Raw genomic sequence first — 144179 nt, 5'->3', positions numbered from 1 at the left:
GAGTATTACCATTACGTTGTTTCGTAATATTGATATCCATTGTATTGGACATTGGAAGTGGCACTGAACCGACAAGTACAGACTTGTACTCCGGTTATCATAGACACTCAAACAAATAGTGGCAATTGTTAATTCATTTGGCACAGCTTCATTTTAGGGCCTCATCCATCGACGATTAACTATAGCCTTTTATTGTCCCAAGCAAAGCCTGCACGAATCCCATTCTTTTCTCTTTGAACTGGTTCTCTTTCGTGCAAATGAGGAAGGTCAACACTTGACCAAGTTAAGCTGCATCACCTTTCGACCAATTATCTATTCACCTTTACTTATGCTCACATTCAATACGTTGTAGCGCTCCACAATTCCATCAAACATATATGCCTGGTTAAGGAAATCAACCGTTCACAAATTAAATTTCCCAAATTGTGTTGCGGTCAATTTCATAGGAAATAACCATCCCAGAAATTGGTTGTGAAATACCTCTGACTTTCTCAGTGGTACTGAAATTGAAATTAAAAATGAAAATGAAATTCGGTAGCAAACTTTACATTCAGAGCTAATCAGATCAGAAGCGAGGCTGGCTGCAGTTTATTGCGCAATAGTGAAGCGGAAATCTCAAAAATCTCCAAAAAGCCATTCGAACTGTGGTTGGACAAATATTGTAATATTCATTGACTTATCATTTCCGCAGGATTGTGAGACACATTGACATAAAGCGAATATTGGAAGCTGAACTTCAAATTTTCAATGTGTTATTTTTACTGCATACAATGGAAGGAGTGCTGGTCATTGTTACACTGTTTTTCATCAATCATCAATTGTTTGCCAGAAGATCCATTCATGACTAGAATTCATGAATAATTATGCCCTACTTTTAACCTGTCATTTCACTCTTTCCATGTGCTGGCAACATGCTCTCAGAGGGTGGTATTTTCTTCACTCTGCAAACTTATTCCAAAAGACATTTTTATTCCTGCTAGGATATGTGCTTCGGTGTCTTGGCATTAATTACATATCTATCGCTAATTTCCATTGTGAATGTGGTGATGAGCTTGCGTCTTCATTTGTGTCATGTAGTTATGCCCACAGAAGTGTAAGGCAACGAGTTCGCGTATTTGACCCTTCAACAGTGAATAGCCGTTGCTATATTTCCAAGTAAGCACATTTTTTGCCTTGGAGGACAGATTCTCACTGCTAGAGTCCCATCAATTTTCCTCCCTTGACGTTATTGATTGCTGTGACCAGTGACTTGTTCTCGATCTGCATGTCGGCCAGTCAAGGGAGGGACAGCGGTTTTCCCTTGCTGAATGACATTTCCGAACCAGATGGGGATTCACTACAATCAACAGTTGTTCTATGAACAACAGCATGCCCGATTGCGGTGAGTTTCATTGCTGTAAAGTGATACCTTTTCAGTTTTCAAATGAACCTAGCATGGAATTGCGCACCATGCCTCAATATCTGCGATTTATCTTTTCAGACCTGGAAGCAAAGGAAAAGATTGACGGTGAGAAAACAGAATGTCAACCACAATGCTTCCGTGAGAGAACAGAAATACATGGGCATAAAAGTGGTTTATCGTCCTCGGTCCTCTATATATCGAGGACGATAAACCACTTTTAGGCCCATGTATTTCTGTTCTCGCACGGAAGCATTGTGGTTGACATTCTATTCCACTCCCCGCCCTAATGGACGTCGTACCGTCGTACATTTGTGGTGCTTCGTATTGGGCATATGCATATAAAAGTAGAAAACAAGAGCAATATGCCTTGGTAATATGATTACACGTGTTCTGTCATAACTGCCGTCATTAATACCGTCGCATTTGTTGAGAGAAATCACCTGTATCGGAACTAAATATCGAGAATACGCTAAGGTTCAGAGCATCGTCTCTTATTGACCAATCCAACTACCATACCTGTCTGCGTATTCTTAAAACTTCCTTCAGCTCCTTCATGGAATTACCTTGATTTTTGAATTTGAAAATATTGCTGTGATTTTCCTGCCCAGTTCTGTCTCCGCCTAACCTGCGTTGAAGACTTGTCTTTCAGAATGGCTACGATCCTAGAAATATGGCTTATTGTCAGTCCACTATTCTGCTACTCCCACTATTTCCTTCATATCTTGAATGGATTTGACTCGGAAAGGTTTGCACGAATTGTGAAGTCCTACACAAAGTTAAGGGACTTCTAAAATCCAACAGTCAAGATTAATCTTAGAATCAAAAATCACTACAGTGCAGAAGGGGGGCATTAGGCCGATCAAATCTGCGCAGACCCGCTGAAAGTGCATGCTCCCTATCCCTGCAAACAAGGAGCCTAATCTAACCGTTTTGATAATAAGGGGCAATTTAGCATGGCCAATAAACCATTCTGCACATATATGGATTCTGGGAGGAAATTGGAGGACCGAGTAGAAACCCATACAGACGCTTGGTGAATGTGGAAACTCCACAGTCAACCAATGCCAAAATTGACCTAGGTCTTGGCGTTGTGAGGCAGTAGTGCTAACCACTGTTCCACCGCGCTACCCTCATCTTCTGAAGTACTGTCCTGCGAGATGCCTGTAACTCTGTGTCATGGTTTCCCAGACAACTTAGGGAAACACATTAATTGATCTCTGCGCTCTTTCTTTGTTTTTGAAATTGATTACAGATGAGGACACACGGGAAAAGAACTCAGGTATGCTGATATGATGAAGGCAAATGACATTGGAAATGTGAATGCAGTCTCCTTTTGTGCATGCGTCACCTGCCACACAGGTGGCTTTTCCATTTGTGTATTTTTAGATAGACCTGAAATATCCAGGGTAGCAAAGCGGAAACCGGGATTATGTCGTTTATTTCCCTGGTATAAAAAAATATAACTGTTATTAATAGGCTTCCAAGAGATCAAGGTGTGAGATACGGCTTGGAAGCCAATACAACACGTCGACGTGGTTCAAGAAAGTGATGTAGGAAACGTTTTGGGCAATGTCTGCACAATAAGATCTGAAAACGCATTATAGAGTGCACAGTATTCTATAATGATTCTGTTTAATGGATAAATGTTGCTTCCAACATGTTCCATGCCGACACTTTCGGGCAGATGGGTCCTCTGCTTATCATCCAATGAGACAGATGAGACGTGCGGTAATGCTGCACTGTATATGCAAGTGACTATTCGTGCCATCCTTGATTTCCATCCCTTCTCTTCGAAGTGGGAGTTGAAACACCAGTCTTAAGGCTTAGGGAATCATCTGGAATCTGATGTTGAAGTCTGTCTTCGAGTTATTCCTCCTCACATCTTCACCCTTGTATTCGAAGGGAATTCATGCAGCAAGAAGAAAATTATTGTGAAATATTTGTTGTAGTGCAAACAGTTGCCGTTTCTGCTTCATTCATCACAGAAATTGCGGCTTTGAAGAAAGATCTGAAAGATGCAGGTACGCGCACAAATTAAATAGAAACGCAAGAGGGCAGTTGAATATTGAGATCTCAACATCCAGTTGCATTAAGTGTGAGCATAGTTTAGGCGTGGTATAACTCCATTTGCATAATTTCTGCCTCTGTCTAATGGTGTTGCTTAAAGAAAAAGCTATCACTGTTCTTGCAAAACGGCAGTTCATCAAAGATCAACTGGCAAGTGCCGAATATATCCTTACGTCCCGGTGCATATGGAGTCCGCACGATTCGATAGGTTCTGAAATATTTTTGAACCATACCCACTTAACCTAAAATCAAAAAAAGGGAAATATCCCCTCCCTATTAAACAGTTTAATCATGAACCCGGTGCTTTGGTGATTTAAGCGTTTTCATGTCACTTTACCTGTTCAACGTATTGTTACCGATAGAACTGCGTTTCTGCTTAGATTGATGCAGTTCATTGCGTGTCTCAATAATGTGTAAAGGGCTCCTTGACGTGGAAGCCTCACTTTTAAAGCCTGCCTTCAGTGATATTTTCGCCTCAGTAATTACGGTGCTTTTTCATTGAAAGGATTTGTTCTAGGCAATCATCGCGACAAATCTTAGCGATCTTTTTTCTGCTCTTGTTGTGGAATTGTTTCTCGAAACGCTATTCGTCATCTGCCCATTGAGCTGGTAGGAACAGTATTCCAGTTTTTTCGCACAGCAGCATTGTGGGAAGACCATATACTTCCAGGTCTAGAAAGATATTGCTTACTCTACTCGTTTTATCAAAGAGCCAGGATTGATTTTCCTTCTGACTGACTGGCACTGTCCGATTTCAAACTCTGCTAGACTTACATATTATCTACCGCGGGTGAATACAAATGCGTTTGATTGGCTGGTCCACAATCTCTTACAGATGCCCAGTGTGAAGTGTTCCCTCTGGATAAAACGTATCTATGCATGATCCTGCGGGAAAGCAGCGAGATGTTCTCAATGATGTTCGACCTGATTCTTTTCACCTCAGTATTTGAAATTTATTTCTTCAAATTAAGGGGAATTTTAGAGTGGCCATTTCATCTACCCTGGACACGATTAGAATTATGGGCATGAGACTCACGGCGGAACGGGGCATCTGCAAACTCCAAAACCTCAGAAAAAAAATAGATGGTGGTTGTTCACCTGCGATTTTTGGATTTTGAAAGATAAGTAGTTTTGTTTCAATCTTGTTGACACTTTGTCACTCACTGCAGGCTCTTTCCCACAGATAAATCCACAGTCGACTTCGGCTTTCTGTTTGCTAATGGTCACTGTTGACAAACTAAACGTAACTTTCTTTTTACTTCTATGCCGTCCGGACTTCTCCCGAGTGTAGAACTGAGTGATCACATGAGCAAGAAAGGAACATTAATTTCTCATCCTGAGATGATGCCATGGCAATGTGTTGTTCACTGAGTCTGAATTGGACATGAGTGACTCCCCCCCCCCCCCCCGCCCCCAAGCTGTGACACCACTCTCTCACTGCTGGCATATCCGTTTTACCGACAGTCTGGAAAATGCTGGACCGAATGCAATGGCGAGACCAGACTTGGACAGATATCCATTTCGGGCAGAATAAACGAGTTGTTGTTACACAGGATATTTCAGGATTGGCTTGTTCTGTTTAGTGTCCAGGTCGATGTAAGATTGTGCTGGTAGTTTATGTTTCCACGATGAGACGTCCATGCAGCCATTTCACTTAACTAAGCGGATTTCTGTGTGTTTTCGGAGGACAGCGGACAATCATGGGATTGGACGTCATTTGTGTTGTTCATTCGGTAAGGATGGCGGAAACTTCTTCAGTTGTTCAGCGGTAGCAACGAGAGCAGTAAACAGGGACCAGTCGTGAAGGTAAGTTTCCCGTTGTAAAAACGTACCTTACAGGAGAAGCGGTCTTCAGTTTTTCCGATGTAGCAGCGGGAGCAGTAACCAGGAGGCTGTCGGGAATGTAAGTTTCCCTTTTTAAAAACTTACCTCACAGGAGCGGAGAGAGAGAGGAGCTGAATGGGAGCGGTCTAATTGTGCTCTGTGAAGGTGAGTGAACTGATATATTTGGGCAGCGGCTGATCCCGAGACACTACACCTGTCCTGTCTCCGACCCGCCCTCCTCCTCTAACCCCTCCCCCCCCCCCAAAAAAAAAGACTGGTGTATTGATAATGTCAGGCTTTTCTATTTCCATTTCTTTTTACCGTGTGATTGGTAATCATTTTTCTTTTTTTTTCCTTTTTCATTTATCTATTATTTTATAATATAGTTGGACTAAGTTATGTTTAAGATTAAAAATGGCAAGGGACCTCAGACCCGTGTTATGTTCCTCTTGCTCAATATGGGAGCTCAGGGACGTGGCCCATGTCCCTGACTCCTTCACGTACGGGAAGTGTGTCCAGCTGCAGCTCTTGTTAGACCGCATTACGGCTCTGGAGCTGCGGATGGACTCACTTTGGAGCATCTGCGTTGTTGAGGAGGTCGTGGATAGCACGTTTAGCGAATTGGTCACACAGCAGATTAGGATTGCTGAGGGAGAAAGGGAATGGGCGACCAAAATGCAGACAAAACGCTGGTAGACAGTGCAGGTGTCCCTTGCGGCCATCTCCCTCCAAAACAGGTATACCGTTTTGCATACTGTTGGGGTAGATGGCTCATCAGGGGAAGGCAGCAGTAGCAGGTCCATGGCACCGTGGCTAGCTCTGCTGTACAGATGAGCTCTTCTGCACTTCTGCACTGTAAATTCTATAATAAGAGCAGAAACAAGAGTGGAAGGGCTATTTTCAGAGGGGAGTCAATTGTCAGGGGAGTAGATAGGCGGTTCTGTGGTCGAAAACGAGACCCCCGAATGGTATGTTGCCGCCCAGGTGCACGGGTCAGCGATGTCTCAGATAGGATGCAGAACATTCTGAAGGGGGAGGGTGAACAGCCAGTTGTCGTGGTGCATATCCGCACCAATGGTATAGGTAAAAAAAACAAGCAGAATTTAGGGTGTTAGACGCCAAGTTAAAAAGTCGGATCTCAGACGTAGTAATCTCAGGATTGCTACAAGTGCCACGCGGTAGTCAGAGTAGAAATGAAAGAATAGGCAGGATGAACGCGTGGCTTGAGAGATGGTGCAGGAGGGAAGGGTTTACATTTTTGGGACATTAGAACCGGTTCTGGGGAGGTGGGACCTGTACTAATTGGACGGTCTACGCCCGGGCCGGACCGGAACCAATGTCCGTGGGGGTGCTTCTCCTTCTCCTAAAGCTGTTGTGGACGGTTTAAACTAATGTGGCAGGGAGATGGGAACCAAATGAGGAGATCAGTGGACAGTAAGGAGGTAGTAACTATTGCCTGTAAGGAGCTAAATCATGGCGTCAGCGTGACTAAGGGGAAGAGTAGGCAGGGAGCAAATGATGAAAGCAAAGGGACTGGTGATCTGAGGTGCATTTGCTTTCATGCAAGATGTGCAGTAGGTAAGGCAGATGAACTTAGGGCTTGGATTAGTACCTGGTGTTATTGCTATTACTGAGACTTGGTTGCGAGAAGGGCATGATTGGCAACTAAATATCCCAGGATATCGATGCTCCAGGCGGGATACAGAGGGTGGTAAAAGGGGTGCAGGAGTTGCATTACGAGTCAGAGAGGATATCACAGCTGTGCTGAAGGAGGGCAATATGGAGGACTCGAGCAGTGAGGCAATATGAGCAGAGCTCAGGAATAGGAATGGTGCGGCAACAATGTTGGGGCTGTATTACAGGTGTCACAACAGTGAGCGTTAGATAGAGATGCAAATATGTAAACAGATTATGGAAAGATGTAGGAGCAGCAGGGTGGTGGTGATGGGAGATTTTAAGTTTCCCAACATTGTCTGGGATGCACTTAGTGTTAGAGGTCTAGATGGAGCAGAATTTGAAAGGAGCATCCAGAGGGGTTTCTCGAGCAGTATGCAAATCGTCCAACTCGGGAAGGTGCCATACTTGACCTGGTGTTGCGGAATGAGCTCAGCCAGGAGGTTTAAGTTTCAGTCGGGGTTTACTTTGGGAATAGTGATCACAATTCCGTAAGTTTTAGAACACTGATGGACAAAAACGAGAGTGTTCCTAAAGGAAGAGTGCTAAATTGGGGGAAGGCCAACAATACCAACTTTCGGAGGGTGCTGGGGAATGTGGACTGGGAGCAGCTGTTTGAAGGTACAACCACATTTGATATGTGGGAGGCTAAAAATAGAGGTTGCTTAGAGTGCAACGACAGCCATATTCCTGTGAAAATGAGGGATAGAAATGGCAAAATTAGCGAACCATGGATGACAGGTAAAGTTGTGAGACTAGCTAAGAGGAAAAATGAAGCATACATTAGGTCTAGGTGACTGAAGACAGACGAAGCTTTGGAAGAATATCGGGAATGTAGGACCAATCTGAAGCGAGGAATCAAGAGGGCATCGTGAAGGGGGAGGGCAAACAGGCAGAGGTCGTTGTACATATTGGTACTAACGACATACCCAGGAAGGGGCATGAGGTCCTGCAGCAGGAGTTCAGGGAGCTAGGCAGAAAGTTAAAAGACAGGAACTCGAGGGTTGTAATCTCGGGATTACTCCCTGTGCCACGTGCCAGTGAGACGAGAAATAGGAAGATAGAGCAGCTAAACACGTGGTAAACAGCTGGTGTAGGAGGGAGGGTTTCCATTATCTGGACCACTGGGAGCTCTTCCGGGGCAGGTGTGACCTGTATAAGAAGGACGGGTTGCATCTAAACCGGAGAGGCATAAATATCCTGGCCGCGAGGTTTGCTAGTGTCACACGGGAGGGTTTAAACTAGTATGGCAGGGTGGTGGGCAGGGGAGCAATAGGTCAGAAGGTGAGAGCATTGAGGGAGAACTAGGGAATAAGGACAGTGCGGCTCTGAGGCAGAGCAGACAGGGAGAAGTTGCTGAACACAGCGGGTCTGGTGGCCTGAAGTGCATATGTTTTAATGCAAGAAGTATTACGGGTAAGGCAGATGAACTTGGAGCTTGGATTAGTACTTGGAACTATGATGTTGTTGCCATTACAGAGACCTGGTTGAGGGAAGGGCAGGATTGGCAGCTGAATGTTCCAGGATTTAGATGTTTCAGGCGGGATAGAGGGGGATGTAAAAGGGGAGGCGGAGTTGCGCTACTGGTTCGGGAGAACATCACAGCTGTACTGCGAGAGGACACCTCAGAGTGCAGTGAGGCTATATGGGTAGAGATCAGGAATAAGAAGGGTGCAGTCACAATGTTGGGGGTTTACTACAGGCCTCCCAACAGCCAGCGGAAGATAGAGGAGCAGATAGGTAGACAGATTTTGGAAAAGAGTAAAAACAACAGGGTTGTGGTGATGGGAGACTTCAACTTCCCCAATATTGACTGTGACTCACTTAGTGCCAGGGGCTTAGACGGGGCGGAGTTTGTAAGGAGCATCCAGGAGGGCTTCTTAAAACAATATGTAGACAGTCCAACTAGGGAAGGGGCGGTACTGGACCTGGTATTGGGGAATGAGCCCGGCCACGTGGTAGATGTTTCAGTAGGGGTGCATTTCGGTAACAGTGACCACAATTTAGTAAGTTTTAAAGTACTGGTGGACAAGGATAAGAGTGGTCCTAGGATGAATGCGCTAAATTGGGGGAAGGCAAATTATAACAATATTAGGCGGGAACTGAAGAACATAGATTGGGGGCGGATGTTTGAGGGCAAATCAACATCTGACATGTGGGAGGCTTTCAAGTGGCAGTTGAAAGGAATTCAGGACCGGCATGTTCCTGTGAGGAAGAAGGATAAATACGGCAATTTTCGGGAACCATGGATGACGAGAGATATTGTAGGCCTCGACAAAAAGAAAAAGGAGGCACTTATCAGGGCTTAAAGGCAGGGAACAGACGAAGCCCGCGTGGAATATAAGGAAAGTAGGAAGGAACTTAAGCAAGGAGTCAGGAGGGCTCGAATTGGTCACGAAAAGTCATTGGCAAATAGTGTTAAGGAAAATCGCAAGGCTTTTTACACGTACATAAAAAGCAAGAGGGTAGCCAGGGAAACGGTTGGCCCACTGAAGGATAGGCAAGTGAATCTATGTGTGGAGCCAGTGGAAATGGGCGAGGTACTAAATGAACACTTTGCATCAGTATTCACCAAAGAGAAGAAATTGATAGATGTTGAGTCTGGAGAAGGGTGTGTAGATAGCCTGGGTCACAGTGAGATCCAAAAAGACGAGGTGTTGGGTGTCTTAAAAAATATTAAGGTAGATAAGTCCCCAGGGCCTGATGGAATCTACCCCAGAATACTGAAGGAGGCTGGAGAGGAAATTGCTGAGGCCTTGACAGAAATCTTTGGATCCTCGCTGTCTTCAGGGGATGTCCCGGCGGACTGGAGAATAGCCAATGTTGTTCCTCTGTTTAAGAAGGGTAGCAAGGATAATCCCGGTAATAACAGGCCGGTGAGCCTTACTCCAGTGGTAGGGAACCTACTGGAGAGAATTCTTCGAAACAGGATCTACTCCCATTTGGAAGCAAATGGACGTATTAGTGAGAGGCAGCACGGTTTTGTGAAGGGGAGGTCGTGTCTCACTAACTTGATCGAGTTTTTCGAGGAGGTCACTAAGATGATTGATGCAGGTAGGGCAGTGGATGTTGTCTATATGGACTTCAGTAAGGACTTTGACAAGGTCCCTCATGGTAGACTAGTGCAAAAGGTGAAGTCACACGGGATCACGGGTGAGCTGGCAAGGTCGATACAGAACTGGCTAGGCCATAGAAGGCAGAGAGTAGCAATGGAAGAATGCTTTTCTCATTGGAGGGCTGTGACCAGTGGTGTTCCACAGGGATCAGTTTTGGGACCTTTGGTCTTTGTAGTATATATAAATGATTTGGAGGAAAATGTAACTGGTCTGATTAGTAAGTTTGCAGACGACACAAAGGTTGGTGGAATTGCGGAGAGCGATGAGGACTGTCGGAGGATACAGCAGGATTTAGATTGTTTGGAGACTCGGGCAGAGAGATAGCAGATGGAGTTTAATCCGGACAAATGTGAGGTAATGCATTTTGGAAGGTCTAATGCAGGCAGGGAATATACAGTGAATGGTAGAACCCTCAAGAGTATTGAAAGTCAAAGAGATCTAGGAGTACAGGTACACGGGTCATTGAAAGGGGCAACACAGGTGGAGAAGGTAGTCAAGAAGGCATACGGCATGCTTGCCTTCATTGGCCGGGGCATTGAGTATCAGAATTGGCAAGTCATGTTGCAGCTGTATAGAACCTTACTTAGGCCACACTTGGAGTATAGTGTTCAATTCTGGTCGGCACACTACCAGAAGGATGTGGAGGCTTTAGAGAGGGTGCAGAAGAGATTTACCAGAATGTTGCCTTGTATGGAGGGCATTAGCTATGAGGAGCGGTTGATTAAACTCGGTTTGTTCTCACTGCAACGAAGGAGGTTGAGGGGAGACCTGATAGAGGTATACAAAATTATGAGGGGCATAGACAGAGTGGATAGTCAGAGGCTTTTCCCCAGGGTAGAGGGGTCAATTACTAGGGGGCATAGGTTTAAGGTGAGAGGGGCAAGGTTTAGAGTAGATGTACGAGGCAAGTTTTTTACGCAGAGGGTAGTGGCTGCTTGGAACTCGCTACCGGAGGAGGTGGTGGAAGCAGGGATGATAGTGACATTTAAGGGGCATCTTGACAAATACATGAATAGGATGGGAATAGAGGGATACGGACCCAGGAAGTGTAGAAGATTGTAGTTTAGTCGGGCAGCATGGTCGGCACGGGCTTGGAGGGCCGAAGGGCCTGTTCCTGTGCTGTACATTTCTTTGTTCTTTGTTCTAAGAGGGCTAAACGTGGTCATCAAATATAGTTAGCAAACCGTGTTAAAGAAAATCCCAAAGCATTTCATCATATATAAGGAGCAAGAGGGTAACTAGAGAAAGGGTTGGCCCATTGAAGGACAAAGGAGGAAAGTTATTCGTAGAGTCAGAGAAAATGGGTGAGATTCTTAACGAGTAACTTGCATCGGTATTCACCGAGGAGAGTGACATGACGGATGTTGAGGTTAGGGATTGACGTTTGATTACTCTAGGTCAATTCGGCATAAGGAGGGAGGATGTGTTGGGTATTCTAAAAGACATTAATGTGGATAAGTCCCCAGGTCCGGATGGGATCTATCCCAGGTTATTGAGGGATGTGAGAGAAAAAATAGCTGGGGCCTTAACATATATCTTTGCAGCATCCTTGAACACCGATAAGGTACCGGAGGATGGAGAATTTCTAATGTTGTCCCCTTGTTTCAGAAGGGTAGCAGGGATAATCCAGGTAATTATTGACCGGTGAGCCTGACGGCAGTGGTAGGGAAGCTGCTGGAGAAGATACTGAGGGATAGGATCTATTCCCATTTGGAAAACTAATAGCTTATCAGTGAGAGGGTACATGGTTTTGTGCAGGGAAGGTCATGTATTACCAACTTAATGCAATTCTTTGAGGAAGTGACAAAGTTGATTGATGAGGCAAGGGCTGTAGATGCCATATACATGGACTTCAGTAATGCGTTTGATAAGGATCCCGATGGTAGGCTGATGGAGAAAGTGAAGTCTCATGGGGTCCAAGGTATACTAGCCAAATGGATAACGAACTGGCTGGGCAACAGGAGACAGAGAGTAGCAGTGGAAAGGAGTTTCTTAAAATGGAGAACAGTGACCAGTGGTGTTCCACAGGGCTCCGTGCTGGAACCACTGTTGTTTGCGATATACATAAATGATCTGGAAGAAGGTATAAGTGGTCTGATTAGCAAGTTTGCAGCTGACACTAAGATGAGTGGAGTAGCAGAGAGTGAAGGGGACTGTCAGAGAATACAGCAGAATGTAGATAAATTGGGAAGATGGCGGAGAACTGGCAGATGGAGTTCAATCCGGGCAAATGTGAGGTGATGAATTTTGGAATATCCAATTCAAGAGCGAACTATAGGGTAAATGAAAAAGCCCTGGGGAAAATTGATGTACAGAGAGATCTGGGTGTTCAGTTCCATTGTCCCCTAAAGGTGGCTGGGCCGATCGATAGAGTGGTCAAGAAGGCATATGAAATGCTTTCCTTCATCGGAAGGGGCATTGGTTACAAGAGTTGGCAGGTCATGTTACAGTTGTATAAGAATTTGGTTCGGCCACATTTGGAATACTGCATAGAGTTCTGGTCGCCACATTACCAAAAGGATGTGGATGATTTGGAGAAGATGCAGAGCAGGTTCACCTGCTGGTATGGTTGCCTGGTATGAAGGGCGTTAGCTATGAAGAGAGGTTGAGTAGATTAGGATTATTTTCATTAGAAAGACGGAGGTTGAGGGAGGGCCTCATTGAGGTCTACAAAATCATGTGAGGTATAGACAGGGTGAATAGCAAGAAGCTTTTTTCCCAGAGTGGGGGACTCAATTACTAGGGGTCACGAGTTCAAGTTGAGAGGGCAAAAGTTTCAGAGATATATGTGTGGAAAGTTCTTTACGCGTAGGGTGGTGGGTGATTGGAACGCATTGCTGGCGAAGGTGGTAGAGGCGGGCACGATATCGTCATTTAAGATGTATCTAGACAGGTCCATTAATGGGCAGGGAGCAGAGGATACAGATCCTTAGAAAATAGGCGACAGTTTTAGATATAGGATCTGGATCGGCGCAGGCTTGGAGGTTCGAAGGGCGTGTTCCTGTGCTGTAATTTTTCTTTCTTCTTGTTCTTTCTTTGTTTCCTAAATAACTTTATTAATCTGAATGGTGCTCGCGACAATCTGCAATTTTTCCTTTGGCAACTAGATTCAATAAATACGTTAAATTCCAATAGCTCAGCTGGTATCCTGCTGGACCTCGGCATTAATATTTAGGTTACAGACTTCAGGTCTACTGCTGATCAGATAACAAAGCGCTGAATGTCCGACCGGAACTCGTACCAACCTGTCCAGGCATTACAACTCTACCTTAGGTGATCAAAGAAGATCTTTAAACATGGTCTATTGTTATGAAAGCTAGAACATGAATCCAATAATTCACAATCCGGCTGCCTAACACTTCCTGGAACCACAACTGAGCAACGTTTCATTGCCGTGTGGCGCTTGAAGAGAATATTTGGGTGTCTACCTGAGGAAACAAGTGGCATAGATAGACAAACGATGAGAGAGGATTCAGTTGAACAGCAGTTTTGCACGGATACGAATAAACAGATTATATGTGAATGATGGTTTACCGGAAAAAGTGTCAAATTTAAAGAGCGTCCCCATAATTTATTATAGTTACCGACACAAGACTCCTTCCAATTTAACTTAAACCCTCCGCAAGTGCAAGAGTGAATGTTCACAAGTGTTTGTTTGTCTGACATTTAAACTGGTACATGCTGTCCCATTTGACCTTGTGAGACATTCCCTTGAATTGATCCCAAACCGGAGGATTCTAAAGTTCTGCTGCCTGCAAAATGTCTTAAACCATAATTTTATTTTTCATTGTCTGCTATTGTTACTGAATGCAACTTGCAGGAATCTGCAAATGACAGTTTCTTCATCTTTTTTCTCACTCCTGAAATTCTGACTGTACGATCTCACATCCTACACTTTGTGAGTTTTCCACAGGGACCTGTCCCTCAATCTCGGGCACTGTCCACCTGGATAATATTCAGCTTCTTCCCACTGGTGCACATCCCCCTTGCGAACAACTGCATTACGCAGAACCCTTCATGCATTATGAAGTCGCTGAAGCCGCGTTTTTGTGCTTCCCAACACCCACACTCTCCCTCCAAACTTATGACCTCCTAGAATTACCTTTTCCACTTAACGTTCTCGTTTACTCTACTTGCTTTTGCGCCTAATACAGTGCAAGATGATGTTAAATTCCCACGTACTTTAAACAAAGGGCAACACTGTTGTTGAATTCGAAAACATAATTTTTTATGGGGATAATGTTGACATTTTCTGCTGATTAAACTGTTGGTCGTGTGAAAGATGTAATTCAAAAACTTTGCTGGGAAATCTTAAATATATATTGTCGATCAGGTGATTGTATGAATTACGTCAAATAAAAATAGCCTAACATGGACGTTTGAAAAAAGCAGTTCAAAATTTTATATCAAGAAACAGGCACTAAGTTATTGCATCACGCCGTTTGTCATTCATCTGCAAGATTTGTCCTCGTTCGTTAAAATTAATCCCATATATTATTTAACATAGAGGAAAAACTGCGAAACAAAAACGAAGGTAAAAAGTCAAGCTTTAAATAAAATAGTACCCAATTGTTTTGTCCCTATTTAGGGAATTTTAGCGTGGTCAATCTAACTATCCTGCACATTTTTGAGGTTGTAGGGGTTAGACCCACGAAAACACAGGGAGAATTACAATATCCATACAGACAGAGGCGGGTTCGAATCGTGGTTCTTGGCGCTAACCACTGCGCCACCGTTGCGGCCGTAAACATGCTGTCTCTGACGATTTGCCATCATTCACTTACAGACATTCAAATCCATTTTCTTCCACATTGATTTTAGAAATGTAAGGGAAAGCTATTATGGGAATGCTGGGTATAGAGGGTTATGGGCAATTGGGACTGGCTTAGTGGTAAAAACTGGGGTGGCATGAACAGATTGGTCCGAAGGGCCTGTTTTATGCTGTAAACCTCGATGACTCTATGACTCTAATTTTGTTAACGTATTCGTAGCCGATTTCAATATATCAACAAATATGTTCTGTCCCCAAATACCAGCGAAATTTGAATCTCTCGGCGCTATTCGACGGATGACCTATTGTGGAACGTCTGGGCACCTGGATTAAAGCAATTGGAATCCTTGTTGATTTTCACGCTGAAAAATGCGATGTGGAGACCAGAATGTGCATGATTTTAAATACAGTTAGCTCTATTCTTGTTTGATCTAGCAGTAGAGCTATTCAAACAGACGCAATGAAATCTCACCCCTTCACACCACGTGCACCAGAACTACTACCTCTACCCCACAAGCCTAAATTTTCTGCATTACAACAGCAGAAATTAGGGTTCTCTTTCTGCGACCCAAAATATCGACTGCAAACACATTCCAAGAAGAACCTGCTCATCCCATAGTGGTGCAAATAGCTCCTTCGTTGATCCACAATTGGAGGAGAGCGGGTGGTCACATTTGTGGGCTTCCATGCGCAAGGTGATGCGGACAGGGAGGTGTGTGTGATCGGAAGCAGCTGAGTAAATCAAACAATTCAGTGGCAGTTAAGCGGCAAAGGGAAAACCACAATTTTGACTGCGTTGGTATGTGAAGCGTGGAAGATGTAAGATGCATCCTGGATTTCGGAGAGTTGGTGGTGCGCAGAACCAAGCGCATATGTTTCGACAAGAGTGAATTATTGGATATAAATTGATTTAAAATTGAGTAATTGAACGAAGAACTCAACGATAAAACTCTACAGCAGGTATTTTTAACGGTGTTAAAGTTAAGAGAAATCTGTTGGAAATGTTGAGTGAACCTCAATTTGAGTACTACTTCCCGGTACAGTGCAGCATATTTAGGAAGTGTTTCACAGTAACTGAAAAGGTGAAAAATAGTGCTGCAACCATTGTGTCCGAATTTTTTTTATGTGGCTGAATTATCAACTTTGGGGAATTGGAGATAAGGACTTCAATTCATAATGATAATAATCGCTTATTGTCACAAGTCGGATTCAATGACATTCCTGTGAGAAGCCCCTAGTCGCCACATTCCGGCGCCTGTTCGGGGTGGCCGGAACGAGAATTGAACCCGCTCTGCTGCCTTGTTCGGCATTACAAGCCAGCTGTTTAGCCCACTGTGCTATTTAAAATCCTGAAGCTCAAGATTATAGACCAAGTAAATAAGAAGAACCTGTTTGCAACGTTGGAAACAATACTAATTAGGATATGGCTGCGAGTAGAATTACAAACTGCGCAAAGACACCAAAACAAGGACCCTTTACCAGTTGCAAACAGCCAGCCATGGCACGACTCTGCAATCTTAAGTGGACCTACGATCGTTTCTGAAGGTTGCTGAACAGAGGTAGTACAAAGTACGCAAGTTTTGTCTGAAGCATGGTTTTATTTTGCTTCACGACGTGTATGATTTCGCACTAATATTCTGAGAGGGGAGGGAAAAACGGGTCGGGCAAGGAAGGGAAGTCGTTTGGGACTTGGGAGTTGGTGCAGTCTCTGGTGCAACTTGGGAGTTGGCGACACAAGTTCTCGCTCGAGAATAAGGGTGCACTGGGGTTGGTCGAGGGGTGCGAATTAATCGGAGCTCTGGCCGGGAACATTTCTTGAGTGCGGGCGAAGCCACCTAGGCCTTGGGAATGCAGCGATCGGCAGTCTCGTTGATCTGAGTTGGTGCAGTCGAGTACTGGGGGCGGAGCTGGCGGAATGGGATTTCAATGCGGATGAAGAGCTGGGAAAATGCTTGTCTGTTGAATAGGGCACGGTCGAAGTAGTTCCGTGGCAAGTTTGGGAAACAGGCCACAGACGTGGTTTAGCGTGAATGCTAAATATTATTGGTGAGTTATAGGTGCAGGATGAGATTTGAAAAAAAAAATGTTTTGGCAGGGATACTCAAGGAAACTTGGCTCAAGGAAAGGTGTTTCCAAATTAATATGTGCCAGGTGTTAAGAAACTAAAAACAATAAGAAAACGATGGTGGTTGGTAATGATTGTTCAGGGGTACATTGCAGAGCTGGAGATTAAGCATGCCTCGCAGGTTCGGGGCAGAATCAGTTTGTTGACATTGCTTAAGATTACGTGTGCAGTTGCATCAAATGGTTTAGTATATATAGCACCATCCAAAGCTCGACATCATCCAGGACAAAGGAGCCGCTTGATTGATCCCCTTCATGAAATATTCAAACCCTCCAGCACCGACGAACGGTGGCAGCCGTGTCTTCCATCTGCAAACAACACAGTAACACACCAAAGTTGCTTCGGCAACACCTTCCAAACTGACAACAACTACCATCTAAAAGGAAACGAGCAGCAGAAACTACCTGGAGTTAACGCTCCAAATCACTCACCACCCTGCTTTGTAACCACATGTCCGTCACTTACCTGTCGCTGGAGCAAAATGATGGAACTCCCTCCCTGACAGCGAAGTGGGTACACTAATAGCTGAAGGACGGTAGCAGTTAAATAAGGCAACACACCACGACCGTCTGAGGGCGGTGGAGGGATGGGCAAGGAAAGCTGGCCTAACCAGCGACGCCCAAGTCCTGTGAATTAATTTTAAAAATCCATAGTTCCTTGCATCATAAAAGAATATTACGATATGGAAGAAAAATGTAAGCTTATGCTAGATGTCAGCATTATATATATTTGAAAACCAAAAGCTTCAGAATGAAGAGTCCACAAGACACTTTAAAGGCGAAGAGAAAATCTCATCATGGAATCATAACATTTCCAGTGCAGTAGAAGTCCATTCGACCCATCTAGTATGCACCGGCACTTGGAAAAAGCACTTTACTTAAGCCCTAGATTCCCACACTATCGCCATAACCCAACCTAACCTATTGGAAACTAAGTAGCAAATCAGCATCACCAGCGCAGCTAACCTTTGGCGAGAAAGTGAAAACTACAAAGTTGGTCTCTGAGGCCGTGGATCCGGGGACCCTGGAGCTGTGAGGATACAGTGTTAACCACTGTGCGACCATGCCGCCCGGCATCACAATTCTTCGATAGTCAACGAACAGCGGAATTTAAAAGTCTTCTGTTGATACCTAATTAGTAAGAACATTGGAAAAGTAGGAGCATAAATTATTATGGCCTGAATACTAAACTGAGACACGGAGACAGGGAGAAAAACCGTGGACCTAAAATTATACTTTTCACCCCTCTTTAACAAGGACCTATGTGCTACAAGGTCTATGATAACAGATGAGGAAACGCAATGTGCAGAAGCATGCAAATTAGATAATGAAGGCATGTTGAATTAAGCGTGTGGATTTAAAGTTGATAATGACCCCCGGGTTACAAGGATATTCAAGCAAGTGAGAGTGGAAATTGAGAGGTCAGTCACAATATTGTAAACCTCTTCTATAGGCAGATAGGTCGTGCTAGAGCACTAGAAAGTTGGGAATATTTGGCCTTTGTTTAAAACGCGTAGTCAACATCGCCTCAGAAATGTTAGGCCAGTTAGTTTAAATTCCATGATGGGCAAGCGTCTTCAAGCAAGTTATTATGTAAATTAAAATAAACATTAATCTACAGTAACGGGTTAGAGAGTGGTGCTCAATGCTTCATTTGGCAGACTGAAGGAGATAACGTGGATGTATTTTGGGAGAAGACTCAGCAAGTTCCTGACAACGAAATGACTGAAGGTGACGCTGAGCAGATGAGTTTTGGAGGCGGAAAGTCAGTCTCCGGTGCAGCATTCTGTTAGAACACAGCAGCGGGACTAGATTCTCGCATTCTGCGGTGCAAAGTAAATGCCTTTGTAGATTCATTATTCATCATTTTGAAACTAATTATTGTAAGATTAATGGATGGAGCAGTTAAATACTTACTGTTACATAATCCATTATTGAATCAAAAATGTGTATTCATTACAATCTACGGTGAAAGGAAGTACATTCGGTTGCCTGACAGAACTCGAGATGCAGCTGATATTACCTCAAATTCTGATGATAATACTGTGCACACAGTTGGAAAGTGTTGAGAAACGTGGTCAAAGCTGTCGCCATGTCAAATCAAATTTCACGACCTGAAGCTAAGCTATGAAAGATAACTGATTTAGGTGTTGAACATAAGATTGTAATGCCAAGAACATCTTTACAAACTTGCACCAAACATTAGTTCGGTTACGGCTGGCACATTACTTGACAGTATTAATGTAATCTAATTAGATTTGGTACAAATAAGATTCACGTGATTGATTTTAGTAGAGAGTATTTTATCTAGGAGGGCTGATAGGATGCTCTAGCTTGTTTTCTCTACAGAATAAGAGAATGGAAAACAGCGATGTATATGAATTAATAATGGTCCTACTGGGATTTGATTCGTTGGGCGGAATTATTTTCGTAAAATATTTAAAAATACGAAACAGATACTTTATTAACTTGGTAAGCGACAAATACTTAAATGTTTTCTTTTAATCCACGGGCTTGCTGTGGTGATCTGCAATTCAACGGAGTTTAGAATAATATGTATAGGCACGATCACTCCTTTCGTTTATTTATTTTTAATTTCTGTTTTAACAGCTTCTGTCATTGATTGGCGGATTTTTTTTAACACGACAATTGAAGGTTGCATATTGCTATTTTTTTTCAGAAATGGAAAACGTGAAAACTCTTCTTGCTGAATGCAGTAAGCAGATAATAGGAGATTCACATGACCAAGGGTGGTATCATGGCCGTACAGGCTAGGAGGGCCAAATCGCCTGTTCCTATGCTGCATTGTTCATTGCTTTTATTTTTTATATGAATGTATTTGAAAGGTTATGTAGTGTGGTATATAATCCCATGTGTAATTGCAATCAAGCGACTGGTGAGTGTTTGTTTTAGCCCTTTCTTTAGCGGGCTGGGTAGAATATATGATGCAAAGAAAACACATTATCACACAATTCACTTTGACAGGGAGTTTTCCCTCGTGATCAAAATGGATGTCATTATATAGAATCTGGTAATGAACATGGGGGCAAGATTGCAGAAAAGTAATACAAAGCTGAGGGGCTGACCTAAATACGGTATGATGGAAACGAGTGTTTCGTACAGATAGAGAGTACTTGAAACTGAATCTTTATGTTTACAATTGTAAAGTATCTGTCGTTGCACTGACCATTTTTTGTAACATTTCAAAATGCCAATATAGACAGCCAACTTGAGATTGTTCTTGGAGATTTAGCGTCTAAGAGCACATGTTATGGATCTGGAAAGCGGTCGATGTTGGAATTGGCCAATCAAGCGGATATTTTTAGGCGTCCATCTAACTGCATTAACCCAGCCACGTGTAACGAAGTGACACGTTTCCTTCTCACACTTAGGAATGATTGCCTACAATGCATGCTCACAATATACGCTGGACAGATGGTCTATCGCACTGTCCTTTAAAATGGAAGTCATAAATTCACCATAGTGGTGACAGATGGACGGGACCACCATTTGGTATGACTGTGAACTAAAGCGACGAACAATGGGACTTCACAAATTGCCCGCCACATTTCCTGCTTTGCAAAAGCGAGTACATCGCAAAAACGTTCAGGGGCTGTAAAACGCTCTTGTGACCTGTGCCAGCGGAGAACATGAAACAAACGCTTCAGCTGTGTCGCCTTATATATCCTTTGTTTCCCACGTTCCTACTTTACTTCACACATTTTGGCAACAGGATTTGACAGTCACTTAGTTCTCCATGCCACACCATCTAACTCTTTACATACAATCCCGACTGGATATCAAGACTCTTTGAACACAGCTAACGTGCACGTTTGTGAAACAATTTTCGTTAATAGGGAACAGGCGCTTCCAACTTCCTGCATCGGTTCCTATCGCCCTGCCACATTGGGTTAAACACTCCCCAACAGCTCTAGCAAACATAAACTCCCCATAAAATCTCACATCTAACTGCAATTACTATGCATACCTGTGGCAAATGCACGGTATGACAGATGCTCACGGAACTTTCAAGCTTGAAGACTTAATTCGATGAACTGTGATTTGAATTTCAGCACATCACGTTCATTCCCACAATTTCCACTTCTTGTCGATTAGCTATATTGTTTCGCTGTGCGTATTTTAATCATTATCTTCAAAAGCATCCATCTCCTCTCTCCATCCACCGCCCACACCCCCATTCACACTCGATTTACTCCTATACAGAACGCTCCGAAATATGTTTGCTGCACGAGTGCTGTCCCTTCAGGCAGCCATATGTTCACTGCAGACTTTGGTTGCAGTGCTTTTAGCGCTCTGGGCCCAAGAAATGTTATCCTCTTCTGAGAATATCAAATTCTCTCTCTACCTTGTTTAGCACAAGCTGGGTTTTTTTCAACGAGCTGCCACACATCTATCCTTCCTTTAGAACATTGAGTTGCTCTCATGTTTTTCTTTATGTCGCAGGTGATCAGCACTTGCAGACATTTCATTACCGTACATTTGCCAGAGTAATGGAAGTTGCAGTCCATGGTGCGGTGTGCGATTTTATGGGGATTTTATGTTTGCCAGAGCTGTTGGGAAGGGTTTAAACTAATGCGGCAGGGCGATGAGAACCGATGCAGGAAGTTGGAAGGTAGTAAAACAGGGACAGAAACAAAAAACAGTACGGGGGGAAGTGTAAGACAGAGACGCCACAGTCAAAAATCAAAAAAAGCGACAGCACAAGGTACTGAGGGGAGCTCAGTGATTCGGACCAGTAATACTAAAAGGAATAAAACGGGAACAAAAAACATTAATGGTAAGCGACGTGGCAGGTTGTTACATGAAGATATGGGATCAACGACAAGGAAATGTAGGAGAACAGTTAAGAGGAAATATAACTTAGGAGTGGATACTGATCGAGGTGTTAAGATTCAAAACATATGTAAAAAAGCCAACATCAGTGTACTTTACCTGAATGCTCGTAGTATTCGGGATAAGGTAAATGAGTTGATGGAGCAAATCATCATGAATGACTATGATTTAGTGGCCATTACTGAAACATGGTTAAAGGATGGTCACGACGAAGAGTTAAATGTCCAAGGGTGTCAAACTATAAGGAAGGACAGAGTGGATGGTAAAGGAGGTCGTGTAGCTCTGTCATTTTTTGGATGGCAACCAAGCAATAGTAAGGCATGACATCGGTGCTATGGGGTATAAGGGTGAATCCATTTGGGTGGAAATCAGGAATAGTAAGGCGAAAAAGTCACTGATACGAGTAGGCTGTAGGCTATTAAATAGAAACATTGTGGCGGGGCAGGCAATAAACAAAGAAATAACGGATGCATGTAGAAACTGGACAGCAGTTATCATGGGGGATATTAATCTACATATCGATTGGTTTAACCAGGTCTGTCAAGGCAGCCTCGAGGCAGACGCAGCATGGGTTCATAAAAGGCAGGTCGTGCCTAAATAATTTAGTCGAATTATTTGAGGACAATTCCAGTTCGGTAGATAACGGGGAGCCAATGGGTGTGGTGTATCTGGATATCCAGAAATCCTTTGACAATGTGCACACAATAGGTTGCTGCATAACATAAAGATGCATGGCATTAAGGGGAAAGTAGTAACATGGATAGAGGATTGGTTAATTAATAGAATGCAAAGATGGGCGATAAATGGGTGTTTCTCTGGTTGGCAATCAGTAGCTAGTGGTGTCCCTCAGGGATCAGTGTCGGGCCCACAATTGTTCACAATTTATATAGATGACTTAGAGTTGGGGATCAAGGGCAATGTGTCCAAGTTTGCAGACGGCACTAAGATGAGTGCTGAAGCAAAAAGTGCAGAGAATACTGGAAGTCTGCAGAGGGATTTGGGTCGACTAAGTGAATGGGTTAGGGTCTGACAGATGGAATACAATGTTGTCAAAGTGAGGTTATCCATTTTGGTAGGAATAACAGCAATAGGGATTGTTACTTAAATTATAAAATATTAAACATGCTGCTGTGCAGAGAGACCAGGGTGTGCTAGTGCATGAGTCGCAAACAGTTGGTTTACAGGTGCAACAGGTCATGAAGAAGGCGAATAAAATGTTGTCCTTCATTGCTAGAGGGATGGAATTTAAGAATAGGGAGGTTATGCTGCAATTGTGTACGGTATTAGTGAGACCACACCTAGAGTATTGTGTTCCGTTTTGGTCTCCTTATTTAAGAAAGGACGTACTGGCACTGGCGGGTGTGCAGAGTAGATTCCCTAAGTTAATCCCAGAGCTGAAGGGGTTGGGTTACGAGGAGATGTTGAGTAGACTGGGACTGTACCCGTTGGAATTCATAAGGATGAGGGGGATCTTATGGAAACATATAACGTTATATGAAGGGAATAGATAGGATAGATGCGGGCAGGTTGTTCCCCCTGGCGGGTGAAAGCAGAACTGGGGGGGGGGGGGCATAGCCTCAAAATAAGAGAAAGTAGATTTAGGACTGTGTTTAGGAGGAACGTCTTCACCCAAATTGTTTTGAATCTCTGGAATTCCTTGCCCAGTGAAGCAGTAGGGGCTCCTTCATTAAATGTTTTAAAGATAACGATAGATAGTTTGTTGAAGAATAAAGGGAATTAAGGGTTATGGTGTCCGGGTCCGGAATGTGGTACTGAGTCCACAAATGATCAGCCATGATCTCATTGAAAGGCGGAGCAGGCTCGAGGCGCCAGATAGCCTACTCCTGCTCCTAGTTCTTACGTTCTTATGTTCTCAGAACTGTGATCTGGCTGCATAAAATGTGACTAATCTGGCTCGCTTTCAGGGCTTATCATGCAAGGCTTTGTAACGCTTATTGTCACAAACTGCGCTCTCTTCCATTGGCAAAGCAGGTTGCCAATGACACACGACTCACTCCCGTAAAATTAATTAACTAGTTAAGGGAATTTGGTGCTCACCTTAAGGAGGTGCAGAGAAGCAGAGCTGTGAGGGAGTCTCTGGAGCAATTACATCACAGCCAGCAGGTAAGTGATTGGCTTGTAACTGGTAAGTGATTTCTCTCTCTTTGACTTTCTCTTAGCTGTATAGTGTAGTTCAAATTTAACTTCAGGTTTAAGTCATGGCAGGAGAGCTCAGACCCGTGTCATGCTCCTCTTGTGAGATGTGGCAAGACAGGGACCCTTCTGGTGTCCCTGACTCCTTCATCTGCAAGAAGTGTGTCCAACTGCAGCTCCTGTTAGACCGCTTGACGGCTCTGGAGCTGCGGATGGACTCACTTTGGAGCATCCGCGATGCTGAGGAAGTTGTGGATAGCACATTCAGTGAGTTGGTCACACCGCAGATTAAAATTACTGAGGCAGATAGGGAAAGGGTGACCAACAGACAGAGGAAGAGTAGGAAGGCAGTGCAGGGATCCCCTGCGGTCATCTCCCTCCAAAACAGATTTACCGTTTTGGAAACTGTTGGGGGAGATGGCTCACCAGGGGAAGGTGGCAGCAGCCAGGTTCATGGCACCGTGGCTGGTTCTGCTGCACAGAAGGGCGGGAAAAAGAGTGGCAGAGCTATAGTGATAGGGGATTCAATTGTAAGGGGAATAGATAGGCGTTTCTGCGGACGCAAACGAGAATCCAGGTTGGTATGTTGCCTCCCTGGTGCAAGGGTCAAGGATGTCTCGGAGCGGCTGCAGGGCATTCTGGAGGGGGAGGGTGAACAGCCAGCTGTCGTGGTGCATATAGGCACCAACGATATAGGTAAAAAACGGGATGATGTCCTACAAGCTGAATTCAGGGAGTTAGGAGTTAAACTAAAAAGTAGGACCTCAAAGGTAGTAATCTCAGGATTGCTACCAGTGCCACGTGATAGTCAGAGTAGGAATGACAGGATAGCTAGGATGAATACGTGGCTTGAGAGATGGTGCAAGAGGGAGGGTTTCAAATTCCTAGGACATTGGGACCGGTTCTGGGGGAGGTGGAACCTGTACAAATCGGACGGTCTGCATCTGGGTGGGACCGGAACCAATGTTCTCGGGGGGGTGTTTGCTAGTGCAGTTGGGGAGGGCTTAAACTAATGTGCCAGGGGGATGGGAACCGATGTAGGAAGTCAGTGGGGACAGAAACAAAAGGCAGGAAGGGAGAGTGTGTAAAGCATGACCAGAAAAAGCAGGGCAGAGAGCAAGGAAGGTCTACATTAAACTGCATTTATTTCAATGCAAGGGGCCTGACGGGCAAAGCGGATGAACTCAGGGCATGGACGGGCACATGGGACTGGGATATTATAGCTATGACTGAAACATGGCTAAGGGAGGGGCAGGACTGACAGCTCAATGTTCCGGGGTACAGATGCTATAGAAAGGGTAGAACAGGAGGTAAGAGAGGAGGGGGAGTGGCGTTTTTGATTAGGGAGAGCATCACGGCAGTACTTAGAGGGGATATATCCGAGGGTTCGCCCACTGAGTCTATATGGGTGGAACTGAAAAATAAGAAGGGAGAGATCACCTTGGTAGGACTGTACTACAGGCCCCCAAATAGTCAGCGGGAAATTGAGGAGCAAATATTTAAGGAGATTACAGATAGCTGCAAGAATAATAGGGTGGTAGTAGTAGGGGACTTTAACTTTCCCAATATTGACTGGGACAGCCATAGCATTAGGGGCTTGGATGGAGGGAAATTTGTTGAGTGTATTCAGGAGGAATTTCTCATTCAGTATGTGGATGGACCGACTAGAGAGGGGGCAAAACGTGACCTCGTCTTGGGAAATAAGGAAGGGCAAGTGACAGAAGTGCTAGTGAGGGATCACTTTGGGACAAGTGACCATCATTCCATTAGTTTTAAGATAGCTATGGAGAATGATAGGTCTGGCCCAAGAGTTAAAATAATTAATTGGGGCAAGGCCAATTTTGATGGTATCAGACAGGAACTTGCAGAGGTAGATTGGGGGAGACTATTGGCAGGCAAAGGGACGGCTGGTAAATGGGAGGCTTTTAAAAATGTGTTAACCAGGGTGCAGGGTAAGCACATTCCCTTTAGAGTGAAGGGCAAGGCTGGTAGAAGTAGGGAACCCTGGATGACTCGAGATATTGAGACTCTGGTCAAAAAGAAGAAGGAGGCATATGACGTACATAAGCAACTGGGAGCAAGTGGATCCCTTGAAGAGTATAGAGATTGTCGAAACAGAGTTAAGAGGGAAATCAGGAGGGCAAAAAGGGGACATGAAATTGCTTTGGCAAATAATGCAAGGGAGAATCCAAAGAGATTCTACAGATACATAAAGGGGAAAAGAGTAACTAGGGACAGAGTAGGGCCTCTTAAGGATCAACAAGGACATCTATGTGCAGAGCCAGAAGAGTTGGGTGAGATCCTGAATGAATATTTCTCATCGGTATTCACGGTGGAGAAAGGCATGGATGTTAGGAAACTAAGGGAAATAAATAGTGATGTCTTGAGAAGTGTGCATATTACAGAGGAGGAGGTGCTGGAAGTCTTAAAGCGCATCAAGGTAGATAAATCCCCGGGACCTGATGAAATGTATCCCAGGATGTTGTGGGAGGCTAGGGAGGAAATTGCGGGTCCCCTAACAGAGATATTTGAATCATCGGCAGCCACAGGTGAGGTGCCTGAAGATTGGAGAGTGGCGAATGTTGTGCCCTTGTTTAAGAAGGGCAGCAGGGAAAAGCCTGGGAACTACAGACCGGTGAGCCTAACGTCTGTAGTAGGTAAGTTGCTAGAAGGTATTCTGAGAGACAGGATCTACAACCATTTAGAGAGGCAAGGACTGATTCGGGGCAGTCAGCATGGCGTTGTGCGTGGAAAATCATGTCTCACAAATTTGATTGAGTTTTTTGAGGGGGTGACCAAGAAGGTAGATGAGGGCAGTGCAGTAGACGTTGTCTACATGGACTTTAGCAAAGCCTTTGACAAGGTACCGCATGGTAGGTTGTTGCAGAAGGTTAAAGCTCACGGGATCCAGGGTGAGGTTGCCAATTGGATTCAAAATTGGCTGGACGACAGAAGGCAGAGGGTGGTTGTCGAGGGTTGTTTTTCAAACTGGAGGCCTGTGACCAGTGGTGTGCCTCAGGGATCGGTGCTGGGTCCACTGTTATTTGTGATTTATATTAATGATTTGGATGAGAAGTTAGGAGGCATGGTTAGTAAGTTTGCAGATGACACCAAGATTGGTGGCACAGTGGATAGTGAAGAAGGTTATCTAGGATTGCAACGGGATCTTGATCAATTAGGCCAGTGGGCCGACGAATGGCAGATGGAGTTTAATTTAGATAAATGTGAGCTGATACATTCTGGCAGATCGAATCAGGCCAGGACCTACTCAGTTAATGGTATGGCGTTGAGGAGAGTTATAGAACAAAGAGATCTCGGAGTACAGGTTCATAGCTCCTTGAAGGCGGAGTCGCAGGTGGACAGGGTGGTGAAGAAGGCATTCGGCATGCTTGGTTTCATTGGTCAGAACATTGAATACAGGAGTTGGGACGTCTTGTTGAAGTTGTACAAGACATTGGTACGGCCACACTTGGAATACTGTGTGCAGTTCTGGTCACCCTATTATAGAAAGGATATTATTAAACTAGAAAGAGTGCAGAAAAGATTTACTAGGATGTTGCCGGGACTTGATGGTTTGAGTTATACGGAGAGGCTGGATAGACTGCGACTTTTTTCCCTGGAGCGTAGGAGGCTTAGGGGTGATCTTATAGAGGTCTATAAAATAATGAGGGGCATAGATAAGGCAGATAGTCAACATCTTTTCCCAAAGGTAGGGGAGTCTAAAACTAGAGGGCATAGGTTTAAGGTGAGAGGGGAGAGATTCAGAAGGGCCCAGAGGGGCAATTTCTTCACTCAGTGCGTAGTGAGTGCCTGGAATGGGCTGCCAGAGGTAGTAGTAGAGGCGGGTACAATTGTGTCTTTTAAAAAGCATTTAGATAGTTACATGGGTAAGATGGGTATAGAGGGTTATGGGCCAAGTGCGGGCAACTGGGACTAGCTTAATGGTAAAAACTGGGCGGCATGGACTGGTTGGGCCGAAGGGCCTGTTTCCATGCTGTAAACTTCTATAATTCTATGATTCTATGTAACATCGATTTGACATGCAACTGGAATTGAAATGCGACTCGCCCCTCCAAAGGAAATAAAACAGTTTAGCACTTGCTCTCGTTATTAAATGTCTGGATGGTGCAATCAACTGACACATTTTCTCCAGCATCAATTAGATCACAGATAGCGTCGCACTGCACATTACATTTGCAGCACTGGAACTATACTCATAAACACTGAAACATTTTCTTATTCTACCCATCGCTACCATGAATTTGCAACGGTCTAAACATCAATTCCATTCTGCTTTAGAGAATTACAAACACCCTTAATTATACAAATGAAGACTGTCATGTGACTTTACCTTGAAGAAATGGGTGCTAATAAATGGATGTGTATATACATTTCCGTAGTGAGATTACGTTTAAGAAATGGGTGTTTATTACTGCAGTGATGTCAGAGAGGGGGTGGGGCTGGGTTGTCTGTCAGATTTTTACTTTCGTTTTAGGCTGTTTGCTGCAGGGTGTGTTTTAGTTTCGTTGTTAGTGCTGGATAGCTGCAGTGATAGCCAGGAGGTGTATTAGCGTCTCTCTCTGTACCCGAAAGAATGTAAATTGATCCTCTGTTAATTTCAAACTAATAATTGCTCTTAGTAGTGACTTTAACCTGATGTGCGTCTGCTGAAAGTTTCTAAAAAGTCTTCTGGATGTTAAAAGGACAGCTTAAGTATTACTTAGTGTTGTATTCTTCGGGGGTTGTATTTGAATTAATGTTTGCTAAGATGTTCACTGTATATTTTAAAAGGGTTGACTTGAGTTCATTGAATAAACATTGTTTTGCTTTAAAAAACACTTTTCCATTTCTGCTGTACCGCGACTGTAGAGTGGGCCTTGTGCTCCTCATACCACAATCGATTAAAAGTTGTGGATCAGGTGAACTCCATGTTACCCTTTGGGGTTCTCTAAACCCTGGCCCGTAATAAATTCGGGGTTCGAGGGGGACATAAGTCTATCTATTGGATTGGCTTGGTGAACTTAAAGACAGCGAGGGGTGAGCATATTGTGGGTGCTTTTCCGGCGTGGTATTTTGGTTTAAGTATGGAGTGTGTTAAGACCATAAGACATCGGAGCGGAAGTAAGGTCATTCGGCCCATCGAGTCCACTCCACCATTCAATCATGGCTGATTTCAACTCCATTTAACCGCTCTCTCTCCATAGCCCTTAATTCCTCGAGAAATCAAGAATTTATCAACTTCTGTCTTAAAGACACTCAACGTTCCGGCCTCCAGCGCCCTCTGGGGCAATGAATTCCGCAGACCCACCACTCTCTGGCTGAAGAAATTTCTCCTCATCTCTGTTCTAAAGTGACTCCCTTTTATTCTAATGCTGTGCCCCCGGGTTCCAGTCTCCCCTGCTAATGGAAGTAACTTCCCTACGTCCACCCTATCTAAGCCATTCATTATCTTGTAAGTTTCTATTAGATCTCCCCTCAACCTCCTAAACTCCAATTAATATAATCCCAGGATCCTCAGACGTTCATCGTATGTTTGGCCTACCATTCCTGGGATCATCCGTGCGAATCTCCGCTGGACCCGCTCCAGTGCCAGTATATCCTTCCTGAGGTGTGGGGCCCAAAATTGCTCACAGTATTCGAAATGGGGCCTAACTAATGCTTTATAAAGCTTGAGAAGTACATCCCTGCTTTTATATTCAAAGCCTCTTGAGATGAATGACAACATTGCATTTGCTTTCTTAATTACGGACTCAACCTGCAAGTTTACCTTTAGAGAATCCTGGACTAGGACTCCCAAGTCCCTTTGTTGTGAGCACTGGCTCTTTCAGAGGCTCTGGAATTTTTGGGGGTGCAGACGGTCGCACTCAGTACCGTACGGACAGAGGCTAAAAGCAGACTGTTAGGTTTGGCAAAAAATTGCAGTTAACATTACCTGACAAAATGCGAAAAGATGAGGTCTTTATGGCGGGTACTAAGCATTTAAAGTTGCCTGAGATTCAATTTGATTCATTGGAAATGGCAAAAATTTAGTTACAAATTAAACAAATGGAACATGAGAAAGAATTAAAGCGGCTTGACTAGGGAAGAGAGATAGAGGGAAAAGAAAGAGAAAGAGAGAGGGAGGAAAAAGAGACAGAAGAAAGGAAAACAGAAAGAATAGTCCAAGCAGAACAAAAATAAATTCAAGGGAGATACAGATCAGCGAAAAAGATAAAGAGAGAGAGTTTGATCTTCAGAAAATGGCCATGAAATATGACAGTCAGTTAAAATTGTCAGATGTAAAGCGAAACGTACAGTTGGATGATGGCGATGAGGATAGTGAGAACGAGCGTCAAAGTCGAAGCTAGGTGGGGATCTATTTAAATATGTCCAAGGTTTGACGAGAAGGAGGTAGAAGACTTTTTCATTTCATTTGAGAAGGCGGCTAAATAAATGAAATGGCCACAGGAAATGTGGGTATTACTGATTCAAACAAAGCTGGTAGGTAGGGCTAGTGAAGTGTTTGCATCACTACCGGAGGAGGTATCTGGGACGGAAGAGACGGTGACAAAATCCATCTTCGATGCAGAGGAACTAGTGCCTGAGCCTACAGACAGAGGTTTTGAAATTTAGGGAACGAATTTGGTAAAACATACATGGAGTTTGAAAGGATGGAACAGAGTAATTTTGATAAGTGGACAAGGGCTTTGAAAATTGAGCAAACTTATGAAACTCTCAGAGAAATCATTACTTTTGGAGGAATTTAAAAAATCAATTCCTGATGTAGTGAGAACTCATTTGGAAGAACAGAGGGTTAAATCTGCGAGATTCGCAGCAGCAATGGCAGGTGATTAATAATTAGTTCATAAACCAATGCTTACTTTCCGACATCAGTTTCAGACTGTGACGGACAGAAACTGCGGACATGAGAAATACTCAAGTGGTAAAGGTAAAGGTGATCTGATGGGGGATAATAAGGAGAGTGTACCACAGATTAAAAACGAAATCCAGGAGGGTGGAAATGAAATGTAACAATTAAAATGTTTCCACTGTAATGAACTAGGCCATGTAAAGTCACAATCTTGGTGTTTGAAACAAAGCTGTGGGAAGGCTGATGAGGTAAAACAGGATACGACAGCGCGGTTTGTTAAAGCGGTAAAGGAAAGCCCAAGTGAAGCGAAGGAGGTGCAAAAGATTGTAGAGCTGATCAAGAGGTGACTGATAAGAAGGTGGCAGATGTCTTTAAAAAATTACTTGTGTGGGTAAAATTTACATATGTGTATCAGGAAGAGCAGGTAAAGAAGTCACAATTTTGAGAGATACGGGAGCTAGTCAATCTTTAATGGAATGAGATGAGGAGTTATACAGTTTAGAATATTGCCAGAAAAAGGTGGTCATGTGTGGAATTCAGGGTCAGAGGATTAGTGTCCCATCATATAATGTAAGGTTGGAAAGTGCAGTGAAGAGTGGTGAATTGGTAGTAGGAGTAATAGTGAAACTATCTTGTCCAGCAATACAGTTTATCTTGGGTAATGATATAGCTGTTTTGCAGATGGGAATGATGCCTACTGTGGTTGACAAGCCAGTGGAAAATCAGACAACTGAAGTGCTGAAGGACGAATATCCTAGGATTTTTCGGATTGTATCAAGGTCGCAAAGTGACCGATTAAGACAAGAGGAGAAATCAAAGAGTGAAGATGGCGTTGAAGTGCAATTATCAGAAACGATTTTTGATTAGATGGTTGCAAAAGAACAAGAACAGGTGGAGGATGAGGCGGATATTTTTAGTTCAGGAAAATTGGCGGAGTTACAAAAAAAATGTAGATATAAAACGGATGTATCAGAAAGCATCCACGGAAGAGGAATCTGAATGTATACCAGAGTGTTATTGCCGTTAAAGTGACGTCTTGATGAGGAAATGTAATCCTTTACATATGCAGGCGGATAAAAAGTGGGCAGAAGTTCATCAAGTAGTATTGGCGGTAGGATAGAGAAAGGTGGTGTTGTGAATTGCACATGAGGTACCAGTGGGAGGTCATTTGGGACAAAGGTGAACTCAATATAAAATCCAAAAACATTTTTATTGGCCTAGATTGCATAAAGATGTAGTTAAATGTTGTCCATCATGTCACACGTGTCAAGTGACACGATTGACAAAATAGGGAAACCTCAAGCAGTGATACAACCAGGGCCCTCAATTCCCATTCCAGCATTTGAGGAACCTTTTTACAAGCGTCCTAATTGATTGCGTCGGACAGCTTCCTCAAACGAAAAGTGGGAATCAATATCTATTGACTATAATGGATTGTCTACTAGGATTCCAGAGGCCATTCCAGTACGTGATATTACAGCTAAAAAGATTGTGGAGGAGATACTTAAATTCTTTTCTCGATATGGACTACCCACAGAAATACAATCGGGTCAAGGCTCAAATTTTATCGCGACGTTATTCAAAGAAGTTATGGATAGCTTAGAAATAAAATAACTTACATCAACTGCAAACCATGCAGAATCGCAGGGAGTGCTAGAAAAGTGGCATCAGACATTAAAGACAATGCTTAGGGCTCAAAGTCAAGATTATCCAGAGGATTGGGGTAAATGAATTCCATTCGTACTGTTTGCAATTAGAGATGCACCGAATGAATCAACCAAATTAAGACCGTTTGAACTAATTTTTGGTCATGAGGTAAGAGGGCCACTTAAATTGATTAAGGAAAAATTGGAGAATGTGAATTCAGATATTACATTATTGGATTCCGTGTCAAATTTTAGGGGACCATTAAATAGAGCAGATGAATTGACTAGACAACATTAAAAAGTTGCACAAAATGTGAAGAAACGGGCAACGGACAAGAAATCCAAAGTTCGTAGTTTTGCCAGTGCAGATAAAGTTTTAGTGGTGTTACCAGTGGTAGGAGAACATTTAAAAGCAGGGTTTTGTGGACCTTATCAGATTGAAAGGAACTTAAGTGAGGTGAATTATGTGGTAAAGACGCCGGGCAGAAGGAAAACTCACCTAGTGTGTCAGGTGAATATGCTTAAAAGGAGAGAAAAAGGAGGCGGTTTTAAGGATTCTAACTCAAAGTGACGAGCCAAATCCAGATGACTGTGAAATTGACATCCCTCAAATTAAATTGGAAAACGTGGATGTTCTTAAAAATTGGGATAAATTGAGTTACCTTCCAGAGGAAAAACGGACTGAAGACGGACTGAACTGAAAGTGTTATTGATATCACGTGGGGATGTTTGTCGCGATAAATTGGGAAGCACTAAAATGGCTATATATGATGTGGATGTGGGAGATGCTGTTCCAATCAAACAACATCCACACAGACTTAACCCTTTAAAATTGGCACACGTTAACACATAGATTGAGAGTACGCTTAAAGAAAGGCAAAATTGAAGTTGGTTGCAGCCAATGGAGTACCATAGTGATGGTACCTAAACCAGACGGTACCCAAAGGTTGTTTGTGGACTATAGAACGGTTAATGCAGTTACAAGACCGGACTCTTATCCGATCCCACATTTGGAGGATTATATTTCCAAACTGGATTAAATTAAAGGTTACTAGCAGATATCTTTATCCGAACGGGCGAAGGAAATGTCAGCTTTTGTGACTCCAGATAGTATATACCAATTCAAAGTTATGCCATTTGGCATGAAAAACGCCCCAGCCACATTTCAACGGTTAACTAATGAAATCGTTTCAGGATTACACAATAGTGCGGTATACATCGACGATCTGGTAATTTTGAGCCAGACATAGGAAGACCATTTAAAACATCTGATGGAGTTATTCGATCGACTTCAGGAGGCGGGTTTGGTGATGGACCTCGCTAAAAGAGAATTTGGAAAAGCCCAAGTCACTTTCCTTGGCCTTACAATCGGACAGGGTCGAATGGCCACACGGGATGTGAAGCCAACAATTATTGAGGAGTTTCCGATACCGCCAAGACAAAGGGAAATAATGCGATTTCTTGGCATGAGTGGATTTGTTCGAACATTGGTGAAAAGTATTTGCAGCGTGATTGCTCCATTGACGGACTTGCTCAACAAGCGTAACAAATTCCAGTGGAGAGCAGAGTTCCAAGAGGCATTTGACTGCCTGAAAGCTGCGATAATCAATGCTCCAGTGTTGGAGAATTACAAGGGACCCTGTGATCAGATTGAACTAAAGTATCTGACTTTAAAGAGAAATGCCGAATCGCAGATAAATGGACGGATCGTGGAGAGACCTTCTTGTTCAAAGAGCGTATCAATCGAGAAGGATTTCAGTTGGAGGAAGACGAAGGAGAAAAATGGACTGTATTATTACACCTGTTTACGTGTGTTGTTTTTTTGAAACGGAAAAGTATATTTACTGGGTGCATTTCTGAAAGGATAGTGAAAAGGTTAAAAATGAAACCATCTTGAAGTTGATGGTTTATTTTTTTCCTTCCGGGAAGGTGTCATGTGAGAATACCTTTAAGAAATGGGTGTTTACAAATGGTTATGTATTTAAATATCTGTAGTGAGAATACCTTTAAGAAATGGGTGTTCATTACTGCAGTGATGTCAGCAAGGGGGTGGAGCTGGGTCGTCTGTCAGCGTTTTACTTTCGTATTAGGCTGTTTGCTGCAGGGTGTGTTTTAGTTTCGTTTTCAGAGCTGGATAGCTGCAGTCACATCCAGAAGGTACATTAGAGTCTCTCTCTGTAACCAAAAGAATGTAAATTAGTCCTTTGGTGATTTTAAACTGCTCTTAGTAGTGACTTTAACCTGGTGTGCTTCTGCTGAAAGTCTTTTTTTAAATCTTCTGGATGTTAAAAGGGCAGCTTCAGAATTCCTGAGGGTTGTATTCTTTGGAGGTTGTATTTGAATTAATGCTTGCTAGGACGTTCACTGTATGTTTCAAAAAAGGTTGACTAGAGTTCATAGAATAAACATTGTTTTGCTTTAAAAATACTTTTCCATTTCTGCTGTACTACTCTGTAGAGTGTGCCGTGTGCTCCCCATACCACAATTTATTAAAAGTTGTGGATCAGATGAACTCCATCATACACTTTTTGTATGGCACCGACTAGAGAAGGGTGCAGTGGTAAAAGACTACTAATGTGTACATATTGTCAGCAATAAAGTTACTTTCTGTTTGATTCTGCAAACTCGTGCTGGATTCTATGTGCCCACCACGAAAGGATCAAACAATTATCTTCATGATTATAACATAAAAAGAACAATTCGCATCTCATTCATCTAACTGCCAAAGGTAGTGTCACCCAGCACGATGGTGGAGGGATGTCCCCACTTGCACATCAGTTCCTGGGGGTGCATCTTGTTGTTTATTTTCTTATGATCTGAGGACAAAAATGAAAAGCCAATGAGAATAGTTAGTAGAAATGTCGTATAACAATTATTAGTAATCAATATAAAGGGAAAAAATGAAGTACATAGGAAATGTCTGACCTCGCGACACAAACATTCAGGTACATGAATTACTCAAACAGGCACAATTGATGAAGAACGTATCACTTGTCTCAGATAGATATCTACGATAACTGAACTCTTGAAAGATTTCTCTATTCACCAAACAACATGCAGATTAAATAAACCTGCATGTTAAAAACTCAGCCGATACTTTTCCCACAAGACAGTGACAAGAATCTAGTTTGGGGAACGTCTTTTCCTGACCCAGAAAAAGTAATTGAACTGCCTTTACGGAGGCTTTCTGAGCTGCCTTGGCTCTAACAGGTGGAAGCAGTTATGTGGGAATTGGCTCACATACTTCTGTCTCCTGGATGTTAATTAACCTTCGTTGCTGCTGAGGGTTGTATCAATTATATCTTTGTTCCACTTTTAAGCGCCCTTCTACGTAAGGTTACGTCTGCCTCTTTCAAGGTATTCGACTTGAGATATTAGGAAACGTATACTTTATTGATCTTCCATCAGTCCATGTGAGCTATTTCCACTCATAATCCGCTGCCACCAGATTGGGAGGGACTCAGCTCATCCAACCTTTTGAATGTTGGGTATTCCTGCCTCGAGGCAGATTTCAACCTGTTTCTGGGCACGTTGCATCCCTTTATTTTTTGTTAAATTAGTTTATCTGCTGTGGCAATGCTAATTCATGACACGTCCACGTTTTACGTAAAATAAATGTACTTTTTTGGAAGACGGTTGATTTTTTAAGCCTTTACTTGCTTTTCTAACGTATTAAATCTGACAAACTTTAAGAACATTAATTTACAGAAAAAATACCACTGGAATTTCCTAATTGTTTATAAAGGTCTATTTTATGCTCGGAAAAAAGCACCCTCAATGTGTGTATCTCTCTGAACCTTTGAATAGTTATGGATGTGCTCTTCATCCGGAACGCCTTTGCTTTGAATTCAGTCCCTTGGGGAGAGCAACACACGGCGAACTCCTTTGCCTACTCAGTCACGGATGTTTCCCAATAGCTCTTTAGCAATATTATGTTGTTGATTAATTGCGATTGTCCAGCACATATGTTCCGTCTTCCATGTGTGGATTATGAAACAAATCCCTCTGGCCTCGGTTATCATCCGCTTGTAGTCCACGCAGTCGTTGGATTCCATCCAGTTTGGGCATAGCTATATCAGTACGACATGCAACATATTCGTTCTGAATGTCATGTAATTTTATATGTTGAGTATTTGTTGATAACTGAAGTGACCAATCGATTAGAAGCCTCTTTGCCATAAATGCCGCATATGAAGTGGCATGACATGTCCTTGATATGTATTATTTACTGAGTTGATGACTGATTTAAGCTACTGACTCCAATGTGGTGACGCACTCGAACGTATAGGCGATTTCCTCATTTCCGTTTGTATGTAGTTGCTGTGTCCAGTATCAATGGTTACACTTGAACAGATTCTTTAAACTGTTATTTGGGCGTCAGTCTTTTCTTCCTCTGGATAACTCACCACACTGAGAAAATGTTGGTGTTTATTATAATTATACTCTGTGACTGCTCTCGAGCCAAAGAGTGCCAGAATTCTTGAGAGATGTTCATTTCTTCAACGTTTATTGATGGTACGTGCATTTACATAGGCTTTTCACGATGTAAACGAGGTACAAAAGCTTTTCAGTTACAAACGTATCGTACTGAATTGCACGCACTCATGTTATGTTGGAAAACCAGAAGCCAATACTTGTGCAGCATTACTCCGGTTGTGCTAATTTAGTTCAGCACTGCAGCCACTGTTGATGTAATTATTATTCATCTTCTAATAATAATACGTTTGTATTTTTTATTCATTTACAGGCTGTGCGTCGCTGGTTATCCCAAAATGTGCGACCCATCCCTCACGGTCCTTTAGAAGGCGGTGTTGAGTTGCCTTCTTAAACTGCTGCAATCCTGAGGTGTAGGTATGCCCACGATGCTACTACGGAGGGAGTCCTAAGATGTTGCCGCAGCGACAGTTTAGGAACGGCGATAAGTTTGCAGGTCAGAGTGGTAAGTGACTTGGAGGGGAACCTCCAGGTGGAGGGGTTCCCGCGTATCTGCTACTCGTGCCCTTCTAGATGGCATCGTCATCGGGTTGGAAGGTGTTGTCGAAGGAACCTTGGTGAGCTACTGAAGTACATATTGTAGGTGGTGCACACGGCTGCCACTGTTCGTCGGTGGTAGAACGCTTGTATGTTAGTGAAAGGGGGAGCATTAAACGGGTTGCTTTGTCCTGGATGCTGTTGATCTTTTTGGGTGTTGTTGCAGTTGCACTCATCCACGTTAATGGAGAGTTTTCCATTACACTCCTGTCTTGCGCCTTGTCGATAGTGGGCATGCTGTGTGGATCAGGAGGTGAGTTATTCGCTTTAGAATTGCTAGATTTTGCCCTGCCCTGTTATCCGTAGTGTTAATATGTTTGACCCAGTCCAGTTTCTGATCAATAACAACACCCAGGATGTTCATTGCGGAGGATTCAGCGATAGTAATGCCATTGAATGTCAAGTGGCGATTGTGAGATTCTCTCTTGAAGGACATGGCCATGGCCTGGCACTTGTGCGGTGCGAATCTAACATGCCAATTGTCATCTGAAGCCTGAATATTGTCCAGTTCTTGCTGCATTTGGACATGGGCTGATTGATTATCTGAGTAGTTGCGAATGGTGCTGAATGTGGTCATCCCCAAACATCCCCACTTCTGACTTGATGATGGAAGGCAGATTATCAAGGAAACAGCTGAAGACCGTTGCGCCTAGGACATTACCTTGATGGGTTCCAACAGTGCTGTCCTGGAGTTGTGATGATTGACCTCCAATCACCAAAACCATCTTAATTCGTGCCAGCTCTGACTCCAACCAGCGGAGAGTTTCCCTCCCGATTCCCTTTGACTCAAATTTAGCTCGGACTCCTTGATGCCATACTCAGTCAAATTCTGCCTTAATGTCAAGGGCTGACCCTCTTAGCTCACTTCTGGCATTGAGATATTTTGTCCATGTTTGAACCAAGGCTGTCATGAGGTCAAGACCTGAATGACCCTGTCCGAACACGAACTGTGTGTCCATGAGCAGGTTATTGCTGAGTTAATTAATATTGCAAATATAATATTGTATTAGTTTAAGGACTGAAAATCTGTTATATGTCCAATTTAACGAGCACTATTCAGAATATTCGCCAAAAACTCTTCAATATTAAAACAATAAGTGCAGACGATAATTACGAATAATTGTCCTACAATAATCCGAATATAATGCTTGTCAATGCAATAATCCATTGCGATATGCGATATGGAACAATTATTCATATTGCACCATTAGTAATGCATTGTTCCCAATTGTAAATAGAGGGACAATTAAGGACGAAATTGGAAGGTACTGACACCAAAGCATGAATTTTTGCATCAGGCATATTTTGTTTTGTGATTAATCCCCGATTGCGAGATTATGTCCAATCTGGAATTGTTCTGAATGACTTGTATGAGTTCGGTCAATACTGAACAGCCTCGAGTCTGTTTGGTATAGAAGTGCACAGCACTGTCAGTTGCTCACAAGAAAAAAAGAATATAGAGGTTTGAATGGTTAAACAGCAGTCCACCGCATGTTGCACGACGTCAAAATGAAATAAGCAAAAGGAAATTGAAACAACAAATAAAAGAAGAGGTGGATAACGGATGTAAAATTTTAATGAATTGAATTCAGTGTTAATTGCAGAGATATGCAGATTTCCGAGTCGAAATATGAGGTGTCCTTCCATAATTGCGTGGGGATTCATTGTAATGAGGCTGAGCATGCGAGAAACTTTGTAGCGAGAAGACCGTGGACAATGCCAGGAGAGGGAGATGAAGATCAATATCATGTTTACGCACTAAATCAAGTGGTTCTGCGTATCGACGAACAGTCCACATTTGACTTCAACAACGTCGGGGAAACTGTCAACAGGGAAGCCGAACCATTAAAGTGTAGACTATAAGGGTAAGGCACAATTTAAGTAACAAGGGTTCATTTTGACCCTGCATGCTGACAAGGGAGCAAATGGTCGGATAGGTGCGGTGTCTGCTGAGTTTCTACATAACTTTCCCTTGAAAACATGAAAAAAGGCGCACGGTGTGATGGGGAGAGGTCACGGTGTTGATCTATAAAATTATGTTTGCATGTTGTTTGAGCATGTGGGAAGGAGTAAGCGTTCTCGGTGTTCGCAAGACACAGGAGGTGAGGGAAATGGCCGACAATGATGTATTAAATACGCAGGGTGTTGGAGCGGAATGTGAGAGAAAGTAGGGATCTACAAGATTTCTGAAGGGTAGGCAAAGGTGTGAGAGCAGTAATGCATGAAATCGATAGCAAAATATAAAAGAGCCACGTCAGGAGGAAGGGGAATTCGTTGGGTCACAAAGTAGAGAGCGCAGACAAACATATATCACACAGGTAAGCACGGAAGTCTGGTTCTTCTGGAAAATAGTATAGAGGCAGAGGAGTTGCGCGATAAACGGGAGTCCTTCAGAAAAACTGGCTATGAGGAACGGTAGGCAATGTGTTTTCCACGGGTCAAGAGCGCCACAGGCTGAACCAATATTTATTGCTATTTCTAACTCCCTTTACGTCTCTGTAAAGAAGCAAAATCATTTGTGTGGATCGGGAGTGACATGTCGTGCAGAGAAGGTAAAGACGACTGCTTTCATACCCTAAATGACATCAGTGAAACAGCTGGATTTTTCGAACAGTCGAGAGTGAATTCTTCGCGATTTGTGTGCATAACTGACTGCGTCAGTTTAGCTTTAGTGTCCTGAAGTTAATTTTTTCTCATGACTGTTGTTATCATTCTTATTGTTGGTAGTTATTATATTATTATTATGCATGCTAATTTAATATTGTATCAATCTTAAGATATCAATGACTCTTGTACTACCGAAGACAATTAAGGATATTCCTAATCTTTACTTCTTCAATGATTAATATTAAGTAGTTATTGGTACATAAGATAATTGTAATTAATTATCTTAAAAATAATCTGTGTCACATTTATCAATTTGAATATCATTTTCAATGTGATTAATGCTGTTTTTGATGGAAGTGCTCATGTGTCTGTAATCGTAAATAATATATTATTACCAGTTGCGAATTGACAAAAAGTTAAAACACGATGGAAAAACAGGTGCAATGGAGTATAGTTTTTAACGAATTAAATGCAGCAGCAATTCCCAAGGATTGTATCGAACGAACTTACGGAAAAAAAATAATCATATTTATAATCGAAGAATCAAATGATCCAGAGGACATTCCTGTTCTCTTTGCTTTTTACTTGAATTCCATGGATTCTGAATTCAATGACAAAACTGAAAGAAATCTTTCACATGACTGAAACATTTCACAACAGGCACTTATATTGCCAATGGTTGGGGGATTTCCCTACCAATCCAACCGGTGGGGTGATCCACTCCCGCTGATGGCGATTCCAGAGGCCCGTTCCCGTGTTGCCGTACGGGAGAGCAATGCAAAACGACGTTGATTTGTGTGATGTCTGAAGATTGCATCGACGGCCATGAGAGCCTTTCTGACTCGGAAAATACGACGCGGGGGTGAGGGGGGGAGTTTGCAGAATGTCCATCGCACATTAAATATCATTATTTTCTTTTAATTATATCTCCTCAAGTAAAGTTTGGAAACCGTGTTTTGAATCGTGATGACGACATGCCGAAACACTTGATTCATGTTTGTAGCCATGGGGTGTTATTTCCATGTTATGAAACTCACTGACCGTCGAGGAGAGATGCTGCCCACGTATCTCCATTTGAAAAGTCAATGGGGAATTCAAATTTTCTTTCAAACTATGTTATAGCTAATGTGGTAACTCTCTTTAATAAAGGTAGGAGGGATAATGTAGGAACAAATACGCCCAGACAATTCTCAGGGCTAGGATTTTCACCCATTTGGAAACAAATGGACTCATTAGCGATCGACAGCATCGCTTTATGAAGGGAAGGTCGTGTCTCCTTAACTTGATCGAGTTTATTTGAGGAGGTTACAAAGATCATTGATGGGAGGATGGCGGATGTTGTTTATACGGACTTTTATAAAGCCTTTTCCAGGGTGTTTGATGATACAAAAGGTGTGGACACAGAGGATCGGAGGTGAGGTGGCAAGTTGAAAACAGAACTGGTTCGGACACAGAATGCAGAGGGTAGGGTGGAAGGTTGTTTTTACGATTTGAAGGTTGGGACGAGTAGTGTTCCACTCGGATCGATGCTGGGGCCTCTGTTCTTTGTAGTATACATAGAAGATTTGGAGGCAAATGTAGCTGGTTTGATTTGTACGTTCACGGATAACACCACGTTTGATGGAGTGGCAGATAATGTTGAGGATAGTCAGAATGTACAGCAGGACATAGATAGGCTGTTGACATGGACAGAGTATTGGCAACTGGAGTTTAATCTTGACAAACGTGAAGTAATGCATTTTGGTAATTCTAATACAAAGGTAAATATTCATTAAATGGCGAATCTATTAGGAATATAGAAAATTAGAAAGATCTGGGCGTACAGGTCCACAGATCTTTGAAAGTGGCAAACGAAGTGGACAAGTTAGTCAAGAAAGCAGAGTAAATGTTTGCCTTCATTGGACGGTACATCTAATATAAAAACGAGCAAGTCACGCTACAATAGGTCGCACCGTGGTTATCACTTTCGCGTCACAGTGCCAGGGTCCTGGTTTTCATTCCCGGCTTGGGTCACTGTCTGTACGGAGTTTGCACGTCCTCCCCGTGTCTACGTCGCTGTCCACCCTCAAGTCCAGGAAGTCATGCTTGTTCGCTGAATTCGAAATTCTGAATTCTGCCTCTATGTACAGAAACAGGCGCCGGGGTGTGCCGACAAGGGGATGTTCAGAGTAACTTCATTGCAGTGTTCATGAATGCCTTCTAGTGAGAATAATATAGGAGTATTATTATTAGGTTTATAGAAACGTGGTAAGGCCTCACTTGGAATATTGCGCACAATTTTGCTCGCAAGACCATCAGAAGCATTTGGAGGCCTTGGCGAGAGTACAGAGGAGGTTGACCAGGATGGTGCCTGGACTGATGTGTGTTACTCATGTGGAGTTTCAGAATTGACTCGGGATATTTTCCGTGGAACGACGGAGGTTAAGGGGCAACCTGATAGATGTCTATCAGATTATGAGCGGCATAGGTAGACTGGATGGGCACCTACTCTTTCCAGGGTTGGAGGGGATTACTAGGGGGCATATGTTAAAGATCGGTGGCGCAACGTTTAGAGGAGATGTGCAAGGCAGTTGTTTTTACACAGAGGGTGGTGAGTGCCTGGAACGTGCTGCCAGAGGAGGTTGTGGGAGCAGTTACATTAACGGCCTTCAAAAACATCTCGGCAAATACATGGATAGGATGGGTATAAAGGGATACGACACTAGGAAGTGCTGAGTGCTTTGGATAAGCTTGGTATCATGACCAGTGCAGGCTTCGGGTGACGAAGTGCTTCTTCCTGTGCAGCATTGTTCTTTGTTGTCTCAGGTGGGAATGACGGTATTTATCACGTTGGCTGCTCTTGTTACATTTTACTCCGAACAACGAGATGACCTGCCCCCCCCCCCCCCACCCCACACACACACACACCATCCCCACTGCCGCGGCACGGCCCACTCTCCGGAATTGCCTGCAGGTGCAATCGTGCAGTGCAAGTGAGCAGTGTGAATTTCTTCCCACTTCCCCTCCTCCCCATTCCCCCCGGCGCGGTGGTGTCCTGCATTCAGGTTATTGCAGCCCCGATGTACTACTCGGAGAAAGGGGTTTGCTTGGCGAGATATAAAGCGCTGTTGGCTGATCGTATACGCAACCCCCCCCCCCACCACCCACACACCTCCTGCACCCCATCCACATTTATACCGTTGAGAAACTTGCATTGGAGTGGGGGTGATGCAAACCTAACTGTTTTTGTCATCGGCATCGCTTCAGTGCTTGTTTTAGTTTATAACGAACAGCGTACACGGGAAGCATTTTATCCATTATTGTCGATGTTCAAATGTTGTTCTTTCATTAGAAATAAAAGCGTTGCAATACCAACTTGATGCTAAAGGTAAATGCCATGCATGTGCATTCGATTCTCGTTCGCGTGTTGCAATGATTATGATCACGTTTTCTTTTAATTCTCCATCGTCAAACGTGTCGTAGACTGTATAACAGGCATCTTAGCGTGTAGGGAGATGGATTATCACAGCAATCGACATGCATTACAAAACTTACTGTGGATACTGGAAGTTTGACAGAAAGCAGATCAATCGAAAGTGTCTTTGAAGATAAAGCTATATTTTTGCAGCGAAATTCTTAATCATTTAATGGGACAGTATTTAATACGATCCATTAGTAATTAGACGGTTAATGCTTTGCTTGTCAGAAACAAAAAAAACTCAAAAGCCAGACAGGGAAAACAGAATATATCATCACTCGGGATGTTTTTACAATGCGAGGTTTAGATGCATTTACAGACGTCAGGAATAGTTTAAATGTGATATAAATGACAGTGACGATGCCATTACCAGCACATACTCTTTTGTGGACTGATACTGATGCTTTGCATCTGACAGTATTTAAATCAATATTTTGTTTCCAAGTCTGAAAAATGTGAAGAGTTGTTACTTAACCTCCGAGGCAGTTCCTCCAAGTCGAGCATGACTTTTTTCCTCACAGTAAAATTAGTTAAGAAGCCCCAGGCGTCCAATGTGTGACATTTTACGGACGTGGCAGACGGTGCTTCCTGGAGCGGTTCCGTCGGGCATCCATGTTGGCACATGTTTCTTTCTCCCATTGTCCAATCGATGCATCGATTTGCTCTTCGCTGTGAAACTGGAGGTTCCTGTCTGGAAGCTCTTCCTTCAGTCATTGTCCAGGGTCTCGCAGGTTACGCTACTGAAGTTGACATTTGATATAGGATGTTCTGAGGGTGAACTCGTGTGGCTTGCAATGTTTCTCACCTCTCGTAAGCTGAACTATCTTGAGGTGTTGGATTGTCCCACAGAGGGAGTCGCACAGCGGGAAACCTGTTCGTTTTCTATGGTGAAACAACCGATTGCAGTCAGGGATCTTCTGTTGGTCTAGCTTTCAAGACGTAAATTCAGCTGTTAGCATTTTCCTCGAGTGGTTTTTCCGTCCACTTTCCACCCCCGCTCAAATACTCAGGCAATTGCCGTGTCGGAAAGCGTGGTCCATTGGGCAATGATCGTGGTACGCTGATCCTGGTCTCTAACAGTTTTAGATGCCCGCCGTCATTTTAATGCATGCAAGCTAACTGTGCGCAAAACCATTTAGCATGGAGTCGCATTGCTTCCCAGTTGCGGCATGGGTTTGGTGGAGCATGGCCGTATCCCAGCCGTCAGCGCGGCAAGCCGACTGAACAACAAATTTACTTGTATGGCGAAAGCGAGCACTCACACTCGTATACATAGATATATTGGTTTGCGATACATTCCGTGCAAGTTATAAGTATTTCGGATCGTAACACCGCAAAATGAAGAAGATCGTGTGTTTCCATCGATCTGATTATCTCAGGTATATCTGAAATCGAGAAAAAAAAGACCATAGAACATACAATTCAGGCGGAGGCCATTTGGCCCTTAGAGTCTGCACCGATCCACGTAAGCCCTCACTTCCACCACATGCCGGCAGCCCAACACACCTCCTAATCTTTTTGGTCACCAAAGGCAATTTATTGTGGCCAATCAACCTAACCTGCACGTCTTTAGACTGTGGGAGGAAACCGGAGCACCCGGAGGAAACCTATGGAGACACGGGGAGAACGTGCAGACTCCGCACAGGCAGTGACCCAGCAGGGACTCGAACCCTGGACCATGGCGCCGTGAAGCCACAGTGCTGTCCACTTGTGCGATCGTGATACCCCAAACCTGCGTTTTAACCTGCGTCGGAACTCACCAGAATCGTTCGTTGCCGAGAAAAACATTTGAAAGCTCATTTTGGAATTTAAAAAAACGAACATACTCATTCCAGTTGCCATTCAAGTAAATATCCATTTACAGCATCTACGAGGGCTTTCTAAAATGTGCTGTCCAACAGTGGATATGCTACCCCAGCTATGAACTCGTCAATGTTTTATAAATGCTTTGGACGTCATAAGATAATTTTAAATTTTGTTTTCAAATACAGAGCACATAATTAAGTTAACAATTGCATTGTTGCGAATCTTCCAAAATTGAGTGTTTTTTTAAATGTGTTTTTCTTTGCCTGCTGCCAAATGAATCAGTTCATCTGTTGGTAACGCAACTGTGTCTCTGACACCGTTTGTTCTGCAAGGCAAAGAGGCTGATTATCGTTTACACAATGTGAATGAATAACATAACACGCTATTCCGGTATTAACTGACTCATTTATTTGGTATTCCAATCTGCAAAAAATTACTCGTCATTACCAAAAAATGAACTTTTGCAACATTGCATGTTCTGGAGTTGGCCCGAAGGGAAATTGAAATCTAAGTAGAATGACTGGCGCCAAAACAATGCAAAACTTTCTATTGTACAAAATTACATTCAATCAAACATTGTGACCAAATTCAAAGCATAGGATATGGGTCGTGGGGTTACAGTCTGCGAGTTGGTACAAGGATTGGCTTTTATTATGCAACATTCGTCTCAACATTCGAACGCACCAAAACGTCTTTAAAGTTGTTTCTTACCACAATGTCGTTCTAAAGAGAGCAATGGGATAATGTACACAGTATTTCCTGATGGAGTTAGCGTGATAAATTCTCACCACATCATGAGGAAGTAGATTGTCCAACACGTATCATGAGAGATGCCTTGTCGTAAGAGGTAAGGTCTCATTCGAGAGGTGCATGACCGAATGTATTCTCAAGTCCAAGAAGTGGGAGTTGAACACGAATGTATAATGGAAAATGGTGACGGCATTGTGATAACATCCCTGCCACAGCAGGATAAACACGAATAGTAATACTCGTAATTGGCTCCTTGCGAGTGGCCAGTCTCTCAAAAACACATAACATAATTTATATTGATGGATAAAACAAGCGCACCAATATTATATTGACAATTATTACACATTGGAACATATCTTCACTCCTTCTATTGTTTCGGTATCCTCATGTTCTTTGGTATTGTAGTTCATGGGACTGAACATTGGTGGTGCTTATCAGCGGACGTCAGGCTCTAACACTCAAGTTTCTGCTTCTCGGATGTTGATCTTTTCCCAAATATATGCGTTTTCCCGGGTAGGTATTAGATGTTTCTACAAATAGCTTCTACGAGCAGAAAAAAATTATGTTATTTATTGCTGTATTCTCTGCTTATATAACAGATGTCGGAGGCACAAGGAAATGGTGTGTGTGCGCACAATAGTTAATGTCGAAAATAATAAAACAAGAATGTGGACAAAAAAAGCATCAAACTGCTGCCAAAATCAAAAAGTAGCAAATATAGAGAAGTACGAAAACAAAGGACCTTTGCGACCAAACATTGGATGGCATCGGGATACTGGCATTATCCGCTAGCTCCCTAGGCAGCACGGTGGCGCCGTGGTTAGCACTGCTGCCTCACGGCGCCGAGGTTCCAGGTTCGAACACCGCTCTGGGTCATTGTTTGTGTGGAGTTTGCACAGTCTCCACGAGTTTGCTTGGATTTCGCCTCCACAACCCACATGTGTGCAGGGTAGGTTGAGCAACCATGTTACGTTGCCCCTCAATTGGAAGAATTGAATTCGGTACTCTAAACTGATGTTTCAAAAATTATCAGACAGATCCGAATACAGTAACATTGAGAAATTATTAAATCAGCTAGCAAGCCCGAGGAGATGCAATATTAAAGCAAACCTGAGTGTTGTGGAATTACTTCCAATTTCCAAATCAATGCTGAAGGCAGATAGCATAGCGAAAACAAATAAAAGCGCTCTCGGGCGATCCACCTCCATTACTAAACGCAATATTGACTGAAAATCCACCTCAGTTTAATATTTTCGCGATTTACGCATTTGCTTTGAGATCCTCCTTTTCCAAAACGTGTCCATTTACTTTGGAAAACATATTCTTAATATTCTGTATGCGTTCATTCTATATTTTGTACCCCTGATCGTCCCTATGTTACAATAGCATATTTGGGGTTGCAGAACACTGCTCTGTACTTCGCAGCTGAATGAAAATTACACTCACCGATGGTCTGACACGTGCTACAAAGAAGCGTACTTTTCTATTCATTCACATCTCATTCTTCTAAAATAGAACAAAGAACAACGAGCATTACAGCACAGGAACAGGCACTTCGGCCCTCCCAGCCTTCGGCGGTCCAGATCCTTTATCAAACCTGTCTTCTATTTTCGAAGGATCTACTTCTCTCTGTTCCCCGCCCGTTCATATATCTGTCTCGATGCTTCTTAAGTGATGCTATCATGCCCGCCTCTACCAGCTCCGCTGGCAAAGCGTTCCAGGCACCGACCACCATCTGCGTAAAAAACTTTCAATGCACATCTCCCTTAAACTTTTCCCCTCTCAGCTTGAAATCGTGACCGCAAGAAAGTGACCCTCCCACTCTTGGAAAAAGCGTGTTGCTATCCACCCTGCCAATACCTCTCATAATTTTGTAGACCTCAATCAGGTCACCCATGAACCTCCGTCTTTCCAACGAAAACAACCCTAATCTACTCAACCTTTCTTCATAGCTAGCACCCTCCATACCAGGCAACATCCTGGTGAACCTCCGCTGCACTCTCTCTAAAACATCCACATTCTTCTGGTAATGTGGCGACCAGAACTGCACGCAGTATTCCAAATGTGGCCTAACCAAAGTCCTATACAACTGTAACATGACCTGTCGACTCTTGTACTCAATACCCCGTCCGATGAATGCAAGCATGCTGTATGCCTCCTTGACCACTCTGTCGACCTGTGTTGCCACCTTCAGGGTACAATGGACCTGAACTCCAAGATCTCTCTGTACATCAATTTTCCCCAGGACTCTTCCATTGAACGTAAAGTCCGCTCTTGAATTAGATCTTCCAAAATGCATCACCTCGTATTTGCCTGGATTGAACTCCATCGGCCATTTTCTGAACAACCCTCCAATCTATCTATATTTTTCTGTATTCTCTGACAGTCCTCCTCGCTGTCTGCAACTCCACCAATCTTAATAAAATCTTCAAACTTGCTTATCAGGCCACCTATACCTTCGTCCAGATCATTTATGTATATCACAAACAACAGTGGTCCGAGCACGTCCCTGTGGAACACCACGAGTCACCTTTCTCCATTTTGAGACACTCCCATCCACCACTACTCTCTGTCTCCTATTACCCAGCCAGTTCTTTATCCATCTAGCTCGTACACCCTGAACCCCATACGACCTCACTTTATCCATCAACACGCCATGGGAAAAGTTAACAAACGCCTTACTGAAGTCCATGTTTATGACATCTGCAGCCCTTACCTCATCAATTAACTTGTCACTTCCTCAAAGAATTCTATTAGGTTTATAAGACATGACCTTCCATGCACAAAACCATGCTGTCTATCACTGATAAGTCTATTTTCTTCCAAATGTGAATAGACCCTATCCCTCAGAAACTTCTCCAACAGATTGCCTACCACTGACGTCAAGCTAACATGTCCAGGATTCCCTGGATTATCCCTGCTACCCTTCTTAAAGAAAGGGACAACATTAGCAATTCTCGAGTACACCGGGACCTCGCCCGTGCTCAAGGATGCTGCAAATATATCTGTTAAGGCCCCAGCTATTTCGTCCCACGCTTCCCTCAGTAACCTGGGATAGATCCCATCCGGACTTGGGGACTTGCCCACCTTAATGCCTTTTAGAATATCCAAAACTTCCCCCTTCCTTATGCCGACTTGACCTGGAGTATTTAAACATCCATTCCTAGCCTCAACATCCGTCATGTCCCTCTCCTTGGTGAATGCCGATGCAAAGTACGCATTAAGAATTTGACCCATATCCTCTGACTCCACGCATAAATTCCCACTTTTGCCTTTGAGTGGGCCAATCCTTTCTCTGGTTGCCCTCTTGCTCCTTATGTACGAATAAAAGGCTTTGGGACTTTCCTTAACACTGTTTTGGGACTTTCCTTAACCCTGTTAGCCAAATATATGTTGTTTGTTTGATAAGGTTCCCCACGGTTGGCTACTGCAGAAAACACGGAGGCATGGAATTCAGGGTGATTTAGCAGTTTGTACCAGAAATTGGCTAGCTGGAAGAAGACAAAGGGTGGGGGTTGATGGGAAATGTTCAGACTGGAGTCCAGTTACTAGTAGTGTACCACAAGGATCTGTTTTGGGGCCACTGCTGTTTGTCACTTTTATAAATGACCTGGAGGCGGGCGTAGAAGGATGTGTGAGTAAATTTTCAGATGACACTAAAGTCGGTGGAGTTGTGGACAGTGCGGACGGATGTTACAAGTTACAGAGGGTCATAGATAAACTGCAGCGCTTGGTTTAGGGGTGGCAAATGGAGTTTAATGCAGAAAAGTGTGCGGTGATTCATTTTGGAAGGAATAACAGGAAGGAGCACTGGGCTAATGGTACGATTCTTGGTAGTGTGGATGAGCAGAGAGATCTCGGTGTCCATGTACATAGATCCCTGAAAGTTGCCACACAGGTTGAGAGGGTTGTTAAGAAGGCGTACGGTGTGTTAGCTTTTATTGGGAGAGGGATTGAGTTTCGGAGCCATGAGGTCATGTTGCCGCTGTACAAAACTCTGGTGCGGCCGCATTTGGATTATTGCGTGCAATTCTGGTCGCCGCATTATAGGAAAGATGTGGAAGCATTGGAAAGGTTGCAGAGGAGATTTCCCAGAATTTTGCCTGGTATGGAGGGAAGATCTTATGAGGAAAGATTGAGGGACTTGAGGCTGTTTTCATCAGAGAGAAGAAGGTTCAGAGGTGACGTAATTGAGGCATACAGGATGATCTGAGGGTTGGATAGGGTGGACAGTGAGAGCCTTCTTCCTCGGATGGCGATGTCCAGCACGAGGGGACATAGCTTTAAATTGAGGGGAGATAGATTTAAGACAGATGTCAGAGGTAGGTTCTTTACTCAGAGAGTATTATGGTCGTGGAATGCCCTGCCTGCACCAGTCGTGGACTCGCCAACAGTAAGGGCATTCAAATGGTCATTGGATAGACATATGGACGATATGGGAATAGTGTAGATGGGCTTAACAGTGGTTTTACAGGTCGGCGCAACATCGAGGGCCAAAGGGCCTGTACTGCGCTGTAATTTTCTATGATCTATGTTCTATTTCATGACCCCCATTTAGCCTTCTTTATTGCGCGTTTGAGATTTGGCCTACTTTCCCGATATTCCTCCAAAGCTTCATCAGTTTTAAGTTGCCTAGATCTTATGTATGCTTCCTTTTTCATTCTAAGCTAGAATCACAATTCCATCCGTCATCCATGGTTCCCTAATTTTGCCATATCTATCCCTCATTTTCACAGGGACATGTCTGTCCTGCACTCTAATCAACCTTTCCTTAAAAGACTCCCATTTCAAATGTGGATGTACCGTTAAACAGCTGCTCCCGATCCACATTCCCTAGCTCCTGCCGAACTTTGTTATACTTAGCCTTTCCCCAATTTAGCGTTCTTCCTTTAGGACCACTCTCGTCTTTGTCCATGAGTATTCTAAAACTTACGGAATTGTGATCGGAATTCCATAAGTAATCACCAGCTGAAACTTCAACCACCTGGCCGGGATCATTCCCCAATACCAGGTCCAGTATGGCACCTTCCAGAGTATGACTATTTACACGCTGCGTTAAAAAAAACTCCCCTGGATGCTCCTTACAAATTCTGCTCCATCTACGCCTCCAACACTACATGACACACATTCAATGTTGGGGAAGTTAAATCTCCCATCACGACCACCCTATTGCCCCTACATTTTTCTATAATCTGTCTACATAGTTGTACCTCTATGGACGATAAGGGAATAGTGCAGATGGGGTTTAGAGTGGTTTCACGGGTCGGCGCAACATCGAGGGCCGATGGGCCTGTACTGCGCTGTAATGTTCTATGTTCTACTTCACGCTCGGTTTTGGGAGGCCTGTAATAAAGCCACAACAATATTATTGCACCCTTCCTATTTCTTAGATCTCCTCATATTGCCTCAGTGCCTGAATCCTCCATCGTGCCCTCCTCAAAGAGATCATCTTTGACCAGTAATGCAACTTCTCCACCCATTTTACCTCCCTATCTATCCCTCCTGAAGCATCTATACCCTGGGATATTTAGTTGCCAGTCTTGCCCTTCCCTCAACCAAGTCTCAGCAATACCAATAACATCATATGCCCAGGTACTAATCCAAGCCCTAAATTCATCTGCCTTATCTGCTACACTTCGCGCATTGAAACAAATGCACCGCAGACCACCTGTCTCTTTGCGTTCATCATTTCTTCCCTGTCTACTCTTCCACTTGGTCACATTGAGTTTATTATCTAGTACCTTACTGGCTTTATTTGCTGCCTCTTTACTGACCTCTAACTTCCTAATCTGGTTTCCACCCCCCTGCCACATTAGTTTAAAACCTCCCCAACAGTGTTAGCAAAAGCACCCCCTCGGACATTGGTTGCAGTCCTGCCCAGGTGTATGTAGACCATCCGATTTGTAATGGTCCCACCGCCCCCAGAACCGGTTCCAATGTCCCCAAAATCTCCGACCTTCACCATCTCTCAAGCCACGTATTCATTCTGACAATTCTTGAATTTCTACGCTGACTGCCTCGTGGCACTGGTAACAATCCTGACATTACTACCTTTGAGGTCCTACTTTTTAATTTATCTCTTAACTCCCTAAATTCTGATCGTAGGATCTCATCCCGTGTATGACCTGTATCGCTGGTGCCTATATGTACCACGACAACTGGCAGTTCACCCTCCCCCTTCAGTATGTCCGGCAGCCGATCTGAGATATCCCTGACCCGTGCACCCGGGAGGCAACATACCATTCGGGAGTCCAGTTTTCGACCACAGAAACGCCTGTCTACTCCCCTTATATTGAATCCCCTATTACTATAGCCCTGTCAGTATTTTTACCGCCCTTCTGTGCAGCAGAGCCAGCCACGGTGCCATGAGACTGGCTACTACTGCCTTCCCCTGGTGAACTATCTCACCTAACAGTATCCAAAACGGTATACCTGTTTTGGAGGGAGATGACCGCAGGGACACCTGCACTGTCTTCCTGCTCTTTCCTGCCATTTGGTCACCCATTATCTGTCTCCCTCACCAATCCTAAACTGCGGTGTGACCAACTCACTGAACGTGCTAACCACGAACTCCTCAGTATCGCGGATGCTCCAAAGTGAGCCCATCCGCCGCTCCAGAGCCGTCATGCGGTCTAACACGAGCTGCAGCTGGACACACTTCCCGCACATGAAGGAGTCAGGGGCATCGGCCGCGTCCCTGAACTCCCACATTGAGCACGAGGAGCATAACACGGGTCTGGGATCTCCTGCCATTTTTACACTTTACCTTAACTGATTACAAATATAAAATAAAATAATGAATAAGTGAAAGGAAAAATATTTTACTGACCAATCACAATACTTACCAACAGACGAAGAGTTACTTTTCTCCCAGCTACTGCTAATTGGAGCAATTTCTTTACCAGCTAATCAGGTCACTGCTTTGCTGTGATGTCACTCTTCAAGGTAAGTTATGAAAGAGGAAATCTCACCTTCCCGACAGACCCCTGGCCACTGCTCCCGCCGAAAATCTGAAGGCCGCTTGTCCGGCAGCTGTGTCCCCGCCGCTTTCCTCGCGCTCTTTTATCCTTTGTCCCCGCCGTTTTCCTCGCGCTCTTTCACTGTGTCCCCGTCGCTCTCCTCGCGCTGTTTTATCCTGTGTCTCCGCCGCTCTCCTCGCGCTGTTTTATCCTGTGTCCCCGCCGCTCTCCAGCCGCTCTTTCATTGAGTCCGCCGCTCTACTCGCGCCGTTTCACTTAGTCTCCACCGCTCTCCTCGCGCTCTTTCATTGAGTCGCCGCCCCTCTCCATGCGCTCTTTCACTGCAGGCTGTGACGTCACGGTTCAACTTCTTTCTACTTCTACCTGCCCTCGAGTCTCCCTCTTGATCTTTACTCGGCTGGGATCCTTCCAGTGATTGCCTTTTTTTTTGGTTAGAGGAGGAGGTAGGGAGGGAATCACTGAAGAATGTGCTGTTTAAACGCATGTACCCCTCAATTGGATACCATCACCTGACCTGCATGCTCCTCTTATCTGACCAATGCAACACACGTCATAAAACAACAAACATAAGGTCCATCAGTTGGAGAAGAAGTATATTCAACCAGAATCCGTAAAACGCACTGGAGCAAAATTGCCTAAAACAAAGGAAGAAGAGTGTGGTTTTTGGTCGTCAATCATGTTGGTCACATGATTGAGTGATAAAAGTAATTTTAGCAGCCGACTAGACCAAACATATTCGGATTAGTGGCGTTTTTCATTTCCGAGGAGAAGAGAGTCAGGATGCGGGGTATGCTGGCGATTGCACATTTTTCGAGACCATGCACGTATTCAAAGAATAACTTCTTGTTGGAGGCAGAAGGATACTGGGAACAAGCAGTCACGCACTACCACAGTAAAAATATGGTAAGTGTTATGACCCTCTTGGGGTCCCAAACCTATGCTAAATTCGATTACCCCCTTACACAGCTAAATATGAAATCCCGCAGTAATTGGTGCGAGGTTTTCCCTTAATAAGGGAATACGCTGTCTAAACACCCTGATCTGGGTGCAGGTCGCAGAGGATAGCATGTTGGGGAGAGGTGAAGTATGTTTTCATGATTCTATGTATACCATAAGAAACTAGATGTTTATTTGGACCCTACCCTGTGTTCCGGTTCTCTCTCCCGTTCTTTTGTACAGTAAGCATACACCAACTACAGCAAGGCAGCACGGTAGCACAAGAGAATAGCACTGTGGCTTCACGGCGCCAGGGTCCCAGGTTCGATTCCCCGCTGGGTCACTGTCTGTACGGAGACTGCACGTTCTCCCCGTGTCTGCCTGCCCGGTGCCAGGGTGAGGGACATCTCTGATCGATCTGAAAGGATTTTGGAGATGGAGGGGGAGGATCCAGTTGTTGTAGTCCACGTTGGGACTAACAACATAGGTAAGACTAGGAAAGAGGACCTGTTTGTGGATTATCAAATACTAGGGACTAAATTAAAGAACAGGTTCTCCAGGGTTATAATCTCTGGATTACTACCCGAGCCTCGTGCCAATTGGCATAGGGTTGAGAAAATTAGGGCAGTTAGCACGTGGCTAAAGGAGTGGCGCGGGAAAGAGGGATTCCATTTCATGGGGCATTGGCATCAGTACTGGGGCAGGAGGGGCCTGTACCGTTGGGACCGTCTTCACCTGAACCATTCTGGGACCAGTGTTCTAGCGAACAGGATAAATAGGTTGGTCACAAGGACTTTAAACTAGCAAGTTGGGGGGGGGGGGGGGGGAGGGAAGTGTAAAGCTATGGGCAGTATTATGGTTAATGGAGATCAAGGCAGCAGGTTACGTGACAGGTTATTATGTAGAGATATGGGTTGAAAGACAAGGAAAATTAGGAGAAAGGGTAAAAGGCAATATAATTTGCGACAAGTTACTGATCAAGGTGTTAGGATTCATAACAAAGACATAAAAAACAGCATAAGTGTACTGTACCTGAATGCTCGTAGTATACGAAATAAGGTAAATGAGTTGATGGCGCAAACCATCGTGAATGACTATGATTTAGTGGCCATTACTGAAACATGGTTAAAAGATGGTCACGACTGGGAGTTAAATATCCAAGGGTACCAGACTATACGAAAGGATAGAATGGACGGTAAGGGCGGTGGTGTAGCTTTGTTGTTTAAGGATGGCATCCGGGCAATAGTAAGGGATGATATTGGTGCTATGGAGGACAAGGTTGAATCAATTTGGGTGGAAATCAGGAAAAATAAGGCGAAAAGGTCACTGATAGGAGTAGTGTATAGGCCACCAAATAGTAACAGGATGGTAGGCAGGCAATAAGCAAAGAAATAACGGATACATGTAGAAATGGTACAGCGGTTATCATGGGAGATTTTAATCTGCATATCGATTGGTTTAACCAGGTTGGTAAAGGCAGCCTTGAGGAGGAGTTTATAGAATGTGCCCGGGATAATTTCCTGGAACAGTATGTAATGGAACCTACAAGGGAACAAGCAGTCATACATCGGGTCCTGTGTAATGAGGCAGGAATGATTAATGATCTCATAGTTCGGGATCCTCTTGGAAGGAGCGACCACAATATGGTGGAATTTAAAATACAGTTGGAGGATGACAAGGTCAAATCAAACACTAATGTTTTGTGGTTAAACAAAGGCGATTACAATGCGATGAGAGAAGAACTAGCTAAGGTAGACTGGGAGCAAAGACTTCATGGTGAAGCAGTTGAGGAACAGTGGAGAACCTTCCGAGCGATCTTTCACAGTGTTCAGAAAAGGTTCATACCGACAAAAAAGAAAGACGGTAGAAAGGGGAAAAATCGACCGTGGATATCTAAGGAGGTGAGGGAGAGTATCAAATTGAAGGAAAAAACATACAAAGTGGCAAAAATTAGTGGTAGACTAGAGGACTGGGAAGTCTTTAGGGGACAACATAAAGCTACTAAAAAAGCTATAAAGAAGAGAAAGGTAGACTATGAAAGTAAACTGGCTCAGAACATAAAAGAAGATAGTGAACGCTTCTACAAATATATAAGACAAAAAAGAGTGGCTAAGGTAAATATTGGTCCTTTGGAAAATGAGAAGGGAGATTTAATAATAGGAGACGGGGAAATGCCTGAGGAGCTGAACAGGTTTTTTGGGTCAGTCTTCAAAGTGGAGGACACAAATAACATGCCAGTGACTGATGGAAATAAAGATATGATAGGTGAGGACCTTGAGATGATTGTCATCACTAAGGAGGCAGTATTGGGCAAGCTAATGGGGCTAAAGGTAGACATGTCTCCTGGCCCTGATGGGATGCATCCCAGAGTATTAAAAGAGATGGCTAGGGAAATTGTATGCGCACTAGTGATAATTTATCAAAATTCACTAGGCCCTGGGGTGGTCCCAGAGGATTGGAAAGTAGCAAACGTGACACCACTGTTTTAAAAAGGAGGTCGGCAGAAAGCGGGTAATTATAGGCCGGTAAGCTTACCTTCGGTTGTAGGGAAAATGCTGGAATCTATCATTAAGGAGGAAATAGCGGGGCACCTGGAGGGAAATTGTCCCATTGGGCAGACGCAGCATGGGTTCACAAAGGGTAGGTCGTGTCTGACTAATTTGGTAGAATTGTTTGAGGACGTTACCAGTGCAGTAGATAACGGGGAGTCAATGGATGTGGTTTATCTGGATTTCCAGAAATCTCTTGACAAGGTGCCACACAAAAGGTTGCTGCATAAACTAAAGATGCAGGGCATTGAGGGTAAAGCGGTAGCATGGGTAGAGGATTGGTTAACGAACAGAAAGCAGATAGTGGAGGTAAATAGGTGTTTCTCTGGTTGGCAACCTGTAACTAGTGGGGTCCCTCAAGGATCAGTGTTGGGCCCAAAGTTGTTCACAATTTACATTGACGATTTGGAGTTGGGGCCCAAATGCAATGTGTCAAAGTTTGCAGACGACACTAAGATGAGTGGTAAATCAAAAAGGGCAGAGGATACCGGAAGTCTGCAGAAGGATTTGGATAGGTTCGGTGAATGGGCTTGAGTCTGGCAGATGGAATTCAATGTTGCCAAGTGTGAGGCTATCCATTTTTGGAGGAATAACAGCAGAATGGATCATTATTTAAACGGTAAGATGTTAAAACATGCTGCTGTGCAAAGGGACCTGGGTGTGCTGGTGCACGAGTCGCAAAAAGTCGGTGTGCTGGTGCAACAGGTGATTAAGAAGTCTAATCGAGTTTTGTCTTTCGTTGCTAGAGGGATGGAGTTCAAGACTAGGGAGGTTATTCTGCAATTGTATAGGGTGTTGGTGAGGCCGCATCTAGAGTATTGTGTTCAGTTTTGATCTCCTTACCTGAGAAAGGACATATTGGCACTGGAGGGAGTGCAGAGGAGATTCACTAGGTTGCTCCCAGAGTTGAGGGGATTAGATTATGACGAGAGGGTGAGTAGACTGGGACTGTACTCATTGGAGTTTAGAAGGATGTGGGGGGGGGGGGGGATCTTATTCAAACATATACAATTATGAAGGGAATAGATAGGATAGATGCGGGCAGGTTGTTTCCACTGGTCGGGCAAAGCAGAACTAGGGTCATGGCCTCAAAATAAGGGGAAGTAGATTTAGGACGGAGATTAGGAGGAACTTCTTCACCCAAAGGGTTGTGGAACTCTGGAATTCCTTGCCCAGTGAAGCAGTTGAGGCTCCTTCTTTAAACGTTTTTAAGAAAAAGAGATACCTTTCTAAAGAATAAAGGGATTCGGCGATATGGTGTACGGCCGGAGAGTGGAGCTGAGTCCACAAAGATCAGCCATGATCTCATTAAATGGCGGAGCAGGCTCGAGGGGCCAGATGGCCTACTCCTGTTCCTAGTTCTTATGTTCTTCTGTCTGCGTGGGTTCCCTCCGGTTGCTCCGGTTTCCTCCCACAGTCCAAAGATGTGCAGGTTAGATGGATTGACCATGATAAATTGTCCTTAATGTCCAAAAGGTTAGGAGGGGTTAATAGGTTTACGGGCATAGGGTAGAAGTGAAGGCTTAAGTGGGTCGGTTAGACTCGATGGACCGAATGGCCTCCTACTGCACTGTATATTCTATGTTCTATGTTGTTCCAGAAGCTCAATAATTGACGTGCATTCGAACTTTCTTAATGTCGCTCTAAAAATCAACATCCTTGGTGGTCAGCGTCAGTTCAATCCATAGGCCAACTACATAGGATAGATGGAATCATAGGAAAGCGAACAGTATAATTTAGAACCTTAACGAGAGTGACAGAGAGAGTGAGTGAGAGAGAGGGGGTGGGTAGAGAGAGATAGAGAGAGAGAGGTCACCTTAACATGGTTGTGGTAGGTTCTCACTGTATTAATCTGAGAAAGTTACTAGCACGTTGGATGCTGTTTTGCGAAAGTGCTGTCGTCGATTTCAAAAAGGCATAGGTAGTTGGGGACTTGGTCATAGCTTTCTGTAAAATCTGCGTTTATAGTAAACCGTATACATAAGTGTCAGAATGTATTACAATACGGCTTGACCTGTGTTATTTGTTTTTATTTTAATCTAAGTTCTGTTTTCAGGTAATAAATATTCCTTATTGCCTGTTCACAAAACAACTGCACTGTTGGTCAAAGGGCTTTACATTTTTCCTCAGATTGTACGGGAAAAAAGACAGGCAACACTCTGAACCGGTACTCCAGGTTCATGTTCTGGGTCTTGGGACGCCCTCCCATTTAATAGCAGCCTGGTTCTTAATAATCTGCATGCGTTTTTTCTGACTTGTCCTTAAACATATAAACGTTATTTTGCTCAACGAGGCATCTGTATTTGAGCTTTTGATCATCGGCACTAATCCTTGTCAACACAAATAACATTGCTGCAGTCATAATGTTTTATTATGCTCTAAATGTAGTGCCCGTTTGGTCTAAAAGGTGGAACATTCTGATTAAGATCTGAGTATGTACCTGGTGTGAATATTAAGTGAGTTTGCAGGTATGCAAAAGTATGGATAGTCTTGATGTGTGTCGTGGAAATCATTATAAAGACACATTTCTCGAGGTTCGATTTCAGGAAATTTATTTACACAAATATATTTGCGGAGAGAGAGTGTTCCAGCTGCAAAGGCGAGTGCACTGCACTTTGAGATTCAATTGAAGACAGCATGTTTTTATAATCTGAAGCAAACAGGCATGTTTATATTAAATAGCCCTTGGAAAGTACGTACGATGAAATACGTAGTATGTATGTTCTTGCCCTTGGCTTTGCTATATTTCGGAGGACAATGTATTTTCATAATAAGGCCGAAACCAGAATATTTCAGCAGCATTTCATTTATGTTAATTTCCCTTCCACAATTCCCTCCTTGTTGATCTTTTGATCAACACCTCTCAGTAAATTATCGTGCCTCCGTAGAGAAGTGTGTTTTATTATGCCTGGAGAACGAACGTGTGACAATTCCCTGCATGTTACGAGCCTGGTAGCAAGGAGGTAAGGTGGCTAGGGCTGTTCCCACGTGTTAATACAATAACAATATCTTGCGCAATATTAAAACAGTAACCATACGACAATCAAGATTACAATGGCGATTATAATCCAGAACACAATCCTCTGTTCTGACGATCCTACCATCCAAAGCCAAAGTCCCATCCCTCATTTTCGTGTAATCATCTTACCAGTCTACGAATGTGATCCACCAGATTATCAACTTTTCTGAGTTATCGGGGATGTATGTGCAAAAGTCACTTCCAATCAGGGCACATGTGCTTCCCTCTACAGCTAACAAGAAATCAAGAGCCATTGTATTCTGCAGGGCAACCGCTCTTATAACAACCATCTCAGTTTCTATCTGATTAACAGCTTCTGCAGTGTCAGTAGCTACCTGCTCAAGGATATCTCGTAGTTCGCGTAGTTCGTATGCATTAGTGGCTATTCCTAATGGTGGTATCATTATTCCCAGCATGTGTGCCCATGTCATAACACTTCGTGTCGTCCTGTGATGGGGATGGTCCTGCAGTTGCTGAATGTGATGCACATAAGGGACTGCCTATCCCAAATAGCAGGAGTCTTCCCAATTCTCTGGTATGGCCAGAGATAAAATGCGGTCAGGTTTCCTTTACTATCAGTCAGCATTAGTCTAATCGGATTCCCTTCCCAGCAGCCTCCATTAGTTTCATTTTCAACTCCTGACTAATCAAATATGAATAATCTATTAGCTGTAATGTGGAACATAGGGGATTGCCAATTCAACGTCTGATCACACTGACTCGTGCCGACTGAGTGGGTCCTATATGTTTTATGATTCTAAAAGCATATACTTCCTTTTGGGACTCCAGTGTAATTGGGAAGGGTCAACCAGGGCGGTTGACTTGTTACATTAAACCTAGGCCCCGACCATTCCTCAAACCTATTCATATCGTATCCAGCTGATCTTCAATCTAACATATTCTGTGTATCTTCACCACGTCCTGTACTATTTTGTCTTAGAGCCCATTCTGCTATCTCTTTACTGGTGAATGGGAAAGGGCACACAGGGAAGCCCTCCCCCGAGCATCTGTGAATTTGTGTACAAATCCAACAACTGAACTTATTTACCCTCTCTGCGTATGAGTGAGACATGTACATTAAGGTGTTAGTATGCAGTTTACCCTCTTCATGATGTTGGATTAATATGATAATATAAAAACATCACCGCCGTCATTCTCTGCAGGTCAGCGTTTCGCTAGTACTCTCAAAATCCGGCATGATGTAGTTTACACGAGTTGCGTGGATCCCATCTGGCTTTTCTTTCACTTTAACGGCTGTTCGGGTTGTCAGCAGCACTTGGTAGGATCCATTCCACCTAGAGAAAAATAATCTTTGTTTTGTGCTTTCACATATACTTGATCTCCAGGTTTAAACGGTGTGTATTTCCCTCTTTTGGATGCATCTGAGCCTGTCGCACCTTTTCAAGTTTTTTTTTCAGCGGGTTCACACATTGCCTGGGCATATTTTAGTGAAGCCTCATCTGCCAATATTAAGGCTACTGCCGCTGGTGTCATTGGGGGTTTAGTTCCAGTTGTCATGGGACGTTCCATTAATATCTCATACGGGGTTAAACCCGTATTACGATTTCTCTGATTTCTCAGGACGCATATTATTATGGGTATGGTATCTGGCCATAGCAGCCCATTTTGTTGACACAATTTTGTAACTGCAGTTTTAATTATTCCATCCGCTCTTTCCACCATTCCTGAGGATTGCGGCTGATATGGTATATGCAATTTCCAATCAAATCCCATGGCTTCTGTTAGGGCTTTGGCCAATTTCCTAGTGAAATGAGTTCCCCTGTCACTTTTATTACCCATTGGTATCCCAAACCTAGGTATTATTTCCTTTAACAGAATATTTACCACTGTTCTAGCATCATTTCTTTTGGTTGGAAACGCCTCTACCCACCGTGAATACATGTCCACTATCACCGATTATTCCTTTGACAAATCATACATATGCAGGCTACTTTTTCAATTGTTACCATTATTGACATATGGCATGTGTCATTCCTCCTTTGCCCTATGAGCCTGGCTGCATATATATAGGTCTCCATTTTCTCATCAAGATATTTCTTTTACGGTAATAACACTCTGGTATACACTCAGATTCCTCTTACTGTGTGTGCTTTCTGATATATCTGCTTTATTTCTTCTTTATTCTGTTGTAACTCCGCCAATTTCCCTGAACTTTAAATATCCGCCTCATCCTCCACCTGTTCTTGTACTTTTTCAACCATCTGATCAACATCTTTTTCTGATAGTTGCACTTCAACTTTATCTTCACTCTTTGATTTATCCTCTTCTCTTAACCTGTGACTTTGCGACCTTGTTACTCCACAATCCAGAAAAATCCCAAGATATTCGTCCTTCAACACTTCAGTTGTCTGATTTTCCACTGGTTTATCAACCACAGTAGGCATTACTCCCACTTGCGTCCCAAGGTAAACTGTATTCCTGGACAAGGAAGTTTCTCTATTACTCCGACTACCACGTCACCACTCTTCACTGGACGTTCGAACCTTAGCTTATACAATGGAACACTACTCCTCTCACCCTGAATTCCACATGTTAGCACCTTTTCTGGCAACATTCTTCCCAAACTACATAACTCCTCATCTCTTACCATTAATGATTGTCTAGCCCCTGTATCTCTTAAAATTGTGACTTCTGTGTCTGCTCCTCTTGATACACATGAGTAAACTTTACCCACACAAGTAAATTCTTTAAATATACCTGCCACCTTCTTATTAATCAACTCTTGATCAGGCTGTACAATCCTTTGCACCTCCTTCGCTTCACTTGGGCTTTCCTTTACCACTTTAACAAACCCCACTGTCTTAGCCTGTTTTACCACATCAGCCTTCCCAATGCTTTTCTTCAACAACCAACACTGACTTTACATGGCCTAGTTGATAACAGTGAAAACATTTGAAACTTTTCATTTCTTTTCAACCCTCCTGGATTTCTTTTTTTATCTGAGATACACTCCTTATTATCTCCCATCAGATCACCTTTACCTTTAACACTTGATTATTTCTCTTATCCCCAGTTTCTATCCCTCACAGTTTGAAACTGATGTCGGAAACCGGGCTTTGATTTATTAACTAATTTAGAATCATCTGCCATTTCTGCTGCTTTTGTCGCAGTTTTAACCATCTGCTCTTCCACATGAGTTCTCACTACATCAGGAATTGAATTTTTAAACTCCTCCAAAAGTATAAATTCTCTGTGAGCTTCATACGTTTGGTCTATTTTCAAAGCCCTTATCCATCTATCAAAATTGTCTTGATAGCAACCTGCTTTTAGCGAAGAGCGATGCTCCTGTAGCCAGGCTTGCCCCTGTGCTTGTTTCAACTTTGTTTCTGTTATGGTGGATGGAAGTTCAACTGCAGCCGCTTGCAGTTGAGGCTGCTGTTTGAGAGCCCCTTCTATTTTATCAGCAAATCTGTTGTCGCATGAGATTTCATCGTCTGCAGCAGTATGCGCTTCACACTTTAAAACGGCTATCTTACTGGGCAGCTGAACAGCATCTCAGAAATTTAAAACCAATTTAGCATGTTTAATAGGTTGGCCAGAGGAAGTTATGAATCCCCTGTTTTTCCATGATTGGCCAAAATCATGCACTATCCCTAAAGCGGATCGGGAATCAGTATAAATATTGACTGTTTTATTTTAGCTAGAATACATGCATAAGGGCAAACTATTCAGCCGCATTAGCAGACGTTCCCGAAGGAAGAGCAAAAGCTTCCACTATCCTGAATGGAGTTACTATTGCACAGCAGGCCAGTAGGGTCATATCATTTGGTCAGTTTGCTGACCCATCGGTGAGAAAGATGATGTCTTGGTTTTCTAGTGGGTGACTCAATAAATCAGTTCGAGGCGGCATTAACCAATTTTAAACACATGTTCTGCTTCCTCGGGCACGGTTAAGAGTGTAGCAGGGTTGACAGCTGGTGCTCGTTTGTAGTTAAAGTTGGTTTTAGAGAGGATTACTTCGTACCCAGTGTGTCGAGCCGCTGTACAATGCTACGTTGCGGATAAATTAAGCAGCAGCAAAACTGTTTTTTTTCTACTCTGGCCACTGTGGCTGCGCCTGCTCTAAAGCAACTTGGCATACCCTTTACCACAGCACCGAGTAATAGGCAAGGTGTCTTTTACCTCCACCATGCTCTTGCACCAGTGCCCCTTTGCAAATCCCCCTGCTGCATTCACATAAAGAGTAAAGGGCTTGCTGAAACTTACGAATTCCCAAAGCAGGAGCGCCAATCATGGCTTGTTTCAAATTACGAAATGTTTGCTCCCTCTCTGGGATCTAGGTAACAAATGAAGATGCATCCTGCAGGGTAGCCGTGCGCAGTACAGCGTCCATCTCTCTATAGTCCGCAATCAACTGCCTGCAATAGCCCACCATTCCGAGGAAGGTAAAGGTTTCCCTTCTCGTGCGTGGAGTTGGAACCCTTGCTACAACCTGTACGCTTTCAGGCCCAAGTCTCCGCTGTCCTTGCTGCAGCTGAAATCCCAAATACTGCTGTCTCCTGACAGAATTGCAGCTTGTCCATTGAGATCCTATGCCCTCTTTCTGGCAGATGTGATAATAACAAAATAGTATTCTGTTGACAACTAGCCCTCCGTCTGAGGCTATCAATGAATTGTCATCATATTGAGGGAATTTTGAGTCTGCAGACAACTGGCACTCGTTCAAGTCTCTTTTAATACTGTTAATTCCGATACGTAAAGGCAAATAGATATTGACTTTCTAGGTACAATGGTATAGAGAAAAAGGCTGAGAAAGTATCCGTTGTTGGTGGTATAGAAGACAAAATTACTTTTATGTCCGGCACCAATAGAGCAATAGTGATAACAGTGTTATTGATGGCTCTAAGATCTTGCACAAACCACCACTCGTATTGGTCTTCCTAACTTTGGCATGGGGAGTATATGGGTATTACAGTGGCTTTGTGTTTTCTTCAGCACCCCTTGCTCTAATAGTGCATTGATCACTCTCCCTATCCCTTTTTCTGCTTTCAGTGCCAACCTGTATAGTTTTAAGCAGGGCTGGGAAACGTTCTTCTGTAACTGCACTCTATGCGCTGGGGCAGAATTCAGCAATGTACTTTTCCAACATGATTTTTACGTTGGGCCCATAGATGTGCCAGTACCTGAGCCAGATTGAACGGAGTAAGTTGTGGCTCTCTCGGGCAGGTTGTTGTCTTTAAATGTAGCTGGTCATTGCTCCTCTTTCCAGGTCACTTTGCGCTCCCGTTTGCCATCAGATTCCACCAGGCAATTTCGTCCGTCCATTTCAATATAAATTCCATGTATTACTTTTTTCGTTTGGCCTCTTTGATTGCTTCACCTATTTGCTTTGCCTGAGCGGGATGTCATACGGCCAATGTTAAATGGGCTTCTGAAGTTAAACCCATCCTAAAAATGTCCCTCTGACTATGGATCGACTGTATTAACCTTCCGAATCCCACAACACCGAAAAATAAAAAGGAATGATATGCAATGAGGTCTGCTTTCCTAAATGACTTTGTGTTTGTAAATTGTATGCGTGCTCATCCTCATGGCCATACGAAGGCGTGGAATGGGTCACTATATTCTCCCTTCTGCACTCTATCTGGTGTTTTAATAGCTGTGCCTAAGGGTCATTAATCTTTTGTAAGACATCCTACAGTTTAATTTTTTTTTAGCAGTGGTACTGTAAGGGTTAACGTTCAGCTGCCAGCACAGAACACAGAAACGGAGCGATCGGGCGCAGGCTCAGAAGTTTTTAAATTTTGCAGCTGGTGAGCTCGTTTTTGAGATAGTTCTATAAACATTCCATTATCAATGCAATGTATTACCTCTCCTAATTTGCAGAGTGTCTGTCTGCCTAATAGGGTAAGGTGTCACTAGTTGCGGTACAGCCTTCCTGGGGGCTAAATGCTCCTTGGCCCCTTGCATGATAGCCGCTTTCCCTCTATTTCCTAACCAGTGTTCGAGGGACTCATTTCCTTCATTTAAATGATTATCATTATTGGTAACCCAGCCCCCATTTATGCCGGGTGGGACTGCAATCCCGAAGCTTCAACGCTGACCAAAATGCACCTTAAGAGTATTTTAGAAGGAGCAAAACATCCCCTGGGAGGGGGCTATGAATGTCACACATTTATGTAAATTTCCAGTGATTGATTTTTTCGGCATTAGCTATCCTTCCAGACGTATATTTTTTCTTTGTCAGTTCAGAAACAATCAAATGTCTGCTGAAATGGTTAATGTTTGCTGCAGAATCTAAGGGGCGGAGAACTTCGTATGACGATTTTTACGTCTTTTCACGTAATCCAAAACGTATTCATATTCAATTACTTTTATTCGTAAAGGCACTTTCTTTCTTTTAAACTGATCGTAATTTCCAATGTTTTCGTTCTTTAGAGAAATCTCAACAAAAATCACTTAAGTTATAATCTCTGACTCACAATGACAGACGATAAAAAATACAACATACTTAGCACTTCATGCTTTGACTAAAATTAATTGGTAAAACAAAACACAGATTCTCACAGCTCACAAATATCACAGTTAACCGTTCGCCTTATCTCACACACAAATCTGAATTCCCTTTTCTACAGGCACCCATCTGTTACGCTTTTACCTTAATCTTCTATTTACTTTTACTCCCCTGTTTTTTGTTTCGAGAGGGGGGTCAGGTTCATGAGATTCCTATGCGGGACATATAGGTTTTCTCACCTCATTCCGCTGCTTTACGATTGTTTCGTTTCATTTTCTTACTCATTCTGACTCCCTTATATGCCATCTTTACGGAGTTCACTTTCTTTCACGCTCCGGATGTCTTTACCGAGGTTTCGGAACGACCTGTGAGGGGGCGTCGATTTTATTCCTATTCGTTCCTTCTGCAAAATACTTTCGAACAGATACATAACAATAACAACGACCGCGGAAATCATTTACAAATACTACAGGGAGCGCACACCGGTGTTTATCCTTTAAGGAGCCTTGAAGTCTTTTAAAAACAATGTTAGTCTCTAGAACGAAGAACAAAGAAAATTACAGCACCGGAACAGGCCCTTCGGCCCTCCCAGCCTGCGCTGATCCAGATCCTTGATCTAAACCTGTCGCCTATTTTACAAGGATGTACTTACCTCTGTTCCCCGCCCGTATATATCTGTCTTGATGAATCTTGAATGTTGCTATCGTGCCCGCCTCTACCAACTCCGCTGGCAAAGCGTTCCAGGCACCCACCACCCTCTGCGTAAAACAACTTTGTACGCACATCACCCTTAAACTTTCCCCCTCTCACCTTGAAATCGTGACCCCCAAGTAATTGACCCACCCCCCCTTCTTGGGAAAAGCTTGTTGCTATCCACCCTGTCCATACCTCTCATACTTTTGTAGACCTCACTCAGGTCCCCTCTCAACCTCCGTCTTTCCAACGAAAACAATCCTAATCTACTCAACCTTTCTTCATGGCTAGCACCCTCCATAACAGGAACATCCTTGTGAACATCCTCTGCACCCTCTCTAAAGCATCCACATCCTTCTGGTAATGTAGCGACCAGACCTGCACGCGCAGTATTCCAAATGTGGCCTAATCAAAGTCTTATACATCTGTAACATGACCTGCCGACTATTGTAATGAATACCCCATCCGATGAAGGCAAGCATGCCGTATGCCTTCTTGACCACTCTATCGACCTGCTTTGCCACCTTCAGGGTACAATGGACCTGAAATTCGAGATCACTCTGTACATCAACTTTCCCCAGAACTCTTCCATTGAACTTATAGTCCGCTCTTGAATTAGGTCTTCCAAAATGCATCACCTCGCATTTGCAAGGCTTGAACTCCATCTGCCCTTTCTTGCGTAACTCTCCAATCTATCTATATTTTGCTTTTATTTTCTGACAGTCCTCCTCGCAATCTGCAACTCCACCAAACTTACTATCATCTGCAAATTTGCTAATCAGACCACGTAAACCTTCGTCCAGATCATTTATGTATATCACAAACAACAGTGGTCCGAGCACGGATCCGTGTGGAACACCACTCGTCACCTTTCTCCATTTTGAGACACTCCCTTCCGCCACTGCTCTTTGTCTCCTGTTGCCCCTTTTCTTCCCATGCAGCTATCATTAATTCATGAATTAGGATAACTCTCCCAGCATGAGTCACTGGCCAGTAATTAAGGCTTCCGTGCCGCAAAGCCCCTTTCAGCTGGGGCCGCGCTATGGCTCTCTCCCTTTCAGCGAGAGAGCCCTGTTTAGCGATTCGTTTCAGGGTTCACTTCCCGTTAAATTAGGGAAAGTGCAACGACTATGCCAATTTGTCGTGGAAATGATAATAAAGACAAATTCCTCGAGGTTCGATTTGACGAAATTTATTTACGCAAATATATTTGCGGACAGAGAGTGTTCCAACTGCAAAAGCTAGTGCACTGCACTCTGAGATTCGATTGAAGACTGCATGTTTTTACAATCTGAAGCAAACAGGCATGTTTATATTAAATAGACCTTGGAAAGTACGTACGATGAAATACGTAGTACGACTGTCCTTGCCCTTGGAATTGTTATCTTTCGGAGGACAATGTGTTCTCATAATAAGGCCGAAACCAGAATATATCAGCAGTATTTCATTTATGTTAATTTCCCTTCCAGAATATGCATGCGGCAGATGATTGGGCAGTTATACGTGGACGGAATATTCGGCGCGGAAACGACAGAGGAGGATCACGTCGGTGCAATGGAAAAAGCAGTGAGCAGTCCTGAGGTAGCTAACCTTGTTAATTCAGTGAGTGCATAAGCTACAGATAGACGGATTTTCAGTCAGTTGCCAAGTATATTGAAGTTAGGAATTTAGGTTGAGCATAGGCCTGCGTGTAACTGGTATACTTTTGTGGTGATTGGGATAGATTAATCAGATGCATGTGAATGAGAATATGGGTTAGTATTGTGTGTAGAATCATCGCTCTTTTGGTGCTTTAGCGAGATGGGTGATTTAATTGTGGTGACTGGGTCGGAAAAAATGTGTCTCGGTGAAGTAATTGATCACTGGGTTCCTGGAGCGGTGATTTGGAAAATGAATGGGTTGAGGGGAGCATGGTGAAGTGGTTAATGAGTAACCTGGAACGTGGGCCAGTATTTAAGTCTGTTCGTTTTTTTGAGCAGGGGAATTAGTCAGATGAGTTGTTTAAGTGCATAGGTGAATGAATACATTGCGACCTCGTTGGGCAACTAAGTGTACTTGTTGTATTATGAGCTTGTAGGTTGCTGCTTGGGTAGAAGGTCGAGGTGGGAGCTGAATTCCGGCGACAATACGAAATAACAGCAGCAGTAACTATCTATCCCCTCAATTCTCTTACGTTGTTCTATAAGATCATACATGACCTGTGTATTTTCTGAGCACCACATTTGTAAATTCCCTTGGTAAACTTTGATTGCTCTGCATTTCAATAATGTATCTCCTTCTCCTCAAAACGATTCAATGACCCCCACATCCACCGTATTACGAGGCAGAGATATGAAGTCAAAATCCTCTCTGAGAAAATAAGAGAATCCCATTGTCCCTGTAGTATACGGGCTCTGACAAATAGTAGACAATTATCTTCCATTCTGCACTCACCCAAAAGGGAACCAGCCCTCCCGCGTACATTTTACCGCACGATTCAGTTATACATGTTTCAATAAAGCCACCCCTCACGGTTTGGAACTCTACTCAAAAGAAACCAAAACTGTCCATGCTATACGAAGAAGATTGCCCGCTAATCCCACGTATTAATGAAAATATCTAGTCAGAAATGCTTCCAACACTTTCACAGGCATACTTTAATGAACATTACGAAAGTTTATCCAGGTTATCGGACATGCTCTAACCAATGCTGTGTATACATGAAGGATAACATCATTTTTTTTAGTTCAGCTCATGTCACAATAAAATATATGTGCCATGCGCATTTCTGATTACATTTTGTACTGTAAAGCTAATGTTTTTGAGCCTAATGCACCAGAAAATCAACTTTAACTTCGGATATCCATATTCATTGCTGGTTTGGATAATATTCTGCTTTCTTGTTCCTCCTGCCCTGGTGATAACTCTCACGTAATACTTCATCTGTCAGATTGTTGTGCATTAACTCAACCTATCCATATCCATCTGCAAACTCCTAATCCCTTCGTCACAAACATGCTTCAGTATTTATATTTGTGTCAAAAGTAACTTTAGATAAAATGCCGTCGCTGGCCTTATCTAACTCACTGACGGATATCATAAAATTTCGGGTGAGGAGCTGCCTTTGTGGTCGGTGGCATTGTGGGTTAATTGGAAGGAGTATCGAGGTGTGCAACTCGATGAAATGCGTCCGAAGGTAGTACATGAAATCGATAGTTGAGTAGCTGCTGAAGAGACTGTATGTGTCGATAGCAGGTAGGTAGATGGGAGGGTCCATGGCTTATTGGGCGGGGAGACAGGTGAATGATATTGGAACGTGAGGGCAGGTTGCTTCATCACATATTTAGTTGAGTGTGTCGTGGGTTACTCGAGCGAATTAGACCGCTTCGATAGGCTAACAGGTCCCTCAGTTGCTTATTGCGTGTAAGGTCAGTAGCCGTGTTTGTTGGAAATATTTCGATGTCGAGAGCAATCCATCGGTACTGTTGATGTGGGGGAAATGGGAATATATACAAGGTTCTGTATTTGGGTGAACTGCGTCGTTGTTATTTGGTCGTATGGTACTTATGCACTGTTAACATCGGGGAATGTCTGTTTGGTGAGTGAGGCGCATGAGTTGTTGAACAAGTAGTTGTACAGGTGGGTAGGTGAGTGCGATGGAAGCGAAGGTCAGGTGATGTGCATCTCAGTGGGCGATGGTGATACATGTGCAGTTAGATGCGCAGGATTGTAACTTATCTCAATGAATAGTTGTGTTGTTGCGGTGTTTTTAGGTTTCTGAGGTATAAGTTCGGTGACTACGTACTTCGGTAATCATGCAGGTTGGAAGTTGCGCACATGATGGTGTCAGTGAGCGAGTGGGATTGTGAGGTTTTTGTATGGGTGTAATCCATATTTAAATGAGTGAATAGTTTAGTACGAATGCAGCTCGGATACTTTGTATGTTGCTCGGTTTTTATTTGCGTGAAGTGTGTAGGTGAGCGAATAGTTGTTCCTCAATTCTGATGAGCAACGTTTGTGAGCATATTAAGAGTAGTGTATTACGGTAATCGAGTTTAGAGTATTGGCTGCGTGAAATGTGCATATGCCTGACGGAGAAGTTGGCCATGTTTTTGGATGACATTGTTAGGTGTGGACAGGATTCGGAAGACACATTCGCTTCCTTGGGTAGGTTGCTTCATTGGGTAGGCTAGGGAGGTGCGTGCACGCATAGTCCAGTGCCCAGCGCTATGTGTACCTCAATATGGGACAGTCCGTTCTTGTTGGTGAGATGTCGTTTATGTCAGAAAAAGATGGGGAGTCTGGGTGTGGCTGTCTGTACATAGCAGAGAGAAATTACTGCTTTTATAGGTGGATCACGGCGTCGTCGCAACGTGTGTTGGACAGCAAATCTCGTGGGTTTCGCGTAGTACACTTGATATGAGTGTTGGTATGTAGGCTAGATAATTGTCGTCGTGTACTGCTCTCCATTTGGGCCCTTCAGGTTCCTTTGTCTGTAATTAATCATTTGAGTCAGGTGGGGAAGTGGTTAATTTGCCAGCTGGGCAAGAACGTATTTGATTAGCCGCAGATAGCCATACCGTGTTAATGGTTAATTAGGTCACTCAGGTGGATTGTCAGATGATTCGTTGTCGGTAGACTCCGGACACTGATGACGCCAAGTCAAGGTGGTGCTAGGAACAGATTGGAGACTGTTCTGGTCTTTCAGAGGGGTAGTCGCAGTATGGGATGCAATTGATTCGTCAGAAGTTTGTTCTCCGATTCAAGGAATAAGAAAAGTCGTGTAATGTGCTAACTTCGATTGTCGAATCGACGGGATTGACGGTTCAAATCTGGAAACTTGCCATTGTACCAGGTTGTAATCAGTCTGTACGTTGGTATTCAGTTGCTCATAACGTGACCAGGAGATGGGTGGTGTGGCAGAAATCAAGTCCGCTCAGTGGGTAAATTATTTCTGATTTACGACGAACAAATATGCGCTCAATCTGGTTTGGCTGTTCGTTGGTTGGAAAGGAGTATGGGTTGACGGGGTTACGGAGATCTCGATGGCGATTGTCTTGAATGTAACGGCTCTTTTTCTCTATTTTCCCTGTATATTAGAAAGAGAAATGATCGGAACACTTACCCCAGAATAAAGTGAGATAATTTTATTCAGCTGCAGTGAAAATAAAATATACATTCAAGACTTCTCTAGGTTTCCTGTCACAAAGCTAATTTTGCGACTATCTTGTAAATTTTTCTTTTTAGCCACGACCTCCAGCTGAGGTCAGTGGTGTGCGTTGTGGCCCTTTCTCAACTCCAGCTGAGGTCAGTGGTGTGCTTTGTGGCCCTTTCTCAATAACGGGGCAGACCTTTAAAGATAATTAATCAGTAACTTAACTTGTGTGTCAGTGCTCAAGGTAACTGCAAGTGACATGAACAGCAGAGAGGTATGTTAATAAAAACGGCAACATCCAAGGCAAAGGATGAAGAATGAAAATGTCGCAAAGAAGATTGGCTGGTCTTGAATTGGCCGATTGGCTCCAGTTTCCGGCGGCTCACTTTGCAAGGGTCAGAAAACACGCGAGCGAATTCAGAAAACATTACTCAGCAACGGATCCAGTGGTGATAAACGTTAATTGTGGGGATAGACCTGGGAGGGTAGGAGTGGTTCCCTTTGAAGATTGACGTTTGACTGTGGTGTTGCTGGACTTATTCAACGTCACATCTGTATGTCGAGAGTAAGTGGGAAACTCTCGCGAAATTGATGGAAGAAGCATGGACATCGATTAACTGGCAGAATAATCCAAGTAAAAATTGAGGGAAGCCGTTTTCGCTGTTAGATCCTGGAATGCAATATTACAGAGTGTGGTAGAGGATTGGTCAGCTGAGGTACGTCGGATTTATTTTGTTTGAAACTGCCAATATTGATTGTGCTGTGTCTGAAGGCGAAGTCGGGGGTGGAGCATTGTATTAATCATTTCGAAAACCAACACAGAGGCAACAGACGGTTTCACTGCCTTCTGTAATGTAACAACGCTTTGATTCTGTGAAAATGACAATAAGGTTATTTGACGAGTTGAAATTCCTATCGGATGGAAGATGGCATGTATCCTATAATCCCGTGGAATAGTCAGGCCAGGAGCTCGGGGTGTTAAGTCCGTGTGCTTCAGTAATCAGAAAAGGACGAAGACGGGTAATGTCACGGATGTGGAAACAAATGGGCTGAGTATTGAGAACGATGCAATGTCTGAAAGTACCAGGATTATTAACGAGGCATTTGACATCAGTGTTGTTGTCCTTAACGCGAATCTGCATTTGTGAACCTACTGCATCTATCTAACCTCGGTAACGTTGAAAATCGTCCCATGGCTCTTCCCAGAAGTGTGATCAGAATATTACACGGGGCTATACAAGAAGATCTGCTGTTTAAAAATACCTGGGGGAAAGAAAAACGTTTTTGAGCATGTGTCAACGTTCAGGATGCTGTTTCAAATATAATTTGTTTTTTGGGGAACAAAACAAAACAATTCTCACGCACCTCATGCAACATCAGTGAAACAAATATGTCTGGCTCAAAACGTGCAATAAAGATTCGACATTTAAACTGATATCCAAACCATTAAACTTGAGTATCAACCAGAGATTTTGTTGATATTACGTGTCTCCTGGTGCAGAACAGACACATTTTTCCAACGTAGTCAATAATTAATTAACCTGTTATTAGCAGAGCTCTATCAAGTCGCAATTGTCTTCTGTGGCTAATAATCATTTGTTCTCACTTTGCCGCCGCCCGGCTGTTGGTGCATGATCGGATTTTCAGTCTCCAGTTATACATCTGAACCGTTGTTATCTTCGTCCATGTTTACAACCTAATACTTAAGTTATGTGGAAGACATTTCAAACCTTCTGCCTTTTTCATTTACAGCTATGGAGAAATTGAAGGTGAACATCAAGGATCTCGGTGGGTTTAGGAAGACGGATTTAAATTATTTTATCTGCAATATTGTTCTCTTGATTATAATGTTCATGGTTATTAAAGTGGCTACCATTTTGCGTGCAATAGATGGATCAAGAATCGAATTTCCCTTTGCTTTCATAAATGTAATTGCATTGTGTTTTAAAAGTTCAACATTATCAGCTGCATGCATAAATATCTAAACATTTGGTACAGACATTATAAATGGATTACTTTATGTGTACATTGGAATCCGCAAGGCAAAATATTTCTTTAACATCGTTTGCTGCAATTTCGTTATCAAGAAAGACGTTCGTTTTTTCCAAGCCTGTTGGCCGCCTTGTGCATGTAACCAAGACCAACATGGCCGAGTATAGAACTTACGGCGCATTACATTGTGGTTTGTGACAGTCACTGTCTCTCCTCTGAGATGAATAGAAACACATTCTCAGCGCTATCCCGGAAGAGGGAAATCGCCTTTGTGCCCTGAAAAACATGTTTTCCTTCAGGTAACATATCGGAAGAAAGGATGCATGGCAACACATTTCATCTTTGTTTTTAGACGATTTCTGTGCACCCCCCAAAAAAAAATTCGATGTGTGCTTGACAACGTTAAATTCGTATCGGATGTTCAAACAATATTCAGTAAGTTTTTGAAATGCTTTATTACGTGTTGAGATTGTAAAAGCCAAGATCGAGATGAAACCTCGGTTTCTTGATTTGAGGGTTCTTACTGTATTTATTCCTTGATTTTATTGAACACTTGTTTCCTCCTTTATTGCGGCCGTTCGACACTTTTGCGATTTAAATGATATGACCATCGCTGCATCACCCACAATCCATTGACCAGAGGATGAGCTGGATAAGATATATTAATACTAGGGCTATCAGAGCAGATCAAATCTAAGAATCCTATGGCGTGTGTCACCTCAAAAGCCTTCAAGTCTTGCCCACCATCCAGCACGCACAAGTCAGGGGTGTAATGGAGTACTTTCCAGTTGCCTGGATGAATGAACATGCAACAACAGTCAATAAGCTTGACACCATCCAGGAAAAAGCAGCCCGCTGCTTGATTGCTCCCTGTTCCACGAACATTCAAACCCTCCACTACCGGTGAACAGAGGCAGCTGTACGTGCCATCTACAAGAAGTACTGCAGTAACGAATCACGGTTCCTGAGGAAGCACCTCCCGAAGGAATGAGCAGTACAAGAGCAGCAGACACCTGTGTACCCCACCACCTGGTGGTTACCCTCCAAGCCAAGCATCATCCTGACTTGTAAATATATCGTCGTTCCTTCACTGTGCTGGAGCAGAAACGTGGAATTTGCACAATGTCAGCACTGTGTATGCACCGGCGCCCAAGGGACTTCAGTGGTTCAATAAGTCATCTAACCACCACATTTTGCAGGGCAACTGTGGATGGGCGATACGTGCTGGCCGATGTAGCGTTCCCCACAACCTAGAAAAGAATAGGAAATATATTATTAACAATCGTTTCAACAAATGCTACCTACCCACCACATATTGACCGTAGGATCACTGAAGGCCATTCGGAGTTCCTTATGCATATCGGGTCTCAATCGACAATCTTTAAGAGTTCTCCATGTGGTCCGACTCCGCTGCATTATCCCCGTAACACTGTGAATCAAAGCTGTATCTCAATCAAATGCCCTGGAACACAGTAAAGGGTGTTTGTGAGTAAGCTTCATGAACTTAGACTGAATATCTTGATCTTATGTGTCCACTAGATGAAAGGATAAATGTGAAGGAGACCGGTAAGAAGAAAGGAAAATTTATATCCATCGAAAAGCAATGTTCTTTCCAGAAAATTTTGGCAAATTGCCACGAGAAAAACTATATTTGGGTGCTCCTTCGTCTACTGGCAAATAATGTATGTGTAAGCGTATTCATACAAAATAACTGCACATTAAATTACACACATCCTGCATTTCCTTCAGTCGGTTGCAAAAGGACTGAGATTTGATGAAAACGGGGGCGTTAGTCAATCAGAAATTTACTGAGACTAACTTATCTACTATTCCACATACTCAATTTTATTTCACAAAAATGGATTCATGGTGTATCCTATACGGAGCTATGGATATGGCGTTAAGTACCATGTCATATGTTATGGGAAATATGCCCAATGTGGTTTCCGGTCTTACAAGTTTGTTAAAACACAGCGGCAGATAACTGTGGTCATTGCGATCGTCCAGAGGGCACGTAGTCCGATTTAGTGAACTGGAAGAGGCGGCCTTTACGGCTCGGTACCGACTGGCATTGGAGAATTCTTCCCAGAACTTCGCCCACATCTCACTCTGTTTAGTATACAGACAGAAAACAGACGGGTTATCTTTTCAGCCGGAATTAGATGATTGGAGGAAAATCTCATTCCGCAGAAAACCCATCAATAAGCTGCGTCATAAAAAAAATAGGTTTTTTTTTGCTATCATGGAACACGCAGCAAGTTACAAGTTCTCTTCAACGTAGCTGGTCAGGATACGAAGTAAAGTACATTCTTAACAAGGGCAGAATACGAGAAACTGTTCCATAAAGATCAGATAAAAGGCCATGCAGACTTCCCATAGAATCAGTATAGAATGCGGGCGTTTGACTCATGTCCGCAACAGCATTCTGAAGGGACTTCCTAACTTGGCACACTACTCCCCCCGTATTAACAACGGTCAATCTGCCTTGTCTTTGTGACACCACGGGGAATGTGACCATCCCCAGCTCACATAACATGCATTTATTTTAGCTGTGGTAGTAAATTGTATTCTCCGAAGGAAACCAAAGAGACATTGGAGAACTTACAACTTCTTCACAGAGAAGACCCCGAAGACGCATCGAATCCGGGATCCTGGCGTTGTGAGGCATCACTTCAACCCAGTGGGTCACCGGAGTCTACTATACATATTTTGCAGGTTGCCTGGACAGTTATAAATACCGATATAGACCACAGCAACATGTAGTATAGAAAGAATATCCGATCAGAATGATCAAACAAAAAATTCGAATGAACCTTAGAGATATTTGCACTGATTTGAAACACAAAATCAGGTCTGCGATTTATGTAGTCGATTCCATACTCATTGAACAGAAGAATCCGACACGTCACATCCCCGGAGAATTGAGAGTATAGATTAAAATGTTGATGAATTCCGCTTGCGGAACGTTATTGTAACAAGTGTATGCGAATTCATCGGGGTCTGTGAAACAAAACGTTGTTTCTCTCAACCCATTTTGATTTTTCAATTTTCTTTCCCTGTCATATTCTGTAGCCTGCGTACGATTTGGCTAATATGAAATGAAAATCGCTTATTGTCACAAGCAGGCTTCAAATGAAGTTACGGGAAAAGCCTCTAGTCGCCACATTCCGGCGCCTATTCGGGGAGGCTGTTATGGGAATCGAATCGTGCTGCTGGCCTGCCTTGGTCTGCTTTCGAAGCCAGCGATTTAGCCCTGTGCTAAACAGCTTTTCCCCTTCCCTGCATGCCGAAAGCACATTTCTAACGAATTTACTTTGCTCCAATATGAGCGTGAGCAAAATACCCAACTTCACCTTTTTGCTAAAAGGTGCTAAAAATCTTTGGGTCTTTTCTGGTCATTATTGGCGGAGCCACTTCATGCCCGTAGATCCGTACCAAAAAGTGCTGCGTCGAACTAATCCCGGTACTGCAGTTGAGACCTATTCAGAATGTAAGATTACATAAATTGCCTGACTTTCTATCATGAAATATTCCACATGCTTTGATAATTAATCTATCAATGCGGCTGTCATGAGCTCATCATCGATTCAATCCCACTCCGTCGGAGCTCTCACTGGGAATTTACTATTATTTCTGCATTTCGGGGCACATTTATTTCGCTAAAATTGAGCACAACTCATGTGCCCAAGATATGGTCAATTTACGTTGAACAAATGCCACAAAATTATAATTATATAGCAACGAGAATTAAACAGAGGATTACAATTGCACAGTTAGATGACGATGACGGCGAACGGCCTACAACAGAGAGCTCTGGGGTCCCACGTACATAGATCCCTCAAACTAGCCACCCAGGTTGATTGGTTTATTAAGTTGGAGTAGTGGCTTTCATTAACAGAGCATTTCATTAACGTAAGCATCTCCATTTCACTAACAGAGGGATTGAGTTTATGAGTGGCGAAATTTTGCTGCAGCTTAATAAAACCCTGGGTAGACCACACTTGGAATATTGTGTTCTGTTCTTGTCGCCTCATTATAGGACGGATGTGGATGCTCTGGACAGGGTGCAGGGGAGATTAATCAGGATATTGCCTGGACTGGAGGGTATGACTTACGAAAAACGGTTGAGTGACCTACAGCTTTTCTCACTGGAGCAAAGAAGGAAGAGAGGAGACTTGATAGAGGTGTACAAGCTGACGAGAGGCATGGATAGAATGGATAGCCAGAGACTTTTCCCCAAGGCGGAAAGTGCAGTCACGAGTGGGCAGTATTTTAAGGTAATTGGAGGAAGGTATCGGGGAGATTTCAGAGATCGTCTTTGACACAGAGAGTGGTGGATGGTGAAACGCACTACTAGCTGGGGTGCTGGAGTCAGAATCATTAGGGGCATTTAGGTGTCTTTTGGACAGGAACATGGAAAGCAGGAAATTGAAGTTTTGTAGGTTAGGTGATGTTAGATTAGGATAAGTGGTCGGCATAACAACGTGGGTCGAAGGGCATCTACTGTGCAGTTCTGGACCATGTTCTATGCCACAGGTTGTGTACGTATCGCTGGATACGGCTGCATGTGTTTAACATTCTAATTGTCAGTAAACTAAATGGAATGTAAGGCAATTTTAGGTGGCAGGTACAGGCACACATTTAGTTACACCTGGATACACATCATAGAATTTACAGTGCAGAAGGAGGCCATTGGGCCCATCGAGTCTGCACCGGTTCTTGGAACGAGCACCCTACCCAAGGTCAACACTTCCACCCTATCCCCATAACCCAGTAACCCCACCCAACACTAAGGGCAATTATGGATGAGGGCAATTTATCATGGCCAGTCCACCTAACCTGCACATCTTTGGACTGTGGGAGGAAACCGGAGCATCCGGAGGAAACCCACGCACACACGGGGAGGATGTGCAGACTCCGCACAGACAGCGACCCACGCCGGAATCGAACCTGGGACCCTGGAGCTGTGAAGCAATTGTGCTATCCACAATGCTACCGTGTTGCCATCTACGGATCAATGTAAAATATCTTATTCCCTAAAATACAGGAAGGAACGCATTTTGATTAAGTGCATCAATGCGGCATTAAAAATTATTTCTTCAACAAGATGCATTTTAATTCTGTATTCCAATCTATACCGAGTTGAATAACTTACTGCCTGAAACATTGGGTGTGATTATTTATACTTTTTGACAAGCTGTGTTGCACATTGCACAACGGACCAACCATCATTGTCAATCCATGTGACAACATGAAATGCACAATTATGATTTTTATCCCTAGAGTGCCAACACTGGAAGGGTAATCTGGAGGAAACAGGTACATGCACATATTGTTCCCATGGAAAGTTCTGATTCGTAATTCTTCATACAATCAGTGTGCTTTTAAATGCAAACAAACCAGTGTTACACTGTTTCAAGAGGAATAAAATAAAATTATACAGTTTCATAACGACATACAGAAACGTTGGGAGAAGAATTGAAGTCAACAGGATTTGCGTCGAAGCCTGTACTTCGGTTGGAATCAGGCTGAACTAAAATTACGATGTTTCTTCTTTTTGTGGATCAATCTTTTTAAAAATATGTTTATGAAAAGTTTTTAAAATAAACACAATGATGAAAAACAATTAACTAACGTTACGCAATCAGAGGACGGGTGTACAACGGGAAAGCTATAAATATATATAAATTTAGATTACCCAATTCATTTTTTCCATTTAGGGGGCAATTTAGCGTTGCCAATCCACCTATTTTGCACATTTTTGGATTGTGGGGGCGAAATCCACGCAAACACGGGGAGAATGTGCCCAACCAAGAAGGGCACTAGGCGGAGTATGACCCATTCCCCCAACTAGAACTAAATCCGGCAGATAAAAGAAGTGAAGAAGAAAACATCTGCCTTCATACCCGACTTTAAAAACAAGCGAGTCTGACAACTTTAAAAAGGTCAGCGGTGGATATGGATCCAAACCAACATCGAGTACCTACTTAATGGCGTTCATAAAAGTGGCCCGAAAGTATACCTACATGAGACCGGACCAAGCAATAACAGTGTGGTAGCTGAACAATGCTCACACTTATTCTTCACCTCAGATATAAATCTAATCAGCCATGCTATCGTCAGTTGCGGCCTGTCAACCACCTTGTATTGCATCAGACTGAGCAGCACACGTGGACGTGGAGTTGACTCTGCGAACAGCCTCACTCCATAACCCATCATCGGGAATGAGACCCAACTCGCCTTCCCGCTTTGTCCTTGTTTTGCCCAATGAAGCTGACACCACTGTCAGGGTGTGGCCACGTATGACTCAAATAATCTCCCCACCAGACCAGGCTGAGACAAAATCGCCTGGAGAGGGAAGAGTGTGGCGCCAAGGGAAAGAAGGTAAAAGACTTGTGCCGATATTCCAAATCTGAAATTATCTGATCTGATTGGAACAAGGCATTTGGAATTTCTCTGGAATCTCCTCAAGAGTGGTACACCTCCCCTCCACAATTATGTCTCCAAACCTCTCAAAATTCGATCCCCCAAGAATCTCATACTCCATTCTCCATTCTATCATGCACCTTAGCGGCATAATGAGAAAAAAAACCACCTGCAGTTCAGGCACTGGGGAGGGGAACAATATAACGTCATGGAAGAAAGTGGACATACTAGCAGGAGGCAGCAGAGTTTTGTCGCGTCTCACTGACCTGATCGAGATTTTCGAGGAATTGGCGAACTGATTGGTGAATCAAGGGCGGTGATGTTCTCGACAATAACTTCAGTAAAGCAGTTGGCAATGTCGCTCACGGAAGACTAGTACAGAAGGTGATGTGCCGCGGGATTAGGGGTGAGCTGCCAAAATGGATACGGTGTTCGCTTGGTCATTGAAGACAGCCAGTAGCAGTAAAAGTGTGAGGGCAGAAACCTGTGGTGTTTCGCAAATTGCTAAACGATTTGGAAGAAAATGTAACTGGTCTGATTAATAAAATTGCTGATGACACAAAAGTAAGGTGGAATTGTGGATAGAGATGAGCCAGGATGCTACATCAGGATGTAGAGCGGTTCAAGGCTTGGACGGAGATGGCAGATGGAGTTCAATGTCGACAAATGTGAGGTAATGCTCTTTAGAAGGTCTAATGCAGATGGGAAATATACTCTAAATGGCAGAACCCTGAAGAGTATTGACAGACAGAGGGATCAGGGTGTACAACTCCACAGATCACTGAAAGTGGCAAAAACAGGCGGAGAACTTAGTCCAGAAGGCAAACGGCATGTTTCTCTTCACCGGCCGTTGCATTGAGTATAAAAATTACCAAGTTATGCTTCAACTGGGTAGAGCATTAGATAGGTCACACTTCCAATATAGTGTTCAATTCCGGTCGCCAATCCACGAGAGGGATGTGGACGTTTTGGAGAGTTCACATAAGAGGTTTAGCTTTCTTTCACTCATATGGAGGTCATTAGCTATGAGGGGACGCTGGATAAACGCGAGTTGGTCTCACTGGAATGACGGAAGTTGAGGGGCTACCTGCCTGAAGCCTTTACATTTATGAAGGCCATGAACAGAGTGGATAGTCAGAAGCTGTGTCCAAGTGTGGCAGCGTCAATTACTGTAGGACATCGGTTTTTGGTGCGAAGTGTAAATTTAGAAGAGATGTGCGAGCGAGCTTTATTACTCAGAGGGTAGTGAGTACCTGGAACTAGCTTCCAGCGCAGATGGTGGAAGCATGTACGATACTAACGTTTAATAGGCTTTTTAATAATACATGAAAAGGATGGAAATACAAGGATACGAGTTTAGGTTAGACAGGCATCATGGTCGACGCAGGACGGGAGGGCTGTAGGACCGGTTCCTGTGTTGCACCTCTTAACTATTTTGTTGTTGCTTTTTTAGCAGAGGACGTATATCAGCCGACATTTGGTGACCCTGAACGATGCCTGCCTGATTGTCTGCGAAACATGGGCACAACGTGGATCCTGACTCTTGCTCCTCTCCCCATCAACAGTAAGGATGGATAAGCTGTGCAAAATGTCACCAAAACAGATCTCTCAGCCGGTGGCTCTGCTTATATAGAGACCCGCAGGAAAGGCGTAATCATGCTGCCGCTCGAGTTACAGGCCTGCATAATCTTCCAGGTCGCCGTCTGTCACTTCAGCTGGTGACCTCAGAGGCAACTGGCCTTACACCCATGTTAATGAAACATGCCCCTCGAGCGTCGCAGCTGGCCCGCCGCTCTATCATCTGACAATAGTGCAATTTGTGTTTCAGCAGGTTCTGACTGCTAACAGCTTTGGAATTTGTTAATTGAGTACTGGTGGACCACTTCAAGAATGGAGTGCACCAATCTACCCTGATCTGCCTTCGTACTGTTCATTATGTGCATGTTGCAGGAGATCCCCCCCCCCCTCCCCGCAGTACCGCCTTAAGATCTTCGTCAGTGAAAATGGTGAGATAGAATAACTTTTATTAATTTTGATATATTCCGCAACAGAGTTGGGCATGTGTTCACGAAATTTCTTGTCCACAAATATCATTGTGCCTCAATCACGGATGCTGGGAAACAGCTGAATCTCGAGCCACATCCACAAAGTTCGGGACATGGTGCAATATCACAGCCATTGGCTAACCAGCCATCGGGAGCCGCATAAAAGATTTGTCCGACCCATCACTTCCGCAACCTTCTCTGCCCTCTGAACCGCATATACGTCTCTTGCAAAACTGCTATGTGCGAACTTAAACTTTTAAGTTCAGCAAATATTTGCACATTTGACCTGACGAGCAAATTCCTGATATATCAGGTGATCAGACGAATTATGAGTAGCCCAACCCCTCAACCGCAGTCAGCCATTTAAACCAAAAGACACTTCCCAACAGATATATAACTTATACAGCAACCCGTAAGGTGACCGCCAAAGCATACCTGAAGAAGAACAATCGGAAGGAGCAATTAGGAAACTATCCCGTCCCCCAAAACTCCTCCCCCGTCGACGCCCTCGGATACAATCACAGTTAAGTATACATACGAGTAGAAGCAAGGAGAAAAGAAAAGCTACTAAGATTTACTTCAAATAAACCTAAATAGAACTTGAATTCTGAGGAAGTATGTAGGAAGACAACTTTTCATCACCGCTTCTGTAAACTTTATCTAAGAATAGCAGGGAGGGTCCCAACAAGAGTAAAGGAAAATGGGCCCAAACGACAAAATACTAAAAGCCTGTAAACTATGACGCACCAACTCTATATCTTCATAACAACCAGAAAATGAAACTAAAACTGAAAACTACGCCCAAACTATACAAATTCAACCTAACAAGAATCGGAAAATGTAAAAATAAACATGGACGCCCAACCATTCAACATGCCCATTCCCAACACGCAAAATGAAATCAAGTACACCATGGGGAAAAGTTGCTGAACACAGCGGGTCTGGTGGCCTGAAGTGCATATGTTTTAATGCAAGGAGCATTACGGGTAAGGCAGATGAACTTAGAGCTTGGATTACTACTTGGAACTATGATGTTATTGCCATTACAGAGACCTGGTTGAGGGAAGGGCAGGATTGGCAGCTAAACGTTCCAGGATTTAGATGTTTCAGGCGGGATAGAGGGGGATGTAAAAGGGGAGGCGGAGTTGCGCTACTTGTTCGGGAGAATATCACAGCTATACTGCGAGAGGACACCTCAGAGGGCAGTGAGGCTATATGGGTAGAGATCAGGAATAAGAAGGGTGCAGTCACAATGTTGGGGGTATACTACAGGCCTCCCAACAGCCAGCGGAAGATAGAGGAGCAGATAGGTAGACAGATTTTGGAAAAGAGTAAAAACAACAGGGTTGTGGTGATGGGAGACTTCAACTTCCCCAATATTGACTGGGACTCACTTAGTGCCAGGGGCTTAGACGGGGCGGAGTTTGTAAGGAGCATCCAGGAGGGCTTCTTAAAACAATATGTAAACAGTCCAACGAGGGAAGGGGCTGTACTGGACCTGGTATTGGGGAATGAGCCCGGCCAGGTGGTAGATGTTTCAGTAGGGGAGCATTTTGGTAACAGTGACCACAATTCAGTAAGTTTTAAAGTACTGGTGGACAAGGATAAGAGTGGTCCGAGGATGAATGTGCTAAATTGGGGGAAGGCTAATTATGACAATATTAGGCGGGAACTGAAGAACATAGATTGGGGGCGGATGTTTGAGGGCAAATCAACATCTGACATGTGGGAGGCTTTCAAGTGTCAGTTGAAAGGAATACAGGACAGGCATGTTCCTGTGAGGAAGAAAGATAAATACGGCAATTTTCGGGAACCTTGGATGACGAGTGATATTGTAGGCCTCGTCAAAAAGAAAAAGGAGGCATGTGTCAGGGCTAAAAGGCTGGGAACAGACGAAGCCTGTGTGGCATATAAGGAAAGTAGGAAGGAACTTAAGCAAGGAGTCAGGAGGGCTAGAAGGGGTCATGAAAATTCATTGGCAAATAGGGTTAAGGAAAATCCCAAGGCTTTTTACACGTACATAAAAAGCAAGAGGGTAGCCAGGGAAAGGGTTGGCCCACTGAAGGACAGGCAAGGGAATCTATGTGTGGAGCCAGAGGAAATGGGCGAGGTACTAAATGAATACTTTGCATCAGTATTCACCAAAGAGGAGGAATTGGTAGATGTTGAGTCTGGAGAAGGGGGTGTAGATAGCGTGGGTCACATTGTGATCCAAAAAGACGAGGTGTTGGGTGTCTTAAAAAATATTAAGGTAGATAAGTCCCCAGGGCCTGATGGGATCTACCCCAGAATACTGAAGGAGGCTGGAGAGGAAATTGCTGAGGCCTTGACAGAAATCTTTGGATCCTCGCTGTCTTCAGGGGATGTCCCGGAGGACTGGAGAATAGCCAATGTTGTTCCTCTGTTTAAGAAGGGTAGCAAGGATAATCCCGGGAACTACAGGCCGGTGAGCCTTACTTCTGTGGTAGGGAAATTACTGGAGAGAATTCTTCGAGACAGGATCTACTCCCATTTGGAAGCAAATGGACGTATTAGTGAGAGGCAGCACGGGTTTGTGAAGGGGAGGTCGTGTCTCACTACCTTGATAGAGTTTTTCGAGGAGGTCACTAAGATGATTGATGCAGGTAGGGCAGTAGATGTTGTCTATATGGACTTCAGTAAGGCCTTTGACAAGGTCCCTCATGGTAGACTAGTACAAAAGGTGAAGTCACACGGGATCAGGGGTGAACTGGCAAGGTGGATACAGAACTGGCTAGGCCATAGAAGGCAGAGGGTAGCAATGGAGGAATGCTTTTCTAATTGGAGGGCTGTGACCAGTGGTGTTCCACAGGGATCAGTGCTGGGACCTTTGCTCTTTGTAGTATATATAAATGATTTGGAGCAAAATGTAACTGGTCTGATTAGTAAGTTTGCAGACGACACAAAGGTTGGTGGAATTGCGGATAGCGATGAGGACTGTCTGAGGATACAGCAGGATTTAGATTGTCTGGAGACTTGGGCGGAGAGATGGCAGATGGAGTTTAATCCGGACAAATGTGAGGTAATGCATTTTGGAAGGGCTAATGCAGGTAGGGAATATACAGCGAATGGTAGAACCCTCAAGAGTATTGAAAGTCAACGAGATCTAGGAGTACAGGTCCACAGGTCATTGAAACGGGCAACACAGGTGGAGAAGGTAGTCAAGAAGGCATACGGCATGCTTGCCTTCATTGGCCGGGGCATTGAGTATAAGAATTGGCAAGTCATGTTGCAGCTGTATAGAACCTTAGTTAGGCCACACTTGGAGTATAGTGTTCAATTCTGGTCGCCACACTACCAGAAGGATGTGGAGGCTTTAGAGAGGGTGCAGAAGAGATTTACCAGAATGTTGCCTGGTATGGAGGGCATAAGCTATGAGGAGCGATTGAATAAACTCGGTTTGTTCTCACTGGAACGAAGGAGGTTGAGGGGCGACCTAATAGATGTATACAAAATTATGAGGGGCATAGACAGAGTGGATAGTCAGAGGCTTTTCCCCAGGGTAGAGGGGTCAATTACTAGGGGGCATAGGTTTAAGGTGAGAGGGGCAAGGTATAGAGTAGATGTACGAGGCAAGTTTTTTACGCAGAGGGTAGTGGGTGCCTGGAACTCACTACCGGAGGAGGTAGTGGAAGCAGGGACGATAGGGACATTTAAGGGGCATCTTGACAAATATATGAATAGGATGGGAATAGAAGGATATGGACCCAGGACGTGTAGAAGATTGTAGTTTAGTCGGGCAGTGTGGTCGGCACGGGCTTGGAGGGCCGAAGGGCCTGTTCCTGTGCTGTACATTTCTTTGTTCTTTGTTCTTTGTTATGTCAAACTCATGTTTCTTAAAAAAGAAGTCCTCTACTCTCAGTGCATTAAATCAAACGCAATTTATGTGTAAATACACTCTTAACCACGACGGGTACACCACCGCGATTGGACTCCGCCTTTTTACACGGCGGCTTGTTTTTGTTGAACACAGCCCTCTTTCTCAGCTACTCTGCTGCAACCTCATGGTCAACATTGATGGTGCGGTTTTCCCATTTTAGTTACAATACTCCTTCGCCCATCTCAGAACCCAGTCTTTTCCTTTGAATCTATGGAAGTCTCCTAATACCGCACTCGATGAATCCTCCGAACGAAGTGTCTTCCGGTGTATACCGTGGGTTCTGTCCAACTCAGATGTCGACGTGAATCCACACGCCCCCACCGACTTGCGGAAGCGCTCTGCAATGTACTCGGTTGGGGTGGAGCCCTGAATTCCGTCTGGCAAGACCAGAAATCATTTTTATTCGTCTCCTGGACCAATATTCTAAATCAATTACCTTGCCCCGCACTGATTTGTTCGTTTCAGCCAACAGACTCCTCCCCATTCTCAGCGAAGCAATCTGATCCGTATATCCCAAAAGGGCCATTTTTCGGTTTCTCATCGTGGCTCCATTGGTTATTCCCATTATATTGATCTTCTCTTGGCCCACTCAGCTGTGGGCCAAAGCTTCCTCGATTCGATCTACGGAGGCTCTCCAACACAAGTTGCCATTTTTTATCGCATTCTTTCGGCGAAGTACTCAAAAGCATCTCAACCAATAACGGAGTGGCCAGAGCCCCCCAGGCACCCTCTGCCATTTTATCTGCCGGCAATTTCGGGAGGCTTCTGATACGTTCGACGGACGTCTTCCATCTACATTTTTCCTTTGACTATTCTGGGCATTTCTTGTACATCAGATCGTTATCCCATTAAGTCTATGGAATTTCATAAATGATATATCCCCTGAAACTATGAGCAAACGGCAACATTTGCAGTACTCCAGCGGAAACGATATTGTGCACGCCTGTGTCCCACTGTAACAGCTCATTGACGCAACCGATGTTCAGTAGCGCCTCATGGAACATAGGACATACCACATGCAATGCTGAAGGCGGCCGTTCCGCCCAGCAAGTATGCAGCGGCACACTTAAGACCTCACTACCATCCTACCCCGGAACCCAATATCCCTTCCGTACCTTTTTGGTCAATACGGGCAATTTATCATGGCCAATCCACCTAGCCTGCAAGTCTTTGGACTGTGGGAGCAAACTGGAGCACCCGGAGGAAACCCACGCAGACACGAAGAGAACGTGCAGACACCGCGCATAAAGTGAAGCCACAGTGCTTTCCACTTGTGCTACCGTGTTGTCTCAAGCGGGTCACGTCCAGCTCCTTCATTAGAGGTCTTCCGTTCAGTAGGAAATTAGTGGATGTCTTCAGTGAAAAGTTAAAATGCACAGGGTAGTGCAAATATTAAGTATGGGCGGGAGTGTACATTGTCCGAAGCTGAAATCGCGAAATGCGATTGGGCAGAGAATCGGTTCCGCAAGCGCCGCAGATGCCCATTTGACGCCAACTCGTGTTTCTCTGTCACCTCTGCAACACGTTCTTGAACGCACGTGCAGTAAACACTGTATGCACGTCACCAGTTCGCCTCACGCGGTATTCTCAATGTTCTGCCTCCGCTCGGCCCAGTTCCCGAGTTGCAGTTCACAAGTATGTTCAACAATCGTGACCAATCGGCGTGGTGGATGCTGAGGGAGAGGGAGGGGGTGCGGAAAGTTTCCAGAATCGCTATAGTTTGCTGACAGTTGTGCAGCTATCAAGGGGGATTCCGCCTTGGACAAGGGGAGTAGCGGGGTGGCCAGGAGAAGGGGTGCGGGATTGGGATGGGCGGCCATGGAACACCATTGTCACAGCCTGGAAGGCAACCAAGCAGCTATGCATGTTAATGATTGTCTTTAGTGAACTTAAGGCAATGGGCTGTACAGATGTTCCCCCCAGGCCACCCCCTGGGTGCGCTCTGGTGTCAGCCGACACACCAGCTGTATCGATGCGTCCCAGCAGAAGCAGTGCCATATTGTTGGCTGGGATGAGTCTGTGAAGGGATTATGATGCGTATGCATGGCTGCAACGTATCCCGAGTGCCAATCACCGACACGGCGAAGCACGCACTATTTTCAATTGGAATCGATTGTGTTCCACGCAGCGCAGGTGTAACAGTCCCGAAAACAATCCAGTTTTTCTGTCCTGTAAGTCCATCAATTATGCGTTGCCGTCAACACTGAGTCTCAGAAAAGGAGATCCAAGCCCAGAGTGGCTGCATTCAACAATGGCTTGACAATATTCTGTCTTGCAGTGGTGCTTATTAATTATTTACGACATTCGTAAAAGTGAATTGCTAGCCTGTGAACATTATTGTGAACATAAAGACGAAAGAAAAAGCATAAAAATGTGGCGAGGATTAGTACGAAGCCACAGGATGGGGAAACCTTTAAAAGAGAGCAGAGGGCAACTAAAAAAGCAATAAGGAAGGGAGGAATAGGAAGTATGAGTGCAGGCTAGCTAGTAATGTTTAGGAAGATAGGAAGAGTGTTTTCAGTATATAAAAGGTAGGAGAGAGGCAAAAGTAGACATTGGGCCACAGGGAAATGTGGGTGGAGAAGTAATAATAGGAAACATAGACATCGCAGATGAACTGGATAGTTACGTTCCATGAGTCTTCACGGTGGAAGACACCAGCGCGATTTCGGAGCTGCAGGAGAAACATGGGGCAGAGGTGTGTGCTGTGCCGACTACCAAGGAGAAGGTTCAGGGGAAACTGAAAAGTCTGAAGGTGGATAAATCACCTGAAACGGATGGACTACAACACAAATTCCTAAAAACGATAGCCCAGGAGACTGTGGAGCCATTGGCAATGACCTGCCAGGAATGACTGGGGGAATTAAGGGTCCCAGAGGACGGGAAGGTGGCTAATGTAACACCGCTGTTTAAGAAGGGAGGCAGGCAGAAGACGGAAAATTATAGGCTGGTTAGCCTAACTTCGGTCATTGGTAAGATTGTAGAGTCCATTATTAAAGATGAGATCGCGGAGTTCTTGGACGTGCATGATAAAATAGGACTGAGTCAGCACCGCTTCGTCAAGGTGATGTTATGTCTGACGAATCAGTTTGAGTTCTTTGAGGAAGCAAGAAGGAATTTAGACAAAGGAGAAACTGTGGACGTGATTTATTTAGATTTGCAGAAGGCCTTTGGCAAGTGCCGCCCAGGAGACTTTAATATAAGTTAAAGAGCCGATGGTGTGAAGGGTAAGATCCTGGTATGAATAGAGGATTGACTGACTGGCAGAAGGTAGGGAGTGGGGATAAAGGAGACTTTTTCAGGATGGCAGCCGGTGACTGGTAGTGTAACTCAGGGGCGGTGCTGTGACCATAAGCTTTCACATTATACATAAATAATTTGGAGGAAGGAACTGAAGGCATTGTTGCTACGTTTGCAGATGATACAAAGGTCTGTAGAGGAGCAGGTAGTATTGAGGAAGCAAGCGGCCTGCAGAAGTACTTCGACAGGCCAGCAGAGTGAGCAAGTAAGTGCAGTTTGAACACAATGTGGAAAAGTGTGACGTTATGCACTTTGGAAGGAGAAATTGAGGCATAGACTGTTTTCCAAAGGAGAGATGGTGAAGAAATCAGAAGCACAAAAGGACTCGGGAGTCCTTGTCCACGATTCTCTTAAGGTTATCGTGCAGGTTCAGTAGGCAGTAAGGAAAGCACATGCAATGTTAGCTTTCATGCCGAGAGGGCTAGAGTACAAGACAAGTGATGTGCATCTGAGGCTATATAAGGCTCTGGTGAGTCCCCATTTGGAGTATTGTGAGCAGAGTTGGTACCTAAGGAAGGATGCGCTGGTCTTGGAAAGAGTCCAGAGGCGGTTCACAGGATTTATCCCTGGGATGAAGAGATTTCCCTATGAGGAACTGTTGAGGACTCTGGATCAGTACCCGTTGGAGTTCAGAAGGATGACGGGGGCTCTTATTGAAACTTACAGGATACTGCACGGCCTGAATAGAGTGGACGTGGAGAGGATGTTTCAACTTGTATGAAAAACTGGAAGCAAATGGCACTATGGCAAACTAAAGGGACGATCTTTTAAAATAGAGATGAGGGGGAATGTCTTCAGACAGACGGTGGTGAATCTTGGGAACGGTTTGCCACAGAAGGCTGTGGAGGCCAAATCACTGAGTGTCTGTGAGACCGAGATAGATAGGTTTTTCACCAATACGGGGATCAAGAGTTATCGGGTGAAGGCAGGAGAATGGCGATGAGAAAATATCCGCCATTATTTAATGGCGGAGCAGACGCGATGGGCCGTGTGGCCTAATTCTGTTCCGATGCCTTATGCTCTTGTGGTCATATTTTTATAAATATATTTTTCTTAATACATTTAGAGGACCCAATTTATTTTTCCCAATTAAGGGGCAATTTATCGAGGCCAATCCATCTACCTTGCACATCTTTGGATTGTGGGGGCGAAACCCATGCAAACACGGGCAGAATGTGCAAACTCCACAGGGACAGTGACCCAGAGCCTGGATCGAACCTGGGACCTCCGTGCCAAGAGGCAGCAATACTAAGCACTGTGCCATAGGGCAGACGGCTCTCATGGTCTTATAATAATTTTGAATGAAGGAACGCCCTGCACTTTGAATTGCACTGTCTGACTTGAATCCATTCCTGTTCACAGCTGCGGGACTGACAATGACCAAAACGAAGGATACCTAGTCAACCGTGTACATGAGTTAAGCAAAGGGAGATGCCAATGCCTGGTATTTCTGCGGCAAGAAAACGGGATGAGTTCCTACAATCTGAATTCAGGGAGTTAAGAGTTAAACTCAGAAGAAGGATCTCAAAGATAGTAATTTCAGGATTGCTACTAGTGCCTCGAACTAACCAGAGTAGGAATGTCAGGATTGATAGGGTGAATGCGTGGCTCGAGAGATGGTGCAAGAGGGAGTGATTCAAATTCCTGGGACATTGGAAACGGTTCTGTGGGAGGAGGGACCAGTACAAGCCGGACGGTCTGCACCTGGGCAGGACTGGAACCGATGTCCGAGGGGTTGTTTGCTGGAGCTGTTGCGGAGGGTATAAACTAATGTGGCAGGGGGATGGGAACCAATGCAGGAAGTTGGAAGTTAGTAAAACAGGGACAGAAACAAAAGGCAGTAAGGGGGAAAGTGTAAGGCAGAGAAGCCATAGGCAAAAATCAAAAAGGACGACAGTACAATTTACAGTGACTGAGGGCAGCTCAGTGAATAGGACCAGGAATACTAAAAGAAATAAAGCGGGAAGTGAAAACATTAATGGTAAGCGACGCGGCAGGTTGTTACATGAAGATATGGGTTCAACGACAAGGAAAATTAGGAGAAAGGTTAAGAGGAAATATTACTGAGGAGAGGTTACTGATCGAGATGTTAAGATTCAGAACACAGGTAAAAAAAGCCAACATAAGTGTACTTTACCTGAATGCTCGTAGTATTCGGAATAAGGTAAATGAGTTGATGGCGCAAATCATCGTGAATGACTATGATTTAGTGGCCACTGCTGAAACATGGTTAAAGGCAGGTCACGACTGGGAGTTAAATATCCAAGGGTATCAAACTATTCGGAAGGACAGTGTGGGTGGCAAGGGAGGTGGTGTAGCTCTGTTATTTAAGGATGACATCCGGGCAATAGTAAGGGATGACATCGGTGCTATGGAGGATTAGGTATAATCCATTTGGGTGGAAATCAGGAATATTAAGGAGAAAAAGTCACCGATAGGAGTAGTCTATAGGCCACCAAATAGTAACATTATGGTGGGGCAGGCAATAAACAAATAAATAAGTGATGCATGTAGAAATGGTACAGCAGTTATCAGGGAGGATTTTAATCTACATGTCGATTGGTTTAACCAGGTCGGTCAAGGCAGCCATGAGGAGTTTATAGAATGTATCCGCGATAGTTTTCTAGAACAGTATGTAATGGAACCTACGAGGGAACAAGTGGTCCTAGATCTGGTCCTGTGCAATGCGACAGGGTTGATTAATGATCTCATATTTGGGGATCCTCTCGGAAGGAGCGATGACAATATGGTGGAATTTAAAATACAGATGGAGGGTGAGAAGGTAAAATCAAACAATAGTGTTTTGTGCTTAAACAAAGGAGATTAAAATGGGATGAGTGAAGAACTAGCTGAAGTACACTGGGAGCAAAGACTCTGTGGTGAAACAGTTGAGGAATAGGGGAGAACGTTCCAAGCGTTTGTCCACAGTGCTCAGCAAAGGTGTATACCAACAAAACGGAGGGTCGGTAGAAAGAAGGAAAATCGACCGTGGCTATCTAAGAAAATAAGGGAGGGTATCAAATTTAAGGAAAAAGCATACAAAGTGCCAAAGGTTAGTGGGAGACTAGAGGACTTGGAAATCTTTAGGGGGAATCAGAAAGCTACTAAAAAAGCTATGAAGAAGAGTAAGATAGGTTATGAGAGTGAACTTGCTCAGAATATCAAAACAGATAGTAAACGTTTCTACAAATATATAAAACAAAAAAGAGTGGCTCAGGTAAATACTACTGCTTTAGAGGATGAGAAGGGAGAATTAATAATGGAAGATGAGGAAATAGCTGAGGAACTGAACAGGTTTTGGGGGTCGGTCGTCACAGTGGAAGACACAAATAACATGCCAGTGACTGATAAAAATGAGGCTATGACAGGTGAGGACCTTGAAATGATTGTTATCACGAAAGGAGGTAGTGATGGGAAAGCTAATGGGGTGAAAGGTGGGCATGTCTCCGGGCCCTGATGGAATGCATTCCAGAGTGCTAACAGAGGTGGCTAGGGAAATTGCAAATGCACTAGTGATAATTTGCCAAAATTCAGTAAACTCTGGGGTGGGCCCGGCGGTTTGGAAATTAGCAATCGTGACACCACTGTTTATAAAAGGAGGTAGGCAGAAAGCGGGTAATTATACGGCAGTGAGCTTAACTTCGGTAGTAGGGAAGATGCTGGAATCAATCATCAAGGCAGAAATAGCGAGGCATCTGGATGGAAATTGCCCCATTGGGCAGATGCAGCAAGGATGTATAAAGGGCAGGTCGTGCCTAACTAATTTAGTGGAATTTTCTGAGGACATTACCAGTGCGGTAGTTAACGGGGAGCCTATGGGTGTGATATATCTGGATTTCCAGAAAGCCTTTGACAAGGTGCCACACAAAAGGTTACTGCATGAGATAAAGATGCATGGCATTCCGGGTAAAGTAGGAGCATGGATCGTGGTTTGATCAATTAATAGAAAGCAAAGAGGTGGGATTAATGGGTGTTTCTCTGGTTGGCAATCAGTAGCTAGTGGTATCCCTCAGGGATCAGTGTGGGCACACAAATGTTCACAATTTGCATAGATGATTTGGAGTTGGTGACCAAGGGCAATGTGTCCAAGTTTGCAGACGACACTAAGACGAGTGGTAAAGCAAAACGTGCAGAGGACACTGGACGTCTGCAGAGGGATTTGGATAGGTTAAGGGAATGGGCTAGTGTCTGGCAGATGGAATACAATGTTGACAAATGTGAGGTTATCCATTTTGGTAGGAATAACAGCAAAAGGGATTATTATTTAAATGATAAAATATTAAAACATGCTGCTGTGCAGAGAGGCCTGGGTGTGCTAGTGCATGAGTCGCAGAAGGTTGGTTTACAGGTTCAACAGGTGATTTACAAGGCAAATGGAATGTTGTCCTTTATTGCTAGAGGGATGGTGTTCAAGACTAGCGAGATTTTGCTGCATTTGTATGAGGTGTTAGTGAGGCCACACCTGGAGTATTGTGTTCAGCTTTGGTCTCCTTACCTGAGAAAGGACGTACCGGCGCTGGAGGATGTGCAGAGGAGATTCACTAGGTTAATCCCAGAGCTGAAGGGGTTGGATTACGAAGAGAGGTTGAGTACACAGGGGACGTGGAATTTAGACGGGTGAGGGGGGATCTTATAGAAACATTGAAAAAATTATGAAGGGAATAGATAGGATAGATGCGAGTAGGATGTTCCCCCTGGCGGGTGAAAGCAGAACTAGGGGGCATAGCCTTAAAATAAGGGGAGGTAGATTTAGGACTGACCTTAGGAAGAGCTTATTCACCCAAAGGGTTGTGAATCTATGGAATTCGTTACCCAGTTAAGCAGTTGAGGCTCCATCATTAAATGTTTTGAATATAAAGATAGAACGTGTTTTGAAGAATAAACGTATGAAGGGTTCTGGTTTTCGTGCCGGAAAGTGGAACTGAGTCCACAAAAGTTCAGCCATTATCCCATTGAATGGCGGAGCAGGATCTAGGGGTCAGATGGCCCACTCGTGCTCCGAGTTCTTATGTTCGTCTCTCAGAGACCTGCCTTCTGATTTCTCAGATCTAGTCTATTACTTTGCCAATGGCAATTATGCAATTCTCTGCAATTTTCTAAATTTACAAACAATGAAAAATGCAGGACACCAACCATGGCGTCCAACCTTAACGAGCATGCCATCCACCTATTTCTGAATTCACTCTCCTCAGCTTAGCGATCATTTGCGGTCTTACATTTGAGCCAAACGCCAAGAATATTTCGAACTCATGAAATGTACGATCTGTAAAAAAAACGAAACATCGAAATTGATATAAACCCACTGTATACCTTTTAAGTAACGCAGGATACTGACAGTGAACTTTTTCATAGCTTCTTCCCTGATCCAGGATACACAACCTTCAAGTCCCTCCAGAGCAATATTGTCACGATGCATCACAAAGATGATTGCAGCAGTTCAACACCAAAACTGCCGTCATCATTTACCGCAATATGCAGTGCACAAAAACTGTTCATCCAGTCAATCGCTCTCGTATAAACTGAATAAATAATATGAATTTAATGAAAACATTTGGTGATTGCGCAAAAGTGTCTGCTCGAAGTCATTTTGTGCTACGGAAATGAGTGCTGCAATGGGCAAATAAAAATGAACCGGCCGATCAAGTCTGCTCTCAAAAACAGAACGCAGTTGAAGTGGTTGAACTATCTCATCGAGATTGTGTAGCAGCATGTCATGATTTTCCTCATACAATGGCTTCGAATTCTCATGTATACGAAGCCGAACGACACAACTATGAGAGTGTCGTGAAGGAAACCAAGGTTCATTGCAGGTCCACTTAATGAGTCAATGACGTCTCTGATATCACCTCAAAGAAAGTGAGACATTTTGGAATTTCCTAACACATGACGCAGTTGATGCAAATTCCCAACGGGAGAAAGGAATCAAAGTATTTGTTGCTAATTTAAGATGAATTACGCTGGATGGAAGTTGATTTTATCCGCATTTCGGAACACAAGAATCGTGTCCTGATGATGAATAGAGCGGATTAATATCAATGTCCGTACAGTATAAAAGCAATCAACACAGTGCAATTCCATGGATACGGCAGCAATTTGAAGTTAATCCTATTCTTTCTGCAATTCCCTATATTTTCTAAATTTTAAGTAATTATGTAGCTCGCCACTATTGCCTTGAAATATATTGTAACTGCCCCTTCATTCAGCACATTCCACAGCCTACATCTCACTGGATTTATAACATGTATTCTTCTCCAGGCTGTCATTTTTGTGAAATTCTTTCAATTTGCATTCACTCGTTGCGAACAATTCTGCCAGAGAAAGTATGCCGAACTAACGGTATTGCCAAAAATAAAATAACGACAGTATTGCTCGTTTTACACATACTCTAATTTGATATCAACGAAGAATATCTCACGTCACCCCTCTCACAATATCGACAGTTCATCGCGGTACTGATGTCATGCACTGCTTCCTATTCCTCGAAAAGCACATTGCCATATTAGGAGGCTGCTGCTTAAGAATTGTTTATCAGTTTAAGCAAATCGATCTTATGATTTCTAGTTTCTGCCATGCGGGAAAAAGTGAGCGTTCTGAAAATTTAACTGAGAGTGCTTATGTCGCACAGCGATAACATGATAAATGTATCTATTTTTTGTAAGAACAAGTCCTGTCAAAGAAAGAGAAAGGTAGGAGCCGGGGTACATTTCAGTTTATTGAAGAAATGCTTTGCCCTTGAACCTTGAGTTCCTGTTGAAACAACGTACACGATTTGACTTCATACTCAATCGTGTTGTTTCAGCCCAATAGACTTCCCCAGTTGGAACACAGATCCAATATGTGCAAGTATTTGTGAGATTGTTAGACTCAATAAATTGGCATTCGCTGCCTCTGATCATAGAATTTACAGTACAGAAGGAGGCCATTCAGCCCATCGAGTCTGCACCGGCTCTTGGAAAGAGCACCCGGCCCAAGGTCCACACCTCCACCCTATCCCCATAACCCAGTAACCCCACCCAACACTAAGGTCAATTTTGAACACTAAGAGCAATTTATCATGGCCAATCCACCTAACCTGCACATCTTTGGACTGTGGGAGGAAACCGGAGCACCCGGAGGAAACCCACGCACACACGGGGAGGATGTGCAGACTCCGCACAGACAGTGACCCAAGCCAGAATCGAACCTGGGACCCTGGAGCTGTGAAGCAATTGTGCTATCCACAATGCTACCGTGCTGCCCACTGCCTGTGTCGTGTGTCCAAATGTGCTTACGTTTTGGCAATATTGCTATGATACATCACACGTCCCTGTTCTCGAATGACAGAATAATAATTTAAAACGCTAATGGAAATCCGTCTTTACGTCAGCAGTTGGGTTAAAACGAGCGTTGGGCGCGTTGCTCGGGGAATTCTAAGTGATGGGGTGGGACGTTTGGCCGATTTCAAGAACAGAAACAAAATCTATGGACACACTCTTTTGAGGGAAGTGTGTTCAATTTGAGGAAGATATATCGGGAAAAAATATTAACCTTTAAAGGATGATGCACGGCTTAATCAGAGCGAACCTGGCCAAATGTCTGTGCAGCAAAGACAAGAATTACGTGAACATTTGTTGAAAACGTCAGAATTCCTCACAAAACATTGGGAAACGATATTTCCTTGAACGTAGTTTTTGTTTCTGGTCTGGAACTCGGCGAATACTCTGATATACATGGCACCTTTCTCCCTGTTTTAGATATGTCGCTCCATCATAAAACACAAGCGATCTCTTACTCAATGTTTGTGTGTCACACGTTCACGCATCCTTATTTACACATAGGGTAATCGATTGTCTCGATTTGATCTTACGAGGATGTGCCGTCATGGTGGTCGGTCTACATTTTCAAGATTTATAAAATGAAATAATGGCTCCACTATCTTCTTTGTCATTTGATATAATTCCCCCCAAAACATTGAATTCTCCGTCTTTTGAGTCACATGTGACAAACTTGGGCACATCGCATCGGTATCAACTTGAACATTTCTGGTAGATATTAATTTGCTGTTGGTTTAATGAGAAATTATGAATGCACAGATTGAATGCTCCTTTTACTCCCTATGCCAAATTAAATTGCACAAAATATCTGGTGCTCAGTGAATTTTTCAACAATCTGCCGCAACAATGTCAGAACAGCATTTCTTCATTCTCCCATCAGAATTCGAGAAATTGAGAAAGAGTCATATGGACTGTGGTGAGTGGAAGCATCACAGAAACACATAAGCGCAGAATAACAGTATCACAGAATACTACTGTGCAGAAGAGGACCTCGGCCCGTCGAGTATGCACGTTGATGGGCCCTGACCTGCCCAACTAATCCACTTGCTAGCACGTGGCCCATTGCCTTGAACGATATGGTGTGAAAAGTATTCACCTAGGTTCATTTTAAAGCACGTGAAGCACCCGCCGCACTCACAAACAGTGCATTCCAGACCGTCACCACGACGTAGGTAAAAATGGTTTCCTCAAATTTTCCTTAAAACTCACAACCCTCACTTTGAACTCTCACGCTCGTAGCTGAACCTTCAACTCAGGGGTAAAGCTGCCTATCCACGCTACCATGCCCCTCATAATCTTGTACACCTCAACCAGGTCACCCCTAATTCCTCTCTGCTCCAGAGAAAACAATCCAATCCTATCCAACCTTTCTTTTGAATGTACATGTTCTGTCTCAGCAAACATTCCGGTGAAGCATCACTGCAGCCCTACGGTTCAGTTACCTCCTTCCTATAATGTGGGGACCAGAATTGCACATAGAACTACATCTGTAGCCTCACGAAAGTGCTGCAAAGCTCCAACATGACCTCTCTGCTTTTGTAATCGATGCCGTGATTGATTCAAGTGACTGTCCCATATGCGTTTTACACCGCACTAATAATCTTCCCTTCTGTAATCCAAAATGTATGGACAATCCCGCCAGAGCCCCTTTATTCTTCCGATCTTAACAATGTCAGTCCTTTCGTAGTACATTTGCTTGTTTTTTTTTTAAATTCAGAGTGCTCAATTATTTTTTCCAAATAAGGGGCAATTTACCGTGGCCAATCCATCAAACTGGCACATCTTTGGGTTGTGGGGGTGAAACCCACGCATACACGGGGACAATGTGCAAACTCCACACGGACAGTGACCCAGGGCCGGGATTACGAACCCAGGTCCACAGCGCCGTAGGCAGAAATGCTAACCACTGCGCCACCGCGCTGCTCATACTTCCATGTTAAACTATTCCTTCCAAAGTACCACATTACACTTTTTAGGATTAAATTCCATCTGCATTGAACCTACTTAAACTCCAATTTGACCATACCTTCCATATTTTCCTGTAACCCAAGACATTCAACTTCACTGTTAGCCGCCTAGCCACTCTTTGTGTCAACCGCTAACTTACCGATCCTGCCTACCATACAGTCGGCTATGTAATATAGACAGGTGACATTTAATAGTGGGCACAGCACGGATTCTTGTGGTACTCTACTGTTCACTGGTTTTCAGGCAATATAGCAGCCGTCGATCATCACACTCTGTCTCCGACAACAAAGCCAATTGTGAATCCACCTGATGCAGTCACCCTGTATGCCTTTGCATTTGCTTTTTAATAAGTTTCCCTCGTGGGTCCTAGTCGAAGAGTTTGCCTAAATCTATGTAAACTTCATCAACTGCACTGTCCTCATCTATATACTTGGTTACAAGCTCACAAAATCCAATCAAATTTACCAAGCATGACCTCTCTCTGACAAAGCCATGCTGACTATTCCTGAACAAAACCTGCCTTTCCAAGTGGTGATAGATTCCCTCCTTCAGAATCTTCTCTAGCAGCTTCACCACCACTGATACGAGACTCACCTGCCTGTAGTTGCCTGGCTTGTCCCGACAACATTTCTTCAATTGTGACCACATTTGCTGTTCTCCATTCCTTTGGCACCTCCCCCGTTACGAGGGACGAACTGAAATTTGGAGCAGAGCTCTGGCAATCCCCCCCTTGCCTCCCACAGCAGACTGGGACACATTTCATCCGGACCTGGAAATTATTCAATTTTCAAGCCAAAACATCGGGGCCACCCGTCATAACATCCCTGGACACACCAATTCCTACTATTACAGCCTCAGAGGTAAGAGTTGCCTTCTTTAAAGTGAACCGCAGAAAGCGATAGGCTCCGACGGAGCCCCTGCGCGAGCAGTCAGAGCCTGCATAGAGCAGTTGGGGAGAGTATTCGCAGACAGCCTTAGCACCTCACTCCTCCACGAGGTCCCCACCTCTTTCAAGAAAACCACCATAATACCAGGACTAAAGGAAAACAGGTAGCCTGCCTCAACGACAACCCACCGATGGCACAGGCGTCTCTTATCATGAAGTACTGCGAGCGCCGAATCATGAGACGGATCAACGATAGCCTCCCAGACGCTCTCGATCCATTTAATTTCGCCTATGACCGCAACCGGTCCAGAGAAGGTAATAACTTTGTGGTTCTACAATCAATAATCGAACACCTCGGAACAAGGACGCTTATGTCAGACTGTTGTTCATAGACTACATCTGCGGCTTCAACACCATTATCCAGAGGAGACTTATAACCAAACTGCAACCTTGGAAATGACCCTTCCCGATTACTTCCTCACCAACAGACCACAATCTGTCAGGATAGGCAACAGCACATCCTCCACAATAGTGCTCAACACCGGGGTTCCGCAAGGATGTGTGCTCAGTCCTTTACTGTGCTCACTATACACACACGATTGCGTGACAAGGCTTAACTTCAACTCGATCTATACGTGTGTGGATGATTCGATTGTGGTGGGCCGTATCTCACACAACGACGAATCAGACTACCGAAGGGCTGTAGAGCAATTGGTTGCATGGTGTAGCAAAATAACCTCTCCCTAAATGTCGGAAAGATCAAGGAACTGTTCATCGAATTCAGGAAGCGGAGCTCCACCCCCCCCCCCCCCCTCACATACACACACATCTGCACTTTGTTTACGTTCATCCGAACTAACACAGCACATACAATTCTGAACTAATCCAATCATGTCACAAACAGTAGGTTCAATCTTGAGTTGACTTCGAGGAAGAGTAAACTTGAATTCATAAGAATACAAGGAAGGAAGCAAGAGATTATAAATGATTGCATCACGAGGCAAGGGCATTGAATGATACCTGAGTAGAAATGGGACTGACGATGTTAGGAATGAAAGTAGATTGAAGAGCCTATATGCAGTCACATTATTTGTCACGCCAAGCAAATGTTTCAAAGTTGATTGCAGTCAATATTCTTGATAAAAATTGAAAGAAAATAAGAGTGTGCCACCAGTCTGAATCCTTGTATCTATCCTCGAAGTTTTGGAGTTCTTTTTCTGTCACGAAATAGCATATGTAATTACTGGAAATTACATATCACTGTGGAAGTACAAACACAATTAGTTTCATTACGCGTGTGCTGCAGATGAAAATATTGGGATAAGAATATGAGGGATATTAGAAGTTTAGGTGCTTTTGCATGAAGAGTCAAAGGTTCTGATCCTTTTCCACATACACATTTATTACACTTCAACAGACTCTGCACAAAACTCGAACATCACATCACCTGACACAAAGGCACCCTGAAGCTCCTTTACATATCAGTGTCAATTATTGGATACTTAACATAAATGAGACAACTAATTGGAATGTCTCGTAACCCATTACTAAACAGTCTCCCCTTCCTTGGAGAAAAAAATAATTAGGTGAAAACAAGATTTCAGGAAACTCAAAAACACAGCCGCAATTTCCCCCCTTTTTTAATTTTTTTCGAAAAAAAACAGTCACAGAAACAGTATTGATTAAAAATATCCAAAAGTTTCTGTGAACTAGCCCCTTTTTTTCTAAAACAGTCTGACAATTGATAGCTACTGTCGACCCATTTAATTTTTGCTATTTCCCCTCTGTCCAACATCTGCTTTAAACTTGCGAAGTCTATCCTTAACATATTTTCATTGACACTTTTTGTAGAGTGCACATTTTCACACAAGGATTTATTCTCAATGTGACAGTCAATAGGTATATTACTCAAATCCCCTAATCCCAATATTTCTGTAATATCTGAGGTATATAAAAGGCCATATCCATCGCCTCAGCAAGGCTTAAACTTTCAGCAGCCAAAGTGCTTGTGACCACTCTCCTTATTTTCGTTGTTTCCCACACAAGAGGGCAACATTTACCATTGTTCCCCAAAAGGAAAAGAATAAAACCTCCTGCGCTTGAAACCCAATCACATAAATCTGCATAGGACGCATCACTATAAACTATGAGTTTCAAGTGCTTGATGTCACCTGAAACCGGGAACCTCAAAACACACTCCTGCATTTTTAGTCTGGCCAACGCTTTATTTGCTCTTGTTATGTCTTACACTTTGGGATCATTCATTTTTGTACTGAACTCAAAGACATCAGAACTCACGTCCGGTCTAGTCTGTCTACCTAACAAATTCAGTTGCCCAATTAAACTTCGCAGTTGCTCTTTTTCCATCTTTGAAACCATTGCGACCTTTTGCGAAACCCGGCCACGGCTAATTGCTATTGGACTGATGCTTTCCAAATTAGATTGCTGACGTAAAGTTATCCCTAACTTAGTCTGTCAGATTTCCACTCCAATATATTTAAATGCACCGGAATCCTGACTCCTGACCCTGAATTCGTTCCTCAAACCAGAGATTACAATAGCTTCGAAATCACTAGTCCCATCCCACAAAAATTCATCGACATGCATCATAAAGATACCATAAAGATTTCCTTTATAGTGCCAGTTAAACATTGCCGGATCTGATTTCAACTGGCAACAGTCTAACTTTAACAAAATTGACCTTACCGAAAAATGCCACACTCTAGTCGTGTCTTTTAAACCATATATACATTTGTTCAACTTCCAGAGTGCCCCTTCTGTGTTAGCTGCCTCTTTTGGAGGGCGGAGAAAAATGTCTCTCTGGAGCTGGTTCGCCTGGAAAAAGGGCAGCTTTTATATCTATAGATTTGCATTCCTACGACTTTGTGGCTAACAGAGCCAAGAAGATCTTTAAAATAACCTTTCCTGCCGTTGGTGAATATACCCTTAAACCCTGATCTTCTACATTTTTTGTCAAATCGCCTTGCCACAAGCCTGGCCTTTTCTTTATAAGTTCCATCCGGAAGAACCTATTCCGTGCAATTCCATCTGTGAGATAGAGTTATTTTTCCCCGATCCGGTACTTCTGTGTATACCCCAAGTTCATTCCAACTATGCAGTTCTTACTGTTTGGCATCTTTGACAACTTTTTCATTTAATTTATTGGAAAGCACCAAAATCTCATGTGCATGTGGGCTTCTACTCCAATTAGTATTCATGGTCTTACTCATGTTCCGAGACCTTGATAAACTACCTCCCCTCTCCCGCCTGGTTTCCCGTTCTGTACTGCTACTGCTTCGTCTTTCACTTCTGCTGTGGGATGTTCCTTCAATCGTTCTCGACCTCTTCCTGCGGACCTGTTCACTATCCGCTGTACTCTCTGAACTGGCACTTCGTTTCTGTGCCCTCCAATTTTGAACTTCGTGTTCCCAATCCATTGTCTTGACTCACTGCCCTCAATGCTGTACATTTATCCCATGTTTGTACTTTCCAGTCGCCTCCCCGCTCGACGAATAACAGTTGAATTCTTCCATTGACTAGCCCCTTCAGGCAAGGATGCCACTTTTGTACCAACTTTTGGCAGTTGTCCTTTCCGAAAGATGGCCTGTTCTAATTCATCAGACATGTTGTGTGCCTCTACAGAATCCCTGTCTATATCTGTTAAGTGGTCCTCAGAGATCTGTAACAGGTGCGTACCAGATGACCCTGGTTCCTCGTCACGTATGTCTGCTCTGTCCAAATTTGAAAATTTGTAATCTGTACCCATTTTCCTTGATGAATGTAACCTAACAGTTTGATTGCCATGTTGCAAAATAATTGTTTTGCCATCTATGCCTATGATCTTCCCTGGGCCTTTCTATTCATTAAAAATTGTCTCTCTTATAGTGTACTATGTCTCCTGGCTGAAAACGTTATTTGATGGCGGTACATTATGCCTTAAAGCTCTGAGTATTCTTTCAGAGACTACTGCTTCCAAAAAAGCTTGTATACTGTTGTGTAATGTTTTTTAATGCTCAGCAAAGGCAGAGCTAATTGTACTCCCTTCACAAGCTGGAGGCTAGTCATCCAAAATGGACGGAATGTTAGGATTTCTACCAAACACTAATTGAAAGGTACTATAGCTCCCAACCATCTGCAATGAATTATTTCCATGTACCACCCATGCTAAAGCTGAATTTACCTTGCAATTCGGTCGATCTGACAAATATTTCCGGAGCGTGTCATGATTACATCATGGTTTCTTTCACACACACCATTACTAAATGGGCTTTCCAGGGCCGTATTCATAACTGTGATAGTCACGCTTTCTCATATATCCCTAAACTCATTATTAGCAAATTGGGGCAGCACGGTAGCATAGTGGTTAGCACAATTGCTTCACAGCTCCAGGGTCCTAGGTTCGATTCCTGGCTTGGGTCACTGTCTGTCCGGAGTCTGCACGTTCTCCCCGTGTGTGCGTGGGTTTCCTCCGGGTGCTCCGGTTTCCTCCCACAGTCCAAAGATGTGCAGGTTAGGTGGATTGACCATGCTAAATTGCCCTTAGGGTCCAAAATTGCCCTTAGTGTTGGGTGGGGTTACTGGGTTATGGGGATAGGGTGTAGGTGTGGGCTTGGTTCGGGAGCTCTTTCAAAGAGCCGGTGCAGACTCAATGGGCCGAATGGCCTCCTTCTGCACTGTAAATTATATGATAAAAGATTCTCCTCATTGTCCGTAAGGAATATTGTCGATGGGCCCATTCCCGTCCCTATCCATTTTTCCACGGTTTGATCCAGAATTACTCTCTTTTCTTTACTTCGTACAATCGTTGATTGACTAAATCCCGTTGCTAAATCTACAAAATTCAAAATAAATATATTATTGGCATTATCTCAGATCTTACGTTCCATGGTCACAATGTTGTTAAAATCCCTGGTCAAAGGTAGGGTTACTATCGGTCGCGCTGGCGTCCTTCTGCACTTCCTACAAACTTCACAGCGATCAGTAACCTGTTCTATCACTTTGGTATGGTCTTCATGCCTTACCCCTGGATCCTTCAATAAATTTTGCAACGTCCGAGGAGACGGATGCGCAAATTGCCTATGCAGTTTTAATACAACAAACTTTTTATCAGCTGAAGTCCCATTTTCAGCTGCCATTAACACATCCTTAACAACTGTACTTGAAATATTATTTGTCAGTAATGGAATACAATAGTGTCCTGACTGTGTAAATTGTAAGTACACCGTCCTTCTAATAACTGTGGCCTTATCCTGTTCCATATCCAGTTTCATGTGTGCTTTCTTCATCGACGGTCTGATCAGAAGGAAAGGTATCTCACTTAATACAACATCAATGCTAATCAATGATTCACTCCGGCAATATTGCAAGAGATCACTACTCTTTTCAGCGACTTCAGAGTATTGTCATTTCCAAACCTGAAACTTGTGGAACTTTCAAATTCCTTAATCTTGTTACGTTTTTCAGCATTCACGGAGTCCAGGTAACATTTTAACCAGTCAATTCCACACACAGCAGATGAGCAGCCACTGTCCAATACATCACAATTGAAGGGTTCTCCAACCAACACCTTCATTACAGGCGTAAAACTGCTTGTTCATAGAACAATGCTTCTTTCTGGTTACTATCATTTTCCTCTTCTGACTCTTTCGTGTCATGTATCGCATCAAACACTCTATTATAACGAGTTGAACAGTCGAAAGCATTATGGTATTGAGTGTCACATCGAAAACATCGATTTATCATGCTCCGTCATTTCTATGGTTCGTCTTCCTATTGCAGATTCTAACTGGGTTTCTGTCTTCATAATTTCTGGGTCCCGATCTCCTTTTATAGTCTTGGACCCTGTTCGTAGCCGTACAATTTCGCCATCCTGTCAGTAGTGTATCTTCCATATTCAGCTTTATTGCAGACTGATCTATTTGGATAATCGGAGCCATCGGAATCGAATGCTTTCCCAGAAACCTTTTTTAAAGCTTCAGTCATCTGATCGAATAAGGTTACCTTATCCGCAAATTGAACTACATAACTACTGCACTTCCCCATTGATCGTACGATCCCCTTTCCAAAAAAAGGGGGGATAGGCATATCCGGCCATCTTTATCCAAGGTTCAGCCAGCTATCCTTTTTTTTTCTGCTCACTCACTCCTTGGTTTGGTGTGGAAAAGTTGTATCTTTCAACCTTTCACATTAACACAGCAACCATCCTGTGCTACCATTTGTTAGACGTATACCTGCTGTTGTGTAAAGAGTCAAAGATTCTGCTCCTTTTCCGCAAACACCTTTATTACACTTTTACAGACTCTGCACAAAATTCTGTCATCACAACACCTGACACAAAAGCCACCTGAAGCCCCTTTACATAACAGGGTCAATCATTGGATACTTGACATAAATGAGACAACAAATTGGAATGTCTCTTAACCCATTACTTTACAAGGCAGGGGATGATGAACAAAATAATTAAGGCAGTGAAAAACGAAAAAGTTCGTTTCACAAGAAATCACAGGTAATGATGCACTTCGTCGGACGTTAAAAGTGAGCTTATAAGTAAACGAAAATAATATCTGTTTTGCTCCTTGCAGAAGGGAGATTGGACACGTGCAACAATGGTAAGGTACTGAACATGTTTGGAGGAAATACGGATAGTTCAACGAATAGTTTCTGTTATTGCAACTACCCATGTTGAATTGTGTTTCCAAATCGTCCATCGTGGAAGCATCTATTCATCACGCCACAGAGCAGAAATAGCGTTCATCGATTCCAACCCAGTTCTTTGTGAAGCAAACGAAAACGTCCCAGTTCGCACCCGTTTCCTTTAGAGAGAAATGTTATTTCAGAAAGATCTTTTTCTAATTTTAATTTTGTTCTCATATCCGCTTCGCGGAAGTGTTAATTTACCAGTTTGAACTTGTTACCGCACGTCGCCCGCTAACGTTGTTCTTTGATCTGCAGACCACCGATGCTTCCAGAACCACACCCACCCATGGAATCAATTCGTTAATATTTCACCGAAACTTGAAATTCGCGAACTCATCTTCCTGGTAGTTGTAGTTAATGGCGACAACGTATAAATTTCTTCCTTTTGCTAACCTTTGATATCATTTCAGAGCTCTCATAAATCTCCCCTTATCTCTACGCATAAAAATCTGATTCACCCAAGCTAAGATTAGAGTTGAAAAATGTCTTGACATGTAAGCATTCCTGAAGATTACTCTAAATTGTTTCAATGGGCTTCTGGTGCCTCCTTCATTTTGGTGAGGACAATTGTATGTGTCTCTGAAGGAGATATGTATAACTGTTTGGCATGAAATACCTGAACTTGTGCCCAGTGCCCGAATCTTTCTCACAAATGAATATTTCTCATCGTTATTTACAGATTTAGGCAACTTGGGTGAATCAACGGTGATGTCTTAAGGTGTATACATATTACAGAGAAGGAGGTTCTGGAAGTCTAAATGCGCATCAAGGAAGTTTTAAAGCGCAAATATGTCCCTGGGCATTGTGAGAGGCTAGGGAGGAAATTGCAGCTACCCATGCTGAGATATGTGAATCGTCGACGACCAGAGGTGATGTGCCTGAAGATTGGAGGCTAGCACATGGGATAGCACATGCGCCTTTGTTCGATAAGGCACGCAACGAGAAACCTTTGAATTACAGACCGGTGAACCTAAAGTCTGTGGTGTGTACATTGTTAAAAGGTGTCTGACAGACATGATCTCCAGGGTTTCAGAGAGGTCAGGAGTGATCAGGGACAGCCAACATTGCTTTGCGAGTGAAAATTCATGCCTGACGTATTTGATTGCGTTTTCTCAAGGGATAACCAAGAAGGTAGAAGAGGGCAGTGCAATCGACGTTGTCGACATGGACTTGACCAAAGGATTTGACAAGGTACCACGTGGTAGGGCGTTGCATGAGGTTAAATCTCACGGGATCAACGGTGAGTTGCGAATGGATACAGCTTTGGCCTGGCGACGTAAGTCAAAGGGTGGTTGTAGAGTGTTGTGTCTCAAACTGGAGCTTGTGAAAAGCGATGTGCCACAAGGATTAGTGCTTGGTCCACTGTTATTTGTTAGTGAGATTAATAATTTGGATGATAATCTAGGAGACATTGTTAGTAAGTTTGCAGTTGACACCAAGATTCGTGGCATAGTGGACAGTGAAGAAGGATATGTGGGATTGCTACAGCATCTTGATCAATTGGGTCGTGGGCCGATGAATGTCAGATGGAATTTAATTTTGATAAATGTGAGCTGATGCAGTTTGGTACATCGAATCAGGACCTAGTGATATAATGGTAGGATGTTGGGAGAGTTATAGACAAAGAGATCTAGCAGTACAGGTTCATACCTCTTTGAAAGTGGAGTCACTGGAGGACAGGGCAGTGAAGAAGGCATTCGGCATGCTTGCTTTAATGGGTCAGAACATTTAGTGCAGGAGCCAGGACGTCTTGAAGTTGTACAGTACTGTAGGAAGGACACCCTTGGAATACTGTGTACAGTTCTCGTCATTCTATTATGGAAATTATATTATTATACTAGAACGACTGCACAATAGATTTATTTAGATGCTAACGGGACTTGATGGTTTGATTTACAAGAACAGGATGGATAGACTGGGACATTTTTTCATGGAGCGTAGGAGCCTTATGGGTGATCTTACAGATGTCGATAAAAAATTAGAGGTATAGATCAGGCAGACAGTCTACATTTTTATCCCAAAGTTGAGGGAGTCTAATATTAGAGGAATTAGGTTTAACCAGAGAGAGGAGATATACAAAACGGCCCAGAGGGACAATTAATTTCTCACAGATGTTGGTGAGTATCTGGAAGGAGTTGCAAGAGGCAGTAGTAGGTACGGATAAAATGTTGTCTCTTAAAGAACACTTAGACAATTAGATGGATAAGGGCACAGAGGGATATCGGACGCATGAGGGCAATTGGGACTATCTTATTGGTAAAAACTGGGCGGCATGGACAATTTGTTGGGCAAGGCATGTTTTCATGTTGTCAACCTCTTGGACTCTATTTCGCATTTTGGTAAATACCAGATATTTTTCTTTCGCTAGATACCAATACATATGTACATGACAGCAATGTTTTCTTGGTGCTCTGCATTTTTAACAAATGTTCCACTTGAACAATATTTTGTCTATCTCAACTGCAAAACTATTACAGAAGTATTGGTATTAAATGCCGTTCGTCATCTCACTTCATCACTTGAACAATAAATATAGTTTATTATGTACTATGTTGGATTTTGCTTATTCTCCATCTGTGTCGGAGTCGTTTTCGTCGTGGTGCTCCGGGTTCCTCGCACAGTCCATGTGCAGGATACTTGGCACTTAATGTCCAAAGATTCGTTGGTGTTACGGAAAAGAGGGAGAGTGGGCCTAGTTAAGGGACACTTTCCGAGGGTCTGTAAAGTCTCTCTGTGCTGAATGGCCACCAGCAACATGGCAGAATTTATATGATTCCATTGCAAACACTGAATGACGCAGCTCCATGCGAGGGGACGAAACAGTGTGTGACCGAGATTGGTTTCGTTTTTGAAAGATTGTGGTCTCTCTGCGTAATTTTGAGAAATCCCACTTCCCAGCACCTTCGGCATTCCAAAGAACCATTAAGTACGACTGAACCTATTTTATTCTCATGTAATTTTGCATTTGTATCCAAGCTGAAACTGACTCTTGAATTCCATGTGACCCAGCTTTGCCAACTACATTATGTGTCGTATGTCGCTGAACTCGCTGGTAACGTTCGCACAGGGAATGTTAATTGTTGCCCTTATCAACATTTCAGTTATATTATGTCAATTAGATTAGTCATTTAACTTTCATTCTTACAAATCCACCTGCAGCTCTTAAGTAAACGAAACCAATCATTATTGTTTATTTTTGTTCTATTCGCTGTGATTTTCTAAATGTTCCCACAATTACATTTCAAGTGGACGGCCCCTTTTCTATTAGCAAGTATTACTTTTCACATGTCCTGGAACATTCTAGCCACACATCCTGACCAAGAAAAGCTAATGGTCCCTCAATGTATGTGTTACTTCACGTTGTGTGTGGCTATTATACATTATTAATGAAATAATCGGAAGACACGAATGATTGTGAACTAAGTGATCGCCAAAGGCACTTGGTACACTTGCTATCCCTTAGTCCTCAGCAACAAGTCGAAAAATGCTCCAGTTCCAATGTGCGTAAAACATGCTCGCAATGCGACTTCTTCAAAAATCATTGCTGACATTATTCTGGGTACTTAACATTTATTATACCATCATTCAAATCGATATGTTGTTACTTAAAACTCATAGGTTTCACAACTCGTTAGTTAACACGGCCCTGCGGTGAATCTGCAGTTTCATAGAATTTGAAGTGCTGCGTGATCTCTCTCTGTCTCAGAGAAGCACACATACTCACACACACATAACTTTTTACACAATAGCGTAGAACATTTCCATTCACGTTACGGTAACATGAAAAACTATCGAGACAAACGGATAATGCCTCCATCCCCTTGGGGACAGCAGTTTGAATTTTGTCTGCACACTCCCAATTTTTCCTTTTTTGATGTGGGGATGCCGGCGTTGGAGGGACAACAAGCCATCCCCGATGGACAAGCTCTCCGTATGCACAGAATCGGCTCAGACGAGGAGGAGCGTAACAGACATCTACAGACGTTGAAAGATGCCCTCGTACGAACGGGATATGGCACTCGACTCATCGATCGACAGTTCCAACGCACCACAGCGAAAAACCGCACCGACCTCCTCAGAAGACAAACATGGGACACAACCGACAGAATACCCTTCGTCGTCCAGTACTTCCCCGCAGCGGAGAAAATACGTCATCTTCTTCACAGCCTTCAACACGTCATTGATGACGATGAACATCTTGCCAAGGTCATCCCCACACCCCCACTACTTGCCTTCAAAGAACCGCGCAACCGCAAACATACCATTGTTTGCAGCAAACTACGCAGTCTTCAGAACAGTGACCACGACACCACACAACCCTGCCATGGCAATCTCTGCAAGGCATGCCAGATCATCGACATGGATACCACTATTACAGGTGAGAACACAACCCACCAGGTACGCGGTACATACTCGTGCAACTCGGCCAACGTTGTCTACCTCATACGCTGCAGGAAACGATGTCCCGAAGCGTGGTACATTGGCGAGACCATGCAAACGCGGCGACAACGAATGAACAGGCATCGCGCAACAATCACCAGGCAGGAATGTTCCCTTCCAGTCGGGGAACACTTCAGCAGTCAAGGGCATTCAGCCTCTGATCTCCGGTTAAGCGTTCTCCAAGGCGGCCTTCAGAGCGCGCGACAACGCAGAATCGCCGAGCAGAAACATATAGCCAAGTTCCGCACACATGAGTGCTGCCTCAACCGGGACCTGGGATTCATGTCGAATTACATTCACCCCCCCCTCCCCCCACCACCACCATCTGGCCTGCGAAACCCTACCAACTGTCCTGGCTTGATACACTTCACACCTCTTTACCTGGGGTTACACCATCTCTGGATCTGTAAAGATTTAATCACCTGCTAATGGTCGCATTCCAAGCATTGTTTGGCTTCGTTGAATTTGTCTATATATATGTTTCTGGAACATACCTCTTCATTCACCTGAGGAAGGAGCAGCGCTCCGAAAGCTAGTGACATCGAAACAAACCTGTTGGACTTTAACCTAGTGTTGTAAGGCTTCGTACTGTTTCCTTTTTTGGGAGGGGATATTCTATGTATGAACAATGTAGATTTGAGCTACGTTTCTACCATTGAGGGAGGCTGGTATTTCGAATCATCCCTATATCTTTGTAGCTCAATATCAACATTTTATATATTTTATGTAAACACACAATATTTTCAAACCAATGTTTCCAGTAATTTCACTCCTCCCTATTCAACTGACTCCGAGTATGCTTTGTTCATATCCGTGACCTCTGTCTTTTGGAGCAGTCACTTTCATGCTTCTCCAGTTCTCTGACTGAGAAGAAGGTGGCATGCATTCTGGAACTGCTAGACTCATCGGTGTACAGGTTGGAATCGAAACATTTGAAGACATTTGTCCCTATTTCTGTTAACTTGGAGGCAGTCAAAAAATGGCGATCTTTTTCCATGACAGAGTCTTTCATCGCTTTCTGGAGAACGTGCATATGTTTCTGCTTCTAAGGATCTGTTTACCGTCTTTGCGAGATGGTAGGAATTGTGCTTGTTCCTTTGCATCGTGCCGGTAATACACTCTGATGACCGCTGTGGTCTAATGGTGACAGCTTTATTCGCTTGCGGAAAACAGCTTTCTGATGTCTTAGATGGTGTTAATTTACATGATTGTTGTGGGAAGCAGTCACATTTTGAGCTAGCTTGCTTGGGCGGCTTCCAGTGCACTCTCTTGTGGGACGAGTTACGGAGCGACGAGTGAAAAGCAGATGGAAGACAGGACAAATTATCACGACAGTTCTCCCTCAAAGCTGGTAATTTGGATGTCCAGATCCTCAGATAAAGCAGTGGTGGAGCGGGGAGGGGTAGTTGATTAACGCTAATCGGTTGCTTATGTCACTGGACGACCATAACCAACAAAGCAATTGTCACATTTTGGCTCATAAATTCCTACAGCACCAATTACCAATTAGGGGCATGCCAATTATGCGATGCGGGAATCCCTCTCGGAATTTTGAAGCTGTGTGTTTATTCAGCAATTCCTCAGGAATGCCAAATTGCATGGACCATTGGGCTGGGCGTAAACACGCAATGGATATGATTTCAATAGCTACATTCGATGGTTCTGTAAATCCACCCATGATAGTTAAACTAAAAGAGAAAAAGAAAAATATATATACATATAATAACAGAGCAACAATTTAAGAAACCAAGGCCTGCAAGAAACAGACCCCCCCCCCCCCCCCCCCACACACACACACACACACACGCACGTACATCAACACTCAATTGACAAACCAGCAGACGAACCATACCTCGCGCAAACCGGAGAGGTCCGAGATCCCCCAAACGTGTCGATCGCAAATCCCCAGTCCCGCCCCTTTCAGGCACAACTCCCATCTCCCACTTGTGAACGGTGAGACCGCCCCTCCCTCGGGTTTTGTACGTTCCAACCAATCACCTTTCCTGATCAAACTCACTCCACTTTCGGGCTAAATCCCATTCCGCTGCGACCAACTGTCCAGTCCAACCCCTACACCTCTGGACAGACAGCTCCTACGTTTGTACCCTCCCATACCCACCTAGGAACACGCTCTTGTTTTTCCGCCCCCTCCCCCCCCGCACCCCCACCCTACCCCACAGGACGGATACCGCGTTTTTGGACTGATCCGGTCTCAGCTCCGTCCACATCCTCTCGAGACTGACAATCGCCCCCCCCCCCCGAGACTAAATTCATCCCTTAGGTCCATAGAATCCCCACAATGCAGAAGGTGGCGAGGCTACACCGATCCTCCGAACGAACACCATCGCAATGCCGATCCACGACATTTCAAAACTCTGTTGAATATTATTCTGCAGAGCTTAAAAAACTGAAGGACAGCATCGACGATCAAGGTGAGTAGAAAGCTTATATACTTTTAATAGGTAGGACGGATAATCAACTTTGAGTTGCTTCATCATTCCTGAAGTCGAATACCCATTGATTGTCGTCACCAAGAATACGATTTTTATTTTGTTTCTGCCACACTGTGCCAATAGCTGTTTCTGCCTGTTATCTCGAAAGATTCTGGCAATTTGATGAAATGGCCAATGGAGAGCAGGAGCGACAAGGTCAAATTGAGCAGTTATAACGCACCAATTGTATATATTCAGCAATGTTGACACAAATCGAACAAACCAGTGCATGCTGCAATGAGAGGCAAGGGTGATTGTGAATGTTTTTCGAATCAGTGAGTTGTTCACCCTAAATATTCTGCGTTTTATTTTAAAATCATGTGAAAGGCCACTGTACGTCAATAGTTGGGGAAAAATGTCCTACAGAAAAAAACACTTGCCAGCTCATCTCTGGTATCAGTGGAGTACGTACAGATGCATCTTTCCCACAGTACAGGGTTCATGTGGAAGATCATTGTGTTCCAGGAGTGCCTTATCCCATCATTTTCACATGAGTTCAGAAGTGCATCCTTCTGTTAAATTCATATTCTCCGTTCCTGACTTCCATCAATTTCAATTGGATTGACAATTTCCAGTCAGTTTGTTGCTACTTAATGCACATATTTCCGAATTCACATAAAGGACTGGGGAAATAGCTTTCCTCCTAAATTCAGAATTGGATATTTGGCAACGATAATATTTTTATTCGTCTTCCTTAATTTCGGACTCAACACTTGTTAAAGCATATGCCCTGCGTTCAATTCTCAAAACAATTTTTGATTTAACATATCCAAGATTCGTCTGTAATTTGTTTCTGCTTTACAGTGAAAATACATTGTAAAATGTATTTATGTCGCTTTTGCCTTATCCATTGTCTGAACATTCAGTACGGTCCATCTATCCGCTTACATTTCAATTGCCTGTGCGTTTACTCAAGGCTTCTTTCAACGAAAGCATGTTGAGGCGAGAGGTATGCGCTGTCCTCCACGCAGCATTTCATTAAGCACACATTTAGTTTCAAAATGTAGAAGAATAATTTGCCCTCACAGATCTTCTGCTCTGTCGTACTGCACAAATTATTGATTTTGATGCATTGGGTAACAAACAAAACATTGCATTGAATAGCCCCTCATTCTCCCTCTCTCCTGCCTGCAGACATCTGTGATATTTTTTCTATATTAGAATAGGGATCCAATCTTTGACAGATTGTGATGCGTCATCATGTTCCCAGACGATGTTGAAAATGTTCGTATTGCTGGTACAGTAACATGGCCCAATTATCTTTTTTATCATAGAACAAAAAATGGGCAAGAAGGATAGAGGTAGTTATATTAACCTTTCGATCCGATATCTTTCACTTCCCAATATCTTGTGCCATTAATTACATTATTACTGTCGCATTTCTAACTGAAACTAATAATTATCTGCTTTATGTAATGTGTGCAGATCACACATTATTGGCGTATCTGTATTCTCCGAAATGTTATTGTCCTGACAGTTCTGAACGTTAGTTCTTCTTATAAAGGCAAATATACTACGTGTATTCAATGTTGACCAATTTTGCAACGAAGAACAAGCCCAGAAGGCATAGGGCTTGAACCTAATTCCAAAAAGTAGGTGAGAATGTCCAAAAAAGTCAGGCATTGTGTTGTAAAGAAATCCTTGATAGAAAACAAATTGAATCGTTATTTTGAAACCGAGTACAGTAGAAACGTCCAGAATCTAACCTGTAAGACTCCAAGGCAATAATTGAACGTCACATTAAGATAATCAGAACGTTTAAATGGCAGTAGCTGTAAAATGTTGTTAGAAATTCCGCCATTTATGATTTATTCTTACTATTTCACACTGGTATCATGAATATAAGTGACAATCCAGTGGGAAATTAAAAGGCTCAATCATTGTTTCGGAACCCATTATCAGCTGCCCACTGAGATCTGCCTCTGTTCCTGCTCTGTTAGTTAAACTGATCCCAGCCAACGGTATTCTATGAATACCCCAAATGAGTAACGTATCTATGTTTTATCATTCTCCACATTACCCAACCCACAATCCTTTCCTAAGAGCTGGAGAAGCTAAGGAAAAAGCTGGAAGAATGTGGTGAGAATGACATTAATCTATTTGTGTTTCACATTAAACGCTAAGCATCAGTGCGTGCATTTGTTTCAATGGTATATGGACTATTTTCCGTTCCAAACAATAAAAATGAGGGTTGATTCTTTAGCTACGCTGTTTGCATTGCGGCCAGCTGACGTCAGGTGGCATATGGTCCATTAGTAGTCATCTACTTAACGCGACTATATGGTACAAGAACTAATTGCCTTCGTTTTTGTGCAAGTCAACGGTTACATTTTACCCTCATTAAGGTTTAAAGCTTTTCTCATTAAATTAATTTAATAACGAAAATACGAGGAGTTATCTTGAATGCACTGTAAAGGTCGTGTCCAGCGTAATGTTCTTTCATGCATCTGGAACCAAACCGTTTCGAGGTCAACATAGGACAACGTTCCTCGCAGTAAAATATCCTATTTGTGACTATTTGAATTCTCAACTCCAAAATTCAGATCACCTGATATTGTTGGGCAAAATCCTTCAGTCTTGTCTAACCGTGAAGGGCAACTAAACGGAAGCCTAATATCAGTGGAACTAAAGATGTAGCTCAGCGACTCGTCAGGCTTGTTTCTTCAGAACGTATTTACCCCGCTCTAGTGCTGCCCGTCGCTTGAGCTGGTCAACCGTGACTCTCATTCAGCTCATCCGCTGCAGAAAAGTTTATTGTTCCCTTCGTTAACATAAAACGTGCCTGTTCAAGCTCTTTAATGTCCTCCACCATCCACTGCTGCACATATTTCAGGTCACGACAAAACAATGCTGACCATCTCCAAATTACAGGATGTTCCTGAGAGCAATGATTCTTGGGCGCATTGACTGATATTAATTCCCTATTAAAAAAACTCCCCAATCTTCATATAGTCATTCTGTTCAAATCCAACTTTACGTAACGCTTACTGTCTATATAATCCCTATACTAAAACAGAGCTTTGGAGTATGTTTCCATCATTCATGTTCCTTGAGGAGCCACCGTATAAATTATTCAAACACCGAGGTTTGCATCTTCCGTTGTCCCAGTTGCAAACTCTGCATATTAATCTCCAACGTTGTGCATCTCCGACACGTGGTGTATGTATTTGTCTATGCGTTATCTATTTATCAAACCTTTCATGCGACTTCTCCAGGATAATTTATTTTGCTGATCTTCCTGGTTTACCTATGTTTACAATCCCGATGGTGAAGCATTTAATTTTATTTTCACGAGCGGAGTATATGCATGGAAGGTTTGTTTTGAATCATATAATTTTCAGTGAAGAATGAGGCCATTCGGCCCATCGTGTCTGCACCGGCCCCTACCTAAGCCCACACATCCACCCTATCCCTGTAACCCAGTAACCCCACCTAACCTTTTTGGACACTAATGGCAATCCACCTGCACATCTTTGGACTGTGGAATGAAACCGGAACACCCGGAGAAAACGTACGCAGATACGGGGAGAATATACAGACTCCACACAGACAGTGGCTTAAGCCGAGAATCGAACCAGGGACCCTGGAGCTGTGAAGCAACTGTGCAAACCACTGGGCTGCCGTGTCGGTTGCTCACATTATCTATTCTATTCGTTTCAGAGCTAAAATTGAATATTGAACAGAAAGGTAAAGACGCTGATCAATCCAATTCTACGCACATTATTGTTATGTTTTGGTTTGAATGTCATTTTGATTTGTAAATCTTTGATGGGAAAATCCTCTGCACATTTCATTTTTCCTGATGAATTACAGAAACCATCAAATTGTACATTTACCTGCTTATATTACAGTTCATTATCATGCTTATGTTGTCGCCAAAAACACACAGACACACAAATACGCAAACAAACGTACACACGCACACGCCCACAAACACACAGGGAAAACACACACAGACAAATATGCAAAAACAAAAACGCGTATGCGTGGCCACACAGACATGGGAACATACACAGAAAACTTCTACATATAGGGACAAAGGTAAATGAGGCCATGCACATGTGTGCCCAGACTACCAGGCACATATATTGAACTGAACCATTTGCTGTCTGCTTTGATTATTGTAGTTAGCTGCGCCTACATTGGAACATTAACCTTTGGTGATTCAGAAAGATGGGAGTAGTTCTGCAGTGAGTCTAGTTTTCATTCTCCACTGTGGAAATACAGTGATGCAGACAGTCCAGCTGGCTCAGCTAGAATTGCAAAAATGTCCCACTATCAAAAACACCGATTGCCGGAGATGCTTGGTGCCTACATTGAGAGGTTTCTCCCAGTCGCAGGCGTTGTCCAGCCGCATCGGATTGGATTAGCTCATGCCATGATTTTACTTGTCGGGCTACAGCACAGCGTTTGAGTTGAAAGCGTTCAGTGAATGTGACAGGAAGGGATGAATCCGTGTCCATGAAAATTGGATGGCATTATTGTTGATTCGGCGTTGGATGTCGGCAAACAGAGTGGGAATTCGAAAGACTGGGTATTTATGTTGAGGGTATGAGGTATCGTGAATGGTGAATCGTGGTTCGAGAATTGGGCTTTCGGTGAGAGGCGGGTTTGCATACGTTAGTGGTTGGACTTGGAATGTTGGAGTCGAATGACGGATGGCAGGTGGGGGCATCGGACGTCGAGAGGTATCGTTGGTTTAAGGGATATGGGGCTGTCCGAGGACGGTGGTGAGTGGTTCGTGTGCTCGAATCATAGAGGATCGAATGTTGGGGCTTTGGTGAGGTGTGGCCGGAGCTCGTACGGATTTGACATCAAGGCAATCGGAACTTGTGGGTCAATGAAACGGTCCGTGGAGGTAGGATTTTGCGTCGGGTATCGGGATGTCGTTGTGTCTTGTGAGATTTGAAGAGGACGTCCAGTTTGGCCGTAAGATGTATTTTATCGAAGATGAGAATCAGGCTCATGCCGCTGGCCAGTGGTGTATGTTTGGAGGAGGGGGCGAGAGGGTCTTCGTGAGTGGTATGCAGAATCAGCGTAGCGGAAGAGTACCAGGAGGATAGCTGCTGTGGTGGGCGGCGAGGGGGGGGGGGCGCATGTCGTGACACGTCAGTGCCTTTCATACAATTGCGCAGTCGCAAAAAAATATGTTTTTAAAACTTGTGCTGATTAATTCTTCGGGAAGTGCTCTCTGGCTCTCTGGAGAATGTGACATTTGCGAAGTAACTTGGTTTTTACTCCGATCATTCCCAGTGAAATGCAATTCTCCGTGGAATATTAGGACTTTTGGACAATTGACAAGGTAATACTTGTCTGTGCTGGTCCAAAATACATTTTCGAGGGCATCCTTGGCTTACGCGCCAAATCCGATGATGGGTACCCTGAAAGGTATGGCAAACATTCCCACTTGAGAGACATTGCGAAACCTCAGGATCACTGAATAGATACGGTGTAGATGTAGGCTCTGGCTCCATCCATTTTACCGCCGGTCACAGGTTCTCGATATATCCTCTATCCAGCCCCTCTCAAGTTTTAACATATCTATCTCATCCCCCATTTCCTTGCTTTCCTCCATGGATATCTGCCCAAATGTTTCGAATCTATCTACATATTTCATATTTCTTATCTCTGAGAACATTCCAGTAAAACTATTCTACACGCTCGGTTAATGCGGTCACCTCCTTCTTACTGTTGGCGCACAGAACAATATACAATCCCTTATGCTGAGGTCTGACCACTGTCTTTAAGCATAAGCTCCGTGATCTGTTGCTAAATACATATTTAAATAAAGCTCAGGATATTGTATGGATTATTACCTGTTCCCTACGTTTCCTGGCAACCTGAAGTATATATGCACATGTATATCGAGATCTCTCGATTCCTGCACACCTTAATAACTTAAATATTAACGATATACTGTGTGTACATATTACTATTGACAAAATGGACAACCTCACGCTTCGCCGTAGTGAAATGTATTTGACATCTATCTGACAACTCCACGTACTTTTCTACGCCATTTCGATGTTATATACTGTTTTCTGCATATTTTAAACCATTCCAAGTTGTGCATCATCTTCCAGCTTTCAAATTGTCTTTGCGCATCAAGCTAAAGATTATTAACATATTCCAAAAATAGCGTAGGCTCCAATTGCGACCCTTGGGAAGCTACACTTGAAGCGTTCTGTGACCCGAACATATCCTTTGACCATTTCACACTCTTTCCTCGTCTTCAGCTACGTTTGCATCCATGTTACCACAGTTCATTTAATTTACCTCATAATAATCTCTCTCACAAGTCTCTTATGTGGCATTGTATCGAATTGATTCTGAAAATCATTGACCCCCAAATCAACAGAAATAATCTTACCCACACTTTCGGCTACCTCTTTAAAAATTCAGCAAGTTTGTTAAACACGATTTCCCGTTTAAACATTCACGCTGGCTCCATCTAATCCACGCACATTATTGTTTTCATGTGAGTAAACATTAAATCCAGAATACTGGTTTCTACACTATTCCCATCACCAACTTGAAAACGATTTATCTCTAATTCGGTCTTATGAGCATATGAGATAGGAGGAGAATTAGGCCACTCGGCCCATAGTCATGGCTGAAATTTTATTTTTTTTAATTTAGAGAACCCAATTACTTTTTTGCAATAAAGGGGCAATTTACTGTTGCCAATCCACCTAATCTGTACATCTTTGGATTATGGAGGTGAAACACACGCAAGCAAGGGGAGAATGTGAAAACTCCACATGGACAGTGATCTCGAGCCGGGATCGAGCTGGCACCACTGTGCCACCGTGCCGTTATTTGGCTGATATTTTAGTCATCCCCATTATCCTGCCTTCCTCATAACCTGCTTCCCCCCCCCCCCCCCATTAATCAAGAAGTTGTCTATCGCGATTTTTAATACACTCAGTGATTTAGCCTCCACACATTTCTGTTGCAAAGAGTTCGACAGATTTACCACATTTTGGTTGAAGAAATAGATCCTCATGTCTGTTTTAAAGGATCGTCCCTTCCGTCTGCGGCGGTGCCCGCTGGATCCAGTTAGCCCTACTCGTTAAATATTCCTCTCCACGCCCACTCCTTAAGGGCTATGCAGAATCCAATAAATTTCAGTCAGATCCCTTCATATCCTTCTAAACTCCAATGAGTGCAGATCCTGATTGATGGCTTTAACCTTTGAACAATGATTACAATTCTTGAATGCTCTGGCCATTCCCTGAATATGATGAACACAGGAGGTTTATGACAATTGCTCATGCATTATTCACTCTCAATAATTTCAATATCCTTCAATGTATCTAATCGATCCCATTGTCTTGTCAGCTTGATGTACCGACCATCTGTCCAGAAACACTCTTTATAAACGTGCAACAATTCAAATTCCCCCTCTCCCCACCCTGTCACTAAAGAGTAGATGGATTTCCTCTTTTAAAAAGACGGATGCAAGCGATTCATACATTACTTAAGCCATGGGTTCTGTCTGCACGTGTAAATTTTTTTACCGAAATCTACCCTACACCGTCATTTTTCATATTTATATGCTAATAAAAGGCTTCTGGATTAGACGTTTGGTTGGCCTTCAATCTTTCCCCCGTAACCCATCTTCGCCTCGACTAATTCATGTTCAACACCCTGCTGAACCCTTTATATTCCATTTGCTTTTCAAATGTATTGTAGAGCTCAATATTTTTCATTTGTTTATAACCCAGGACCCATGTAGAACAACCGCATATCCTTCGGGACCCACACTGGCCAACCTTCATGTCATGCACTGGCCGGCTATCGGGACCCACCAATTTCAGTTACATTTAATGTGACAGGTGATCGTTCCTCAAAATCTCATTTCATAGAATCATATAATTCCTACAGTGCATCAGGAGGCCATTCAGCACACCGAGTCTGCACCATCCCTCCAAAACTGCACCATGCCTCGGGCCAAATTACTGATCATAGAATCATAGAATTATACAGTGCGTAAGGAGGCCATTCAGCACATCGTGTCTGCACCGGCTCTTAGAAAGAACGCCGAGCTGAAACTCACACCTCCATCCTATACCCATAACCCAGTAACCCCACCTAACGTTTTTGGATACTGAGGGTAATTTATCAAGGCTTCCTATCCACTTAACTGGCACATCTTTGGACTGTAGGAAGAAATCAGAGCACCCGCAGGAAATCCCCAGTGTCCCAAATCGGGAATCGAACCTGGGACCCTGGAGCTGTGAAGCAACTATGCTAAACCACTGTGCTGCTGTGCTGCCCGGGGCTATCCTATCCTATAGGATACCCTACAGGGCAATGCTATCCCCTAACTCTATATCGGGGTAATTTATCATTCAATTCCAACTAACCTGCAGATATTTGGACTGTGGAAGGAACCCGGTGCACCCAAAGGAAGCCCACATAGACACGGACAGAATGTGCAAACTCCAATCTTTTGTTCGCAGTTACATTTCTGATAATGAGTTCAGTTGATAAGTAAAGAATTCACTGCATCTGTTGAAGAAAATCGAGAGGCTTGTACCCGAACTTGCCATGTTTAGTCTTCTAATGTCTCTCAGTTTTTGTGGTTTTAAGCTTTCATTTGTAAGTGCTTCCCTGCAAATAACTCACATGCAATTTCAACCCTTATTTGCAGTGGCACAATTACGAAATCACCTGAGGAATGAGCTGTGCTCCGAAAGCTAGTGATTCGAAACAAACCGTTTGCACTTTAACCTGGTGTTGTACGACTCTTCGGTTCCTGGGTCAGCGCGCTGACGTCACGAGGAGGCGTTGTTCCTCGCTGGGCTGTGGGCCCGCACACTGTATTGATGGCACGCATGCGCGGGACGGGCGGCAGTTTGAAAGCCGTTCGCGGCCGACATTCTTAAATATGTTTCTGGAACCCACCTCTACATTCACCTGAGGAAGGAGCAGTGCTCCGAAAGCTAGTGATTCGAAACACACCTGTTGGACTTTAACCTGGTGTTGTAAGACTTCTTACTGTGCTCACCCCAGTCCAACACCGGCATCTCCACATCATGGCATTCTTAAATGCCTTGTGCCATGTGGCACCACTTGCACAATGGGGAATGCCGCAGCGCATGCTCCCGCGATCGGGAACGCAGCGACACAGGCCTGTGACGTCCTGGTACGCGCCCGCAACCCATCCTCGTGTCGCGACCCTGGACTTGAAAAGGACTAGTCTAGCTTGCACATGCCAAAAGCACACATTTTCCTCAGTATTTCAATTCCTCTCTCATGTTTCGCCCAGGAAGCTGCAGATTTGTTCGCCCTATCTTACCTTTTCTTCACTTTGCTCGATCTACTTTTTTGTCCGCTGCACACCTTCCTTCAAATATTTCCTTCCAGCCTAGCCCACGCAATATATTTGTTGGCACAGTAACGCCTGCCCCCCTCCCCCCCGCCACTCATTTAATTGTTCTTATTCTGGGTTCCCCTACTGTCCTGTTCTGTCGTCATGATAAACATTACGGTGCAATGATCGCTGAATCTTTAAACATCCGCCACTAATACCTAATCTTTTTGTCCCTCCTTATTTGCAAGAAGGAGGTACAACCATGAATTAATTCATAGATTTCATAGAATTTACAGCGCAGGGAGATGTCATTTAGCCCATCGATTCTACACGGGCCCCTTACAGAGCGCCACCAAAACCCATACCTCCACCCTATCCCCGTAAACCAGCAATCACCTAACCGTTGGACACTGTACAGCAATTTAGCATGACCAAGTCATCTAAACTGCACATTATTGGACTGTGGGTGGAAGCAGGAGCACCCGGTGGAAACCCAAACAGACACGTGGAGAACGTGACGACTCCGCACCAACAGTGACTCGAGCCGGGAATCGAACCCGGGTCCCTGGCGCTGTGAAGCAACAGTGCTACCGTGCCGTCAAATTGTTGTCGGAATGGGCACATACTTTCTGGAGTAAAGCTTAATTTTCACACACACGTGATGTTTGCACCCCATCCCCTTAGACAACTATTCTCCCGCCAAACTTCGGCAGTCTCCAATATAATAATTACTTCTAATTTGTATTTCTCAACATTTTACTTTCACTTTCCGGCCACAGCCCTACCCCCGCCCCCATCCCGCACTAATGCTGCACACTTCCAAACATTTCCAAACGTATCTGTTACTCTGATCAATGTAACTACATCCTTCTTGTTCGATGACTCTGGACAAATCGTCTCTGTCATTGAATTCTCTTCAATATGAAATTCAATTTCCTTTTTTTCGTATATCTTCTCCACATGCTACAGCCAGACGTATTTTACCGTCAGTTCTGCCCTTCCCTGCACCACGACTCTATTATCGCCCTGAAAAATACCACCACAGTACAATCTGTGCCTGCCACACACATCATTATATACTACGCTATGTGCATTTACATGTCTGCACCGTAACCTTAGTTTTGACCTGGATACATTCTAACTTACTCCGTCTTCAACTATTAACTTGCCTTTCCCTGTTTAATTGTATCTGCCGCATGCAACATTTTAGGCCCATGGTATTCCTCTGTAATGCACTCGATCCTTCCGCTCACCCGTGACAAGATAGTTTCAACTTCCTTAACACGAATTCGCCAACAGCTGGGAATCCACGATCCTTGCCACTCTTGGTCACAATCTTGGACCTGACGGTTAGCTTCTGAAAAACAAGTGCTTTCACCAGCTTCAAAATAGGTAAAATGATTTGTTAATGGCAACCTTGGGGGCTGCTGCATAACTACCTATGTATTTTGAACTGTTTGCCCATTCTGCACTCTTCCGGAACTGCCTTATACAACGACTATTCATTTGGGATCATTCTGTAGCACATTTCTGAATGTCGACAGATACAGTTACACTGTTTCTCCCTTGGATTAAATTATTTTTAGAGTCGAAGAAATTGAAAGAGAATGCAAGCGAGCAAGGTGGGCGGACAATGGTTCATTTTCCATTTTACTTGAATCGCAATGGCACGAGGCACTCTGTGGTCGAACTAATCTTTATTCGTTAAGCCTCATTTCGTAGTAGACCACTCAAAACTCTCTGTATATATCGAATCATGACCTTACCGAATCAAGAGTGGTGAGCGGTTCTTGCACTGCCGAGAGTACAATTTATCTGTAGAATCTCTGTAGAATCCTCTGAAACCTGATATTAGTAGGCGTGATGCAATCACTGAACTAGTTTAGCTTCTACGTGTATGGACAAGGTATGCATACTGGCAGACTATGCGAAAAAAAATGTTTGTGTTTAATTTATATTCACATAAATTGGCAGTGAAGATGTTTCGAAGCAAATGTATTATTTTCGAACAAAATAGAGACATTCCTCTCCTTATAGCAGGTATTATTTAGAATGGATGTTCAAACGATAGGTTATTTTTTTCAGTCTCAGCAGGAATACGGTGCCCAATTTTTCCAAGTACTGGTTAGATAAAAACATCAAATCATTTGAAAAGGCGCAAAAGGGGATTCGAAAGAATTCAGATAGGGATTCTGGACCTCGATCTGTGTGGAGACAACAATGGTTGCGAGCATTCCCATATAAGCATTGAGGATGGAGAAGAAATAGGGTTAAAAAATTCATGTTCAGAAAGAGAATTGTTAATGGACGAATTGCCGAGGAACCATTCCCAGTGTCTGCTCCATTTTCTACTGGTCTGTTAGCAATATAATGTTCAGAAGCGTCATAGCTTTAGAATTGACGCTAAGTGTAACACCGCATGCGTTAAATTCGAAAATATGAAATGATAGCTATTGTCCAGGTTTGTTGCCGCCGAATACGACATAAGAAAACGATTTGCGCAGGTGTGGGGGGTGGGGGACGATGATACATTGCAATACTTATTGTAATGTAAGATGATGGAACAGAGAAACTGGCACATTGTACTTCAGAATTGATAGGTACAAGTGAAACATTGGTAGAAGACTTTACTATCTTAAATGGCTTTTTCTTATTGATTGACATTAATTTCACGACTTAGATGAGCAACTCGCCGTAAGATACAATTTTAGGATTAATAGGTAAAAATCACTGACATCTAAGGAAGAATACAATAGTTTTCCTCGGTGGTCGGTAACCATCTGGAACACACTCTCTGACCATATTGTACATCTGGCTTCAGCTATAACTAGCAGAGGGAAGTTGACCATAAAATTGTAAATAATATGCGATTTTATGTTTACAAACATCCGTGAATATAGCATAATATAATTTGTTGAACGTTAACTGGGATGCATTTGTATTGGATGCCCCAAATTCTTTGAATATTATTAGTATTTAGATCAGTGTCCTTCAAACTTTTTTTTAACGCATTTCCCATTTTTACCAAATGGATATCCTTCGGGGCCCGCACTGACCAACCTTCGTGACGTGCACTGGCCGGCTATCGCAGCGCATCAGTTTCACGTTCATTTAATGTGACAGGTGAGACTGTTCGCACTTCACGATCTCATTTCATAGGTTCATAGAATTCCTGCAATGCATTAGAAGGCTATTCGTTCCATCGAATCCGCACCATCCCTCGGAAAGAGCACCCCACCTAGGCGCAATCACCTGTCCTATCCCCGTAACCCTATCTATGGACAATTTACTCTGGCCGGTGCAATCAACCGGCACGTCTTTGGACAGAGTGAGTAAAACAGAGCACCTACAGGAAGTCACACAGACACTGGAAGAATTTGCAAACTCTTTGCTATTCAATGTTACATTTCCGATCATGACTTCAGCTTTAAGATCGCACTGCAGCCGTTGAAAAAATTATGCCCGTATTCGCCATGTTTAGTCTTCAAATGTCTTTCAGTTTTGTGGGTTTTAAACTTTCATTTAATCATAATAATAATATAATACTAATCTATTTTGTCACAAGTATGAAGTTAATGTGAAAAGCCGCTAGTCAGTGCTTCCCTGCAAATAACTCACATGGACGTTATATCCTCATTTGCAGTGCGATCTTTAATAAGCCCACACCTCAACCACTCTAATCGTCTTCATGCTGCTTTATTCGTGGCTTGTTCGCCAGAGGCCGTGGAGTTCACACCAGCACTGTTGGCAGTTGCAAATGGAGGAACCTCTATCTCGTCCAGAACACTTGACGACAACTATCGTGACATGCTCTCTGCCACCAAGACGACAGCCATTTAAAAACATTATCGGGTACTGGGTGAGCGGGAAGATGTGAGGTGAAGGCGTTCTGCCTCACTGGGCGCTGCGCCTGCGCAGTGCTTAGGCGGCATGCTTGCGCGAAACGGTCGATCGTCTGAAAGCCGTTCGCGGCCGGCATTCTTAAATATTGGTTGTGCGGTAGGGCACTACTTGCAGCCCATTGACCCGTAGTCGGGACCGCCGCGACTCATCGCATGCAACCTGCAAACACCCGCCCACGACCCAGCTGTGGGTTTGAAAATGACTGATTTAGAGTGTAGGGAGCATTTTTTTCCATTAATTTATCTCCTTCGCCTAATAGAAACAGAGCTGGGGAAAAGGTCAAAAGGTAAGGACATGAACCCGTCTTTGATTTTAGTGTCGCATAGGTTTATCTTATTTCAAGTGATTTGAGTGTCAGTAGGTGCTGCCCAAATACACGTCATGAATGGAGCGCCAACTCTATGACTTCAATCATAAATACATTTGCAATCTGTCAATACACATTTTAGGTGCTAAAAGCAAGGGGGAAAAAACGTATTTCTCCGTCACTGTATCAAATATCGCCAGTCAACATACTAGAACGCAGAGATACTCAAGGAATAGTTTGTTTGAGATTGGCGTCTTTACATCGCTCGCTACAACATTAAATTCCTGAATTTTGGTGATATTTGTAAATTAGTTGCGTAATCGTCCCATATGTTTGCACGTGAGCTTTTCGGACGAGAATTTGAAATATAATTACACGATCTCCTTTATGCTATAGTAAATTATTCTGACAAAAATAACTAATCCGCATACTTTAGCCTCTCTAATGATTGGATATTTCTTTCCTCTCAATAACATAATATACTCCACATATGGAAGATTTGTTACGAAGAGGAACGCAGACAATGCTGCAGGTGCGCGTGAGGTATACCATTGTCTTCGGAGAGAAGGAAAATTAATATGTCAGGATGATAACGATAGTTAATCAGAAAGTATCACTTTCTGCTCACTATCTTCAGCATAGTTTGTCGTTAGTTATCTGTTTTGTCGTTTCAGTATTTACATGTGTCGATATGATATTGAACAATGAACTCGAATTCAAGCTCTATCTCTGTGTCTCTCTGGTTATTATTCCCGAAAGTTCAATATTGTTATTGTCACATTATTGCATTTTGAACTCCCCCCCCCACACACACACACACACCACACACACAGCATAACCAGGCTCCAGATAAACAAATGTTTACGCTCGTCATCCGGTTACTGCTTAAAATCATGACAATATTTCTGCAACAGTTCGTTAAAAGTTCGACCTCCTCCATAGAACAAGAAAAAATGAGAACCAAACTCCAGGACTGCCGTGAGTAGAAAAATATTGGGTCTAAAAATGTTGGACGTACTGCTCAGTAACTAATTCATATGCGTCAATGATATTTTGATTCCACCTCCGTGATGTCGGATCACTTTACAAATATTAACATATTTTCAGATCCCTCCAATGAATATGACCTTAAAACGCCGAAAAGTGCCCAAGTATTGACTGAGGGAAGTACAATAGGTATCGCAACTGTCGCACGTTACGGTGAGCAATACCTCACAAGGTATGCTGCAATACACATGAGTAGACCGCATGACGGTAGCCCTTCAATGGATAGAAATAGCATGTCCACTAAATACGCACTTCTCTAGACTGCAATTGGAAACAAGAGTTCCTGCTGGATATTGATGTAACGCAATCGGATTTTCAGCTTTCCCCAAACCTCAATTTGTAAATATCCTTCACGGTAACGTATGCAAACATTGATAGTGAAATGATTCAGTGCAAAACGTTTGAGGAGTTAAATAGAACACAGAGGGCCTCGAAATCTTTCCTTAAACTTTGACCAGACGTGATGGTTTGTACAGTTCCACTTTCCGTGCTACATTAAATTTTATCATGAGTTTGACAACATGATTCGCATTGACATGGATTTTGTTTTACACGGTTACGAGACGTACACGTCGATGGTTAGGATAGCATTCATTGCCCATCACTAATTTTCTTTGATAAGTCGGTGGTGAGTTTCTTCATTGAACCACTGCAATCCCTGAGCTGTATGCACAACCACAGTGCCATTGAAGTAAGAAATGCCTGATTTTCGCATTTCTATCGATCAGTAGTGAATATTCTTTATTCGATGACGTAATATGTCAATCAAAAATGGACCGAGATAATATTGTCACGATACCTTGGGCGAGCCCGCAGGCAGTTCCAGGCCCATTCTATCTGAGGTTGCAAATGAATTAACAAATAATTATTTTAAATTTGTCGTTATCTTGAACCTAGACCGCTCCAATGAGATGCAGAAACCAGATTAACAATTAAAAACTTTAAAAACCTGGTTATTAATACCAAGAGGAAAATATGAGTCTATTTACAAATATCAGAATAGTGGTCTAACAAACTACCTTATCCCAAAACCCCGTCCCACCCTTCGCCCAGGAACAGAGAAGTTGGAGAATCATCAGAAATTGGGGGAAGGTCTAAAATGAAAAAGCTTCAATATTTATGAGATTATTCTTGACTGCTGACTTGGTGTTTTGAAGCCAGCCATCTCCCAACGGTGTTTTCAATCTGAACCTTTAGGCTCTCTAAATCAATAGGCAGAGGGATAGAGTTTTAATACTGCTACGTGTGTCGACCTTCACAAAACGAACAAATTTGCACTCTTCAGACGACCCGCCTTCCTTCTGGAAATTTCTTCCTGGCCCCACCAATCACAAGACCCAATTGGAGAATGCTGTGAATCGTACATTTCCGGATTGGGTGTTTGCGAAGTCTATCAAATCAACCTCACCGGCTGTACCACAGAACCTAAAGGGGGTAACTTTGACTGGTCCACCACGATAGGGATTGTTGAACTCTGCCTCATATCTGCAATTTACCCATAACTCCCAGCTGGTGTAGCAATGTTGTAGCAGCGAACCAGAAGATGTGACCAACGCAGGCAGCAGGGTGGGATTAACGGGGAGCACGGAACAGTTGCAAAAGTACAATAACAGCATCAAGAACTGTCTAAAGATCTGGAGTTGCTGGTTAGGCTAAAATCAGAAGGATATACTGGCCGCCGGATTAACCAAGACTGGGGCTGTCAGCAAAACCGACGAATACTTTCTTCTCCATTCTCAATATTCCTCTCCTACACCTACCATCATCATATGAACGATTGATGCAAATGTAAAGAACAAAACGATAAAACTGCATGAGGGGAAATAACAGGATTTATATTCTGAGAAATTCAACTCTTTCATCTTTCAAAGGACATGAAAACATAATGCAGCAGAAACGGACCTTTGTCGATAGATCAAAAAGGAATTATGACGTCTACTGAAACTTACGGAGCATGCCAAAAGGGCTGAGTTAAACTAAATTCCCCTGAAGGCGACTGGAATATGCAATGATTTCAAGTTTGAACGTTTTCCTCGTCTCTATATCCATCCAGCTCTCGATATTTTTTCAGCACGGTAGCATAGTGGTTAGCACAATTGTTTCACAGCTCCAGGGTCCCAGGTTCGATACCTGGCTTGGGCCACTGTCTGTGCGGAGTCTGCACATCCTCCCCGTCTGTGCGTGAGTTTCCTCCGGGTGCTCCGGTTTCCTCCCACGGTCCAAAGATGTGCAGGTTAGGTGGATTGGCCATGCTAATTTGCCCTTAGTGTTGGGTGGGGTTACTGGGTTATGGGGATAGGGTGGAGGTGTGAGCTTGGGTAGGGTGCTCTTTCAAAGAGCCGGTGCAGACTCAATGGGCCGAATGGCCTCCTTCTGCACAGTAAATTATATCTATGATTTCCTCAGTGAGTTCAAAGTATTTCCATCTGAAACTGAACTATTCTCAACGTTGAACAAGGATCAGGCTTTCTGTGCTTAAAATTCTACGGAGCCACAGCAATTCTAACTAGTATTTCAAGCTTCATCTCAACCCACGTTATCGATTTCGCATTTTAAATCTAGGTCATCATGTTCCACCCTTCCGGGTTAGCGGCACAGCTCTTGATTTTAACCGTGACAGCTCACCAAATCACAGAAATGTTAGGGCACAGAAGGAGGCATTTCATTATTCTCGAATTTTGCAAGTGAGGATTATTATTTAACGTCGCTGTTCTGCTTGTTTCTGTTAAAATAAGCAACCAATATTTTCTGGGACTTTCCCATTGAACCCGATTCCATCTCAATTCCCAACAGACTATTCAAAACCCGTTCTACTCGTTATGTGACAAGAGTTACTTTACGCAACATTATATTTGCGTCTTTTGCAAATCACGATAAATCTGTGTTCTCAGTCCTCGATAATTTTACGAACGGCAACTTCCCTTTCAAAAGTTTCGATGTCTTCGTAAAATTTCCTATATTCCTTTTTCTCTCCAAAGAAAGCGATCTCCCAACGTCAGAACTGAAATTTCCCATCCACAGAACTATTATTGCAAAGCTCGTCTGCATTCGCCAGAATGCACCTGCGTCCTTTCCAAAGAGTGGCCCCGAGAATTCCAGCTGAGGCCCAACAAGTTCATTGCAATAAATCAACATTGCCCCTTATTTTGTTTGTACTGTGACCCAACTATATATTTAAGGATGGTGTATGCTTCATTGACTGTTCTCCAAACATAGACCGCTACCTTGAAAGGCATTGGCAGATGTACAGCCAATTCATCAGCTCATGCAGCTCCGTATGAATGCACGTCCTATTTCCGATAGTCTGGCAATGATTTATCATTACTGGATGCATCAGCTGACAACTCCATGACCTTCAACTGCCGGAAATATGCCGACTATTCATTCTTTATTCAATGACGTAATATCTCAATAAAAAATGGACCGAAATAATTTTGTCACGATACCCTGGGCGAACCCGCAGTCAGTTCCAGGCCCCCTCTATCCAGGGGTTTCAAATGAATTAACAAATAATTATTTTAAATTTGTCGGTATTTTGACCCTAGACCGCTCCAATGAGATACAGAAACCAACTCTGTAATTAAAAACGGTCAAAACCTGGTTATTAATAACAAGAGGCAAATATGAGTCTGTAAAAAAAATAATAGAACACTGGTCTAAAAATCTACCTTGTCCAAACCGCGTCCCGCCATTCACCAGGAACAGAGAAGGTGGGTACACATCAGAAATTGGGGAGGTCTAAAATGAAAAAGGATCACGATTTATGGGATTATTCTTGACTGCTGACTGAGCGTTGTGAAACCAGTGATCTCCCAATGGTGTCTTCAACCTGAACTTCAGTCTCTCTAAATCAATTGGCAGAGGGAGTGGGTTTTCAAACTGCCACATGCATGGATCTCTTCACAAAACAAAGAAATTTGTTCTCTTCAGTAGACCCGACTTCCTTCTGGGACTTTCTGCCTGGCCCCACCAATCACAAGACCCAATGGGAGGATGCTGCAAATCGTATATTTCCGGAATTGGTGTTTGTGAAGTCTATCAAATCAACCACACCGGCTTTACCACAGAACCTAAAGGGGGTAACTTTGACTGGTCCACCACGATAGGGATTTTTGAACTCTGCCTAATATCTGTAATTTTACCAGAAATCCCAGCTGGTGTAGCAATGTTGTAGCAGCGAACCAGAAGATGGGATGAACGCAGGTAGCAGGGCAGGGTTAAAAGGGAGCACAGAACAAGCAAAAGTACAGTAACAGCATCAAGAACTGTCTAAAGGTCTGGATTTGTGGATTAGGCTCAAATCAGCAGCATATACTGGCCGCCGGATTAACCAAGACTAGGGCTGTCATCAAAATAGGTGAATACTTACTTCTCCATTCTCAATATTCCTCTCTTTCACCCATCATCATCATATGAATGATTGATGCAAATGAAAATAACAAAACGACAAAACTGCATGAGGGGAAATAACAGGATTTATATTCTGGGATATCCATCTCTTTCATCTGTCAAATGACACAAAAGGCCCCGCAGCAGAAACGGACCTTTGTCGATAGATCTAAAAGGAATGATGACGTATACTGAAAATTACGGTGCATGCCATAGCTGCTGAGTTAAACTAAGTACCCCTGAAGGCGACTGGAATATGCAATGTTTTCACGTTTGAACGTTTTCCTCATCTCCATATCCTTCCAGCTCTCGATATTTTTCAATTCCTCAGTCAGCAAAAAGTATTTCCATCTGAAACTGTACTTTTTCAACGGTCAACAATGATCAGGATTTCTGGGCTTAAAATTCTATGGACCCACATCACCTCTAACTAATATTTCAAGCTTCATCTCAACCCACGTTTTCGATTTCGCATTTTAAATCTAGGTCATCATGTTCCAGCCTTTGGGGTTAAGGGCACAGCTCTTGATTTTAACAATGACAGCTCACCAAATCACAGAAATGTTAGCGCACAGAAGGAGGCAATTATGCATTTCATTATTCTCGAATTTTGCATGTGAGGATTATTATTTAACGTCGTTTTTCTGCTTGTTTCTGTTAAAATAAGCAACCATTATTTTCTAGACCGTTTCCATTGAACCCGATTCCATCTCAATTCCCAACTAAGGACTCAAAATCCGATATACTCGTTATGTGACAAGAGTTACTTTTCGCAACATCATATTTACGTATTTTACAAATCATTATAAAACTGTGTTCGCAGTCCTCGATGATTTTACGAACGGAAGTTCCCTTTGAAAAGTTTTGACGTCTCCATAAAATTTCTTACATTCCGTCTTCTCTCCAACGAGATCAATCTCCCAACGTCATAACTGAAATGTACCATCTACAGAACTAGTATTGCAATGCTCGTCTGCATTCTCCGGAATGCACGTGCGTCCTTTCTAAAGAATGGCCCCGAGAATTCCAGCTCAGGCCGAACAGGTTTATTGCAATAAATGAGCATCGCCCCTTATTTTGTTTGTACTATGAACCTACTATAAATTCCACGACAACGTATGCATCATTGATTGTTCTCCAAACATAGACCGCTACCTTGAAAGGCATTGGCAGATGTACAGCCAATTCATCAGCTCATGCAGCTCCGTATGAATGCACGTCCTACTTCCGATAGCCTGCCAATGATTTATCATTCCTGGATGCATCATCTTACAACTCCATAACCTTCAACTGCCATATATATGCCGACTACACAGCCAACCAATGTTCTGTTGAGGTTTCACAGTGTCCTTTTCACAGTTTAAAATGTTTCCCTGTTTTGTAGCACCCACAAACCTTGGCATTGTATGCTGCACACCACGATCTAGGGGACCAATCCCTATGAGTAAAAGCAAATCTAAGTGTAACGACCCTTGAAATATCCAACACGAAGCTTCCTCGCAAAAGAGCCTTGGGAATAAGTTATGTGCCAATGAAAATATACCTGACCATTCCTCTAAATTTCGGAGATTATACACCCCAATTAGTCAGCATTGAATTACTGGACAACTTACTGATACCAGTAAAAAATTTAGTGAATCTCTGCTGTGCCAATGCAATGTACTCTATCTATTTTTCAATGAAGAGCAAATCTGCACAATGTCGAGCAGAAGTGCTTTCACCAAATTACAAAAATTGTGCATCAAGTGTTCCATATTCTTGTACATCAATACTATCACAATATTGGCCAGCATGCGATTTTCTTTCGCAACCACTGCTGCAATTACCCTTTCACTTCCCGTCTCCATTGTACCATTAGATTCGAAATTACGTGATATTATTATTTGGATGATTAAAAAATGTGTCTCACCCTATTTACCCTAAAACTGACCAACTTTCAATTTACTACACCGTATAGTTTATGGCACCTAGATTCCCGTTAATTCGCCGTGCATGTGTGATAATCAGATTATTTTCCCACCGCTCGCTTCAACAGCCTTTAAAAATTGACGCTCGGCAATGGGATGAAGTCACTAATATAGTCCAGGTGCTACGTTTTTCTTTCCGTCACATTAATCGGACAACTTGGAAATGTCCCAAATGTCCAAAACTCCTGTTGCTAGTTGGCTAAGTAGTTGTCATTCTTTTTGAATGTATCAACTCATAATCATATGGTGTTGCATGTATTTCTTGTGACCGGGTTCGATCCTGTTCCGGGTTACTGTTCGTGTGGAGTTCGAAAATGCGCCCCGTATCTGCCTCTATCTTACCCTACCGCCCACATTATTGACCACGCTAAATTACACATTGATTGGAAAGTAAAAACAATCTCAAACAATTACATAATGTTCAAAAACACGAATACTTTGTCTGTCAAGATATCCATTTCGAAAAGCTAGGCCGTCATCAAATTATTTCGGTTAATCCTTTGTGTGGCAGCCGAACCGTTGCTTTTTTTAGGTCCGTTTGGAAAACGTACATGATTACAAACTTCTAAATAATTGAATTATCTTCAAAGTATATGACATCAGGTTATGGGGGGTTTGTCTGCATTACTCCTTTATGACTTGCCAATAATTTGTGTCTCGTTATTTGCCTAAAATATCAGACTCGCAGGCAGTAGTCTCTCGGATTCCCTGAGCAACTGGTGTGTGATTTCGTTCTTTTACTATGAACGCAGGCACGCAATACTTACTCACATTTCTTAAGCAGATTGATTTCAAACCAAAATCACATCATTACTACGACCACGTAAATCCTGCGCCGCAACAACACCCTCTGTGTCAGCTGCTGATAGGTTCATACATGACTTCGTTAATCTTAGCCTCGACACGTAGCAACGCCACTTGGTTGGTGTCACGTTAAAGCGCGACCAGTGGAGACGCCCAAGAATGTAATCCGATGTCTGAACTCGCAACATAAAGCATTGATCAACCGTATGCTTCCTACCTGTATTGTCTCGATGTCAAGCACAGTCCTGCACATAAAATATTCGTCCGTGCCATGAATCACTCCAGGTTCACTTCTTCAGTACCTCCACGATACCCGCCAGTTGAATAGCCTCAGAGACACCGACTATTTTCATATTATAATTTAGTTTTTCATTGCCCGTTTATTCCTCATGCAATTTATGGCTGCATCCTATCCTGGAATATCTGACATGCACTTGCGAAAAATATACTCCTCTCCGCATTATGTTCCTCCTTCCATAGCACACGGCGACACCTACAGTAGATCGAAACCCAATATATAAAGAGCCAGCCATCAGCGCCACTGTGCAGAACAGATCTCATTGCCTTTTGACAAATTGTGGAGACGTCGTTCCCTCTGAACAATCCATTTGAAATATTCACACACCGTGCAACAAGCGAACATTATGATTTTTGTTCTATTATATTGATTAATCGTATGCATATTGCGAGATGTTGCATTTGCGCCCTTGCGTTTAGAACTAAAGCTGAGCAATGGAAACGAAGGTAAGCGTTCGAGTAAAAATTTCTATATTTCGGAACTTGCGTTCCACTATTCCGTTTGAACGTATTGGCTACTGCCCGAGATTCAAAGGTAACATTCTACCGTTTAGTTCCACACATCTGCATCGTGGCCAAGCTCCATAATCTTATATATTCAGTCTTTTAGTATTTCTGGAGAAACAAGGAGGAAACCTGATGAGCTATGATTGCAGCAAGCTGATAAAACAATCTGCATGTGCACTGTTCTGAAAACGCCAGTAGGACGTCTGCACATTTCCCTCAAGAGGAGCACTAATCCATGCCCTCATGCTAATGTTCGTTGAAGAACGAAAGGTTTTCTCCATTGCGGCACGCAATGTAATTTAAAATACCAACAGTATTCCAACCAGAGTTGTCTTCCGTTGTTATATCTTACCTCCCTCCATATGGATTCTGCATCTTCCGATAATTTTTCGTTTGCATACTTATTGTATCTCATAAAATGGTGGAATTCAAATAGTGTAAAAAGAGGACTTTCTGCTCATCCAAGCTTTACCAATACAGCAACACTCTACCTATGTTCACTCACCACACACTACTCCCTTAACCTAATCTGCATATCACAGGATACTAAGGGACACTTTAGCATGGGGAATACACGTAACCTGCACATTTCGCAGAAAGAAGCTGCCGCACCACTATTCTTTACTGTCTGTTCTTACGAAAATTTAATAATCAAATATTTATATCCCAGCTTTTGATTTCGTTGCAACAAATTCTCTCTAACAACTATTATCCAGGACACGTTTACCTCAATTTGCGTTTCTAAATCACCTCCCCTTGTTTCACCAGATATTAAGTGTATTAAAGACAACAACTATTTTTGCGCATTTTTGTTTGACCGTACATCCAGCTGTTTTGTTTAATGCTGTGCATGCTGCCCTTTCCTGTCACACACTGGGTATCATTACCGAGAATGGTGTCTGGAAAACCGGCCATATCCTTTTAGTTTGTAAACCTATGTCGTCCTGCTCAGGCCATTCCCCCATCTACGTGGTCAGACAAATGTTTCTGAACACTGAGGCTGAGCATAGGTGCTGGTTGCGGCATTTCGCCAGAAGCATTTGGGTGAAAACCGTAGAACATTGCATTTCTGCAGCCAATAAGCTTCATTGTGTTATCAACGGAAGCTCCGAAGATTGCAAGCACGGATTGAACTATTTTTTCGCTGAGTATATTCAGGTAAAATTGTTTAGTTTGTTGCGGTGCATGCTCCCCTTTCCTGGCACACTCCTTGTAGACACAAACTTAAGTTACAATGAATTTTTCCAGTGTTTCAAATACCATTGCGGTGTTCCAAACACCATTCGTTTTTACCATGAATTTACAGCATTTTCCTGCTGTCTAAGAAAGATGCAAATCCATCAATCATAACGCACCTCTATCCTTTGTCCCCATATTAAATTCAAATGTTGTCTCTAATTGATGTTTTACATCCCGAAACGTGTCTTAACGTGCGAAGAGAAACCATTCAGATTCATCTTTATGGTGTTTAGCAACATTTCCTCATCCGCAGCCCCCTTCTGATCTTGGGCCTGAATATACGGTGCCCCAGCCGCGTTATCTCGGTGGCGCGCCGTTCCCTGGCGATAGGATTCTGTCTTCCCGCAGCTTGTCAATGGGATTCCCCATTGAAGTCCGCAGTCTGCATAGAAACTCGTGGAATTGCTGCACTGCCAGCGGGAGAAGGGATTCCAAACGGTCCGTTATTCCGGCCCTTTTCTCTTTCGTCCTCGAATAATTTACGTATGAACTAATTCTGAAGTATGTTTCTTTCTAACCTAATCTCTGTTACGACCGTACTTTCACTCCTCGATACATCGATCTGTCTCTTCCTTCAGCCAGTGATTTATGGTGGTTTTATCTCTCCCGTCTACATGAGACGCATGCGCCTCAACTCTATCCGAACCGTCAGCTCCTCAAAGCCAACGTTATCTTTTTTTATTTATTTAAATGTTTGCCTGTCAATATCAGATTCCAATCTCGAGGGCCTGCTCGTTTCAAGCGCCATTGAAATATGCACAGTGATGACTCATTGTCATTGCCCTTTGTTTCCTTAGTTGATAATTAGAGGTACAGCACAAACATATATTGGATATCTTAGGAGTCTGTGCCTGTGTAGAGTTTGCTGCTCACATTCAGGGCATTGACAGTAAGGAAGTCAATTTTCACAAAAAAGATGGAGCACAAATCACTTGCCCAGATTTAAGGTCCAGAATTAGATCCAGCAGTCCTGACTTGATAGCCAGACTGGAAGAAAACACTGATTGAAAACGTTTGTGCAACAATTTAGAAATGATTCCCCGCTCTGCACGATGCAGCTCTATCCAATTACGATCGAAGTGACCCATTAAAAGTACACTAATATATACATTTAAAAATAAATATTCACCTCGCACCAATGTCCCGGCTAAATTGTATATATGTACATTTTGTTTATTGCTAATTTTCCAATAAGTCATCAATTCGTGTAAAGGTGCAGTCGTATTTCTGACGTCAGGCAATCAGACAATTCGCAAAAGGACACAGCATTGCTGAAAACGTGGTAATTTATAACACATCGCAGCACACGAAGGACACGAAAGGGCGATATGGTGACACAGTGATAATAACTTCTGCTTTACTGCGCCAGGGATACGGGTTCAATTGCGGCCTTTGGTGACTGTGTGGAGTTTGCACGTTCTCCCCGTGTCCGCATGGGCTTCACCCGGACGATCAATTTACCCTCATAGTTCAGGAATGTGCAGTGAGGCGGATTGGTCATGCAAAATTGCGCACAGTATCCAAAATCTAGGTAGGCCGACGGGGATATGGCAGGGAACTGGGGCTATGTAAGGAGTTACTTGCGAGAATCGGTAAAGACCAGATGTGCCGAATGGACTCTTTCTGCTTTCTAGGGGTCCTATGTCATGACATACTGCACACGGCAGAAACAGGCGAGACTGTTTGATTAATGCTTTAAAATGCGTTTATGTTACAATTGTGCAGCTTGAAATAAGAATTAAAACGACTATCTCCTTCCCACCAAGGGCGTATCAAATCTTCCCAAGGCGTATTATGATTACGAATTTATGATTAATAAATTAATAATGAGCCGCACAAGGTCTCGAAACGACCCAAAGGTTGGAATACGTTGAGAGACAACTGAACACATTTAAAGTGGATAGCATGAATTGTCAGCAAATTTCAGAGCTCAGGGCACAGGCAGCGAAGAAAAGTCCACCGTCGAATTATGTTGGACGTTTGGAGCGATACGGTGTTTGAACATATATCAGAGACTTGTTGTAATTTAGAGCATTTTGGATTAGCCGGGGTGGCGGAGTTCTGGGCATTCTGGGGATGCGAATATACAGGAGGCTGTCCACAGAAATATCCAAAAAGCATATAATATCGTGAATAGGCAAAGGTTGAGAATAGGATGACTGAATGGACAGGATCGGTGTGTTTTTCGACTGAGGAACTGATGTTTTGAATGAGTCTGAACATGGGCCCAGAAACTTAAGACTGGGCAAATAAAATTGGAACCAGCAACGCCCCTTCGCAAAACTATCCGATACAGATTTCAGCAGGGTTCGAGCGAAGACATACATAGTTTGAAGTGTATTGCAGATCACTAAGCTGGGCTGCACGGTGGCACAGTGGTTATCGCTACTGCCTCACAGCACCAGGGGCCCGGATGCGAATCCGACCTCGGGTGACTGGCTCTGTGGAGTTTGCACTTTCTCCCCGTGTCCGCGTGGGATTCCAGTGGGTGCTCCCGTTTCCTCCCGCAGTCAAAAAATATGCAGGCTAGGTGGATTGGCTACACTAAATTGCCCCTGAGTGGGGATAGGCCGAGGAAGTGGATCTGCCAAGGATGCTCTTTAAGATGGTTGGTGCAGCCTCGGTGGGCCGAGTGGTCTCCTTCTGCACTGGAGGGAGTCCATGGTTCTATATTTCGATATCTACGCAAATACTGTCCATCAGCCGAAATTCAGTTTGTGAAGGGTGACCCTTCCTGAAAAGAGAAACAACAGGGTTCACAACGAAATTCCGCCACTCAAGTATTTGCATTTCAGCATTGAACAAGACATTACGTACAAGTTGTTTTCAAAAATATTTTGCATTCATTCCCTCACACATTTCCTTTTATAATTCTTAAGCCCTTTAACTGCATGAGGTAATCAATACATGGTCCATTCTTTGCCTTAGTCGTGCTCTGCGTATTGCTGTCGTGACTCCCGGTCCATCGTCAAGGCACATCAATCAGCATTAAAAATGCGCATTGTGTTCTCTCTTCTCCTGTAAGGATGTATAGGATTTCACTGTTAACACTGTGGCTTCACTGCGCCAGGGTCCCAGGTTGGTTTCCGGGTAGGGTCACTTTCTGTGCGGTGTCTGCACATTCTCCCCGAGTCTACTTGTGTTTCCTCCGGGTGCTCCGGTTTCCTCCCACTAGTCCTATGAGACGTGATGTTAGGTAATTTTGACGTTGTGAATTTTCCCTCTGTGCACCCGAAGAGGCGCCGGAACGTGACGACTGTGCACTTTTCACAGTAACTTCATGCAATGTTAGCCTACTTGTGACAATAAATATTATTATTCGTATTTAAAATGGCAGCTTTTGCTTATCATCAGCCATCTAATGGCAGCATGGATGTTCTGCTCCTTTTCCTCTGAACACGATGCAAATTCACGGTTGTCCGACTGGACTAAACGTTTGAAACCACATTAACATTATGACTGACAACAGAGACATTGGTTGCATAATTATTTTTCGAAGGTCTAGCCAAATTGTTTTCCCTCTTGGCATCGCGCGACTTTGCGCTATAACACCATGGCACAACATTTATCATCTTTGTGCGCTTCCTTGCCATGTGCCGGATGTATTGCCAACTTTGTATGGCAATCACTTGAGTCTCATAACACCAATATACAGCATCATGGGACACAGGATCATCTCTTCAATTCAAACCACAGGGAGAATACCCCGTCTGCAACATAACAGCAAGAGATGTGTAGTGTCACGATTTTTAAAGATGAACTCCTACATGCCCATATATAAAGTTCGATATTGGCACATCTGGAACATATTGAGGTTGTATATATCCTGAAATGGGCGATGACAGTCCGTTCATATACTCTGATCAATCCCATCGTCCGTGATAACCTCTGGCCCCCTGTCCCGAAGTGAATCAAACTTAAATCCTAGCTCTAACACCTGCTGTTGCTGTATCCGGTGAATGAAAGGATGACGTTTGCTCTCGATGTGTCTTTTTATTTTGTTTTGATATTTTTGCGGCAGAACGTTTTTAGGATGTAGTCATACTGGTACGAAACACTGGTCGAATGCGCGGTGGATTCCAACCAAACGGACCACGGAGCACAAACACAATTAAATTCCCCAATTGTTCTTGAAAACAATTGAGAGGTCGTTGGTCCATGACCGTCTCAATAATTTATAGTGATCAGGTTTCTAAATTGAAGACAATAACTGTTTATTTCTAATAGGAACAAAGTTGAATTTTCCAGTGATTATAACGAAAAAAATCCCCCTGACTCTTTTGATAACCCATAATCTACCCCCATACACAAGTCAGATAAAGACAGAAGGAGGAGACAGTAAGTAAGAGGGGAACAAGTGAGAGTTAGTGCTTCGGATGTGAAAGATTTTTTGCAGCAGGCGATCCTCCCAGGATGCTGAGTGACCAAAGCCACTGCTGCATTCTTAGTAATGATCTTCCGGCAGTAGTATTCAGTCAGTACTCAAGCCAATAGGATTTCCTGGAGTGTCTCTTAAATCATTAATACCCTGAGATTTTATTCAAAGAATCAGCGACAAGCCTATTTTCCTTAATACTTTCTTTTCACCTCAGCCAGGCTCCAGAGTATGTATTAAATTAATTTGGTTTCTGGTGTCATCAGATGACCTCTACGCTTACTGAGGAAAGAAGAAATATTTCTGGGATCGAAACTCAAAGCACATCCTTCAGCTGCGAGTTCAAAACTAAATTAAAACTGGTAACACAGTTTCACATTGGAAGAAACCTACCAGAGAATAAACCGACCAATAAACCGGGGCGATTGCCAAGTCCGCCAACTGAGCCAGTTCATTGGCCACCAGTCCAGTTAAGCCCACAGAGTTATTACGGGTGTTAATCAAATCCCTCTGGAATCTGCTGGTATGAAATTCAGCAAGGTTTGCTTGGTGGTCAAATATAAGTCTGCAGGTGAACCGTGTCACTCAAGTTAAACACAAACCGTCTTGCCTTAAAATCGTTAATCATCCATTGAAAAAGATTGAAATAGCCCAAATAATAACGGGGATTAAAAGGAAAGAACAAGGAACAAACAGAAGTTAAACAGGATAATCCTTGCATGCCAATACCCTCCTCCCCCTCCCCCCAACCTTACATAATCAAACTTCAGGGAACGGATGTTTTAGAATGAGGTTGGTAAAACAAGCAGCACCAACACATATGCAACTAACTCAACTCTATTATCCAATTCCACTTTCCTCGTTTCTACATCAGTAATGAGTCGGCCTTTAGATATGCAACAGCATATCTACAGAGACATAATATTACCCAGAAATGTGTAAACTCTTCAAATACAACTGTCGCAAAAATGAACTTGATCAGAAAAAAATGAGTTTCAGGTCATGAAAATGCCTATAAATGTAAGTAGATAATGGTTTGGAAACGTTCAGAGCGGTCAGCACCGATTGGTCGTCTAATTTGGTATTCGATCTCCTGAACTCTCCTTGGCGTTTCGTGGTCTGTCACGGCTTAGCATGTCTCTTCAAGCAGTCCAACATACATTGTTCCTCAGTCTCTTACTGAGCCAGTCCATGTCGGTTTACTCGAGATCAGTGTGGCTTTAGTGGCTAAAAGTTCGTTCTCATCACAGGAAAATCATTTTTGAGAGAAACCCCTAGTGTTTACCTGTAACCCCGCCTATGTTCTTTCAGTACGGTTGATGGATCTGGCTCTTTCTGTCCTCATGTCATCGTCAATTATAATTATGCTCCACTGAAAGTTTAACCAAATTTAGAGGACCTCCTACACCTAAATGACGAGTAGGATTGTGAACTGTGTGACAGGTATTGAGTTCACCTTTGATCAATAAACGTTTGTCAACCCTTCCATTCACATTCTCTATTCGCTTTCACACGGCTGCCTTCAGCAATCCGTTCTGCTTTAGTTCTATCCGAACGGGGTTGGATAACTTCAACTGGGCCAGTCCTTTGTTGACAACATTTACCTCTTTATCGGGATTTTCGTAAGCACAAATGATTTATACTTTGATATTTCAAATGTTCCTCTTTGCTTTCAGAATCAGAGTGTGCCTCATTATTAGGTCTACGAATTTCCCGGTTTCTGCTACCATCTGTATGCGCAGAACAATGACCGGGTTCACTATCTACTTTCTCCTGACATCTCGAAAAGAATTGCTTGACAGTCACTACACCTCCATTGCTACCTGCTTCTTTCACCACGAAGACGCGCTCTGGACCTTCAATGGATGTGAGTCAACATGCCGGTCGCTTGGTAGCACTGGACACCTTACGGTTTTCGTCCAGAATAACTGTTTCAATGCTGCAATGTATACTTTCCGTCAAAGCAAACATGATCTTGGAAATTCGTTCACCTGAACGGTGAACGGGTTGACTGCAAATTACGTTTAGAAGAGTCTAATTCAACGTTTTGTTCCTGATTACTATCGCCTTTATTAAAATTTGAATAATTGCTTGCCATTGGTCATTAATAATTAGGGACGGATCTATTTGATATAAACTGTTTAACATCACTTCACAATCAGAACCTAAATCAAAGTCAAACTTCTCTTCTGTCTCTCCGTTCCTACCAGCACACCTGGAGCAACTGCTTACCATTACTTCATAATCTAAACCGAGATTTCAATCAAGACTGTCGTCTGACTCTTCATCCTGATGATCACCTTCTCTCTGAAAATGTTCATAATTTCGTTCACGACCACTTTTATTCGACATGTGACCGACGGCGATCAACATCAACTGACAAGTATTTGGTCATCTGTTGTCCAATGCGTTTTCCTAACTTTTCCAAGTTCAACCGTTGGCATCTAAGTTGCTAGTTGCAGTGCTTCTTTCGAACTGTCTGCAATAATAACACTAAATTGCATTCGAAATAATTTGTTAAATTGAACTCGGATACAACTCTACCCATCTCACAGGCTACTACATCACCTTTCACTTAATTCTCTGGAGAAAATAAACACATTCGTCTCCAATACCAGCTTATTAGAATCGTAACACGTATCCTCCATGT

The sequence above is a fragment of the Scyliorhinus torazame genome, chromosome 12, assembly GCF_047496885.1.
Source record: "Scyliorhinus torazame isolate Kashiwa2021f chromosome 12, sScyTor2.1, whole genome shotgun sequence".
NCBI lineage: Eukaryota > Metazoa > Chordata > Chondrichthyes > Carcharhiniformes > Scyliorhinidae > Scyliorhinus > Scyliorhinus torazame.
Note: the sequence above shows the minus strand (reverse complement) of the source record.